The 118768-nt window shown below is 40.3% G+C and overlaps 23 protein-coding genes across 31 annotated transcripts; 13 read left to right on the forward strand and 10 right to left on the reverse strand.

The window, feature by feature from the left end:
• Nucleotides 1–18545: 18545 nt before the first annotated feature.
• LOC6738607 (transmembrane protease serine 9) lies at nucleotides 18546–20629 on the forward strand. The gene is made up of 4 exons (XM_016171707.3): nucleotides 18546–18723; nucleotides 19162–19500; nucleotides 19900–20195; nucleotides 20258–20629. The coding sequence occupies exons 1-4, from the start codon at nucleotides 18657–18659 to the stop codon at nucleotides 20411–20413; spliced, it is 858 nt and encodes a 285-aa protein (XP_016032451.1). The 5' UTR covers nucleotides 18546–18656; the 3' UTR covers nucleotides 20414–20629.
• A 178-nt stretch (nucleotides 20630–20807) lies between these two features.
• LOC6738609 (splicing regulatory glutamine/lysine-rich protein 1) lies at nucleotides 20808–22361 on the forward strand. The gene is made up of 2 exons (XM_016171708.3): nucleotides 20808–20949; nucleotides 21008–22361. The coding sequence occupies exons 1-2, from the start codon at nucleotides 20924–20926 to the stop codon at nucleotides 22026–22028; spliced, it is 1047 nt and encodes a 348-aa protein (XP_016032452.1). The 5' UTR covers nucleotides 20808–20923; the 3' UTR covers nucleotides 22029–22361.
• A 148-nt stretch (nucleotides 22362–22509) lies between these two features.
• On the forward strand, nucleotides 22510–23941 carry LOC6738610 (dysbindin protein homolog). Of its 2 annotated transcripts, XM_039294195.2 has the most exons (3): nucleotides 22511–22659; nucleotides 23062–23387; nucleotides 23445–23941. In XM_039294195.2, the coding sequence occupies exons 1-3, from the start codon at nucleotides 22622–22624 to the stop codon at nucleotides 23543–23545; spliced, it is 465 nt and encodes a 154-aa protein (XP_039150129.1). In that variant the 5' UTR covers nucleotides 22511–22621; the 3' UTR covers nucleotides 23546–23941. The 2 variants fall into 2 exon arrangements, with proteins under 2 accessions (XP_016032453.1, XP_039150129.1); XM_016171709.3 differs by having other exon boundaries at nucleotides 22510–23387.
• An 85-nt stretch (nucleotides 23942–24026) lies between these two features.
• LOC6738612 (glutaredoxin-C3) lies at nucleotides 24027–24785 on the forward strand. Its single transcript, XM_016171710.3, has 4 exons — nucleotides 24027–24043; nucleotides 24140–24359; nucleotides 24419–24523; nucleotides 24589–24785. The coding sequence occupies exons 1-4, from the start codon at nucleotides 24030–24032 to the stop codon at nucleotides 24682–24684; spliced, it is 435 nt and encodes a 144-aa protein (XP_016032454.2). The 5' UTR covers nucleotides 24027–24029; the 3' UTR covers nucleotides 24685–24785.
• A 151-nt stretch (nucleotides 24786–24936) lies between these two features.
• LOC6738613 (biogenesis of lysosome-related organelles complex 1 subunit 3) lies at nucleotides 24937–25628 on the forward strand. The gene is made up of 3 exons (XM_002085380.3): nucleotides 24937–25097; nucleotides 25157–25289; nucleotides 25343–25628. The coding sequence occupies exons 1-3, from the start codon at nucleotides 25032–25034 to the stop codon at nucleotides 25579–25581; spliced, it is 438 nt and encodes a 145-aa protein (XP_002085416.2). The 5' UTR covers nucleotides 24937–25031; the 3' UTR covers nucleotides 25582–25628.
• Nucleotides 25578–27335, reverse strand: LOC27207351 (cell cycle checkpoint control protein RAD9A). The gene is made up of 4 exons (XM_016183052.3): nucleotides 27200–27335; nucleotides 26917–27143; nucleotides 26711–26862; nucleotides 25578–26582 (listed from the first exon to the last, which is right to left on the reverse strand). Exons 1-4 carry the CDS (start codon nucleotides 27231–27233, stop codon nucleotides 25625–25627), a joined length of 1371 nt encoding a protein of 456 aa, XP_016032455.1. The 5' UTR covers nucleotides 27234–27335; the 3' UTR covers nucleotides 25578–25624.
• Nucleotides 27336–27491: 156 nt separating this feature from the next.
• Nucleotides 27492–32981, forward strand: LOC6738614 (UDP-glucose:glycoprotein glucosyltransferase). The gene is made up of 2 exons (XM_016171711.2): nucleotides 27492–27942; nucleotides 28093–32981. Exons 1-2 carry the CDS (start codon nucleotides 27714–27716, stop codon nucleotides 32508–32510), a joined length of 4647 nt encoding a protein of 1548 aa, XP_016032456.2. The 5' UTR covers nucleotides 27492–27713; the 3' UTR covers nucleotides 32511–32981.
• Nucleotides 32980–45341, reverse strand: LOC6738615 (long-chain-fatty-acid--CoA ligase 5). 4 transcript variants are annotated; one of them, XM_039294194.2, is made up of 8 exons: nucleotides 45115–45341; nucleotides 42180–42370; nucleotides 41687–41841; nucleotides 35839–36012; nucleotides 34567–35744; nucleotides 34277–34505; nucleotides 34020–34193; nucleotides 32980–33953 (listed from the first exon to the last, which is right to left on the reverse strand). In XM_039294194.2, exons 2-8 carry the CDS (start codon nucleotides 42244–42246, stop codon nucleotides 33816–33818), a joined length of 2115 nt encoding a protein of 704 aa, XP_039150128.1. In that variant the 5' UTR covers nucleotides 42247–42370; nucleotides 45115–45341; the 3' UTR covers nucleotides 32980–33815. The 4 variants fall into 4 exon arrangements, with proteins under 4 accessions (XP_039150128.1, XP_016032457.1, XP_016032458.1 ...); XM_016169277.3 differs by having other exon boundaries at nucleotides 45033–45341; XM_016169278.3 differs by lacking the exons at nucleotides 41687–41841; nucleotides 42180–42370; nucleotides 45115–45341 and adding exons at nucleotides 36870–36905; nucleotides 37053–37256; nucleotides 39384–39519.
• A 1530-nt stretch (nucleotides 45342–46871) lies between these two features.
• On the forward strand, nucleotides 46872–47804 carry LOC6738616 (ninjurin-B). The gene is made up of 3 exons (XM_016171712.3): nucleotides 46872–47382; nucleotides 47457–47611; nucleotides 47664–47804. The coding sequence occupies exons 1-3, from the start codon at nucleotides 47127–47129 to the stop codon at nucleotides 47784–47786; spliced, it is 534 nt and encodes a 177-aa protein (XP_016032460.1). The 5' UTR covers nucleotides 46872–47126; the 3' UTR covers nucleotides 47787–47804.
• Nucleotides 47805–47820: 16 nt separating this feature from the next.
• On the reverse strand, nucleotides 47821–53089 carry LOC6738617 (short/branched chain specific acyl-CoA dehydrogenase, mitochondrial). The gene is made up of 4 exons (XM_039293324.2): nucleotides 52918–53089; nucleotides 52730–52835; nucleotides 49086–49564; nucleotides 47821–48680 (listed from the first exon to the last, which is right to left on the reverse strand). The coding sequence occupies exons 1-4, from the start codon at nucleotides 52951–52953 to the stop codon at nucleotides 48057–48059; spliced, it is 1245 nt and encodes a 414-aa protein (XP_039149258.1). The 5' UTR covers nucleotides 52954–53089; the 3' UTR covers nucleotides 47821–48056.
• Nucleotides 53090–53983: 894 nt separating this feature from the next.
• On the forward strand, nucleotides 53984–54920 carry LOC6738619 (60S ribosomal protein L26). The gene is made up of 2 exons (XM_016171713.3): nucleotides 53984–54135; nucleotides 54302–54920. The coding sequence occupies exon 2, from the start codon at nucleotides 54316–54318 to the stop codon at nucleotides 54763–54765; it is 450 nt and encodes a 149-aa protein (XP_016032462.1). The 5' UTR covers nucleotides 53984–54135; nucleotides 54302–54315; the 3' UTR covers nucleotides 54766–54920.
• A 618-nt stretch (nucleotides 54921–55538) lies between these two features.
• Nucleotides 55539–56571, reverse strand: LOC6738620 (gametocyte-specific factor 1 homolog). The gene is made up of 2 exons (XM_002085386.4): nucleotides 56275–56571; nucleotides 55539–56207 (listed from the first exon to the last, which is right to left on the reverse strand). The coding sequence occupies exons 1-2, from the start codon at nucleotides 56452–56454 to the stop codon at nucleotides 55857–55859; spliced, it is 531 nt and encodes a 176-aa protein (XP_002085422.2). The 5' UTR covers nucleotides 56455–56571; the 3' UTR covers nucleotides 55539–55856.
• Nucleotides 56570–57937, forward strand: LOC6738621 (corepressor interacting with RBPJ 1). The gene is made up of 2 exons (XM_002085387.4): nucleotides 56570–56778; nucleotides 56857–57937. The coding sequence occupies exons 1-2, from the start codon at nucleotides 56707–56709 to the stop codon at nucleotides 57883–57885; spliced, it is 1101 nt and encodes a 366-aa protein (XP_002085423.1). The 5' UTR covers nucleotides 56570–56706; the 3' UTR covers nucleotides 57886–57937.
• A 93-nt stretch (nucleotides 57938–58030) lies between these two features.
• On the reverse strand, nucleotides 58031–59931 carry LOC6738623 (COP9 signalosome complex subunit 1b). Its single transcript, XM_016169275.3, has 2 exons — nucleotides 59738–59931; nucleotides 58031–59665 (listed from the first exon to the last, which is right to left on the reverse strand). The coding sequence occupies exons 1-2, from the start codon at nucleotides 59768–59770 to the stop codon at nucleotides 58121–58123; spliced, it is 1578 nt and encodes a 525-aa protein (XP_016032463.1). The 5' UTR covers nucleotides 59771–59931; the 3' UTR covers nucleotides 58031–58120.
• Nucleotides 59932–60153: 222 nt separating this feature from the next.
• Nucleotides 60154–63395, forward strand: LOC6738624 (pre-mRNA-processing factor 6). Its single transcript, XM_002085390.4, has 4 exons — nucleotides 60154–60385; nucleotides 60453–61971; nucleotides 62057–63010; nucleotides 63109–63395. The coding sequence occupies exons 1-4, from the start codon at nucleotides 60288–60290 to the stop codon at nucleotides 63331–63333; spliced, it is 2796 nt and encodes a 931-aa protein (XP_002085426.2). The 5' UTR covers nucleotides 60154–60287; the 3' UTR covers nucleotides 63334–63395.
• Nucleotides 63081–66058, reverse strand: LOC6738625. The gene is made up of 4 exons (XM_002085391.4): nucleotides 65771–66058; nucleotides 64774–65479; nucleotides 63845–64705; nucleotides 63081–63613 (listed from the first exon to the last, which is right to left on the reverse strand). The coding sequence occupies exons 1-4, from the start codon at nucleotides 65985–65987 to the stop codon at nucleotides 63367–63369; spliced, it is 2031 nt and encodes a 676-aa protein (XP_002085427.1). The 5' UTR covers nucleotides 65988–66058; the 3' UTR covers nucleotides 63081–63366.
• Nucleotides 65342–69000, reverse strand: LOC6738626. Of its 2 annotated transcripts, XM_016169274.3 has the most exons (5): nucleotides 68803–69000; nucleotides 68668–68748; nucleotides 68362–68604; nucleotides 67889–68310; nucleotides 65342–65479 (listed from the first exon to the last, which is right to left on the reverse strand). In XM_016169274.3, the coding sequence occupies exons 1-4, from the start codon at nucleotides 68915–68917 to the stop codon at nucleotides 67895–67897; spliced, it is 855 nt and encodes a 284-aa protein (XP_016032464.1). In that variant the 5' UTR covers nucleotides 68918–69000; the 3' UTR covers nucleotides 65342–65479; nucleotides 67889–67894. The 2 variants fall into 2 exon arrangements, with proteins under 2 accessions (XP_016032464.1, XP_002085428.2); XM_002085392.4 differs by lacking the exon at nucleotides 65342–65479 and having other exon boundaries at nucleotides 67750–68310.
• Nucleotides 69001–72432: 3432 nt separating this feature from the next.
• On the forward strand, nucleotides 72433–74114 carry LOC6738627. The gene is made up of 2 exons (XM_002085393.4): nucleotides 72433–72621; nucleotides 72949–74114. The coding sequence occupies exons 1-2, from the start codon at nucleotides 72456–72458 to the stop codon at nucleotides 74073–74075; spliced, it is 1293 nt and encodes a 430-aa protein (XP_002085429.1). The 5' UTR covers nucleotides 72433–72455; the 3' UTR covers nucleotides 74076–74114.
• Nucleotides 74072–75221, reverse strand: LOC6738628 (trypsin alpha-3). 3 transcript variants are annotated; one of them, XM_002085394.4, is made up of 3 exons: nucleotides 74857–75217; nucleotides 74521–74797; nucleotides 74072–74470 (listed from the first exon to the last, which is right to left on the reverse strand). In XM_002085394.4, exons 1-3 carry the CDS (start codon nucleotides 75147–75149, stop codon nucleotides 74072–74074), a joined length of 969 nt encoding a protein of 322 aa, XP_002085430.2. In that variant the 5' UTR covers nucleotides 75150–75217. The 3 variants fall into 3 exon arrangements, with proteins under 3 accessions (XP_002085430.2, XP_044779013.1, XP_016032465.1); XM_044923078.1 differs by having other exon boundaries at nucleotides 74853–74994; XM_016169273.3 differs by lacking the exon at nucleotides 74072–74470 and having other exon boundaries at nucleotides 74656–74797; nucleotides 74853–75221.
• A 211-nt stretch (nucleotides 75222–75432) lies between these two features.
• On the reverse strand, nucleotides 75433–77009 carry LOC6738629. The gene is made up of 2 exons (XM_016169272.3): nucleotides 76847–77009; nucleotides 75433–76610 (listed from the first exon to the last, which is right to left on the reverse strand). Exons 1-2 carry the CDS (start codon nucleotides 76980–76982, stop codon nucleotides 75475–75477), a joined length of 1272 nt encoding a protein of 423 aa, XP_016032466.1. The 5' UTR covers nucleotides 76983–77009; the 3' UTR covers nucleotides 75433–75474.
• A 292-nt stretch (nucleotides 77010–77301) lies between these two features.
• Nucleotides 77302–100763, reverse strand: LOC6738630. The gene is made up of 8 exons (XM_016169271.2): nucleotides 100461–100763; nucleotides 87163–87457; nucleotides 85281–85368; nucleotides 84750–84835; nucleotides 82801–82908; nucleotides 80882–80941; nucleotides 79444–79515; nucleotides 77302–79251 (listed from the first exon to the last, which is right to left on the reverse strand). The coding sequence occupies exons 2-8, from the start codon at nucleotides 87268–87270 to the stop codon at nucleotides 78667–78669; spliced, it is 1107 nt and encodes a 368-aa protein (XP_016032467.1). The 5' UTR covers nucleotides 87271–87457; nucleotides 100461–100763; the 3' UTR covers nucleotides 77302–78666.
• Nucleotides 79802–80926, forward strand: LOC27208573. Of its 2 annotated transcripts, none has more exons than XM_016184150.3 (3): nucleotides 79802–80111; nucleotides 80163–80312; nucleotides 80517–80926. In XM_016184150.3, the coding sequence occupies exons 1-3, from the start codon at nucleotides 79902–79904 to the stop codon at nucleotides 80844–80846; spliced, it is 690 nt and encodes a 229-aa protein (XP_016032469.1). In that variant the 5' UTR covers nucleotides 79802–79901; the 3' UTR covers nucleotides 80847–80926. The 2 variants fall into 2 exon arrangements, with proteins under 2 accessions (XP_016032469.1, XP_016032468.1); XM_016184149.3 differs by having other exon boundaries at nucleotides 79803–80114.
• Nucleotides 100764–105297: 4534 nt separating the features above from the next.
• Nucleotides 105298–110148, forward strand: LOC6738631 (organic solute transporter alpha-like protein). The gene is made up of 6 exons (XM_016171714.3): nucleotides 105298–105375; nucleotides 108310–108590; nucleotides 108975–109387; nucleotides 109450–109580; nucleotides 109646–109836; nucleotides 109943–110148. The coding sequence occupies exons 2-6, from the start codon at nucleotides 108467–108469 to the stop codon at nucleotides 110068–110070; spliced, it is 987 nt and encodes a 328-aa protein (XP_016032470.1). The 5' UTR covers nucleotides 105298–105375; nucleotides 108310–108466; the 3' UTR covers nucleotides 110071–110148.
• The last annotated feature ends 8620 nt before the right edge of the window (nucleotides 110149–118768 follow it).

Below are 118768 nucleotides of genomic sequence, written 5' to 3' on the forward strand. Positions count from 1 at the left end.
TCCACTTTTGCAAAGACGATGGACTGGGAAAATTTAATTTAAGCGAGTCTCTTAAAAATATATATGTCGAAGGTGACTTGTCATATATGCTCTGAGCAAACAATTTTTCGTCATCATTCCATCTTGTATTTGTGCCCTTTTTTTTCTTTAGAAGCATTTTCACCAACACTTTTTCATTTTCCGTTAAATTTAATTTATCAATTTCAGAATCTATGGTTTTTACGGACTTAGCTTGCAACCTAACTAATTTTCGTTTCAAATTTGAGTTTTCATTCTTCAGCATTTTAATTCGAATTTGTCTCTCATCAGACATTTTTTTAAAAGACAAATATTTGTTTTGCAGCAATTTTAATGATTTCGTGTTTTTATGGCACTTCCGACAAGCTTTAACAATTGACTGTGAGCGGTGTTTTTTTTCTGGAGGCGATCCTACAGCATTTAAATTAATATCGTCATTTTGGCAACTATCATATTTTGTAAGATTGCGATCTGGAATTGCCCCCTGCTTCAAATATTTAACCCCAAGATCCCATGGTGAGAAATGATCTTGGCATAAAAACAGCGATGAAGTGCTCGCCACAAAATCTTCTGTAAATTTGCATTTATTCGCCCATTTCATTAACATTGTTGGATTCCTTTCAGGAAATCTAAACAATTTAAGATCGGGGAAATCGCGCCTAGATTTCAGACAGTGGGGTAAGCTGCACTTGTTCCCACTTATGGATCTTCTTTTTTTCTCGGCTATTTCCAAAGGGTCATTCAAATGAGCCATTAAAATGTTTTTTTTTTCTAACAATTTATTAATTTCAATTCAAACCTTTGTTGTTGTATTAGCGCGTAAAATTACGAAAATACGCATGCACTATTCACTATTTATCGCAATTACTATTTACTATTCCGTACTTTAATATCTCTGCGTATAGTCAACTTTATGCAAACGGATTAAGAGAAAAGGGATTAAGGGAAAACAAAAAAGTTGGCGCACTTCTCTTCCCACCCAAAATAATTCAATTAGTTCTCCGCTCTCTCGCTCTTTAACAAAAATTCAAGAGAGCCTGGTGCCACTCTAGAGCCACGCCGAAAAAATCATGTGCCAAAAAAAAGTATGGCGTTACGCAACTTGTTGTTCTAGTGTCTTTGGTTGGATCTATATGGTATAGATACTTTTGGTATATCTGATGAATTGATGACGCCGTTTCTCTTTCAGCACAACCGTAAGCGATTTATTCATAAATTCCACTACCGCGTCGAAAAAAACACATATATATATATTTGTTGGCTAGACCACTTTTACGTTGCTTTGCGTTCGACGACTAATATGCGAATGCTACCTAAACTCAAAACCAAACACAAACGATTTTCTCTCGCGTTCTCCTCTCTCTTGCTCTCTCGCTGTTTCTCTTTTAAGCACTGGACATGGAAAATATCTGTCGTTGTCTGTGGCCAAAAACAAATACTTTTTTACGCTAATATTTCTATATTAATATTTATAAAAATGTTCTTTATTTAAGCCATGAAGCCATTTAACCGGCAGTCAGTAAACAGGAAAAAACCCTTTTCAAACAATTTTAGGTGTGCTCTGCATGTAATTGAAATGTATCTTACGTTTGTCAAATGTAAAACAACGCTATATATACATACTCTGGCCTTGAAATTAAATATTGCTTGAATATGCACTGTAGTTCCATTACTCTCTTTGACTCTCCGTGCAATTGCTAATGCATTCTTGAGACCGGTGTAACTAGGCTTTTCATTAATGTTCGATTATATTGTTTATATAGACTTATCTATATAATCTTAATCTTATCTTATGTTGATGGTCCTTTAGCGTCCACATCCAAATGTCGTTTTGCGGCTGCCCGAAATTACATTTTTGTTTATACCCAAGTTCATAAAATGTTTAAAAAGTCGATCTAACCTGTCACTTTCACTAATGAGAAGTGTGTTTCGGTGATCTGCCAGGACAACAGATCTGGCTATAATGTATATAGTATTGGTTATAGCTATTCCATTAGGAGGACCATAATGAAGTTTTGGGTTTCCATCATCCCCAGACACTGAATTCCAAATTCAAAACGACCCCAGCAGTCCTCCGTATTGAAGTTAATGAATGCAGTTTTAAGTAACGTGGAATAATGCAACGTCCACACTTTTAAAAATGTTTTGATTTATTTTATTTTATTTTGTTATTTTTTTTGCCACTATGTATCTATATTTTCAACGAATTTTAAATGTCTTTCCAGGGTATCGGAATGTCTGTCATACTTTTCCTTTTTTCACTTCTTTTTTTCAGGATTTGAATAAATAATAATTTCTTCTTAAAAATTTTCATATTTTCAATAATTTAAATGTTTTTGAAAATAAAGAATACAAACCAAAACAGTAACGGCTTTTGGTGTTACCGTTTTAAATACTGACTTTAAAAAAGATATAGGCTTGTATATTTTCAATAGTTGCCTTATTTTTCTCTTGCTCTTACTTTCTCACTTCTCTCTTGGATTTCGAATGGAAATTTGATGGCATAAAGCGTGTTTCTGCTGGATATTTTTATGCACGCCGTGGCAGAAATACATTCTGAGTGTCTAAACTTAAATCTTCCACATTGAACTTCCGCATTCCTGGGCTGATGTCAGTGCAACTTTAAAGTTCTGCCGTAGAGCTTCACGATAGGCGTTCAATTTTGGCGCTGCCTCTTAAACGATGTCTGCCAGTGATCGACGTAATAGAGCAAGGGGACATGCAGATGCGTATGCTGGTGCTTCCGTCGTTGGCAATGCATTGCCAAACACATGGTGTTGCCATTATGCTTAAAAGGTGGCAGGAGTCTGTTCAAAATGTCCATGATGTTTTCAGCCGCCAGTGCCTTCATACATATGTGGCGGTTATTTCTATTCTTCGGGATCTAAAAAAACACATATTCCAAATCGAAGAACCTATTTCAATGTAGATCGTTTTCGACGCACCTTTTTACTTCGGTGTAATTTGACATGAGCCCGAGCATCGTATCTTGGGTTGTGAACTTAGAAAGAGTGGCTTGAGTTCAGCCGCCTGCCGATAGATGGCGTTTTACATATTGCAGTTGCCAATCAAAATTAATTAAAACAACTTACCCATTACTCGGCTAGTGGGAATGCGAAGTTGAAATTTCAAAATTGTTTTGTGAATATCGTTTGAAATTGAAAAGAGAACTAATAAAATAAAAAAAAAGCAACACCTTTTTGAAAATTATGGGCGTAATCTACCCATAAGGTTTTTGGCAAAGCGATAGAAATGTACGAGCATACAATGTGTATAATCAAAATGTTTTTAAATAGTGCCAGTTTGCAGTTTTTGACGCCAAGTGGGCGTGGCAACGTTCTAAAACTTGAACACCGTCGACGTCGCGAAGATCAGCATACTAAATCTTAGCTTTCACCGAATTTATATTATTTGTTTGTTTATAAACACAATCAAAACGGCCAATGCAATCACCAATAGGAAATTGCTATTGTTGCACACCTTGTTTAATTTCCTATTCCCTGTTTGTAATGTCATCGATAAGTTTTCTAAGAAGGTGAGCAAGCTCTTTTGATTTTGAAAAGTAATGAACAATTACCATAAAAAATTTTACTTTTCTAAAATTAAATAGGAATCTTGTTAGCTCATTTAAAGACGTTTATTTCGGTTGTTTTTACTGAACCTAAAGTAAAATTGCTTGATTTTTATAGTCGTATAAGATAAATGATATAGATCTTATGATAAATAATAAACGTAAAAAGTTTAAGGTTTTGCTCCATTATGAGTTTAATTTTTTAAATGTAGCATACATTTCATTTAATAGGTTAACAAATCTTACCCATTGATTAATAACTTACCACTTTTATCCTATGGAATGTAGTCATAATATCTACGAAGCATGTTAATTAACGATACGGAAGTATCTTTAATTTTTCATTAGCTGGGATCACAGAAGTATTTGGCCAAAGAAACAACATCCTTGAATTGGTAATCAACGGCGACGCCCCAGCCAACCAATTACCACCAGAAGCAGGAGTACAAATTGTGAAAATATCATTAACAGGCCATATTAAATTTCATTGAAGGGAGGAAGAACAAAGCGGAAGTAAATTTCATTATTTTGATTTCAACGAGATCAGTCTTCTTGTGCCGCGTCATCGTCGTCATTATGATCATGATCATGATGAGCAAGCTGGCATCGCGGATCAGCGCAGCCGCAGCGACCGTTAACACCCATTGCAGTTTTCCGAGTGGTTAGAGGCAACTTCCCGTAAACCCCAAATCGCAACCCTATAATATTAATAACTATCCCATATTCCATATAGCATATACCATACCAAACTGACGCTGCAGTTGCGCGCCGAGCTGTCAGACGTTGATTGCGACGATGCTGCTTTGTGTGTTTGCGAGTTTTTTGTGCCCCCTTCGACGATTCCCGGAGGAGGACTCCGGATCAAAAACCCTCTCTCTTCCTCTACCCTTTTCACGGCATTGAATTTCCCCCTTTCGTTTTTTGGGCCGTCTCGCATTTGTTTTTGTTTTGTCCTCGGCGAGATTTTTTTTTAGCAGCGGGTTGAATGATTCCTTTTTTTTGCGCAGCTGCTCTGGGTTTCCTCGGTTTTGTAAAGCGCTGTTTGTTGATCGCCACTTGATGGGAAACCACTCGATTTTCGACTTCGATCGAAGCGTAGGTGTTAGAGATCAGTGAAGGGAAAACTTTACTGCGGGCTTATCCAGAACCACAAGGCTGTATTTCCTTACGCAGAGTTCAAGATAATATGGCACCCAAGAGATATTTAAGGTTTTTTTCCCACTCAAACCCCATTTTTTCATCAGCGAAAAGAAAAAAAAAACAAAAAGCAAGGGAAGTGTTCAAAAAACCGTAAGTAATTGCCGGGATATGCGTGCAAATATTTTCTATTTTTGCCCAAAAAAACCCTAACCATTTTTTTACAATTTTCGCTAACCCTCCCCTCGTTTGCAATTAAAAAAGCAAAAAAAAAGCAAAAATCTATAGAAAACCGAGACCTATTTGGGCTCGGGTTCACTGTGCAAAAAGGCTAGATGAGGAGCGTGATTGTGCAATGATCGGGAAAACGAAATCTGAACTTAATGCACTCTGCCCGGAGAAATAGAAAAATTGCTTGATTGAGTGACAGTCTATGTGGAGCAGATGATATATGGGTTTTCCCTGGCATCTTGAGGATTCCATGCAAATTAGGGGTTGTTCTCCCTGCTCCCAATTCATTTGTCCCTCCTTCGGAGTCTCAAATTAGTTGCGCATCTTGCGATCACATTTGTCAGGGTCGTTTGGCTTCTTTTTACCTTTTTTAAGGTTGACAAAAGAAGGGACCAAATCCTGTAAAAAATCTACGTTTTTTCCTTTTAGCAAGGCGCCTCTTCGAGGGGAGGAAGATCTGCTTGTTACCTGGCCCCTGACATTTTCCCATACTCCCTGCAGTTCATTCACCTCTCGGGGCAGGGATCACTGGGATGTGCATCGGTTGCTGCATCAACATCGAAGATTAGGTTCTGTCTGCGGATCAGCGAAGAAACGACTCGAATTAACAAAAAGGGTTAGTTCCTAAGCTGTTCGAATGCAACACAACTGCATTAATTTGACTTGGCATGATGAGTGCATTCACAGTCATCTGCGAGTCAAATGTATAACTAAGCACCTTAATCCATTATCCTTAAGGTAATCATTTTTATGGTCGGAATTCTTATTAATCTTAAGTTCAAAGCAAAAAAAAAAGGCGAACTTACTTTATACTTTTGTTATAAATAACACGATATGTAAGCGTTTATTTTACCATTAATCATTTAAACTTATACCTTTAAGTGTCCTTTTAACTTCATTTGTTTGTGTAAAATCTAAAACAAACCAGACTCATTGGACTTTTTTGTTTATATAATCGAATCATAAAAAAATAAAGCAAAGTACCCAATACCATTTTTCAAATTGATATAGTCAAAACTTTAAGACGCTAGTTTAGTCAATTGTATTGTGATACAAAAATTGATTCATTTATCACTTAGATGTGTTTAAACAATATAAATATATATTTCTCTTCCCTTGAAAATAAACTTAAGCTTATCCAAATAATTTATTTCTGTTAGATAATTATTCTCGTTTAGAGAATGATATTCTTTAAAATGATTTGTTTGTCGTTGCAATTAAGCTAGCTTTAACAGCTTATTGAATATTTATGCGTGGCACGTAATTAAAGGGGCGTTAATATATGCCATTTAAATGCTGATCGTTGCAGCCTCTCTTCCATATCTTTCATCGTGGAATTAATTTAAATTTATTCCAAGTGGCTCTCCCGTGAGCTGCCAAAGAATTTCATTCACGCGTTTTTAAATAACCAAATGCAAATGAGCGAAAACTAAAAAACCGAATTTTAATTTGACAGACAGGCGGCAGAGGACCAAACAAAACGAGAAGGCAGACCTTCAGTACAGCGAGCAAAGGTCCTTTGAAAAGGAAGCGCGAAGAGCAAGGGAACAGCCAGAAATCAAGGATACGAAAAAGCGCGCCAAACGCGAAATTCTTAAAAAAAAAACCTTCGAAAACAAAGAGAGGATCGAAAATCACAGTTTGCCGTCTGGGATTATTGCGCAAGGACAACCTCATGATGATGAAAACGCAGATCATGACGCTGGCTATAATGATGATGATACGAGACTCCGTTTGCACAATTTGCAGGCTCACACACACACACACAATCGCAATCGCTATCGCAATAGCAATCGCAATCAAACAATAGGGAGAGCCAAAGGCAACCCGTTTTTTAAGGGTTTCCCATTCAGCCCGCCAAGGGATGAACATCATCCTCCTGCCCCTCCTGCCACCTCACCCCCTCCCCTTGCCCGACCAAATTACGTTTCACCCCTTTGTAAAACTCTAAAAAATAAAGAGGCGAGAGCGATCGTTTCAAACTTTTTTGCAGCAGCCGCTGCGGATATTTTAAAAAATACTTTTCGACGCATTCGGACGGGGAATTAGTCGTGAAAAGTGCGTGGCCGGATGAGCAGCAGAGCTCCGAAAACTGCAAGCGAATCTTCTTCAAAATTCATTAAATTTCTTATAATTTGTCTTAACAAAATTTAAACATTACCTCAATCGTTTATATTTTCTTAAGTTCCGCGAAGTTTTTATATTTAAATAAGCCATCATTTCACCGGGAAGTACAACCATTAAAAAATCCAACATTTATTTGAAAAATATTTAAAAACCATGGCCCATATTTGGTCAAAATAGTTTAACACCATCACTCAAAGAAATAACTTTCCTAAATTCGTAATTTTCTAAACTCGTAAATCTTGGAAATGACATTACTATTTTTATAATTATTCCAAAAACGCTGATCTATTAAGAAAAAACCGTAAGTTTCTTAAAATTTTCTAGAAAGTTTATCGGAAACGAAGAAAATTTGAAAAGTGCGCGGCAAAATTGAATCGTACATATGTACATATCTATAAAATTTATAAAAAGCACGTGGTCCTGGCGGAATATTTTTTGGATTTTGCGCATTTGAAACTTTAAAGTGTAAAAAGAGAGAGCGAAAAGGAACCAAAAACCAAAGCAGACGCCGCGTGGAGAGCAAAAAGTGAAAAACGCCGACAAAATAATAGCAAAAGAAAACTTATGAAATCGAACTCGCAGCTCATTCTGGTCCCATTTCATTTGTTTAAATCAAACGTTCAAAAGTTACAAAACAAAAAAACCAACAAAATTTTAAAAACCAATCAAAACGAAAAAGACAAAAGTTTACCAAGAATAAAATGATTAAAATCAGCTAAATTTATGCTATGCAATATTGGTGAATATTTTTGGTAAGCTTTTTGGAAACACACACAAATTTGGCAAACCCCGAAACATTTGGACTAAAAGTACTTTGTGAACTTTGTGAAACGGCTGAAACAAACCAATGCATCGTATTTAAAATTTCCATGCTACTTTAATTCGAGACATTTTCACCATGTGTGCGTATAGAGACAGTAGACACTTTTCCAGTTTTCAAAGATGGCCGCCGGGAGTGAGAAGGACATCAGGCGGGGGGGTGGTTGCGTTCGTTGGTTGTTGGGGAGGGGAGGCGGCTGTTGCTCTTTTATAAACAATTGAAACAGGAATGACTGCCTGTAATACTCCCCTATATCATCTATATCAATTTCATTTCTCATAACAATTGAAATTAGCGTACTCAATATAAAGCAAAAGCTTCATTACTCCCGGTATCGAAAATTATGCCTTCAAAAGTAGGCAATATTCGCATTGAAAGATTCAAATACTACACTGAAATACCCATCTTTTAGTGAAAAAGTAAAACATTAATCAGATATCATTTTCAAATATAACACAAAAATATACGCAAGCTTTGTTAAAAAGTACAAACTGAATCGGTTTACATTTAGCCTTTCCATTTGAGCCTTAACCCAAAACATCAATAAAAACATACTACAGAAGTAGCTTTTTAAAATAATTCCTTTCTCTAACAGAAACAATTTCCAGCAACAAATACAATTTTTGTAAATTTAAAATATTAAATTTTGTACACCAATTATCAAAAAGCAATGAAATTAAAATCATGTAACCCAACATTTGCCATACATCGCGCACGCATATCTTAAAATTCATTAAATTTATTTATGCAATAGCTTGTTTATAAAAACCCAATTTAAATATTTCGATATGAACAACATTTTCATAACTGAGACAAGGATCCAAATAGTTAAATAGTAAATTTATAAAAATTAAATGTGTGTACCTATTCCAAAGCTAACTTAATTGCCACAATCCAATTAAATCGCCGAAAAAAAGGTTTTTTGACATATTTCCAGTTTTGCAGACGCCATTTTTGCCATCGCATATAACAATACCGAACCCAATAAAACTAGAACCACCCCTCGCTCCGTCAAGTAGATCATTTCAGGCCGGACAGCCCGGCTGACTCACAGACTGACCATGCTAACCAACAGAACAGAACAGAACGCTCTCTATAACGCAAACAACCCCCAGAAGTTGCAGATACCACCACCACCACCGAAACTCAGCTCTTGTGGAATGGTCAAGCGGCATGTAGCTACATATATTCAAAAAGAAACAATAACAATATAGTGGTAGGCGGGGAGGGTGATTACTCCATCCATCCATATATGTACATACATATGTATGCGAGTGCATTTGGAAAGACCTTGTGCTGGTCAGTAAAGGCTGTAGAACCGGCCAATGGCCACTGGCCAACGGGTATGGGAACAAAATGGCATAGTTGAAGGTAAAACGAGAGCTCTAAGAGCAAAACAATGCTCGGCAAAACTATTTAAATATGCAAATTCATCGGGAATAGAAACAACCTTATGGATAAAACATACAAATTTTTCGTAGCGATCCCTTACCCAATTCAACACTCTAAAATAATACTGTCATAATGAAGACAGAAAGAAATAATTTTTTTCACCGAAATAATAATTTATTTTATTGTTACACAAGATAAGAACCCTTCCTCCTTTTCAAATTAAAAAAAAAAAAACATCAAGTGTATTTATATACAATAAAGAAACAAATGGTTATACTTCCAGATTTTCAGAAATTTATATTGATCAGCATTACTTTACGGCTCAATCAAAAGAAGACTTTACATTTGTGTTTAAAAACAATTAATTAATTAAAAAATATTTAATTTTGATAAATAAGAAAATGATTAGAATATGTGACACATTTTTAATTTTCTCACTAATACCAAATCTTTATTATGAAATAACCCAAACAAAGAAACGAAGCAAGCCCACTTCACTAATAACTAATAACGGTCTTTTGTAAATTAGTCGAAATTAAATCGTAATATTAAAAATATTAACAAAAAGAAAAGAAAAAAGAGATATGCCTTGCCAAAATGCCTTGAAATTTTATTTAGTTTGGAGTCTGTTTTTATTACAGCAAATTTTCGTACTGCCACCTTCCATATTTTGATTAAAACAATTTTTGTAACGCGTTTAAAAGTATTATTCAAGGAACAGTAAATAGACTTTTAATCCAATAAAACATAAAACGAAACTTTGGAGTTAGGAACAGCTTAGAAATCATATTCCACTGTCATATTTATAGTCAAGCATCATACAATTTATAAATTGGTAGTACTCAAAAATATGTATATATTCGAATGGATAGAAATTCTAAAAAATGCGTAACAAATTAAAACAGACCGAAAACTAAACAATGATCGAAAAAAGATAACTTTTACTAACAAAGTATAACAAAACCCTGCGAAAAACACCTGGAACTAATCAAAACTAAAAAATTCATTATTAAATGAAATTAAGAGAATATATAGAATATAAACAGGAAGGAAGATAACTTTGGCATGCCGAAGCTTTCATACGTATCCTTGCAGTTAAAATCCAATATTAACCAATAGGTCAGCACGTTATGTAAAAAAAAAAACAAAATTAAATCGTGATCTTAAAAATATTAACAGAAAGAAAAAAAAAATATGCCTTGCAAAAATTACATGAAATTTTATATAGTTTTCTATTCTTTCTTTTTTAACCGGAACTTAAGCCAAAAATATTCATTATATATATATTGTGTATATTTCGTGTATACCGAATTAGAACGCTGTTTTGATTGAGTAACGACGAAGATAGGATTTCTTTTCTATTAATTAAATACAGACAACAGAAATAACATATTATTGGAAACCTGTTGCATACCGAAATATAACTCTTTATGATCAAAAACAATGAATCAATGACTATTTTCCATTAATTAGGTAGTATTTTTTCTACTGTTTCTCTGGAAGCTATATGATACTGTTGTCCGACCTTTATTATATTTTTTAAATCGAAATTACATATCGAAAATCCCGAATTAAAACATTTTATGATCAAAACCGAAATCAAAGACATTTTCTTGTATTTCCGATTATTCCTACATTATAGTTACCGATCAGGCATTTTTATTTTGATAGCTCTAAAACTGAAATACTAATTTGCGTAGAAACTTACGGACGGACGGATGGACATATGTATATATATCGACTTACCTGTTGATAGTGATCAGAAATGTATATAAATCAAAAGGACACAAGTCTTTCACTGCGTTGAACGGTTCCCAATGAAATCAATCTGCACGGGTATAACAAGAAGCATAGTTGTCATTTTAAACTTTAAACTTGGTATTGAAAGCCCATAGTACACAGTAAAAATGCTTGGCCAAAAGTTGAAATTAGTCTGGTTTAAAAGTTCTGCCAAACATTTTTAGAACAAAATTTGTCTCAAAATTTTTCTCCAAATTTCTTAAAGCCAAAGTTGCACATGGTAAAAATTTAACATATTTGTAGCTTTCTAATGACACTATTATCCAACCAGAATAAAACAATTTCTTTTCTTTCCTACCTATTGGATAAATGATAAAATTTGTAATATTAATTGATCCTAAGGCTGATTTAATCATATAAATATAAATAAACATAAATAATAATCATAAATGAAAATAACCAATAACTTACTTACAATCTTCAAAATTAAACTGATATTAAATTTCAAGATAATATCTGTTAGTCCGACAAAGCATTGCAAAATAATTTCACATATAAGAACAGCAGATATAAAAATTAAGACTCGCTAAACAAAAGGACACAACCAATACTCGAATTTTCTTCCATATTGCATTTTAAACTTCTGAAAAAAAAATAATTCGCAAGTCAAGCTTCAAATCAATTGCCAAGTGACATGCCCTGAAATAACAATTCGCACAAAACATGCTCCGATCCCTTTAAATTATGCACAAATTAAAGCAATTCCCCGCTGATTCGGACTATTCCTCTGGCATGGTATCAATCTATAAATGGAGTGAATATTTTCCGACACTTTCCGGCAATTAGCAGCTAAAGCCTGAACTTAATACACGTGCGTACACCTGAACTCTTGACACGAAGTGCTGTCCCCGCATTTCCACGACTCTTGCTTGCTCTCGCCACTGCCAGCGATCAAATGAAAAGCCGGAAAATGCACTTTCCATGTTAGCTGCTAGTCAAACTGCTTAATTGCGCATTAAATATGCAGAAAAGTAGGCAAAACGAGCGGAAAATATGCGAAAGGGGAAGGGATCGGCATCGGAAGCTGGGAAGTCCTGCGCTGACCAAATTGCTGTGGCAAGTGTGGAAATATTTCGTATCAACAGACATTATTGCGCTTGACAGTTTTTACTGTCAAGCCCCCCGGAAAAGCCGCCATCCCCTCCGCCCATCGATGTGACACCTGACTTGCCGAACACACTACTCAGCACATCTCCATATCCTTTTTACGTAACAATCCCGAAAACCGAAAAGGTTGAAAGTCGAAGTCAGCTAGCAAAAAGCCACAATGCCACAGGACGTTCCGCATTCGGAAGGATTTTTCCTCATTTTTTTTACGTTTGTTTTTTTTCTGATTTAATTGACGAGTACTCCGCAGGATGTGACAAGTGCGGTGGCGGCGGAGATCCAAGGAATAACCTTAATAGAATTTCCATTTGTGTCCATTAGGCCTTGGTACGGCATTCCTTGGCGGAAAAAATAAATTATGGCCATGCGCATTGATGGATTTTAAGATGAATTAAATTAAGGCTGACTTAATTAATATTAATATTAATCTGCATCGAAATGAGATGATACTTCCAAAAATACTTTAACCTCTTTTACAGTAGTTCAGAGCTTAACAAACTTGTAACTAGCTTAGAAAAACAAGGGAATTGAATGAATCCTAAAGCTGCCAAGTTAACAATAACACAATATAAAAATTCCTTTTTTGTTAGAGAATAAAAACTATATTTAATTAGCCTCTTATTTGACACTGATGTACATCAAAGCGATTCCTTTTATTTAAGGACGTAATGACCACAGTCTTGAATAAGAGGCTAATTAAAGTGTATATTCTGCACTAATGTAAATTTATTATTCATATTTTGACTTCATAACTTACCATTTGCAGTAAATACTAATACTAAACCGAAATCCCTAAAAACAAAATACATACGCAACGAACTTTTTTTTGCAAATTGGTTTAACAACTCTGGTTAATAAAATCCATAAAAAATCTAACTTTAAAAAGTAGTAAGTTTTACCATTCTGAATAACAGTTGAATTTGATGATATCAAACTAATTAAAATTTTTTGCAAATTATTTTAACAACTCTGGCTAATCAAATCCATAAAAAATCAAACTTTAAATAGTAGTTATTTTTAACATTCTGAATACCATTTAAATTTGATAATATCAAACTAATTAAATCATTTAAAAATATGTATTACCATCATGAAGCAAATATTCAATTTTGAGCATTTATCGTCACTTAAAAATGATTCACGTAACTTAACAAAATATAATATTTTAATTACAAACAATTGACCTTAGATTTTTTTGTAAAAATTCGTGTTTTGCAGTTTAGTTTGTACTATTCAATGTAATGTATGTAAGAAACATCTAACAATCTCATCAAACTGAATTTACCAAATTATTGAAGTGTCCTTAGTTTTCTAAACTTGTTTTTTAAAAAGCCTTTAACAAAATCTACAACAATAGTCCAGCTGTATCTCATGCCCCAACTTTGGTTTCCTTTTGTTTACCCGATCACAATCTAATTAGCCAACAAAGAATCTCGAACCGCAACTGTCGGAATTAAACTTGAACCGAAAGTTGGGCGAGCAGGAAGGTAAACAGAATTTTTCCGAGCAAATCAATTAGAGCATTTCCCCAAAAAAAGTAGCAGGTTAAATTGTTGCAATGCCAAAACTTGCCGGGATCCATCAAGGAATCCCTTCCAGCCTCTTGGCGCAACATTACAAATGGCTGAGACTTGGCTGGCTGTCAGTTTGGGTTCAGTTCGTGTTGTGTTCTGTTGCGCTGTGACTTTTTAACCTAATGAATAATAAATTGGCCCAATTGTCACGCAAAAACAATGCCGCGGAATAGATGGATAAGGGTTTGCGCTGCGACCTGACATCAGGAGGTCTGCGAAGTTTACTTCTCCAAATTTTAGACACATTTTCCATGCCATGCCACGCCCTTCCAATCTATTGCCTGCCTTTTCTTTGCTGTTTGCTGTTTATTTCCGCTGAAGTGTCGCCTTCGATAGATTTTGGCATTTGTTAAGGAACTTGCACTCACCTGGGAAATCGGTGGCAGGCATCTAGCAATGATTAGCACTTGCTCTACCTTTTCCTGTCGGCCTAAGTGGCGCCCACTTGCATTCGTTTTGGCCCTTTCGCTGCCTTCCCGGCCAAGTCGAAAAGTAATTAGCATATTGAAATGTTGCACAGGCCTCACCTCCGGAACAATCTCATAAATAATTTAGCCAGCATATTTGATGCACTTTGGTTGCAATGGCTGCATTTCCCCAGTTCTTTGCGAAATGCTGCAATGTTACATGTTGCCCGTGTGCTGGCTTCAATATTTAATTGCGAAAAATCTCCCAGCCGCGAAAGGGGTTCAATTTGGCTGGGCTATCCCTCGGCTACTTCATCCTCAGGCCTCTTAAAAGCGTGTCAACAGCTTGTCAATCACAATTTCGTAAATAAAATGTAAGTGTCAGCTCATGGAAATTTAGTTTGCGAATGTGTTGATTGTGTTTTAGTTGTGGCTGTTTAGAAATAATTGGGGAGCGGTGGGGCTAAAAACACACTGATGTGGGGTACTCTCTAAGGCATTGCGTTCTTGAAATACAATTGCCATAGAAAAGGTTCACGAAATCACAGTAGTTACATCATACCTACAGAAAAAGGAATAGACAAATGCTTTAAAATTCCAAAAATATCTTTTAGCTCAAGTGAAAGGAATAGCTTTAAAGAAATCTTGATATATTCAAAATATAGCCACCATAATAAAAAAAATCATGCAATTCACACCAATTACAATACTAAAATTTCATCAGTTTCAAATTTACCAATTTGATATGAATCGGCATATAATAAAGAAATTTGATATGAATCGGCATATAATAAAGAATAGCTATTTTATCCAACTGATATATAGGCAGAGAGTCACTTAAGTTATTACATCATAAACCAACCGAAAACATTTATAACAAATATAGTTAAGTTCCCAAGAAAGCAAACTTGAAATATAAAAAACATTTAATTTAAATATCATCCACTATAAGCAAAATTATGCCTACGGATGCCTTTCAATTTATAGCAATATTTTACCCATACCAATCATGTAAATTTATTCTATCCATTACCCACTGACTAACTAATTTTATGCGAAGAATATTTAAACCTTTTAAGAACAACCTCTCCAAGCGCAAACATACAATATCGGTCAAATGCCATTAACAGAACTAAATGAAAACCATTTAAACAATTGAAAACTGCTTAAATTAGCCAAGAATAAATTAAAACCATCTTTACATCCATAAGCAAAACGAAATAAACTAAAAAGTAAAATTCAAAATTTGACATAATTTACGCCTGCGCAACAAGGAATAGTGTAGGTCCTCGGCAACAAAAACCAAAGCCAGGACTCTCATTGGTCGCCTTCGAAAAGGCAAACGAGCGAAAGCCGAGCGGCGGTCGTTTGCATAACACGCATACGCCGCATAGGCCCAAAGGATAAAAGCCGCCGACAACGAGGGATGTTGCTTCCTTGTTGGCTTCCGCTCGGTTCGCGAAGGCACTGCGTTCGTGTTGCCTGGCAGCTAGTGCCAGGATCACAAGGATACAACGTCAGCAGTTGGACAAACGTATTGCAGTTCCGGTGCGGCTCTCACACCGAGCAGACGTGTTGGCCTGCCTAGAATAAGAATAACATTCAAATGGCCAGTGCATTGTGTTGCCCAAAATTGTGTTAAGCCTTTGGCTAAGTTTGGCTGTTTTTATATAAGAGTTCCTTCACGGACACTTATATAATTTTGATTGTTGCTCAGAAAGCCCTTATTGTTTACCAGTTGGCTTTCGAGCAATAATTGAAACCAGATAAGTGATCCTCTCATCGCTGAAGATTTTACTGCATTTCGTTTTGGTAAGTTAAGATACATTTTATTTATTATGTTACAAAAAATATATAGATTACATTCTGATAACTTTAAATAAAAAGCTTTGCAAATAATTCTTAAGATTTTATAGATAAATTGCAATACTTTTACATAATATTTATATTTAAGTTCCAATGATAAAATTTGTTTAAATCAAATAAAGATAAAAAAATATAAAATAAAATAAATAAATGTATGTATATATTTTTTTCTGAATCCATGAATCTTTGAATCTTTGTTACCAAGAATTCTTTTTAGTAATACTATATTATTGGTTAGTTAATATAAAAGAAAATTGCCAAATATTTAGAAGCATTTGATATCCGATAAATTTCAGATATTACCATTCAGATGTTAGATACCATTGTTAATTAATTACTAAAATTGTGATATATTTGATTTTAGGCAGTTCCATTTTAAAACTAAAGACTCCTTACTAAATGTTTTATTTAGAATCCATTACTCGCGATTCTTTCGAAAAATATAAGCTATAATTATGTACTATAAACTATAGTTATATATATAGTTAAATTGAGATTCATACGATTGCAGGCAGTTCTATTTTATAACTAAATGTTTTATTTAAAGCCCACTACTCAACACGAAAACTAAAAACTATAATTACATACTCAGTTAAATTGCGAATAATATGATAGTTAAATTTCATAAATAAAGCATCTATGCTAAATGTTTTTGTTTGGAACCCACTACCCATTCGAGATTCCTATAAATACCTGCAGTTAACTGGGTTCACTGCGCCCCAAAACATTTCCTATAGCGCCAAACACACCCGCATTAGCGACGTCCAAAGACTTCCCCCTTGCAATTAGTCACCAGGCAGCGGCGTCGTTGAACTTCGTCGAAATGAAAACAAAAGTGTAGCGAAATAGCTGAATAATATGACAATTGTCAAGCGTACCTCGAGTACCTCAAATCGAAACGACCTTCACATTGAATGCGCCCAAGTTTCGCCCAAAGGCGGGTGTCAATGCGCCAGAAACTTGTTTCAGTGGAGCCCCGCCGCACTCGTGTTTGTTAATATTGTTTATATTTGGTTATTTGGTATCAACGCCAGTCAACGGCAGACAATGGATAGTGTTTTTTATGGCCGATTTGTTTAGTGAATTAGCATTTAGCGTGAAACAGAGCTGCCGCGATCAATGAACTCGATTGGGATGCTATCTGGTTTTCGGTTAAGGAACCAAAGTCATGAAATCAATTAGTATTCTAGCGTATTTGCCTGATCCACTGAACTGATTTGCGTGCTCCGACTGAGAATCGAGATTGTGGATAATGAATTATTAATGCCTTGGTCTGCAGATTTGTCATACTCCGTCTTAACTTTCAGTTTCAATTCCAATTCCTGCTTTGCCCACTTCAATAGCCAATATTCTTGGCATGATATCGCTTATGCATATTATGTCATAGAAGTGCACTTCCCACCTGCATTTATTATCACTTTGATATGCGGTGGATGTGTATCAACCTTCCCATGTCGCCAATTGCATTGAGTGTGTGGGCCATGCGTTAATTTTAAGGGCAATGTTAATGTCAAGCGGCTAATATTACATTGATTGCGCCGACATTGAATTTCAATTAATTTTTGGTCCCATCGCAGTATTCATATGCAACGCAGACATCCTAATTTGCATAACAGGCCCGATTACCAACTACCAGGTCCAAACTGATGGAAATATGACGTCTAAGGTTAGCTGTAATGTGCGAACTAATTGTGTCAAATGCAGGCAATGACATAAATGTAACGATTACGCAAATCTAAGAAATTTCTTAACTTTCTAATAATATATTAGATAAATCATCTTGATAAATCATCATCGTAAATCATAAAAACTGAAGAAATAAAAGATACTACATGCAAGCTCATTAAGCGATACTTAAACTCAAAAGAGTTGGTTTTGAATCATTTATAACATTTTCGGTACTAGGTTAGCAATCGTTATGCAATAGCATTTAAGTTTATTAACAAGTCATAATAATATTTACACCCTTTTCGTTATTAACCATACAACAATTTCAATAACACCCTAAATACGTGCTAATCGCAATAATAATGTACTAAAATAAGGATATAGGTGCAATAAACTCGTTGTGGTGGCATCGAAAATTCAGCATAAATATTGTCACACCTTTTGTCGCGCACTTTTCAATGTCATGAACTTCGCTGGGTCATAAAACGCAAAACACACAAAACTTTATTTCGGCCATTGTTTACTTTTGGGTTTGTTTTCGACTTTTCGGCAGCTCCTTAATTCCCCCCAGCCACTTGGGGCAATTGAAATGCCACAACGTGTGTGCACATGGCACCCATGCCCACAATACCACAAAAAAACGGCGATGAGACAGGTAGTGCAGCGCGAAAAAAGCTCTCAGCTGAGGCAACAGGTGCTAAAGGCCCGGCTGCGACTTCCGTTTGTTATCAGGCCGAGAGAGCGAGCTTTCCGGCTAATCCGCATAGAACTCCGGACGACAGTTGGGTAAGTCAGTGGAACGGAGAGGCGCTGGACTCCCAGACACCTATATATAAATTAATTGGCGCACAGAATATTCGTGGCAGTTTCGTTTAAGCTTGAGCCGTGCTTAACGGGTTTTTTATTCGGGCTAAGAACACTGGTTGTGCACACAGAAAATGTTGAAAATCGTATTCGTAGTCGCGGTTCTGTCGCTAGTGAAGTGTGCACAGTCCCAAATCGCTTGTGAGTTGACTGAAAAAATGTGACAAAATCAGTAATAAGTCAAATATAACTGATGTGATATACATATTGTTCTTTCAACTTGTGATAAATATTTCATTAATTTTTGCAGTCCTTATTATCGTAGATTAGGTTTATATCAATTAAGGAAGCATCATCTTTTAGCATTAGAGATTTAGAGGCTAAAGTCACTTGATAAGTCCTTCGTCTAATGCTTCCCTATTTGATAAGAACCCCACCTACAAATATTTTATGATTTTTTTAAAACATTTATAATCATGAAACAATGAAACATGCATAAGAAAAACTTTACTAGATTATGAGCAATACAAATATAACTTAAACGTTCAATAAATGGCTTATAATACCATTAACTAATCATTTTCAACATTCTTTATCATAAACTCACTCGAACTAAAATTCCTCTGACTCCCATGACAGTTACCAACCAGCCATGCTCGGTTCGAAATCCAAAAATCGTTGGTGGCAGCGAGGCGGAGCGCAACGAAATGCCCTTCATGGTCAGTCTGATGCGTCGTGGTGGTCACTTTTGTGGCGGCACTATCATCTCGGAGCGATGGATCCTCACGGCGGGACATTGCATCTGCAATGGGCTGCAGCAGTTCATGAAACCAGCTCAAATCCAAGGAGTTGTGGGTATGCACAGCATCAGGGAGTACCTTAACGGGATTGGCAACGGTCCGGATGCACTGAGGGTGGACTTCAAGAACATTGTGCCCCATCCGCAATACGACTGCAACGATGTGAAACACGATATAGGTATGTGTGTTCTTTTATGTGGCAATAGCATGTTCAATTATTTTCCATATGTACAGAACTGAATCATAAATCCATTTACAGATGAACATTATTTTTCAGAAAAATAACTTAAAAGTTGAATCTAGTAAAAAAACAATAAAATATATATTATTTAGGTTAGGTTCTTAGGTTCTTAGGTTCTTAGGTTAGGCGCTTAGGTTCTTAAAAAACAAACTGAAATATATAGTTAGGAAATAAAGAGTTTCAACAAAGGTGTGAGATAAAGGTTAATCTTATTTTATGTTTTACGAGTTGGATATTAACCATAATGAACCAGAGACGAATCTGAGCTTAAAATCTAATAATACACATTCTTCTTTAGCTTGAGCTATTGCAAATTGTTATATCTTTCTTTTACAGCCCTCCTGGAGCTGGTACAGCCAATCCGATTCTCTTCACACATCCAGCCCAGCTGCGTGGGATCCGAGGAGGGGCATCGAAGTCTGGAGCAGGAGTACGGAACTGTTTCCGGTTGGGGCTGGACGCACGAGAACCAGGCGGAAAACGATCGGTCCGATGTACTGCGCAAGGCCACCGTTAAAATCTGGAACAACGAGGCGTGCGAGAGGTCCTACAGATCCTTGGGCAAGAGCAATACCATTGGAGAGACGCAGTTGTGTGCCGGTTATGAGAACGGTCAAATCGACTCGTGTTGGGTGAGTATTCACTTGGCTGATACGGCACACATGTTATGCTCCGGGTTTACTTACCTTCACAGGCGGATTCTGGCGGTCCGCTGATGTCCAAGGAGCATCACCTGGTGGGCGTGGTGTCCACTGGGATCGGCTGTGCTCGTCCAGGTTTGCCCGGAATCTATACGCGCGTCAGTAAATACGTGTCCTGGATGCAGAAGGTGATAGACAGCAGGAAATAGTTGGCCAGGAATCTGGAACATAAAGATTGTGATTCACCTGTGATATTAGTCGTACTCTATTATGTGATCTTCTTCAATAAACGTTACTTTAACCAATTAGAAATACCAATTTTTTGTGGCCGGTCGTCATTTTTTAAACTTATATCGATGATTGCGCCAACCGATATCGTTGGCTAAATTTTTGGTATTTTGCAGATAAGATTACTCTGACAATATTAATCGACAAGAATATCTCTAGTGTACCTAGCGGCGATGGAGGAATGCTGGAATCGTTCTGGATCTTTCTTTTTTTAACATGTTTGCATTATTATTTTTTAAATTCATCTTCAAACAAAAAAAAAAAAAAATAAAAAACGTCTACGTGTTCCAAATTCCAACGTTTCCCATCGCCGCAATATTCGCTTTATACGTAGTATTTTAAAAATACTTATTAGTAGCACTTACCATCCGCGGTATTTTTTGTTTCGCAGCAATTGGTAGTCAATTAAATGCCATAAACAAACACCAAAAATGGAAATGGACACAGATTTAACAAAGTAAATATTTATATTAAAAACCGATACATTTTTAATTAAATTGATACTCTCCCTTTAGTCAGGCGATTGCCGAGCTAATGCGCGAGATCGAAGGTCATAATGCCAGTGCCAGCAACTCGAAGCAAAGCGAACGCAAAGTGAATCCTCTGGGTAAACTAAACAAACGCTTCTTGGGCCGCACCATAAACACTGCGATTCGGCATAATGATAGGGAAAAGGAACGTGTGCAGGCGAATTGTCGGCAGAAGCTGCAGGATCTGGATGATGTGCACGAAAGGAGGAAATCCAACTACAGCCGCGATGCACCCAGAAATCAAAGTGTTGATAGAAGCAGAAGTTCCAGCAGAAGGCGCAGCAGAAGCCGCCACAAAAAGGCCAAGAAGCATCGCAGCCGAAGGAGGACCAGAAGCAGCAGAAGTTCGAGTCGTAGTCGAAGTCGCAGCAGTTCACATCGCCGAAAAAAGCGCAAAAAGAAGGTTAAAAAACACAAAAAATCATACAGAAGACGCAGGAGCAGCCAGAGCAGCAGCGGCGGCGATTGGGAAACCGCGCCCAGCGAATCGCTACATATACCCGCGCCTTCAGATGTGTTCCTTAACCACTCCAAGCAAATGGCTCTTGCTGTGGCCATGGCCTATGGTCAATTACTCAACCCGAGCAGCCAAAAGCGAGCCAGCGAGTCAAAGGAACGCTCCTCCTCTCCTATTAGCGATATATTCCGGGAACTGATGTCCGACGGAGAGGTGGACAAGTCCGAGAAGCCCGAGGCCCTGTCCATTTCATCCAGCGACGAAGAGCAAAATGTTCTCACCATTAAAGTAAGCTCGAGCTCCGAGGCCAGCGGCAATTCATCAAGCTCGGACTCAGACTCAGATGCTAAGAACAGCGTACGCAGCTGTATAACCCTAGAATCTGGTGATAATAGTGATATTGAAATAATAGCGTACCATGAAGAGCCCAAAAAGGCATGTGAAACTGAACCTGTGTCTAAACCTGAATATCCGTCTCAATCGGATGGCACAAATCAACAAGTGGACGATTGCACAGCTGTCACTACAGTGGACCTGACCGAGGATTAATTAGGCAAAACTATAGTTAGAGAATTGTAATGGTTGTTAAGCAAGATCGGAATGAAATTTTAAAGGCAACAAACTGAAGTTGCAGCAAATAAAGAATATGGTTTTTATATTATTATTACAAAAATAAGCTCTGCCACTGATAGATTCACATTTGGATTGATTTTTTTTAAATTAAGCTAAATAGTGATATATTAAATATACCACCGAATGGCTAGTCCTAGCCCTGTTGTGTTTTTTTATGATATCAACTGTTCGTACATTTATTTTATTTGTATTGGAATCTGTTACATTTTACAATAATAAATCCGAAATTAGTTTATTATTTTCGACTAATACAAGATTTTAAATGTTAATTATTTGTTGTGGTTTTACTAAATTATCCAAGCCACGTGCCAGAGTTCTTGCCATAGTTGATATGCCTCTCGTGTACGTCAACTAACTGTTGCTCTCTCTTCCTCTCTCTGGCCGATTTTCTCTCAGCACCTGCCCGAACAGCTGATTCTTTATTTACCACTCAATTGTCGATGGAAAACGCCAGCGCGAAGACAATTAGAAATCGCTAAGTTAAATAAATAGAGATCCGTGGTCGCAAGATGTTCGGGAGCCTGAAAAAGAAGCTGAGCAGTGCGATCCAGGAAGGCCTGGTGATCTCGGAGAATCTGCAACAGCAATATCGCCAGCGTGTCAGTTCCGGAAACTCGGGGAGCAGCCAAGCCAGTGGGATTACGACCCCCACTTCGCCACTGGGCCTCAACGAGAGTCTGTCGTCCAGCAGGAGCAGTAGTCTCTCCCTTAGTGCTCCCTTCCAGCTAACCGATGGAGTGCCCAGCCACCTAAATGTGGCAGCGGGTTGCAGTTTGCTGGCCAAATACGAGGATGATTGGCAGCAGATTCATGGCGCCAACGAAGAGAACGCGGAGAAGGCTGCGCAGATTGCTAACCAAATCTCCGGCATCCAAAACCAGGCCAGCCATCAGCGCAGGATCATGAGTGAGCTGAACAGTAGTCTGGCGGGAATTCCTACTTTGATAACCCAACTGCAAGCCAGCTCTAAGGTTCTTAATTCCCTGGAGGAAATGGGTCAGCAGTTGGAGATTGAGCTGGAGAAGCTGGAGGATCTGTGCGAGGAGTGCGAGCTCCAAGAGTTCATCCTCGAGCAGCAGTTTCAGCTCTCCCGGCACAAGCAAAAGAAACTCAACGAACTGGAGCAGTATCGCCAGCAAATAGCCCAGAAACACCAAACCAAAATCAAAGATCAGGAGCAGACCCTCCTGAAGCTGCAGAGGGAACGACAGGCTGTCTTCGACGACGCCTTCCGGGAGGATATGGAGGAGTACAAACAGCACGGCCAGCTGACAAGTTAGTCTGATAACATAAACGAACATGAGGCAGTAAATTAACGCCCCTTTTTCATAGAAATTCAAACCACCAGCAACAAGTTGGCTCTGGAGGAAGTCGTCCTTGAAGCCAACGAAGTGGAGACAAAGGATGCTCTGGAGCAATTTCTAAATGGCTAACTCAGATTGTTTGCTCATCTTGCAAAAGACTACAATTTGTGCCTTTAAGTGCAATAAGCAGAGTAATTGTTAACATATTTTAACGGGGACTTCTGAAAAATAACTTAATTTTTTACATTTTCTTACTATCAAACTATTGCATTAAAGGGAATTGGACATACAAAGATTAATTATCAATGCCAAAGTATTTTAACATTCATAATGTGTTAAAGTAATTTCCAAATTTCTTTACCATCTCGGACAGAATGTAGGCAAATTTTAAATAAGTTTTTAAATAATGAAGTCAAAGTAAAAGTGAAATTTCAGGAATCCCCCTACTTTATATGAAATTCGTTGATGTGGCAGCGTCACTGCATGTTTTGACAGCGTTGAATAAACATTGTTTTTATAGCAGTCGATTTTCTCCTTTCTTTTTGCACACACAATAATAGATATCTTGAACTTAGCATGATTATATGGAAATAATTGAATATTCAACATGTTTATGATTACGAGATGGTAATTTAACAGCGTGGCAACTCCGGCGAGAGCCACAACAGCTGATTGCTAATCAGTGATTAAAAAACTGAGTAAATTAGAGATAATTCTCCGCAGCTTACACTTGTCGCAGCTTTCATTGCTCCCCGCATTGCCCCCCAAGTTTCCGTACCCTCTCCTGGATTTCGAGCTTATGGGCGCAGTTGGATCCGCATTGAGATCCCCAATAGTCGACATGTCTACCAAGCAGGCGAAATTCGTTGAAAACACCATTGCCAGCAACAAAGTGGTGATATTCAGCAAGACCTACTGTCCCTACTGCACGATGGCCAAAGAGGTAAGAAAGTTGCGAGACCTTGAAAAGTCCCAAACAGTGATGACATCTTTGCGTTCCAGCCCTTCAAAAAGCTCAATGTGGACGCCACCATAATAGAACTCGATGGAAATCCCGATGGCAACGAAATTCAGGCAGTTCTGGGCGAGATTACCGGTGCCAGAACGGTGGGTGCACTAAATATTTTACATTGTAAAGATTAGTTATCATATGTAACTCGTATACTTTGCAGGTTCCCCGCGTCTTTATCGATGGCAAATTCATTGGCGGTGGCACTGACATCAAAAGAATGTTCGAAACGGGAGCTCTGCAGAAATATTTCCAATAAATAATGTTCTTGCTGTGTTCAGAACTCCTTTTTATGTAAAAAGTTCGTGCACGCGTTCCTAGTTAATCTTCAAAGTCCTTAATAAATGCTTTTAAAATGTATTGTTTGCACTACTTGAAATATAATCATTAATGTGTGGGTGGGTACAGATATATAATCGTTTGTTTTTTTATCGGTTAATAATTTTTATGAGTCTATTTCTACGGATCTGTTAACATAGATATCATACGTATGAATATCCCCTTCAACTGCGCCCATGTGAGCAACAGTTTGCAGTTTTAACTGATCTGGCAGCGCCGTAACTGCAGTAAATAAAAAATTGTTTACAATAGTATTTAATTACCTGAATGATGGCTGATTTGGTGAGCGGGGAAGCCTCTGAATCCGACGAGGAATTGCAGGACAAGAATAAGGTTGTCGAGAATAAGGTTGTTATAAATAACATTCCCTTAATAAAACCAGTTTGTGACAGATTTTTGCTGCTGAAGTTTCGGGCGAAGCCTCCGAAGAAGATGATGAAGACATTTACGAGCAACGCCGAAGCAGCAACCAGGTCAACAGCACGGCTTCCATTTACCGGAATAATCTGCTCCAGCGGAAACTAAGTAAGTCATCAATTTTGTGCCTTCAAACATATCAACTTAATGCCCTTTTCCAGTCGAAAACAACATTGCCATTTGGAGATCCCTTACCGCTTTCACTCGCAGCTTTGTGTTGAATGCCTCAAAGCAGCTCGTAACCACTGACCAAATGCTCATCAAGTCGCAGCTTAGTCTTCAGTCGGCTCACACATCACTGCAGCAGGCCCAGAAGAACGCCCAGGATCTGCAAACCAGGGTGGCTGCCGTCATTACCAGCAACTTCCTCCCGCACATAAACATCCAGAAAGCAACCTGACTTAGACGTATAGTGTATTTGCTGATAAACGATCAAATCTAGGCTAATCCTCTGTATCGGAATTGGGCACATAGACCTGAGTGTTGGGTGAAGGCTCCCGCGGAACGTAGGTCCTCTGAAAGCAACGTGAGAAGATGGTTCTCACCTTGTTAGGGCGCTCAGGTGACTGGGGTATAGTTTCGTCCTCGTCGGAGGAGCTTTTCGCAGGTTTAGGTTGCTGAGAGTCGTCTGTGTTGATAAAGCAAACCTCCGTGCTGTTTGGTGGCTCAGGAGCAGGTGCAATGCTGGCCTCCAAAGCGGCATCCGCGGCTGCCAGCATGAGAGCCTCTTGTTCCGCCTCGTCTTCAATCAGAACCACGGTGTCCACCTCGGCTAGGATGCGCGGGTGCTGGACAGATGGCGCCTCCGAGTCCCGAAACTGAAACAGTGGATTATCTAGGCTCGATTCTAATTGGGTCTCCTCCACTCGCCGTTTTGGCTGCACTGCAGCCGCTTCCGAAGAGCTGCCTTTGCGTTTGTTGGTCACATTCGGCTTCGAAACGCTGCTCTTTCGCTTTCCGACCGCCGCTCGTACATCCTCATCCTGCACTGTCAGATCCTTTTGACAATAATCTTCCGAGAAGCTTATATCATCGGGGGATAGCGTGGACATGATCAGCAAGCATTCAATCTCGCCGTGCTTCTTAATTTTGAGCAGAAAAGGCATGCCCGCTTCGTCGAACTCCAGGGTCAGCGAAGCATTTAAGCACTCGGCGAAGAGGAGAAATGCTCGAAATTCCTTAATGCAGAATGTAATGACCGTCTCCTTCGTGACCTGGTACTGCTCAAATTCACTGGGCTTAAGTTTCAGCTGCGTGCGCATGAACTTATCATTTACTCGGGCTCCTTCTATGTAGTTTTTGGCCACCACACTGCCCGAGTTTGCCTCCAAAGTAAGTTCCTCCTCCGAGGAGTTAAAGTTGTTGGATATATCCGTCAACAGCTTGTGATCGCCACGGATTCTGAAAAGAAAGATGAGGTAATTACAAGAATTCTAAGAATGCATGCTTTGAGTAGTGAATTCGTATTCACATGGACATAAGGTCAATGTATATTAAGGAGATAAACTTAGTAGTTAACAAAAACTTACATGTTCGGCATCTGATCGGTGTTTATGTTTGTGTTAATGTTTTGGTCGTCTATGATGGAAATGGTGGCCTCCTTTGTGGTCTCTAGCTTACAGCGAAGATTCACCTGCAGGTTGGTCTGGTTGTCCAGCAAGTTAAGTTCACAGTACTCCACCTGGAACATATTATTATTGATAACTAATCCCAGTGTGCATACTTTTGAACTTACTTCATTCATGTTGCGAAACACGGCCAAACATCCCTTCATGGAGATCTTGCAGTAGAAATCGGAGTGCGGCGGCATGTCATACACTTCGAACATGGATCTTTTGAACGATATGCTGCCCACAGCGGATTGTGTGGCATTTATGGCCCGCATCTGTAAGGATTGCTGGTCGATCTCGATGAACATCTCCTTGCCCACCTTGGACAGCGATTGTACGGCTTTGGCGATGACTTAAAAAATGAATTCTCTAAGTTATAAATATATTTCGCTGTTTATTATGTGGTACCTCTTGCATTGCTGCCCTCTAAAGTGTATTTCATTGGCAATATTTGCACTATGTTTTTGGTCGCGAAATTCGCGCTGAAATTTGTAAACAAACAAATTAGAGTGATAGTAGTTGCACAACAGGTATGAAAAAATACCAACAAAGGAATTTTGTTACGCCTTTATGCATTTTGAAGTAAGTTTGTACTATGTTAATGCTAAAATTGTATATTTCAATAATTTCGATTATATTTTAAAGCAAAAGATTTCCATATGGACAATTGTCCGTGAAATACTTAAATTTTAATAAGTTCTTCAACTCGATAGCTTTTCCAATGTAGTCTGGTCACACTGCGGCATGCCGGTTCATCAACGAACGCCACATCAGTTCTAAATCAAATTAAGAAAAACTGGGCTAAAACCAGCTGAAAACTGGTGAAAAGCGAAATATTCGGAGAAGGAAAGCCCTAAGTTCCTCTCTACGCTTCGTAACCGTAATGTGCGTGGCGAAAACCCCGTGAAAACGAGTGGAAACCATGTTACGTACCGTGGCTTTGTGTGTGTCTGTGGTGCTCATAGCACTATACACGCCAACTTCTGGGGAATCCAGTCAGAGCTATCCCATCACCACGCTGATCAACGCGAAATGGACGCAGACGCCTCTATATCTGGAAATCGCCGAGTATCTGGCCGATGAGCAGGCGGGCCTCTTCTGGGATTACGTTTCGGGGGTGACCAAGTTGGACACGGTTCTCAATGAATATGGTTTGTGTATATAAGTCATGGAGAACCCGCATTAAAGAGCTGAAGTAATGGTTCGGAATGGCCATTTATATATTCCAATTCCCAAAGCCCTATAATGTGTTCTTTCCCCAAAGGGAAATTTATTTTTTTAATTACATTTTCGCTTTTCAGATACCGAGTCGCAACAGTACAATGCCGCCTTGGAGCTGGTCAAGAGCCATGTGAGTTCTCCCCAATTGCCTCTGCTCAGGCTGGTGGTATCCATGCACAGCTTGACGCCCCGAATCCAGACCCACTTCCAGTTGGCCGAGGAACTGAGGAGCAGTGGCTCTTGTCAGAGCTTCACTTTTGCACAGGTGGGTTCCGAACTGGCTTGCAGCTTCAACGAGCTGCAGAAGAAGCTGGAAGTGCCGCTCGCCAAGGAAAGCTTGGATGCTCCTGTTGTCACCTACAGCTTTGATCACATTTTCCCTGGCAGTGAGAACAATACCCGCACTGTGGTACTGTACGGCGATTTGGGAAGCTCTCAATTCCGCATCTATCACAAGCTATTGGAAAAGGAAGCCAATGCTGGTCGGATTCGTTACATCTTGCGTCATCAATTGGCCAAGAAGGACAAGCGACCGGTGCGACTTTCGGGTTATGGAGTTGAACTCCATCTGAAATCCACGGAATACAAGAGCCAGGATGATGCTCCCAAGCCCGAAGCTGGTTCCACTTCTGATGAGGATTTAGCTAATGAATCGGACGTCCAGGGTTTCGATTTTAAGGTGCTGAAGCAGAAGCATCCTACACTTAAGAGAGCGCTGGATCAACTGCGTCAGAGGCTTCTTCAGGGAAACGACGAGATCGCCCAATTGAAAGCATGGGAGTTCCAGGATTTGGGTCTCCAGGCGGCCGCTGCTATTGCAGAAATACAGGGAGATGAAACCCTGCAAATTCTTCAATATACTGCGCAGAATTTCCCCATGCTGGCCAGAACCCTGCTGGCCCACAAGGTTACGGATGGCTTAAGAGCAGAGGTAAAGCATAATACGGAAGCATTTGGTAGAAGCTTAAATGTAGCCCCTCCAGATGGTGCGCTTTTCATCAACGGACTGTTCTTCGATGCTGACACCATGGATCTCTATTCCCTGATTGAGACGCTGCGCTCGGAGATGCGTGTTCTCGAGAGCCTGCACAGTAATAATGTGAGGGGAAGCCTTGCCAGCTCCTTTCTCGCCTTGGATCTTACGGCCTCCAGCAAAAAAGAATTCGCCATCGACATCCGTGACACTGCAGTGCAGTGGGTAAACGATATTGAAAACGATGCGCAGTACAGAAGGTGGCCCTCGTCGGTGATGGATCTTTTGCGCCCAACCTTTCCTGGCATGTTGAGGAATATTCGAAAGAATGTGTTCAACTTGGTTCTGGTGGTAGATGCACTGCAGCCCAAAGCCAGAAGTGTAATTAAGCTGTCAGAATCGTTTGTCATCCATCAAGCTCCCATTCGCTTGGGTCTGGTTTTCGATGCGAGGGACGCCAACGAGGATAATCTTTCAGATTACGTAGCCATCACGTGCGCCTATAACTATGTTAGTCAGAAAAAGGATGCCCGAGCTGCTTTAAGTTTCCTTACCGACATTTACGCAGCAGTTGGTGAGACCAAAGTGGTCACGAAAAAAGACATAGTCAAGCAACTTACGAAGGAATTCACATCATTGAGCTTTGCCAAAGCGGAGGAGTTCCTGGACGAAGATTCCACGTACGACTATGGCAGGGAGCTCGCAGCAGAGTTCATCCAGCGGCTGGGATTCGGAGACAAGGGACAACCTCAGGCCTTGTTGAATGGTGTTCCAATGCCCAGCAACGTTGTGACCGCCGATAGCGACTTCGAGGAGGCTATTTTCACCGATATAATGACCCACACCAGCAATCTCCAAAAGGCTGTGTACAAAGGTGAACTGACAGACAGCGATGTAGCGATTGATTATCTGATGAATCAACCTCACGTGATGCCCAGATTGAATCAGCGAATTCTAAGCCAGGAGGACGTGAAATATCTTGATATTAACGGCGTGGCCTACAAAAATCTTGGCAATGTTGGAGTTTTAAATCGTCTTTCTAATCGGGATATGACCGCTACGCTAATGGATAATCTTAAATACTTTGGTGGCAAAAAGTCTACGGAGCTCATTGGCCGAGCATCCCTACAGTTCCTAACGATTTGGGTGTTTGCTGATTTGGAAACTGACCAGGGTCGAGATCTGCTCACCCACGCCCTGGACTATGTCCAAAGTGGAGAGAGTGTGCGAGTCGCTTTCATTCCGAACACTGAAAGCTCTTCCGCCTCAAGCCAGAGGAATCTTAATCGCTTGGTTTGGGCTGCCATGCAGAGCCTTTCACCAACTCAAGCCACGGAGCAGGTTCTCAAGTGGCTAAAGAAACCAAAGGAGAAAATTGAGATACCCACTCAGCTCGAGGATATCCTGGGATCTACAGAGCTGCACCTGAAGATGTTGAGAGTTTATTCCCAGCGAGTGTTGGGTCTAAATAAATCCCAGCGTTTGGTCATCGGTAATGGGCGGCTTTATGGACCCCTTTCCACGGATGAAAGCTTCGATAGCGCTGATTTCGCTTTGCTAGCCAGGTTCAGTTCTCTACAGTATAGCGATAAGGTGCGTCAGGTCCTAAAGGAATCTGCTCAAGATGTCAGTGAGGAATTTAACAGCGATACATTGCTCAAGTTGTATGCCAGCTTGCTTCCCAGGCAAACCAAAACGCGCTTTAAGCTACCAACGGACTTGAAAACCGATCACTCGGTTGTAAAACTACCGCCCAAACAGGAGAAACTTCCCCATTTTGATGTTGCCGCCGTTTTGGATCCCGCCTCCCGAGCAGCTCAAAAACTAACGCCAATACTTATCTTGCTACGTCAAGTACTGAACTGCCAATTGAACTTATACCTGATTCCCGTCCCCCAACACAGCGATATGCCAGTGAAGAACTTCTACAGATACGTTGTGGAACCAGAGGTCCAATTCGAAACGAATGGAGGCCGATCTGATGGTCCTTTGGCCAAATTCAGTGGATTGCCAGCCAATCCTTTGCTGACTCAGCAGCTGCAAGTTCCCGAGAACTGGTTGGTCGAGGCTGTGAGAGCAGTTTACGATCTGGACAACATTAAGTTGACCGATATTGGTGGACCTGTACACAGCGAATTCGATCTGGAGTATCTGCTGTTGGAGGGTCACTGCTTTGATGCTGCTAGCGGCGCTCCGCCCAGAGGACTTCAGTTGGTGCTGGGTACCCAGAGTCAACCTACCTTGGTAGATACTATTGTGATGGCGAACTTGGGTTATTTCCAACTAAAAGCCAATCCAGGAGCTTGGTCCCTACGCTTGCGTGAAGGCAAATCGGCGGATATTTATGCAATCAGCCACATTGAGGGAACAAATACGCATCATTCTGCTGGATCTTCTGAAGTTCAGGTTCTTATAACCTCCTTGCGATCCCATGTTGTCAAATTAAGGGTGTCTAAGAAGCCGGGCATGCAGAATGCGGAACTCCTGTCAGATGACAACGAACAGGCAGCGCAATCAGGCATGTGGAACAGCATCGCCAGCAGTTTTGGCGGCGGCAGTGCCAACCAACCAGCCCCTGATGAGGATACGGAAACAATCAACATTTTCTCTGTGGCATCGGGACACCTCTACGAACGTCTTCTAAGGATCATGATGGTTTCGCTGCTAAAGCACACAAAATCACCTGTGAAGTTCTGGTTCTTGAAGAACTATCTTTCGCCGCAATTTACGGATTTCCTTCCTCACATGGCCAGCGAGTACAACTTCCAGTACGAATTGGTCCAATACAAATGGCCCCGCTGGCTGCATCAGCAAACGGAAAAACAGAGGACAATTTGGGGCTATAAGATCCTTTTCCTGGACGTGCTCTTCCCGCTGAATGTGAGGAAAATCATTTTCGTGGATGCCGATGCCATCGTAAGAACGGATATAAAGGAGTTGTATGACATGGACCTCGGAGGAGCGCCCTATGCCTACACGCCATTCTGCGATTCCCGCAAAGAGATGGAGGGCTTCCGATTCTGGAAGCAGGGATACTGGCGAAGCCATCTGATGGGCAGGCGTTACCACATTTCCGCCTTGTACGTGGTGGACTTGAAGAGATTCCGCAAGATTGCTGCAGGAGACAGGCTAAGAGGTCAATACCAGGCACTTAGCCAGGATCCGAACAGCTTATCCAATTTGGATCAGGACTTGCCCAACAACATGATCCACCAGGTTGCCATCAAATCCCTGCCCGACGACTGGCTATGGTGCCAAACGTGGTGCAGCGACAGCAACTTCAAGACTGCTAAAGTGATTGATTTGTGCAACAACCCGCAGACCAAGGAGGCCAAACTCACGGCCGCCCAGAGGATTGTGCCCGAATGGAAGGACTACGATGCCGAGCTGAAGACCCTGATGTCTCGCATCGAGGATCATGAGAATTCGCATAGCAGGGACTCGGCAGTTGATGATTCGGTTGACGATTCGGTGGAGGTCACCACTGTGACGCCTTCTCATGAGCCCAAGCACGGCGAGCTGTGATGAACGCGTAGTTAAATCAACATGTTTAGTGAATTTAAATATCGATGGATAAACACTTGATTACTTAGCTAAGAGCCATCCCCGAAATAACGACTAAACACATTTGTACATTTTAATTAGAGCATAATGCGATTGATAACGTAAACCCAACTCAAAAAGAAAACAGCTCACTAAAGTCTGAATTGTGTTTTGTAACTCGATTTCAAACGATTTTCTTGTCTTGCATTCCAAGAGCTATGGCCACTAATTAAGTTAAGCTGAAATTAAATGTCATTAAACTAAATACGCGCCTTTAAGTTGAAAGTTTGTCAAATGTATTAAAAGTTGGAGTAAATAGTAATTAATTCAGTGTATTTTATTAATCAATTATTTGGATGGTCAGGCCACTTTACCCTCAAAAAGCTTTGGCGACTGCGTGTTTGCGTTAGGTGGCAACGCCAAATTCAAATAAAGTTTTCAAAAATCTCAGTATTTTATGTATTTTAATTTTTTATTTCATATTATTTTGAGTTATCTTGCTTTCGTATCTACATAAAGAATCTATTTAATAATTTTAATACAATGCTGCTTTACTTTATTGTTTAGCTCTTAATATGAAATAGTTCATTATTTTAGCAATTTATTAATAAATTTTCATTTGGTATTTTATAAGGCAGACAGTGCAGTCCAAAGACGTTGATCTTTTCCATATTTATTAGTAGGTTTGATCTGCTTCTCGGTTGGCGTTCATTTGTAAGTTAAAAGTAATTCCTCAGCATTTGCGATAATCGTTTCATTTCCATTAATTTAGTTTTAGCGTATCTAATATATAGTTAAAAATTTGATTCTTCACTTTAGTTTCCTTCTAGCGCTGAGTGTAGTATACAATAGTTAATTAAAGCTTTCTTTTTATTCAATTTGCTCAATATGTTATTATATATGTTTTGGTTCAGACTACGCAATTGTTTTCTATCCACTTTTGAACTAGCTCATAAGTGTTTAAGGGAAATATATAGTTAATATATTAATTAAGGTTCGCTTCTCGGTTAAATTATATAAAAAAATGCGGCTGCCAAAAGGATTCTCCTTGTCAGTTTGAAGTTGTGTATATTTTATGTGTATTGTATCTGTATCTGGTGTATCTTGCGCTCCTCTTACGTGCTAAGAATTGACGATACTACAAAATTAGACAGTTCGCTTTCGTATCTGTATCTGTAGTCTTTGTTATCATCAGTTTAAAATGGTATAGGCATATTTGAATGAATGCTTCCCAGTTTCTTGAGTTCGATTCGTTGTTGATGTCTATGTATGCATATAGGTATTGCTTTAATCCAGGTGTTTATACATATCCTCCAGCTGGGGCTTAAAATAGCTCTTAAGCTGCGGTCTCTTGGCCTTGAATGTGGGCGTCAGCAGGCCGTTTTGCACCGAGAAGGGATCCGGATGCAGATAGATATCTTTAACCTACAATGGAATATTAATTTCCGATATTATCCCGAAACCTATATGGTTGCTGGTCCAAAAGCTCACCTGTTCGAATGACTTGAGTCCGCTCTGCTTGCCCCAGTTGAGCATGTCGTTCATGATCAGTTCCTTGACATTCTTATTATTGCACAGGACGGAGAGTGTGCCGCGTACATTGTTCTCCGTGGCCCATTGCTTCAGTACATCGGTATCAGGTACAACAACAGCGATAATGCAGCTCTGAAAGAATTTGGTAAATGCATAATCATATAATCGATCTTCTTTTATCAATATAGAAGTATTCTCCCCAATTTCGATCTTACCTTTAAGCTCTCTCCATAGACATAAACTTGATTAACGTATTGACTGAGTGTGTAGATATTCTCGATCTTCTCGGGCACTATGTACTCGCCCTGGCTAAGCTTGAAGATGTGCTTGCGGCGATCGATGATACGTAGTGTTCCATTTGGCAGCCACATGCCCACGTCGCCCGTGTGATGCCAGCCCTCCGAATCGATGGCCTCCGCCGTCTTTTCGGGATCCTTATAGTAGCTATTCACACAAAAATACAATTAATTAAACAACAGTGGAATATTGATATTAGTTTACCTACCCATGGAACACATTCGATCCGCGCACACACACCTCGCCAGTATTTTGATTCGCAAAGTACTCCATCTCCGGCACATCCACCAGTTTCACAGCATTGCAGGACACGGGTGGTCCCACATGGTTGGGCACATGGTCTCCCTGAACGGTGAGGGTGATGGCCCCCGTGCACTCCGTTTGGCCATATCCCTCGAGAACCAGGCAGCCCAGAGCACAGCGCATGAAGGTCAGGACATTTCCGGCCAATGGGGCGGATCCCACGACCATCAATCGAAGATTTCCACCAAAGGCCTGATGCACCTTCTTGAAGACCAACTTGTCCCAGCAGCCGTTCCTCCGCAGGACACCTCTGGCGATCTCCTTCTCCTTCGCTCGCATGGCCATGTTGAAGAGACCCCTCTTCAGTCCAGACGCTGAGATATCATTCTGAATCTTGTCGTAGACGCGGTTCAAAAGGCGAGGCACTGCCGGCATTACGGTTGGTTTCAGCATCTTGAGGTCATTGGTTAGTTCCTTGATGTCTCCGGAATAGAAGCCCACACAGCCGCCCACATAGTACATTCCATTCTCACAGCACCGCTCGAACATGTGGGCCAGGGGCAGGAATGACACCATCACATCGCCCGCCCGGATGCGATGGTCGCCCATCTGCAGGATCACAGAACAGACGCCGGCCACCACGTTGCCGTGGGTGAGCATCACGCCCTTCGGATTGCCCGTCGTCCCGGACGTGTAGCACACCGTGCACAGATCCTCCGCCGTTGGCGGCACCTCCGGATGGTTGCCTTTGGCACCCAGTTTCTCCACATCGATGAATGAGAATATCTGTATGCCTCGGCTGCGTGCCCGCTCCAGGGTCGTCTGCCGGATGGGCTTGATAGCCACTATGATCTTCAGACTGCGCGGCGCCTTCTCCAACAGCATGGCCGCCTTGCCATCGTCCTCCACAATCACCACCTGCATATCCGTCTGGCGTATGATGAAGGCACAGGCATCGGGACCCAGGGTGTCGTACAGCGGCACCACCACCAAGGAGAAGGAGTAGCAGCCCTGCTCGTAGAGGATCCATTCCGGGCGGTTCTGCGAGTAGATCCCAATCAACTGCTTTGGCCTGGCTCCCAGTGCCAGCATGCCGGCTCCAAAGTTCTTGGCACGCAGCAGGGCCTCGTCGTAGTTGATCCACTATTTGGACAGGGATTAGAGTAAATTAAATATTAAAATATATATTAAAGAAGTTTCGTTATTTGAAGGTGGTATAGTTGGGACTATATCTTACCTGGTAGGGGGAGGTCAGGGTCTCGCGCCAGCCCAGACATGGTCCATTGTTGGAGGCGTAGGCGCCCTCGCGGAACGTCTGGTACAGGGTGCGGACATTCTCTGTGATGTAGGACACGAACTTGCCGTTCTTCGACTCCTTGTAGAACTTGGAGACGTGTATTTGTTCTGGACCCTGCAATACAAGTGAAGTGACCCCAAAAGAAACAGAGAAGTCGAGGACATGCAATGAGTGAGAGACGTTCAGATATTGAGGTAGAAAAGAATATATACAATCAAGAGTTCAGTGGGATACAGATAGTATTTTTGTTGGGTTAGGCAGATACAAATACATATGTTCAATGTAAGCGAATTGTTTGTCTTGAGCTAAAAAAAAATAAATAAATATTTCTTCGTCATTTGATTTGCATTAACGGAAATGGGAAGCCATATAAAAAATTTAGGTACAATGGGATATTGTCGTAAATTCAAGTTTTAATTGATCTCATACAATCGGAAATCTGTTTCTAGATCTAGAGCTTTTATAGTCCGTCAATCCATTAAGTGTGTTTATTTTCTGTTACTTTAGCCAATTGTTAGAATCAATAACCATTCGAGTTTATGTACGGCAGCCAAAAGGCTATGATTTATCATTTATTTTGTGGCCAAAGACATAAACCCATCACTCGGCGGGATTTCATTAGTCCGCCCGATAGTAAATCCCATCGAGCACTTCCTTTATGGTAAACAGCTGCGAAAGAAACAACAACAAGCGCAATGGTCGAAGGTGTTGATGTACGAGACCGAATATCAAAATACTCTGCGATGGGGGAATATTTTTGTGGGGGGTACTGGTCCGGGGATCCAAAGAGTTAGTTTGTTTATTTTTGCTGCCCGATTTTAATGAGCAAAATGCGAATGTATTTTCACAACTAATTGTTTTCCATAGATTAAAGTGCTTTGCAAATTGATTTTGTTTATGCATTTTATTAATGACGCAAGTCTAGTGGAATATTGTTAGTTTCTAGAGGATCTTAGTTTCATGGGGCATACCCTATGGTGGATATCTTGACGATGATCGTATATGATCTAGCCCAAGAAATGTGAGAGACGTTAAACAAAAATAAAAGAAGCAAAATAAAGTATATATTAGTGATTGCTTAGTTAATCCTGGTCAGGCAGTTTTGTCTTTTCATTCTATGGTTTCTTTTTTTAGGTCCTTATAAAGGGGTTTACCTTGAGCACATCGCTCTGATTGCTTAGCTCGATGGGCACTCGTATGCTGGTGATTTGGCCGCAACAGGACATGGTTTCTTTTGTTTTATCACTTTTATGGTTTACTCAATGTTTGCAGCTTTTTGGACACTTTCTTCACTTGTGGCTCTCTTTATTGATCGTTCAGATTGCATCTGACATTTTACACGCACATTTTCCAAGCGACTGTAAAACACAAACGCGAATTTAAGCACATTTTCCAATTCATTGACCAATTTGCATTCAATATCTGGCGTTTAATTGCCAAGTACGTAGCGTGTTTAAACGGTCCAATGTACATTTCAATTATAGATTTTCCCATAAGGCACATTTCATAACCGCATCGAGATCGTTTAAATGCTAATTATCGCGCGTAAAAATAGATTTGTAAGTGAAGGGGGGTGTGCGGAAAATGTTGTTCAAATATTAAGCAGATATTATTGTTTATTTTAAATCGATTGGTTGCTCCATTCTATGTAGTTTTTTAGTAACTAATAATAATTGTCTTTAAGCTAGTTTGTATTGTCCACTTAGCATCTGCTTAAATTCCTTTTAAACCCGCACATATTGTTTAAATTACACCAATTAGACTAAAAATTAAAAGCAGAACCAAAAGTCAAAAGCCATAGCATAATTATGACGCCTGGCTGTTCGTTTACATATTTTTGGCAAGTGCGGCCCAGTCATTTTGTTTATAATTTTTCAATATTGGCAGCTGCAGGGCGGCCCCAAAAAGGGGCTAGCAAAAAATCAAAAAAAAAAAAAAGAAGGCAAGAGAGCGGTGTAAAATGGCCAAGACAAAAAGAGCGAGTGGCCAACACATTATCGACAAGGCGTCGTCTGCGGATTTTGCTTGGCCTGCCCCAAATTAATTTATAAATAGTTCGTTTGTGGGTAAAAACGTTCCACTCTGTTGTTATCTATGGTAGCCGCAGTGTGTGTGGCGGCATAAAATAAAAGAAAAACCCAACTATGCTTTCACACACACACACAGTACAATGAACACTTTTTGCAATATTTAAATTTTCTAAAGACGATCGAGAACTGAGTCATGGGGAACGCGTTTCGGGCCTCATTGGGATGTTTTGAGCCAATTGGCAGAGAGCAAACATTTTCCTCAATGAGCAATTCATCTTTGAGTTATGGTAATTGTGGTGGTCATAAAATCGGACATAAACTATTGGCCCAACAAAGATCGAGAGCCAAAGAAAAGAAATGAAAATAAATGAATGAAACAGCCGGGACCAAGATGAATTTCAATTGAATCTGCAAGGTATCAATAGTTTGGCAGCATATTTTTTTAAAAAAATAAACGAAACCCAGGAAAAATATGCAGGAATTTCAAGGTCGTTTGTGAAAAGCTTTTTTTTTCCGTTTCCAGGTGGCTGGCATATTTTTATGTATTTTCTAGTACCAACTTCGAGTGTTCACAAAATCCGTTGTTCTAACTTATTCCTCATTAACCATTATATTTTAGAAAGTATCTTAAATAAGGAACCACAGGGAATCTTTCGATTGCATTGGTTGCAATGCAAAATAATATATTTAAAGATATATGTATAGGTGCGGTGGTTTTACTTCCTGACATTTTGATTGATTAAGATAGATTGCAGACGTGTTATATAGAGCCAAAGTTAAAATGTAAGGGAAAAAAAAATTAAAATTGTAAAATTTTAATTTATTTTTCAATTAGTAGCAATTTTTGTAAATCTCTTTGAATTTGTTGATACTAAAATCGACATAATTGTACAAATGCATTTACGTTCAAATGTGCACATGGCTCAAAAATTCTTGAAAAATTTAAAATATATCTCTTAAGTATAAACAGCTATAAAATGATATGGGCAATCTGTGTATTGTTAAGATCAACCGTTTACAACTTAAAAGCCCCACCAATTAGGCCAAAAACATCAATCAATCTAAATATGAATCAAAATCGTGTTAAAATTAGCTATATAACCAATCTGGGGGCTGAGTTTTTCTTAGATGTTTCAAGTATAGAAACTGCGTGAACTTGAACTTGAGTGGCTGAGTTCACGTGGCAGCACGACGGCACTTTGACACTTTGGCAAATCGATTTCCTTTGGAAAATCGTTTCATTTTTCTTCGTTAATTTCCGTCCACTTTTTTGAACATTTTTTTTGGGGGTTCTTGCGCTTTACGTAATGAGATTAAACGCTTGTATTTTTGTCAATTTGTTGCAAATTGTCGTGCGTTTTTTCGCTCTTTATTTCGTTTTGTTTAGTATACACGAGCTATTATTTATAAAAAATACGTTTGTTTCATAGATATACATATATCTGCGACATGTACATTGTGTTGTTGTTGCTTGTTATTTCGTTTTTTTTTTTTGTCGATTTTTTTGGGATTTTTCTAATTTGAAATATATTCTTGCGACTTGAGCCCGCCACGATCTGCGCGACACGATGTTAAATTTCGAACTGAGTGGCAGAAGTAAAATATTGGCCGTGGCTAAAAATGATTTTGGCCGGCCCGAGGAATCTGCTTTTCATTTGGGAGAGGAGAGATTGAGCAAAATCGAGCGAAAGATTTTGGGGTTTTGGGGGGCTAATTCCGGGGGGATCAAGTAGAATGCAGCGTTCGGCCAGAAATTTTATTCGTTATATGTTCTTGTTTTGATATTAAATGGTTTTTCTTTTTACTCTTTGCTAAATAGATTTGTTCCAATTTTTTGTTGGCTCGATCAAGTTGTCCACCTGTCTCAATTTGCCCTTTACCAAACGAACAGTGCGGTATTTATGTGAATATGTAGTAAGTAAGCCATAGGGGTGTTTTCTTAGGGTAGTGACAGCAATTTTCAACTCTTTAATAACCAAAATGATTTATGGTCTATACGAGAGGACCACGCCCACTTTTGCGACCGGTAAAAATAGAAAGCATTTGTTTACTTTTGGGCCCATCAAGGATTATACTATGCAAAGTTTTATAGGTAATTAAATTAAAAAGAAATATTCTATTTTATTTTAAACATTTTTGAACTAAACGAACGGGTAAAGAAATAATATTTCAAATATGTTTGCCACACCAATTAGACTTGTTGCAAATTGTTTTAAATTTATAACAAACTGCTTACATGCTGTCAATTAGTCAATATTCAATGAATGTTTAATTTATGCACCTTTCAGTCTAAATCCACTCAACATTAGCTCATAGCCACATATTTATCATTTCATTTGCACCTCAATTTGCGCACATTAGCAATTTTAGTGCTCATACACACTTATATTGGAAAACACTCTGTGAAAAGAGAAAGAGTGTGCCAAATGTTGGTGCATTCTAGTCTAGTCATAACAGACTAAACAAACACACTAAGTGAGTGAAATTCAGAAATGCATAATTATACAAAATACTTGTTTTACAACCGCACACGCAAATGTATCTGCTCACATGTAGACAGGTTGGCCCTGTCTTGTCAAAAGTCTGACATTTCCTTATTATTCTGTTGTCTTTCATTGTTTGTTTGTAGTTGGACGGGGACTTTCGATGGAATTTAACATGGAATAAAAAAAATTCAATATTTCTTTAATTTTTTCTATAATTTTGAAACTATTTCAAAGCATATTGCTGTAATACGCCTAACATGCTGTTTGAAAATTCATATCTTTCAGCTGCTTTTAAACATATTTATTCGCAGTATATTAGTTTGCAACAGTATGAGAAAAATGTTCACTTTACACTTAATATTTAAATGAAAATGCTCTATGATTTTGAAATATGTCACCCCTAATAAAAAAAAGTTAGAAATACCTTCGTTTTAATAATGAAAGAAGACGAAATTCCTACAATTTCATTCAACTCTTACGTATTTAAAACGCTAGCAACAAAAATTGGTTCAGTTAGCATTCGATAAATCGATTGTTTAATCAACGATTATCGCGTTTCACTGTACCTTCAGCCTTCAACCCACGAAAAATGGGACTGCGATTTTGGCAATGTCAAATATTGCGCGAAATATGCTATTGTGTCAATAATTGTTTATTTACATGACATCAACACAAAAGGAAAGGTCTGTTACAACAATTCGCGCGGGGGAAAATGTCGGCGAGTTCAGTTGAAGGAAATTCCTCTGACAATCGTGTGTGGGGAGCAATCGGCGCGGAAAATATCTGCATAGATCGAAATTGAGAGAACCAGGCGACTAATTAGGGGAAAATGCCAATTGAGCCATGACAAGATTTATTATTGTCGTGCCGCTGTCATTCGATAATTTATCAGCGAGAATGTTGCAGTCTTGGCAAGAGAAATTCATACATTAGAGCAGCTATTTTTAATGATTTTCGCACCACTGTGGCACAGACGTCACGGCTAAAAGTCGAAGAACAAAGGCGAAATGAAAATCGAAATGGTGAAAATGTGTGAAAATCATGTGACGACAACAACGAAGCAGAGTCCGTTTTTGGGAAACCGACTCGTGATCGTGGACATGTGCACATCAAAGCAGCCAAGCTCTTTTTGGCCCACATGCCTCGGGGGATTCTCCTGTTCTACCTCAAAAACAATCGAACTATAGAAAACTCAAGACAAACAATTCGCAATTGAACATTGAATGATGTAATTGATGAGATCAAAGTCGATCAATTGCGGAATCAGCATACCTCCAGCAATGGCGATTGGTTCTCCAGAGGCACTAACGGTCGTTCCGGAACGGGCCTCGTTGCAAAGTAGTATGCAACACTAGCTGCCAGGCTTCCTAGGGTTAATGTTCCCAAAGTGCCTCCCAGGTAGTACAGATACCCATCGATCTCGTCCCCTGTTGAGGTGATCAAAATAAAGTGGATTAATAGATTGTTCTTAATATAACCATATCTTGGGAATTCAATTTTTTTGAAATTTTCTTTGATTGAAATCTTTATAATTGGTAATAGAATTAATACTAAGAAAATAAATTTATTAGGAGTTTGCAAAATATTTTAATTAATATTTCACATATTGTTATAAATTCGCATATTGTCCATTTAGTTATATTTAAAAAATACTTACTAATACTAATTAATATTTAATTATTATAAGTTAAATATTTAAACGCTTTAAATTGTTTGATAGTAGTAAAATTAAAGTTCAAATATATTTAAAGCTCCAAATACTTACAGAAATATGAAAAATTGCTGACAATCAAATGATTGACGTAGGCCATAACCGATTTCTCTGGCGTCATTGTTTCTAATTTTCCTTACTATATTATTGTTTTTTTTTTTTGTAGTAGTAGTTAATAGTTGTTTTTGTTTTCAACCTGAGTGAATGTTACGTGTTTAGCTTAATGATTGCCTACAGAAGATAGCCTGCGAAAAAATCAATAGAAGAGCACACATCAGTGAAATATTTTTAAAAATTGATTTTATAATAATGGGTTGTTTGGGAAACACTGCACTGAAAACGAGGCCTAATGAGGCATTGAGTATTCTCAATCCCCATGCCCTGCAAATGCAATCAAGCTGAACCAGAGGCCAAAACCGCAGCATATAAATGCCATTCATTTTCCGCCTAATTAGAGGGTTATCCATATGCACACATCTACCTATGTATCATTTTATAGATCGGTAATTGCCTCTGGGCCCCTGACAAGTCAAGTGACAGCAATTAAAATGCGTTCAATTTGGGATGATTATTTTAATTGGACTTACAGCGGTTTTATACATTAGGGGTAGATTTTGCTTACCAGATATGAGAACCAAAAAAACATTTTTGAAAGTCCTCTGATCAATGTCTAATTCTTAAACTTTTGCTCCTAACAAATTATGAAGTATACATATAACCCGCAATTTTTTATAGACAAAGCTGCACTTGCCCATCAGTTGTGCGATTATGGCTTTATCTGCTGTGTTCGGCATTTGTATTATCAGTTCTAAAAAAAATATGAGTAAAAAATGCAACTGAAATACAAGCAACAAACTTTAAGAGACCAGATTCGGCAATTAAGGCTCTGCAATGCTCTGCAGATTTTTGAACTTTTTTCTAAATGCTTTTTTCTGTTATAAAGCTTTGGGTCTATTTCATTTAAATTTATTTATTTATACCCTCTACAATTGAATCAATCAATTGAAATAGTTGAATTACATTCCATTAGTTGGAAAGAAAGTAGGGTTTAAAAAGTTTTGTAAACAAGAAATAATCACAGGCGTGCACTTTCTATTATTTATCTGATAAATACATTTATTTCTAATTTTACTTGACCTTAAGCATAAGCACCTGCCATAAACTGCATTCTACAATAACTGGTTTCTCAGGATTGAATTATTTATTTCAGTATTTCCCATCTATAAAGGCTAAAATATTGATACACATTACAAGTTAGAATGGAATTCCCAACAATATTAGCTGTAGTGCCTTAAACAGGTTTTTGAATGGCTTGTGCCAATAAAAAAAAGTGTTTTGTCGAGGAGAAAATTCCCAGTCTACTTGTAATGTGTAGTGAATAAAATTATCATAATAAATGGTAATTCAATGACAAACTGACACGATAAACTTTAGTTTCCTAAACATTTTCCCGGAAGAAACACATACACTTTCTTATGCTTTTCTTACGACTTATTAAATAGATTAGTCAAACATGCTAGCATGTTTTAATGTATTTCTGATTGGAATATAGGAACCAAATATAACTTCATATAGTTATACTCATATATTCTTAATTTGTTTTTCGATTTATAAGTAAAATAAATATTGTTATATTATATTGTATAAGAAAATTGCGTTTAATTAAACAAATAACTCTTTATTTTTACCTTTAGAGTCAAAAATTCAACTTATTTCAAAGTGTGTAAACAGTTTCTTGACATACTGTATATAGCATCCTCATATATCCTGTAAAAATTGGGTTTCTACACATATAATGTATTTTATGAATATGACAAACAATAATAGAAATCAGATCTGAAGAATTTCAAAATGCTTATATCTGAATTCTCTAAAGAAAGTTAAGCGCATACATAGCTCGAATTTCCACTTCGAGGCTTAAAAAAAAAGGAGGAACCCTTGTGTTTAATATTTAATCCTCTTTAGTTGGTCACTTCTGGGATTTGAAGACTGCACTTGTGGCACGGAGGCAAACGCCACATGGCCACCGAGTAGGCCGACCCACTTCACCCACATAAACAGGCGGCTGGTGGAGCGCATCCCAAGCTCTTCGTCTGCTGATAAGAATGCTTGGGGCAGCAGAAACGGCAAGAACAGGGAGAACCTTTATCAGTCCGCTGCTGAAACTTTGCACCCAGACATCTGGTCGAGGCCCCCTTACTAAGCAGATTATTCGTCTGTGGACAATGCAGACGGACGATCCAAAAACAAGTACGAAATATATATGTATTTATTTGGAGTAGCTATACACTATATCAAAGTATAATTAAGCATTATTTTTTAGAGGCCTAAAAAACGTTTCTGTATGGCTTTATACTTGCTCCCTAGAAAAAAAACATTGCTTTATGACTTAATGATGGAATTGATTTCTTACCATCGATTGATTATTTTATTTAATTGTTTCTTTAAAGGTACATAGATTGTAGATTGCATACCTCTCATATTGTTAACATATCGATGCACATCAATTATTTTGCATTTTTTGTACTTTGTTACCGGTCTTATATGTTGATGCTAAGTCCCTAATAAGTCTGCTTTAATGCAAGTAATTTAATTTCTTTACATAAGATATCTTTTAATTAGATACTGTATATTTTCTTCTGATACTACGAAATCTCCAGACATTAATTTGCCCATAAAAGAACGGAATATTATGCAATATAAAAACTGTGTTTAGGCTATTGATTTTATAGACTGGTTTCTTGATAGCCGGGTCAAATCAGGTTTGGCCAAACGTGAGGAGGAACAAAAAGAGGGCATGAAAGGAAAATGCGAAGAGCGAGAAACAAAATGGAGCCTACTGAGGTCAAGGCGGGCACATGCGACTTTCGTCCATTGATTTTCGCCCATTTGTCCAAAATTTCTTACCTAGGATTCTGGACTACTTGAAGATGAAACACATTTGTCGGGCTTATTTATAAATTTGGGCACGGGCCGACTATTTATATACCTAAATTAGCCTGGGAAAATCAATGAAAATTTTACGTTTCGGCACTCGCTGATTCCGCCTATCGTATTTTTTACCGGGTCGCTTTGGGGGGGGCGTTTATGTAGGCGCGGGGCGAAAACAGAGAGGAAAAGCCCTAGAACCGAGCATGGAATACCGAAAAAGCGAAGGCCGGAAAAATTACTGCTAAACGGTCCGACGTTCGCAACAGAACTGAGTACTGCCAACCGAGAATCTCGGAAATAAAGTCAGTTTGCGTTTGAGTCCGTGTTCTGAGCATGCGTGCAACTGCTCCAACAACAGCGAGCACAACAACAACACTCGCAATCGCATGAATGAAGCCACACGGAGAATCGAACACCGCTAACTACAGAGAGCCAGTGCATACACTGAGCAAATTAGGTGCAAGTATTTTCGTAAAATAATAATTTAAATGTAATGCTTTAATTGAAGCCAAAGCTTAAGCTTGTTTATTATTATGATTTAATATTGATATTGCCTTTTAAATCATTTTATTGGATTTAAATACGTATTTCGTCCAAATGCAAAAAATTTAACAATGTTAATTAATGTCATCTTATTATAAACCAAACCTAAGCTCCAACTATTTCTGTAAGTGTGCCAGGGCTCCAAGGAGAGAGCGGCATTTGCGAGAGAGCGCTAACTCAGCTCCAGTCATAACAAACAACGAAACAAAGTGGCAAAGGCAAACAAACTGCACGTGCTACACCAAACCGCTGGAGGGATGGGGAGCGGAGTGGAAGTGACAGAAAGCGGAGAGCAGAATGCAGAGAGAAAGCCGGTTGCAGAGAGAAAGCCATTGTGTCTGCCCGCTTTAGTGGCGTTCAGTTTTAAGGAGTGGGGGAGAGGTCGGGCAAAGGATAACAGCCGCAGACAAACGGCTGTCATTTTATGGCCAGGTGAAGCGGGGGTTGTCGTGACGCACTTGCTCCTTTCGGTCCTGCAATGCGACACGGTTGCGAGGGGTGATTATGCACTTTAGGTTCTTTAGCAAAAAAAACAACAAAATAAATGTATGTGTTTCAGTGTAAATATTCGTGCGTTATTTTTATTTGTATTCTTCATCACCCCGTTTGTAAGTTGATAAGTTGATATAAACAGTAAATAAGTTAGTAAAAATATTTATAATTTTTCGCACTTCGGTATTATTATTTAGGTACTTTTAATCAAAATATCGCGTATACGCAAGAAATACAACTTTCTTCTGTTAACAAATACATATTTCGAAAGAACACATGTCGTTTGTTACAATAGGCTTTTTCAACACTTCTTAAAATCGTTTATCTAGGTTTTTGTATCCTGTAGAGCTTAAATACACCTTCTTGCACTTGAGCACCTTAACATCATAAGTGCTATAGCTGCCCTCCCACTTTGCGATGTGATACTGCCATACTTGTGACAGCTGTCTGTTAAGTTTAAAAGTATATTGACCAAGAATCTATAATTACTTGTAAAAGGTCGAACAGAATTGTTTAAGAGTCTCTGAAATATGAAAAAAGTACACACAAAAGTGTGGGTAAACTTTAAGGAATCAAATCAAAGGGAATTTGAGGTTTTGCAACACCAAGATACTTGTTTGTGGGTCTTGCTTATTCAGGTCTTGTGGCGTTTTTATGACTTCTCGTGCGGGGCATAAAACAAAAGGGTTCTTATGTGGGGATAATCCAACTAAACTGAGTCAACATACCTCAGTACATGAGTACATACATATATTTTACAAAATGTATCTTGCACAACCACTTTACATTCATTTTAAATAAGTTTATGTTGCATACTTTAGGGCAAACACGTTTAGTGCGTATCTCAACCCGTCAGATACTTTTCAGGTCGGCTGATGCCCCAGTTTCTTTTTTGGGGTAGTTCGGTCAGTGCCATTCCCTTTTATCAGTTAATAAACCGCAGTTGCGGTTTCCATGCTCAAAAACAAGAAAAGCTTTTCGCATTTTTTAAAAGAAGAGCATTCAAATGCTTATTAATCGTTTGGCACTCGAACAATGGGCAGCGGCGAGGTGAAAATATCTTTGGAGGATTCCCCCAGCTCCGGGGAGAGTTTTGCCAGTACAACCAGTGGTCCATGTTGCGGTTCTGGCAGGGATTTGGATATTAAGGTGGATGAAAGGGACAACGAGGACGATCAGTTCCAATCGAGAGCCACCAGTGAATTGCAAAAATCCAAGAAAACTAACAAGAAATGTTCCAGCGATCTTTCGACGGAGAATAGCTATGCTGCCAACAAAAATGTAGCTGAAGGTAAGAACATAGTGCAAATCAATATTCGAAAGTTATAATACTTTAAGTTTAAATATTTAATCTACTTTTTGTAGGTCTAATGGATATAGCTTTGCTTTCGGCGAATGCGAATCAGTTGCGATTCCTGATCACCTATAACGACAAGGCTTCCACGTACATATACAGCATGATTATGGTGATACTTTCCCTGGTGCTGCAGCTTTTAGTTGGTATAATGCTGATCTTTAAAGTATGTGAGTAGAGCTTCAATTAGTATATTCACTAAAAGAAAATTCTCGCAGCGACGTCTCAAGCGATTTAGGAACCGAAGTTACGAAAGAACCAACGATCTGCTGGTAATGGGAGTTTTCATGATCACAGTGATCAACATTATGCTGGCCGCATTTACCACAACGGATCATTAGTGAATTAACCATACTATACCATACTATACTATACTATATGTTTTATATATATTTTATATGTGTATATATTTTAATTGTATTTTATACAATATGCATAACAGAATCAACTATGTGGTAAATGCTACGTTAACATGGTGAGAACCGATAACGGATGGCCGTCAAAATTGTTCCAGCGGTTCCCACGCATAAATGCACTTGACGTATCTGACGTACGATATCTCAGCTTGTGTGGGGGATATGATGGGGGAAGGAGGAGTATCGGGAGAGTCTTTAGGCCGCATAATCCTTCTTGATGCACTTGGCAATGGTGCTCAGCTGCATGTTGGTGGTGCCCTCGTAGATGGCTCCGATCTTGACGTCACGGTAGTACTTCTCCTGCGGGAAATCGCGGGTGAAGCCAACGCCTCCCATCCAGTCGACGCACTTGATCGCCGCCCTCTGGGCCACCTCGGAGGCGTAGTACTTGGCCATGGCCGCCTCCTTCTGGAAGGGCACTCCCTGCTCCTGCAGACGTGCGGCATTGTAGGTCATCAGGCGGGCGGCCTCGATCTCCGTGGCCACGGTGGCGATCTGGTGCTGCATCGACTGGAAGTTGTAGATGGCATCTCCGAACTGCTTGCGCTCCAGCAGGTACGGAATGGTGGCGTCGAAGGTTCCCTGGGCCAGGCCCACCATCTGGGCAGCAATACCGATGCGACCCTCGTTCAGGAAGCCGGCGGCATACTTGTAGCCATGGCCGAAGGTTCCCAGGATGTTCTCCTCGGGCACACGCACGTTGTCGAAGGTGAGCTGGCAGGTTCCAGAGGCGCGGATGCCCAATTTGTCCTCCGGCTTGTTCACGATCAGACCGGGGGTCTCACGGTCCACAATGAAGGTGGTAATGCCACGGTAGCCCTGCAAAAAGCAAGATAACGATAAGGTTTTAGATTGAAAGAATTACGTAATCAGATTTCTTGTTCAGTAAAATATAATTAAAGAAAATTAATATTAGGCAGTTCAATAATTAGGTTATGCATTTGATTTCTTCCAACGTTATATTTAAAAAAAGAAACTCATTTGCATATTTAAATATTTAACGATCTGCAATCAAGTGAACTTTGATCTAAGAGCGATTAGATGGCAATCAGTTGGAATAACATAAAGATTAGCAACGGAAAATATTTTGAAATCGTTTAGCGGCATGCGAAAAAGTGAAAACGAAGCTAAGGGGTATAATCGGAAAAATCTAATAAAAATATGATTTATTTTTAAATTTAAATGGTCTTAAAACACTTTAATTTGTTATGAATCTTTACTTACATCCTCTGGCTTGGCATTGGCGAAGATCAGGAAGACTCCGGCCACATCAGAGTTGGAGATCCACATCTTGGAGCCGTTGATTACGTAGTGGGAGCCGTCCTTCTTGGCGACGGTCTTCAGGGAGAAGGCATCGGATCCTGCACCGGGTTCGGTCAGGGCGAAGCTACCGGCGTACTCCTGGGCAAGCTTAGGCAGATACTTGGCCTTCTGCTCGGCGTTGCCGAACTTGATCATCAGCGAGTTGACCAGTGTGTTGTGAATGTCCACAAAGGCGGCGACGGCAGGATCGATTTTGGACAGCTCCTCCACCACGATGATGTTGGTCATGAAGTTGCAGCCACTGCCTCCCAGCTCGGTGTCGATCTCAATGCCCATCAGGCCGTTCTCGAAAACCGCCTTCACTACGGAGGGATCGAATTTGTGCTCAAAGTCCATTTTCTTCACCAAGGGCTGGATCTGCTCCTGAGCCAGTTTGGCAACTGAAAGTTTAAAGGAAAGAACCCATGGTTTATGAAACATGTGAAATAACTCATATGCGAATTTGTCAAATATGCTGGCATACATTATTTTCAAACTTGAGAGTGAGATTGAATCTTTAGATACATTTTAAATAGGTTTTTTATTTTTTAAATATTTTATAACAAATAAGCATTCCTAGAGACTTCATTTCTAGACCTTAAGTTAAAGTCATATCTGTATATCCATATGTGTAGATTTAGAATCTAACGATCGGTGGAAGAGCTTAATGTTAAAGTTTTTGTAAAGCTTCTAGAAGCTTTTAACTGCACGTTTTCGAAAAAAGGTAAAAACGAAAGCTTTTTGCTTTTTATTCTTTTTGACTTCTTTTTCTTCTAAGGGGCGCGATGTTTGCTGTTGATCTCTTGTTTGTGTTGGTATTTTTATACACGCGTTTGTCTCTCAGATAAAAAAACATTCTTCGTGTGTGCGTTTTTTATCACCAGATTCTACGATCGCGTGGGGCTCTCGCAGCTGTCTTCTTTCGGCAGTTCTATTATTCTCTCAGCGTATTTATTATTGATCTTTTTTAAGCATTTTTTCTTTTTTCTTTTCTTTTGCCTTTGTGTTTCTGTTTTTCTGCTTGGAAATCCAATTGGTACACACCCACAGAAGCTCCCACACCTCCGCCGCCCCTTCTTCAATCCAATCACTTTCCTGGCGTTTTGCACACATTCGGAAATACTTTCTTTCGCTCACTTTTCATGGGAATTGCTTAAATAATTAACTAACTTTATATATTCATTTAGTTTTCCAACATATGGACAGGGGTCACTCGGAAAATTTCTAACAGATGTGACGTGTCCCAATGGGCTCGATGGTAAATTTTACATGTCCTTTTTGGAGTTTGGCTTATAGTGCAAATAGAAAATTCAATTAAATCAGGTCAATATAGTCTTATATTGATATTTGACTCTGTAGCTCTTTAAGTTTTTTTGGGCAACTGTACTTGGTTTTTGAAGCTAATAAACGTTTAAGAAATGTTTGTTTGCTATTCTTTTGTGTACTTTAAGTTTACTTATACATATTAAAACAGATAATTTAATGTAATAATTTAATTTAACATGTGTTAACTGTACCAAAGCCTATGATATATCTAGGTAGTTTGAAAAATATAAAAACCAGTTTGAGTTCATGCACTTAGCCACTTTGCATTCAGCTCAGATTACGCAACAGTCAGGCCATATAGACACATACTTTCCCACTTAGAATTATTTGTATATAACACACATACATACTATATGGGAAGCCATATAGATTGAGACCAATTGAGCAATTGATAAGCGGAACGAGGATTATTAATTAATATGGCGAAAAAACAAGGTGTTAGGTGATAAAAAGGAAATGTAACCTTCCCAACTAGGAATTAGATGGCTTGCAGGGGGAGAACAACAACAAGTCGTTCTTCTCCCCCCACTCAGGTAATTCAACTCTCTAGGGAAGGGCGCCCGGCCAAGTGCCACGCCCCGGATTGCCCGGCGTGGTCACTAGAACAGTGACCACAGGTGGACAGGGAGCATGGCACAGCCGCATTTATTGCTCTATCACTGGTGTAACGCTATTCGGTTGACGTGTAAAACCAGAACCGTACAGCTGACTGACCTGTGAAAACACGTGGTTAAAGGATATCCTTAAAGGACACTATATAGTTAATGAGGAAAATTCCGCCCACGCAATAACAGTAGTACTCTGGGGGGGAAATGAGAGGATCTCGATGAGAAAGGCTTGATTTGAGGCTCGAACTCGCGCTTTGGTAAATTCTTCTTTCTTTATGTGTCGGCAGCTCAACGAGGAACACCACGGCCAACCGTCAAATATCAACGACGAAACTCGATGTTCAGCGGTGGCGGCTATTTTTAGAACACGCGTGTGTGTGTGTGTGAGCGGGGTGGGCGTGTGCGTGTGTGCCGGGCCCACCCCTTTTTCCTTTAGCCCACCTGGCTAAGTGTTCTCACTGGTAAACTATTGTTATTATCAATTAAATATTTTTTATTTAAAGAATTAAGCCGCTGAGAGGAAAAATTTTCCATCGGGAAAAAGCTTGTGATAAGGTTAGACCTTGAACTTGCCAAGTTGGCAGCTTTAGCTTTTCGGCCATTAATTATGCACTTTATAAGAATAAATATATTCGTTTAGTTAAAGTGAACACTTTTAAACACATTTGACACAACACGATTGTTGAATTATTTTATTATTTGTAGGTTTCTAAATTTAATAATATTTATTTAAAATGCATGTAAGCGTATACACAAAAATATATGTTTTTGTATGTACATACATATATTTAGCCAAGGGAAAGTTTCCAGCTTTAAGAAATCGCATGATTTTGAAGAGCTAACCTAAGAAAATTGTCACCCAAGGACCTCATTGGGCTGAATCATTAATTTTGTGTAACTTTTATTACACTATTATTAAATACCGAAATAGTTTTATTCAAAATGATTATAGATATGTAGAAAAAATATTTTTCACAAAAGGAAATAAATTATAAAGTGATAAAACACATTCAAGGACCTCAATAACTTTTAACATATTAGTTTTACACTACAAAAAATTGTTACGAATCATCATTACAAATTATATAATAATTACCAGAAAATAAAAGTTAATACGGTATTAGTATAAGATATGGCATGTTTCTAACTATTTGAAGGAAGACTTGATCAAATCGCAAAATGTACATCTTGTAATATTCAAACATACATTCAAATATATACGTCATAAAGAAAATGAACAAACCTACCCACTGATACTTAGTGACATTTTACTTCTACTATCAAAATAAAAATGTGCTTATCTGGCAAGCGGTCTCCTCCGCGTTTCCCTCAACTAAATAAACTTTATCAGCAAAAAAAAAAAAAGAACATAACTCGAAAAATACGAATACACACATAGTAGTGCAGCAAGACTTCAGTTGGTTAGCACAATGGAAAAATTAATAAATAACAAGAGCATCATTAAAATGCGATGCTTGGTGTTACGTAACAACAAGCAAGTCCCACTAAACACCATAAAAATATCTATAAATTCGACATGGAGAAAAAAACACGCCTATCAATTGGGGGCTACAACTGGATGTACAGTACCATTAACACTATGATCTATTTGGATCCAAAGGGGATACTCACCAGTCTCCTTCATCATTTTCTCATCGTCGGTGAGGAAGGTGAGGGGTGGGGGGAGACCTGTTGCCGAGGACATGGCAGCATTTTGCTGACGTGCAGCGTTAGCCAGCTAAAAAGTTAGTTAATAAGGAAAAAAGAATTAGTTGCAGGCATTTATGTGGGTGTCGGTTGAGGGGGCGTGGCCAACTCACCATGCGCACGGGCAGTTTCTTCAGGCTGTTCATCATCTTGAATGAAGTGGAAGAATTGATTTAATCAAGAGGCCAAACTGGACTTTTTTGAATTTCGGTTCTGATCCCCAGAGACACCACAACGTTAAAAGTTGGCTGCTCACACGCGACTGAATTTCCATTCTCCACATATGCGGGGATCGTGGACCATAGGAAACCTGTTGCTGTTGGCGAAGCGGCATGTTAGTTAACAGCAGGCTGTATTTCGTCGAGCTTTTCGGTAACATTCTGTTAGTGCGGATGATCAACAGATGTTACTGAGCTTTCTTTAACGCTGCTAAAATATGGTTCTTAGTTAATAAATTCAATCAATTGATTCTACTATAATTATTTGTCTATATTTTTAATATTCTACTTTATTAATGGCCTTTCTTTAGGTCTTTGCATTTGTTTACATTCTTGAGTTTTTTATTTTTTACAATAGTATTAAGAACAATTGATAAAAATAATAACTTAGCATTTTTTAAAATCTGATTTTTCAGGCGATTGCAACAAGCTTTTTACCATCAAATGGGAATTGGTAGCTTATTTCTGTTATTAGTCTGTTAACATCTGGAAAATATATTTTACGTGTATATTATATTAAACGAATTTAGAAATGTGATCTCACTTAATAAATAAATGCTGATCATACTGTTTGACAATAATGCATATTGTTTTAATTCCGTAACAAACTGAAATTTGACATCAAAATAAATTTATAAAATTAAGCAATTTAACATATTTTTATTTTTCACGACTTCAATGATTTGGGAATAAATTTAAACTGTTTTTAATAAGAAAATATTCAAATGCAACAGTGAAAACACGCCAACGATTTTAGCAAAGACACACTCCCCTGAAGTGTTGCAAAGCACATGCTTTGAATTTGACAGTTCACGACGTAGAGATGACAGTGTTATCGATACTAGCTAAATTAAATTAAGCAGTTACAGCGAGACATAAACAAAACAGTAACTATATAAGTAATTTCATAGGAAAATAAATACGTGTAGAAGCAAATAACTGAGCTATCAAACCCATTTTTAAACGTACAAATCAATGCTGAACACACAACACAAGGCCAACCGATAACATCGTGAACTATCGTTACTAATTACCACCTCCAGCTCCGCCTCTTTGCCATCCCTAACCGCGACCCATCTGTCAAATTTCTTTCTTTTCGTTGATTTTTCGACGGTGAGTGCGTTTTCGTGATTAATTTCGTTTTTGGCCCGGCATCCCCACATATTATGCCCCAGAAACAATGAAATCGCTCAGAGAAAACAACGCACGACTCGATCGTGCAATTATTGTGAAATTCGCAGAGTCCGCCAATAAAGCAGTGCCCATTTCTTGTTTACAGCCCGCACAAGCAAGATGAAACAGAACCCGTTCGTGTCGTCGTCGCGCAGGAAGAACCGCAAGCGCCACTTCCAGGCTCCCTCCCACATCCGCAGGCGCCTCATGTCCGCTCCCCTGTCCAAGGAGCTGCGCCAGAAGTACAATGTGCGTTCCATGCCCATCCGCCGCGACGATGAGGTCCAGGTGATCCGCGGCCACTTCAAGGGCAACCAGGTGGGCAAGGTGGTCCAGGCCTACCGCAAGAAGTTCGTCGTCTACGTCGAGAAGATCCAGCGCGAGAACGCCAACGGCACCAACGTCTACGTGGGCATCCACCCCAGCAAGGTGCTGATCGTCAAGCTGAAGCTCGACAAGGACCGCAAGGCCATCCTGGAGCGTCGCGGCAAGGGTCGTCTGGCTGCTCTCGGCAAGGATAAGGGCAAGTACACCGAGGAGACCGCCGCCCAGCCCATGGAGACCGCGTAAATCGCCGGCTAAAACTCTGCTTTGGACAACTGGGACGTCGCTGTTTACTGTTTTTACCGTAACGCTTAGTGTAAAAAACAAAACATCTGAAAAAAATCGCGTGTGAAAACGGCGCCATTCTTTACAATAAAGGAAAGTTGATTTTCACAAATCGATCTGTTGGCTTTTTCCTGAATGGAGTTGTAGATAAGTGTGCCGGAAAACCGAAGTAGCTGAAAAGTTTTGTAATCTGCAGTTTGTTTTGCAAAGATTATTAATTACTGCCCGATTAGATTCTGTTTCAGATACAACTTATACTGCCATCTTCTCTATATTTTTGTTTCTGTAAAAGTTAAAACCTTCAATTGTCTTGTTGTATTAGCTTGAATTTCAGTTTTCATTGAATTTGGACTTATAAAATGCGTGTATTTGGCATGCATTCAAATTAATGGTCAAATGCTTGATTAAAATTAAACTAGTAAAATACAAAATACACTATTGTGTCCAATAATCTCAGCTTTAATCACACGTAATGGCTACGTAAGGTATAATCGTGTACTCCTATATACTCTTGATAAGCATCTACATCAGTTTCTTTCTTTTAAACTTTTCCAAAGAGCTTCCTTTTGTAGGTAGAATAAACATATGATTTGGAAAACAGTCATATTAAGAGGATAACTAAAGAAGCCAATATACATATGTAGGGATATGTTTATCCCTATTTATTGATAACTAAGAATTAAATTGATATTATTGCGGATTAGGTTGAGAAACAGTAAGAAAAACAAGTATATTTCTTTGAATAGAAACAAAAATGAAATGCTTTATTTTATGTTCCGTTAATGGAATAAGGCACTTATTTTACATATATATTTTGATATCTTCTTGAATTTCGGATATGTATGTTATTTTCATTATCTCAGAATAATATCAGATTGATTTTGTCATTTGCTCAACTGAACAGCGAGAAATACTTGTTTCACAGCACATGTTCATTTTAACACTATGGCCATGGATTTTTTTTGGTTATAATAACGAGGTCGGTATAAGCCTCGATAGGATGTTTTGGTTTTTGTTCTTTGGCTGTGGGAGTAATTCTTGGTGAACACGAACTACTGGCGCCTTGAGTATGGCCTCCTGGGCTCGTAGGGAGTGGGACGAGGATCCGCGCGAGCCTTGGCCTTCGGCGGCTTCTTCTCCTCCTCGTAATCCTCGCCAAAGTGACGACGCTTCTCCTGCTCGATGAAAGCCTTTCGCTGGGCGGGAAACAACCCATTGGGCTCTCTCACTATGTTGGCCCTGGAGCAGTAGACCTGAGGATCGTAATCGGGCACACTCTCGTCGTCATCCCAGTTCTCCTCGGACTCGATCTTCGGGTGTCTGGTGTCTTCGCTGAGGACAGCAGGAGCGCTGGTCTGATAGTGCACTATAATGTTTCGATCCTCACACGATTGGGTGTGTTGCTGCGTATGCAGAAGGTAGGGCTTTAGTGGGACATACAAAGTATCTACAAAGTATATGTGTACTCACATAGAACTGGGGCTCTGGTATCAAGTGCGAATTATTGAAGGGACAAACCATAAGATCCACCGTGTCTTTGTGGATAACACGGCATTTCAGGATGTGCTGCTGGAGCTTATTGCGCAGCATTTTGTGCTCCTTGTTGTACGGGCAATAAACCATATCGGATTCGTCGTAGTTATCCATCATGAAGAGGAATTAGTTCTTTAAACAATAAAAACTGAGGTTTCGGGTTGCTTTTAAAATGTATTCGTAAAACACAAACAGTCCGGCAACGCTTTATCTACTTGTTTTACTATACCGATAATGAAATGCGATACTTTTTACAGCCTATCGATAAGCGCAGAAAAAGTGCCCTGATATCGCAGCTGGAAAATATTTATAAAATTTGTAAATTGGTTATTTGTTTGCAATTTGGTAGCGAAATCACACAGCAGCAAGATGGGCAAGGGATTCAATAACTACATGTGCAAGAAATTCTTCCACCCCGCCTCCAGGGACAACCTGAAAAGGGTAAGTGGCTCCAGGCTCCTGATGAAATATGTTCTTCCCCAGAAAAATGCCTAAAACTATGGGGATTACCTTCTGCAGGTCTGGATGGCGGAGCAGCAGGCGGAGGCGTACAAAAAGAAGCAGGAGGAGCTACGCAACCAGTATGAAAAGGAGCAGAATCTGCACGAGAACAAAGCAATGCTCAGCAAGGACAGCAAGGATAAGCTGAGCGTTAATTTCATGTACGAGCCACCGCCAGGAGTGCGAAAGGAGCGCGAAAAGGATGACAACGAGCCGGAGTACAAGTTCGAGTGGCAGCGGAAGTACAACGCTCCTAGAGAGTCTTACTGCAAGGGCGACACCGAGATCAGGGACCAGCCCTTTGGCATCCAGGTGCGAAACGTGCGTTGTCTCAAGTGCCACAAGTGGGGCCACATCAACACGGACAAGGAGTGCAACATGTACAGCATTTCCATGAGCGAGGCACGGAAACTGCACGCAGAAACTGAGGCCAGCGACATCATGGCCAAAAACGTGCTGGAGGAACAAATGAAGGAGGATGGCCTCATGATGAAGAGATCGGCACAGGAGCTGCAGAACATAAGGACCATTCAACAGCAGCATCAACTGGTGCCCAGCGATGGCGAGAAGGACGCCCATGCCGATAATCAAAATCCCGAACTAGTCTTTCTCAAATCCCTGTCCAAGAAACAAAAGCTAAAGCTGTTAAAGAAACTGGAGAAGATTGAACGAATGAAGCGCAAAGGCGAGGGCATCAAGAAACCCTCAAAAAAGAAATCAAAAAAGGAAAAGCACGAAAAAGATAGCAAGAAAAAGAAATCCAAGAAGGACAAATCGAGCAGAAAAGACAAAAAGGGCTCAGTTAGCAATAGCTCTGACTCCTCTTCATCGTCGGACAGCAGCGACTCCGAGGACAATCACAAAAGCAATCACAGGGACGACAAAAGAAATGGACATCAAAGGTCTAGGGACTCGGATCATAGCCACCAACGGCGAAGCAATGAAAGTAGGCATCGGAGAGATCGATCCCGCTCCAGAGATCGCTCGCGCTCGCTTAGCAGAGACCGAAGAAGGGAGAGGGAGCGCAGAGATCGGTCCAGGCGGTAGAATTAGTTTTGTAAAACCCACCAATAAATTTTTATCAATTTGTATCATCATATTTAAAATTCTAATTTAATTTATATTTCATTTACACCATAGAGTATGGAGCTTTAACCTTGTTAAGGAACCAACTAGGTTTTAAAATCATTCATTAGCTTTGCTATAATTATTTATTTTGCCAGCGTGTGATATACATATCTTAAAAAATTTATTGGGTATTAAGTGGTGCTTCTAAATTGCTCTAGATCCGGGCGAGTTGAGCAGTTGTCGAGGATCCGGCGGAGACGCAGAGTTCGGCGCCGTGGTTGCTTCCACCCTCCCGGGAAATGCTCTTCACGTGGATGTGGCTCTTGAGCATCGCAGCACGAAGGACAAGCATGCGGGTATGGCGCTGGTACTGTTTCCCCATGATCAAAGCCCGCTCAAAGGTGCTGTTCCTTTGATCCGCCTCCTTGGCGAACAGTATCTTATTGTGCGAGTCAATGCGCGCCTGGATCTGTCCGTCTAATATCAACTGCATCACCTCGTTCTCCAGATCGCCCACCGACGAGTTAAATGCCATGGCCATTTTGTGCATATCAGCTGACATATAGGGGCTAAAGTATTGGATTAGCGCGCGATTGCGTATCTTGGTGTACAGAGTGGTTACATGTGGCGCAATGTACATGTCAACCAGCAGGTTATCCCTAATTTCATCCAGAAGCGTTAGACAGGAGGCGTATTTACTTTCGTAGAACTTGAAAATAATATCCCTGAGTTGGGGCTCCAGTTCTAAGAACAATTTAAAGGATGTAGAGGCGATGACCAGACGCTTAAGCTCCTGTCGATCAAAGGTGGCCAGGGCGCAGAGGCCACCATAGACCGCCACATTGCTGGTGGAGATCATTTCGGGAAAGTCGCAGTGATCGAAGTTGGCATTGAGGAAATGCTTGGCGGCCACCTTATATTTCTTTTGCTGCAGTTCCGCCAGACCAGCAGCGCATTCAAGGCGAGTATGAACCTGGGCATTAGCCTCCTTGGAGCCCTCGGCGAAGTCTGGGGTGCTTTCCGCCTTGGATATGTAGCTCATCACATGGGCCCAATTCTGGAGATAAATTGACACCTTGATTACGTTAAGGCACATGTTGACCACATGCTTTCCACTAGTGCAGTAGTCTCTGGCCCGAGAGTAGCACTTCAGGGCATTGGTGAGGTCGCCACAACTGAGGTAGTGGTCAGCCAGGTCATCGTGGCCCCTCCGGATGCTCTCCTTGATCGAATTGGACTTGTAGTTCTTGAGGTCCGAGTCCAGCTTCTCCAGCTTAAGAGCCGCCTTCTTCATCTTGGTGTCTACCCAAGCGGCATCGTAGGCGAAAGCGTCCTTTTCGCCAGCGGGCTGAGCCTGTCCTTGAGCCTGAGCCGCAGGTTGGGCCGCGATATCCGGAAGGGGAGCGGCTGCCAGGGGACCGGGAGCCGCTGCTCCTGCCTGATCTCCGGCAGCATTTGCTGGTGGTGCCGGCGCGTTGCCAGCGTTTAGATCGCTCAAACGCTTGTGCAGCACTTGGTAAAGATTTACGTTGTAGGTGGTCTGAACGTAAGTAATGGCCATTTTCAGAGCCTCCACGGCTAAAACCGGGCAGACGTCCGCCACATAAATTAGGCGATGGAGCCGCACGATCCCGGCATATTGGTTGGCGTACACTTCGAGATCGATGCTGGGGTTCTCCACCACAATCTGCTGCTCCTCGTTGTTTTCGTTGTCCTCGTTCGGCGGCGCGATGTCCACTTGCATCGGCTCCACGGCGTTCTTTTGTTGGAGTAATAAGCGATTTATGCTGATTATATGGCTTCAGATAACGCAATTTTGGTGAATGTTTACCTGCATGAGTGGTGGCATCGGCAGCACGGGCATCCTGCTTCTATTTGCTACGACAGTCCAGGGAAAATGAACAAATTTAGGCTACGTTTTTGTTTATTCGTCAATTAATTTTTCCGATTCGCAAATTATTTTGCACCGATAATCTAGAGATGACAATGTGAACAACGCTTTTCTCGATAGATGACAACTGTAGGGAAGACCAGAAGAAGAAGAAAAATATCGTATCATATTTAAAAAAAATTATAATGATAAGGTATATATCATCCAAAAATTAATATATATAGTGTATTGATATATTATAAATATAATAATTTTGTTAACCTTCCTCTAACTGCCCTCATTTTATTCCCTTTTCTATGAATATTTAAAATATCATGTGAAAAACCATCGCGATATAAATATTTACTTTTATTATAATATATCGATAAATTGATATATTTTCCACATCCCTAATTTCAGAAGAAGAAGCGCACCACGCATTAGTAAACTTTCAATTGTTTGTGAAATTTATTAAATAAAGTTGCTAATATTAATATAGAAGTAAGCCAAGATGTCCAACATAACGGCGGCGGTTATAGCCAACCGCAACAAAAAACATTTCCTGGGCGTTCCAGCTCCATTGGGCTATGTGGCCGGCGTCGGTCGAGGGTAAGTACTACCAAACGCGCTTCTTGCGAAAATAAACTTAATGCTAATGGTATATTTTCTATTTTAGAGCCACAGGATTCACCACTCGGTCCGATATTGGTCCTGCCCGTGATGCAAACGATGTATCCGACGACCGCCATGCTCCGCCGGCCACCAAACGTAAGAAAAAAGACGAAGAGGAGGAGGAGGACGAAGACTTGAACGACTCAAACTATGACGAGTTTAGTGGTTACAGCGGCTCCCTGTTCTCCAAGGATCCGTACGACAAGGATGACGAGGAGGCGGACGCTATATACGATTCGATAGACAAGCGAATGGACGAAAAGCGGAAAGAGTATCGTGATCGCCGGCTGCGTGAGGACTTGGAACGGTACCGCCAGGAGCGACCGAAGATCCAGCAGCAGTTCAGTGACCTGAAACGCTCACTGGCCAGCGTCACATCGGAAGAGTGGTCCACGATTCCTGAAGTGGGCGATAGTCGAAACAGAAAGCAACGAAATCCCAGGGCCGAAAAGTTTACCCCTCTGCCGGACAGCTTGATATCCAGAAACCTTGGCGGCGAGTCGTCCTCTACGTTGGATCCGTCCTCGGGCTTGGCTTCTATGGTGCCTGGTGTAGCTACTCCTGGCATGCTGACACCTACGGGTGATCTTGATTTGCGAAAGATTGGCCAGGCTCGTAACACTCTTATGAACGTCAAGTTGTCGCAGGTTTCCGATTCCGTGACAGGCCAAACGGTGGTGGATCCCAAGGGCTATCTTACCGACCTGCAGAGTATGATTCCCACTTATGGTGGTGACATAAACGACATCAAAAAGGCTCGTTTGTTGCTCAAGAGTGTGAGGGAAACGAATCCTAACCATCCACCAGCTTGGATTGCCTCCGCCCGTTTGGAAGAAGTGACTGGCAAGGTTCAGATGGCTAGGAATCTGATTATGAGGGGCTGCGAAATGAACATCCAGTCTGAGGATCTCTGGCTGGAAGCAGCTCGCCTTCAGCCGCCAGATACAGCCAAAGCGGTGATCGCGCAAGCGGCTCGTCATATTCCTACCTCGGTCAGGATCTGGATTAAAGCCGCTGACCTGGAATCGGAGACCAAAGCTAAGCGTAGAGTTTTCAGAAAAGCTCTAGAGCATATTCCAAATTCAGTTCGTCTTTGGAAAGCGGCTGTCGAACTTGAAAACCCCGATGATGCACGTATTTTACTCTCTCGCGCCGTGGAGTGTTGCAACACCAGCGTTGAACTTTGGTTGGCTCTCGCCCGCTTGGAAACCTACGAGAACGCCCGAAAGGTCCTAAACAAGGCTCGCGAGAATATTCCGACTGATCGTCAGATTTGGACCACAGCTGCGAAGTTGGAGGAGGCTAATGGTAATATTCACATGGTGGAAAAGATCATTGATCGATCATTGACCTCGCTGACCGTCAACGGAGTGGAGATCAACCGTGATCAGTGGTTCCAGGAGGCCATCGAGGCGGAAAAATCAGGAGCAGTCAACTGTTGCCAATCCATTGTTAAGGCTGTCATTGGAATAGGAGTGGAGGAGGAGGATCGCAAACAGACTTGGATTGATGATGCTGAGTTCGTAAGTATTTATAAACACTTGCTTTTTTTTTACATTTGTAACATTTTTGAAACCAAATAACCGAAATATATTTTCCGTCTTTCAGTGCGCAAAGGAAAATGCATTTGAGTGTGCCCGAGCTGTTTACGCTCATGCCCTGCAAATATTTCCCTCAAAGAAAAGCATCTGGTTGCGAGCCGCCTACTTTGAAAAGAACCATGGCACCCGCGAATCTTTGGAGGCCCTGTTGCAGCGAGCAGTGGCTCATTGTCCTAAATCGGAGATTCTCTGGCTGATGGGGGCCAAATCCAAATGGATGGCTGGAGACGTTCCAGCCGCGAGAGGTATTTTATCCTTGGCTTTCCAGGCCAATCCCAATTCCGAGGACATTTGGTTGGCTGCCGTTAAGTTGGAATCAGAGAACTCGGAATATGAACGGGCGAGACGCTTGTTAGCCAAGGCTAGAGGATCGGCACCGACACCAAGGGTGATGATGAAATCAGCTCGCCTGGAATGGGCTTTGGAAAAGTTCGATGAAGCTCTACGGTTGCTGGAGGAGGCTGTGGAAGTTTTCCCAGATTTCCCCAAACTGTGGATGATGAAGGGTCAGATTGAGGAGCAGCAGAGACGGACAGATGATGCAGCTGCCACCTATACTCTGGGCTTGAAAAAGTGTCCTACGTCCATCCCACTTTGGATTCTTTCCGCCAACCTAGAAGAGCGCAAAGGAGTGCTGACGAAGGCTCGGTCCATTTTGGAACGAGGTCGTTTGCGTAACCCCAAGGTGGCTGTACTCTGGCTGGAGGCCATCAGGGTGGAGCTGCGTGCGGGTCTCAAGGAGATTGCCAGCACAATGATGGCAAGAGCACTGCAGGAATGTCCCAACGCTGGTGAGCTATGGGCGGAGGCTATTTTCATGGAAACCAAGCCGCAGCGAAAGACCAAGTCAGTGGATGCTCTCAAGAAATGCGAGCATGATCCACATGTGCTGCTAGCTGTATCAAAACTGTTCTGGTCTGAGCACAAGTTCTCCAAGTGCCGGGACTGGTTTAATCGAACGGTAAGTAATTTATAATTTTTTATATTTTAATGAATGTAATTTAATAATGAATGTAATAGAAACAAATATGTTCGGAGCTAATCATTTGTTTATTTCAGGTCAAGATCGATCCAGATCTAGGTGATGCTTGGGCGTATTTCTACAAGTTCGAATTGCTCCACGGTACGGAGGCGCAGCAGCAGGAGGTCCTCGATCGGTGCATTTCGGCGGAGCCCACGCACGGCGAGTCCTGGTGTCGGGTCAGCAAGAACATCCAGAACTGGCAGTTCAAGACACCTGAGGTGCTGCGTGCCGTTGTCAGGGAGCTATCCATACCCATCTAAGTTTTAATTCTGTTTGGATTAAACGCATGCAGCCTAGCGCTGCACTTCTCTATAACCTTTAATTATGCGATATACTTGTTTGAAATGTCTGAAGATAAACTCGAAAAGGAACAGGACAAAACTGACAGCAGCTCCACACCCAAAGATTCCCAAAGCATACCGGCACTCTGTAATGCCAATGGAGACAAAGCCACCAACTCCGCCCTCGCATTTGGGCTTCTGAGGAATCCACTTCCGCTCCTCGCGATTCACCAAGCTTACTTCTCGCTGCCAGCGTAGCCTGTGGGTAAAAACAAAGTGTTTCACGTTTTTCCATTTTCAAACAAGTTATTGAAGTGTAAATTATAAAAGGGTTTTGATCCCTGTAAAATTTTTAATTAGGCGTCTTTTGATTAGTTAAACGTTTAAATTACTATTGGACTTTTAGTATAAAATTTAATAAATTACCTATTTTTTAAATGTAAAACGCAATTGGAAAGAGAAACTATGTTGACATATAAAATATTCTTACTGTCTTCGAATGAGCTCCTTGTAAGGAAAGTTTTTCCTCGTTGGAATAGCCAGCATGGGCAGCTGAAAAGGCTCCAGTTCCATTAATCCGCACTTTTCCGGCTCGCTGAAGGTGTCGCTGACGATTTGGTAACCTGCCTGGAGTTCAACCTGGTATGCAAATAAGCCGGTTCGCATTTTCTCCATTCCTAGCAAGGGGCGCATATAGATATTTTCACCTTTGGAGGCGATCTTCTTGTGGTAAAGATTCTTCGTTACGGGATCTGTGGACTCGGTGAAGTATATTTTATTATATTGCGTGTCCTGAACTCCGATTTCTAGAGGCGATTGTCCCAGATCAGACAATGACTGGATAGCATCCGAAGGACTTTGCAGCAGAGCCACTATATTAGCCGAAAACGAGGTGAACAAAAAGAGAGCTGCAACAAATGTGGTAAAGACAATGATCCTCGCCGATCGGTTCCGCACCTCCACGTAGAAACCCTGCTGGCACATGGCACCCCAAACAAAATTTAGTGTATCCATGTAGGACATGTCGTGGTTGTGGGGCGAAAAGAACAGTTCCAGAACCAAGACCACGGTCGTGATGATCAGTAGCATCAAAATGGACACCCACACATCGTTCTCAAAGGGCATGGCGAATATATTGGCCACTGCCGAGAGAGGTGGCTGCCGGAACATGATCCCAGCTCTCACTCGATAAGTCTCAGCCACAAAATCGACCAATGCAATACGATCCAATCTCATGAAGATCGCCAGCTGGGCCAAGTCCAGTTCATAGCGTTGAAAACGTCCCATGAGACCATCGAATGAGCCATTCGGTTGTCGCCATCCGTAGTTCACTGTTTGATAGGTATTGTAGCTGAAATGGGAAGTTTTTGAACAGTAATCATTTTTATCTAAAAGACAACAAGAGGAAATCCCACTTACCTCATATTCAATCTATTGGCCAGCTCCAGCATCAAGCGATGATTAACCTTCGATATAGTGTCAATATGCCTCAGTGACAAATCTTCAATGTTAGTGAATAGATCCGGAAAGGCAATTACAATGGCCGAATTGAACACTATGCCCTCCAGATCCTGTCTATAAGTTATTGCCGAACCAAAGTGCTGCAGGGCATGAATGACGTGCCGCGAATTTCGAATGTTATGCCCCACCAAGGTCCTTTTCAAAGGCTTCCAGGCAGCTACCTTGTACAGATCGATCAAACTGCAAGAGAAGTTGCCAACGTTTTCATATTGAAGGACCCGCAACTCACTGTCCGGGGGAATGAATATTTCCGGATCCTCGAGTAAATCGATATCGCCTGGATCTTCGGTCAGGAGCAACCAGAACCGGTTGGTGGTGAGGTAATTATGTTCCGAGGCCGCAGACCAGCGGAGTAGATTCAAGGCGCACTCGCTGCTGAACTCCAGCAGCAGGATGCCCATTTTGTAGGGCAGCGCGGGGAGCAGGAAGGACGTCTCCCAGTGGGTGGAGTTGTTGGCGTGGAAACTCTTTGGCGGTGGAGCGTCCTTATGTTCATCCAGGGCATCGACATGCTGCAGGTCCCTCAGCGAGCTCTCCGTACTGACCTGCACATAGAAATTGTTAAGGTTGAAGTGCTGCCAAAGCTTCCAAAGGCGAAAATCCGCTGGAGGGGAAAAAACGAGTACAGAGAAAACAAATTTAGTATTCGAAAGTTGGAATAGTTAGTTCGATTTTTAGAGGTGTCTAGAAGTATGGAACGGTATATCAGACTAATATCAAATAATAAGGATTAAGTTAAATCAGGTTTTTGGCAAATTCAAACGTGAGAAATCGCGTTAAGAAATCGCCAAAGATTTTAGAATTTTCTAAGCCAATTTTCACCCATTTTGGCCAGTGTACTGTGGGGTCATAAATTTGTCCCCAGCAGCACGTTGCATGCAGAGGGTTAATTCACCAATGTCCGTGTGACAAACGACCAGCATCAGGCTGTGAACGCCGTGGTGGCGATAGTAAGCGACTAGCATATCCGGCAACTGATTGCCCCACCGTGTTTTCGGGTCCGGATCCTGCCGGGAATATTCGCTCCGCCAGCTGCCGGCGACACGTGGTGGTGTCCCACTGACGAGCAGGAAAAATATCAGAGGGAGCCAGTGCGCGACTTGAACTTTCATCACTGCGACTGCGAGTATTAACGAGTTGCTGTCCGTCCTGTCGCTTTTGCATTTCCCCGACGCGCTTTTTTTCACGGATTGGAGTCCCCGGCTTTTATAGCCAAAAGGGCAGTCGCCAGTAATTGCATTCAAGAATTGCATTAAAATTATGCATTGATTACACTCCGCTGCGCTTCCTTTCGGTCCACGTCCACATCCACGTGCACCCATCTGCTGTCATTACGAAGGGCAATCTTCGCGAGCAATTTTGCGACAACTGCAATTGGTCATCGATGGCGTTTAATTGGTCCGAGCAAGTGGCGCACAAATTGTCCGCGTGGAAGTGCGGACAAAGTCAATTACGTGTCAACGACGACCGGAACGGAGAAAGTTGCTCCGACATACTGGACTCGGACTTGGCTTTCGGATAAGCACATAAGTTTGGGCCAAAAGGAATTGGAAAGTTTCGCAGAGGGTTTAATTTCGCCAATTTACTTGGTTCTATCGGTGAATTGGTTATTATTTTATGAGAACAGTAATTCTTTTCGAATGTAGATGATTTTCATACATAACTAGTTATATTAAAAAAATCTTGATTATTTAATTTGATTATTAGTAACTAAATTATTTAAAATTTGATTTCGAATTCTCACAAGAAAAAATTAATCTTTCGCAGCCTTAAAAAGTTAGCTTTTAGAAAAGTTAATCATGCAAATTCTTCCATATAAATCCGACTTTAAATAAACTAAAATCAGTTTAAGAGCCAGTTTTTGGCCCGAAGGCATGAGCATGAGCATTAGGAAGCAATTAAGAAAGCTGTTGCAAAAAGTAAGATGGCAAAATATAAGCAAATTTGATCAAGCGTGGGCGCAATATAGAAATAAATACACACACATGCGTAAAAATAGAGAAACTGGTATTAGCTCGATGTCACAGGACGACGACAAAACATGAGGATAAGGACATGGCCACGCAAACAGCGCCACTCCTGACGACATTAACACAATTACAATCTGAACATGTGTTAGTCCTCTAAGACATGCGTTGACTATAAAGAAAAATCCAATTAAAAGTGATAAAAGTTATTGAAGCGTAGCGCAGCAAAAAGGAAAACCATTAGGAGAAAAGCAGCAGGAAAAACAAATGGCCGAAATGCGGACGGAAGGCGAAAAGGCCGGAAACGGAGAAGGCAACACAAAGTGGCTGCCATTTGTGGCATGGTACGTAGTAGATATGGCGCTGATTGCAACACCAGATTATCACACAGATTTGGCGAGCTGGGCGACACGCCAAGGATAAATCAGGATTCGCCACCCAGACCACCTGCCTCACATTTGGCAAGGATAATCATTCATGGGCCAAACGAACAGGAAACGCTTTTGCTGCTGGATAACACTTTCTGATTCAATTAAGTTTAAAAGAATAGGGTCACCAATTGAGACGAGGGTACTGAATTCCAGATAGCCCCCTTAATTGGGTGCGAAGGATAACAGCGAAAATGAATAAAATATATTCAAATGTTATACCTAAAAAGTTGCCAACATTTGTTCGTTGCCAACTTTAATATCTAATCATGCATGAGGTTGCAAAACACCAAAATAATTATGAATAAATATTGCAAAATATTGGAAAAGGAAATAAGAATAATAGTGCCACTTAAAAAAATATTAGAATCAATTTGAAAATTACCAAAATGATAAAATTATCAAAAATATCAATCATACGACCTGTTGCCCTTGATCTAATATTTTTAACCTTTGTGCATAAATTACCCTTTAGACAATTTTTATTGGAGATATTAGACATCGATCCCAGACTCGGAATTTTTATTAGGGTAGACAATTTGATTTTTTCCAATAACAATGATCATGGTTATTAAATGGTGGGTAATTTGGGTAATTTTTTGTATAGTTTGATATTACCATTGCTTATTGTGCCTCTTGTTTCCTAGCCTCTTTTTCAGCAGCGGCTGCCTCCTTTTTGAGCTGCGCATCCCTTTTCGACGAGTGTTTGCGCCAATTCTTGACGACCTTGTCGAATTCTTTCATCCGAGCCTTCTTGTCCTTAACCGTCTCCGGCTCCTGTCCAATCCCACTCTCGTCCACTTCGTCCTCATATCCGGCTGGAGGCAAAGCATTGAAGTGACTATTGTGAAAAGCGGTGCGGTTTCCATCCTTAAACCAGTATCGCTTCGTCCGCCGGTACATATGTTCATAGTTCTTAAACTCAAGACGCTCCTCTTCCGACCGAGTGCTAAAAACCAATAGGGTGAGAATGGCTATCATCGGCAGGACTCCGAAGAGCGATATTTTCTGCCAGACCTTGGCGTGTTGTGCAACAATTGCTACGGAAATAAAGGATCAGTTTGGAACATGATTTATATGACTATACCCACGTGGTTTCTTTCCAGTCCGGCCAGGACAGCCAAGGTCCCCTCCTTGGATCGCCGTTAGAGGTTTCTTTTGCTTTCGAGTACTTTTACCTGATAGCAATTCATCGCACGATTGCTTTTTCTTTTTATTTTTATTAGTTTCTGCAACACATGAGACTTTTGGCGGGCATTTTGAGCCTCCGGATATGGCTGTTTCGTCCTTTGGCGGCGTAACTTTAGTTTCCTTAGCTGCTTTAGGTGGTGTCGCTGTAAGAATGTAACATGAATTTAAAATTTAATATTTTAATTTCACAAGCTACGCTTTTTAACCTTTTTTTGCCGCATCGGAAGCCTTGGCCTTTGGATCAGAAGATTTCTTCGCTGCATCTTTAGTATCTTTACACTTCGCGTCTGTAATAGAGTAATCAGTGCTATAGAAATATATTTTATTTACATCCCATATACCTTTTGATCCTGTACCAGAAGATTTTCCATCAGACTTTGACATTAAGCGTTGGGTAATAACGGTGTTGATTGCAAACCGTGGATTTACATATTTCATTAATTGCAAGTGCCGCATTTTTTTACTAAAAGATAAATTTTAAAGACAGATTTCCGAAACAGAATTTTAAATTACAATTTCCCCAACATGCCAACTGATAGCCTACCTAGAAAAAACAGAATTCGAAGAATCTTAAAGCCATTGCTTTTCTTAAGATGTGTAACATATCATTTGGAATTGCAGTCCTTCATACTGAGGGCAAAGATTATAAGGAAAGGAAAAGTTTAAGACGGAATAAATCAATTTAAGCTTAATCTGAACAAACTATAAACTTGTCATATAGTTTTCCTATTTTCCTGTATTTTTTATGAATTTTCTTTCGTAGTTTTCAACTTTAACTCTAAGACGCTCTTACACAATGGACTTTAGTATTCTTCGCTGTGAGTAATTGCCGCCGCTAGATGGCGGCAGTCCATTAATCATTTCGCTCATGCTTTTGGACGTCCGCCTGTCGTGTTCAACTAGTTTTATAATTTCCACGCTGTGGGTTCGGTTGGTCAGTACATTTTTTATTACACGCCCTGCTTCACTGTACTTTTTGCTCCCATCCCTTTTTTGCACTTATGTAATCCATATGGGATGAACAAGTTTATGATTGCTCCTCTTCAAACGAATGGAGTTTGCCTTTCATCCGCTGCTTGCCGGGCTTATTGAGCTTAAATTAATGCAAATCTGGTTGTTGGGTTGGTGACCCATTTGCCATGTAGATTGCGTTCCATGTGGAAAGGGTTTAGCCTTTGAAGGCATTGCAATTATCGGAGATCTTTCACTCGACTGCCCCAGATTGTGGCGGGTTGTGTCTGATTTGCATAGGGCACAAAAGACCTGAGGCCTTTGACAATTAGTGTGTGGTATTTATAGAGCCGATGTAACCTTTGCTACCTTTGCGGTGTTTTGTAGCCTTTAGGCCCTATTATTTCGAAGGTTGTATTTGTGTAACCCCAGGCTAAGCTAAATTGAAGTATGCTTGATGTTTATTATGCATCCACAATGTGCTACTTTGTGCTACCTTTTGGCTTTCACGCCTTTGAAATACATTTAATCCATCATTGCACAGGCATACATGTTGAATCTGCATAAGGGTGAACCAACCACTCAACTAATTTAAAATTTATAAATAATTTAATAATTTAATATTTTATAATTTAATTAAATACTTTCAATTAAAAACTAGTATTTTTATTAACAATTGTTTTTCTTTATTTAACCCCAGGCATTTTTATTCTTATTGAAAATCGTATAATACGTTTGCACATTTTCTTACAAAACTTACTACCAACTTGCTAAAAGACATCTTGAATTGGCAAGAACTTAGTTCACCCTAATGCAAATGTATCCATTCAAAGGATCCTGGTCTAGCCCTTGGCCATGTCTGACTGTCTACAGCTTTATTGACTCCCCGTTTTCAATTTGCCTGAACATAAGAGGGCCGGGAAACCTGTTGAAAAGGTGCAAAATCGCTCGTTCATTCGTTAGCCCCCCCACCCCCACCCCTTTGGCCCTTAGGCAAACACGCTTAGGCAGCCTTATCAATCAAAGGTATCTCAGTATATACAGTATATGGATTCGAACACACCTTCGGAGATACAGAACACGCCCACACGTATGTTATTAATAAGGGCCATTTATCAAGGGCCGGGACCTTTAAATGGTGCGAAGCTCCTCAATGCAATGTGCCACATCGAGTAAAATTCGGATTAAATTGTGTGTTTTTTTACTCGATTTCCGTTTTTCATTTAAGCATTTTATGCCTGTTTGTCGTGCGATGGGATGGAATCTTGTGTGTGTGTGGTGAAAGCGATTCAAGTTAAATGGTTTCGCCCTGTGTCAGGTGGCAAATGAAATGGCCTCTAAAGAATACCTCGGGCAATTAATATTGATTGGAAACTCATAAATTTGGCACGATAATTTATGACGTGAGGAAAGAAAGATAAATCTATAAGAAGGCCTCGTTGAAATGTGTTTGATTGATACTGATTTTCTTTAGCTCGATGAACAGAAAGAAATCCATTTAATTTGGAGAATAAGATGAAGGGTTTAATAATTTGATAAAGTACATAATATAAGTAGAATATTTACTAATTATGCACTTACGAATGTGACTGCCTATGTGACTTTTTCAGGCTTATAATTTTAAAAGCTACAATTTCATAAATTGCGGACCGAGCTCAATCAAGCAAATACTTATCCAACAGTAAACGCTCCATTAGGCAAACCTCCGAAATCCCCATCGGAGACATCGGAAGAGGGATATAAAATAGAGCTCAATATGTCAAAGTTCGTCGGCCATTGACATTAATTAATGGAATGTAAAATGAACAGCGTCGCACGGCACGAAAAGCAGCGAAAGCAGATAGTCGGGCAATTAGGCCCCAATCCCAAGGAGAAAGGACCTTCAGCCGGATACGGTAACTTGGACGGATACGGAGTAACAGCCAGAAAACCCGGACGACGCAGATGGGTATCGCGTATAATTTGTGAAAATTGATGATTTGTTTAGATTTACGAATGAGCGAACAAAACGAGCCAAATTGGCACGTAGCAAGGACGAAAGGAAATCCGAACAAAGGGAGCAACGTGGTTGCCATGCCTTTTCCCCATTTTCAGCAACGAAGGCTTCAAGGTGTTCGCTAATTGATTCGATATAGATAAATGACCTCAGAGGGCGGGCAGCAGCCGCTAGATGGCGCCAGATAATGATTAACGAGCACTTTCCTTGGCTCTTTTGGGGCTTTCTCCCCATTCCAGCTATTCATACGTTCAAATTTCTCGATATCCTTGAAAGGCCTAGGAAATTCCGACCGCTACCAGAAATTCGAATCCTGCTGCGGCCATAAGCATTAATTACTTGTTGATTATAAATTATTGCTAAGTGAAAGGAGAACCTGAGGGAAAGCAATCGCCTTGACTGCTGATTAAATAACTTAATTAGGCGTCCGACGGTCTGCGTAGCTCATCAACTGCTAGTTTAGATGGCCAATCATAAATGACTGTTGATTTGTGGAAATGTTATAGATTGGATATGAACTGTATTAAATATAATGTGCATCATATTTGAAATAAATATAATAATATATATCGGATATCTTTATATCTACATTCTTGAAAGCAAATATGTTTCAGAAGTAATTAAGCGATTGTACCTTGTGAAAGTTCTAAAAATACGTACTACAAATCTTTGGATAAGATATGAAATGTAATACCAGAAGTACGCCAAAGATATACCTTTAGTTCCAAACGCCTTAAAAACACGTTCTATTTTTGTAGCTACGAATTATCTGCATTGTTCGGGTAATTCCCTTAACTTTCCCACTTGTCCACAAAATAACCGAAGCACTAAGTGCCTCAAACCAATTAAGATCGAATGAATGGGTCTACGTAGGGCCGTAAAAATCCGCACACTTCGACACTTCACGTGAATAGATAAGACCAATATTTCGAAGATAATGGTCAGAATGGCGAGATTCCTTTCATTAACTATTTTTCATTAATTTTCGCGATATGGTCTGGGACTATTTAAAGATGCCTCAAAGGCCGTTTGGTTGTTAAATCTAAAATGAAGTGCATCCGATTCTCATTGCTGGTAGTTGGCCTGCTGGCGGCTCCGGCTGCCTGGGCTCGAGTTCCCTATCCGGAGGTGGAGCTTCCTCCGGTGGTCGAGGATGACGGGATCTTCGAACGGATTGCTGTGGCGCCACCTCAACCCGTGGGTCGTGCAGGAGGTAGGTCGATCTAATTTAGTTGCATCATATAAAACCACTGAAGTGTATTCTCTAAAACACCATTATTTGCAAGTACCTACAATTTTTGAATTTGGGTATATATTGTAGGGATTACCATGACTTTATTATATATATTATTGATCAGTATCAATAGTCACGTGCACCTCTCTATAACTATAAAACTAGAAAGTATAGAGATTAAGCTTGCATATACTAAAGACTTAGAACTTGTGTAAGTTTCTCTCAAAACGTCCACGTCTTTTTTAACACCCACAAAGAGTCTTTTCTTCCAACCAAGTACATTTGGCAACTAATATGTTTTTTCAGCCTGCAGTGTTACCATTCGCGGAGGATTGCCCAGTCCCCAGCCAGTGTACCTGAAAACCGATTCCGAGGACTTCTATCCCTTCTCCGACGTCGGTGTGATGGAATTCGAGTCGGGCGGCTCATTGCAGCTGTGGTGTCCCTCAGGATTCAACACTCATTCGGAGAATCTGCTTACCGCCAGCTGTGTGAGTGGAACCACCTTCAGCGTGGGCGGTTCTCACTTCGAGTTCAAGGACCTGTACTGCAAATCCTGGCCGGGATTCAAGGCTGTTAAGTCGGGAGCCACCTGCAACGGTGGCATTGTTATCCGCGTGGGTTTCGAGATCACCTCATCAAGGTTTGCCGAGCAGATGCAGATTTGCTTCAACGAAGAGGAGGAGGTGACCCGATACACTCGCCACAAGTTGGAGCCCGGAAGCAACTACTACGAGACCGGAGTGGCCAGGATTACTTTCCAAACCGCTGGTTACTTCAATGGAAAGAACGTGGACAAACTGTACACCCAGGCCACCCAGCTGGAGACCATCAACAATGAACTGGGCGGTGATGCGGAGAAGTACTTCGATAGTGGCAGCAATGTTTACCTGGCCCGTGGTCACCTGGGTGCCAAGGCTGATTTCGACTACGCTCCCGAGCAGAGGGCCACCTTCCTGTTCATCAACGCCGCTCCTCAGTGGCAGACCTTCAATGCCGGAAACTGGGCTCGTGTGGAGGATGGTCTGAGGGCCTGGGTTTCCAAGAACAAGTTGAACGTGAACTGCTATACCGGTGTCTATGGCGTGACCACTCTGCCCAACAAGCAGGGTGTGGAGACCCCGCTCTATCTGGCCAAGGATGGCAACAACAATGGCCTGATCCCCGTGCCCAAGCTCTACTTCCGCGTCGTCATCGATCCCTCCTCCCACAAGGGCATTGTCTTCGTGGGAGTCAACAATCCCCATCTCACCGAGGAGCAGATCAAGCGCGACTATATCATCTGCGACGATGTCAGCGATCAGGTGACCTACATCAACTGGAAGACTACAGACATCAAGGCCGGTTGGTCCTATGCCTGCGAGGTGGCCGACTTCCTGAAGACCGTGAAGCACCTGCCCGCTTTGACCGCCAAGGGAGGTCTCCTTGTTTAAGTGGTGATCAAATAAAATCCCCAACTTTTCAGAATTTTATTTCCAATGAATATACCAATTATGGTGAATAGATAGTTGGGAGAGTAATATAATCGGTTCGCTTCATTATTGTTCATAATGCCATTGATCCAGTCCATGTGCATGTAGACGTTGGTATAAATTGAGGGCAAAGTTCTAGATCCGCATCCTACTCGGTAGCTAACCACACCAAAGACTGTTTCGTTGAAAATCAGTGGGCTTCCGGTATCACCGGCACAGGGATTCTCGTCCATGGTGTTGTTCAGGTTTCCGGCGCACATCATCTCCTCCTTTAAGATGTGGACTTTCTTCTCACAGATATCCCGGGGCAATAGCTCCACGTCAATGTGCAGGATGTCGGAGGCCAGGGGACCGCCCTATAGTTAATAATGAACCAGATTATAGATCGTGAACTACCACTACTTACCTTGAAGATCCTTCCCCAGCCCAGCACCGTGTAGTTCAAACCCGGTTCTGGGTCAGCCGTAGGCAGATTGATCACACCCACAAGCGGATTGTCCAAGGGTAGTTTTTTGGCCAGCATCATCAGCGCAATGTTGTTCGTATTGAACACTGTGAACTTGTCCGGCACAAAGATCTTCTTCACCTCCATGTTCAAGGAGAGTCCTTTTCGGGATTTTAGACGATTTGTGGTTCCAGCCACAACCACCAACACCCGACTGCGATGTACGATCTTGCGCTTACTTTTGCATTGATTAAAGGACATAACAGTCATATATATAAAGAACTTTTCTATACCTACTCCATGGCGCAGTGGGCGGAGGTTAGGATGTAGGTTCTCGATATGATCACGCCACCGCAGAAGTGATTGTCGCCAAATAACTTGTGGGGTCTTCGGGATCGAATCGAGACCACATATTTGGCCAGAACCAACGTTTTCTCCTTGTCGAAATAGGGACTGGAAAGGCGTTTAGCCCGCCGGCGGACGAAGTGGCTGCCAATCGGATCACCGGCGTCAAGGATCGGCAGAAGCAATAAGAGGAACAGTAGGATACTAAAGATTTTCCTGGATACTCCATAATTCAGTAGCAACATTGGAGAATTTTAAATAATTTTTTGACAGGTAACAAATGCATTATTTGTTTTCGCCAATCTACTAACAATGGAAAATGGTTCTAATGAATTTACCTGATAAGATCATAAAAATATAAACGAATTCATTCATATTTTTCCATTCTTTTCTCAACATATTTTTTCCATTATTTTCTTTAAAGTTCCCTTAGTGCGGATGTTTTAACGCAAATCAAAGTGTTTCGTTATTAAGAGGTATTTATTTTTTCAAGCATAACCAGTTTAGACCAACAGTCAAATCAAAGTGTTTCGTTATTAGGAGGTATTTATTTTTTCAAGCATAACCAGTTTAGACCAACAGTCCGCTGACGGAGAACTCGGGCAGGTGCGACACCTTCTTGCGGAACTCAGGAACCTCGCAGGCGTAGGAGTAACCGGCGGTGATGTCCGTCTTCTTCCAGCTGATCCAGTTGATCCTGTCGCTGACGTCCGTGCACAGGATGTAGTCCCGCTTGATCTCCTCCAGACTCAAGTGGGGATTGTTGACGCCGATCAGAACGATGCCCTTCTTGGTGGATGGTTCGATGACCACTCGGAAGTACAGCTTGGGAACTGGAATCAGACCGTTGCCGTTGTTATCGTGGGACAGATAGAGCTGCCTCTGTTCCCCATTCTTGTTGGGCAGCGTGGTGACACCCCAGACTCCCGTCCAGCACTCCACGTGCTTCTTCTCCTTGGCCACCCAGGCGCGAACTCCGTCCTCCACGCGAGCCCAGTTACCAGCATTGAAGGTCTGCCACTGAGGAGCAGCGTTGATGAACAGGAAGGTGGCCCTCTGCTCCGGGGCAAACACGAAGTCAGCCTTGGCACCCATGTGACCACGGGCCAGGAAGATGTTCTTGGCCGAGTCAAAGAAACGGGATGAATCCATGTCCAGCTCCTTGTCGATGGTCTCCTTCTGAACAGCCTGCGTGTATAGCTTGTCCACGTTCTTACCCGCGAAATAGCCGCCGGCTCCAAAGGTAATGCGATCCACTCCGGTAGCATAGTAGTTGTTTCCCGGTTCCAGGCGATGGTAGACGTACCTGGTCACCTCCTCGTCCTCGTTGAAGCACACCTCGTACTGCGTGGCGAATCGTGAGCCGGAGAGCTCAAAGCCCACCTTGATCAGCGTGGTGCCACCATTGCAGCTGGATCCGGACTTCTTGCCCACAAAAGCAGGCCACGATGTGCACTTGATGGCGGACAGATCGTGCTCCTTATCGTCGATCTTGAAGGTGGTGCCACCTACACACTTGGCGGTCACGGATTTTCCAGATAGAGGGGAAGCCAGGCTGCTGGTGCAGTGGAACTCGATGGTCTTGTCCTTGTCCACGTCCACATAGCCGGTGTCCGAGAATCCAACGATTTCAGAGGTGCCCGATTTGATCAGCAGGGGCTGGGGATCCTTCAGCTCAGAGCTGCGGATCTTAATTGAACAACCAGCTACGGTGAAGAAGATTTTCAATTATATTAATAAATGTAGAAGGAATTTTAAATTATACATATTGTAATTAAATCAGTATTTTAATTAAGAGAATATTTCCCATTCTTTTAATATTTGTTATTGTTAAACTAGACTTAATTGTAAGTTTTAATTAAACAAGTTAATCGGTCATTAAATTTTAAATGTCCAAAAATGTAAGAATATATTAAATTACGTTTCCTTCCTGCTCACTCACCTGCTCTGGGTTCAATCTCGTTGACCGCCACCGGAACTTCGGGCAGCTCCCAGAGGAGATCCTCCGCGGGAAGGATTCTGGCTTGGGCACTGGCCAAGAAGAGGCCACTGAAGGCAATCAACACTAGGCACTTCATGTTTCGCAACTGATTTGGCCCTCGGGAAGGCCGGGTGCTTTTAAACCAACTGGATGTCCGATGATTGATTAGATTCCCCTGATTGCGACCATGTTTGCGGGTTGATAACGGCACTTGCTGATGCTTTGATTGCTTCACGTGTCCCCAGATTCGGCTGCTAACTTCCCACCGCCGGCATTATCATTTAATTAGTTTTGGCCCCCATGATTAGGCGGATTCCCGAGTGTGGCCCAAATTAAATAGCTGCGATCCGTGTGGAGCTTCTTTCTCTTTCACGTGCCCAGCACGTTTGATTATCGCTCAATAATGAAGGCTGAACTTTTTCACAAATATCAAGGGTTTATTATGGTTTTATCGTAAGGTATACATATCAACTCACATTTATTGGTTAGTTTTAAACTGGCTGTCTAGTGTTCTTTTTTTGGCGCAACTGTACTTAAGATTACTTACTATATATACAACATTTATAGATATGGTTTATTTTGCTTTTTCAATTTTTGTACGTCACTGACATCAACTTGAGATAGCTGGAAGTATTTACAAAGTAATTTCCTTAGCACTTTGCAATCATTTAAATCTTTCATTGTTTATTTTCTTTAATATGTACTCTTATTGTTTCTGTTACTTTTGTTAGGGCCTTTTTATTGGTTTTGGGTAGACATGCGATTTATTTTGCGTAATGATTTTAAAGCTTTTATTTGGGCTGCGCAATAAAGTGTCCTTTATTTGTTAACTTATTACTGGCGACTTTGGGTTATTAACATAAAAATTTTATCTCTTGGAGAGCTAATGTGTTTTTTTTTTATTCTGGATATGCACTAAGCCTTTTAAATTATACACATTTAGATTTATTTCTATTATTGTTCTTATTATACGGACCATTTTGCTATGAAGTATTTACATTAGATTTGTTACATTTTGTAAGAGGCTTTAGGTATTTAAGCTGATTCGAATTTTTGGAATTCTTGAAATATGACTTAGCAGAAATCTTAAAAAAGAAAATGTTTGTTTTTAATGGATCTTTAATGGTTACTTCAAGTCATATAGAACCTTAAACTTAACACATATCCTTATATGTCCATGGCATAGATAATAGCATTTGAGTTTTTGCAATATTGTGAAAGCTGTAGCTTGAGTGAGAAAAGATCTGTGTTTTAGTTACTTGAAGATATTGTATCTATATTATTTACATTTAAAGCTGCTGGCATTGAGAAAGTGTGTTTCAATTTTTCTTTATTGCAATGTACCTTGTGGACCAAAAAGGCCCTTGGAATTATATTATATGATTTTGGCCATGGGAAGACCCATTTTTATTCAGAGAAAGAAGTGATTTGATCTACAGGAATATGGCAATCTGGGCGTAGATCTCCACGGCCACCAGGAGGCCCATGATGGACAGATTCACAGCGCAGTAGACGCGTCGCAGTGGACGTCGGCGTTGACGCTGACCACAACATTGACCACGGCAGCGGTGGCCCTTTGGCCACTCAGGTTCCAGATGCTGGCCCTCGTCAGGATCGCCGTCGTCGTCGGTCTCACTTCCGCTTCCGGTGTTGTTGCCATTGCAGTTGCAGGCGCTGTTATGACACTTTCCACCGCTATTTGTTCCACTGGCTCTATCACTTCCCGTTGTCCCAACGGCTGCATTTCCATTTCCGGTTCCCGATTTGCATGGCGGCCAATGTCAAACTGACGCCAGCGACGAACTGCTGTCATAGGCCACCAAAAGTGAGTCATTCTCATCGCTGCCGCTCCCCGCGCTCTTCTCCGACTCGTTGATGACCTCCAGCTGCGTTTGGGGCCGCGCGATTTTGTACTTGTTGTGCCTTTTGTTGATCAGCACGCTGCGGATGTTGTTGTTGGTGCGGCGACTTCCGCTCCGCTGACCCCTGACCTTGACCACAGCGGATCTTGGCTTGGAGCGCGATCTGGTTGCCCGGCCAGCGCCCAACATGCTACAGTCGCCATCGTCCTGTTGCAGCCCCAAGTGCTGCTGCTCCGTCAGCTCGTCGTCGTCGTAGTAATCGTAGTAGTCATCGTAGTCGTAGCCCACTTCGTCCTCCGTATCCAGACCATCGCCATAGGCCGCCTCATCGTCGTCGTCGTCGTTATCATCGTCGTACTCGAAATCGAAGTCGAAGATGGCGCAGCATCCGCCGGAAGTCGAATCGATGCTATGGCGGCGCCTTGACCGCTTGCTGTAGGTGTATGAGTGCGGCTTGTTCGTACTAACACTTTTGTACATCGGCGCAAAGATGGCTGTCTTGGCCTGCAGAAATGGATAAATGGAAAGGGGATATCAAATGATTAGGCTAATGAATTAACACTCGCTATTGGTGGGATTTGTACTTATCCTAGGAAAGAAATAAACTTCATTAACAAACGGACAAAGAATTAAATTTTAAATTTTATTGTAACTTCTTATGTTGTCCCTAAGATATTTATTTGTTAATTGACCTACCTCTGGTCCGCGCCATGTGATTCCAGAACGAACCAAGTTGTAGAAGCGGAGCACTCCCCACATGGCCAACACCTGTTCGAAAGGGAATGCAACAAATTGGGTACCATAAATATCCATTAGATAAAATCCCACTCCGCAGATACATTCGCACACACTCGCACTTTTTCCCTAGGAATACATGAGCTAACATTTTTATGCCGCCTAAATGGACTAATGGACTTAGCTGGTAATTAAATTATTTATTACACATATTGATTAAGCCATGGGAGGGATGTGCGCAAAGGGAATTAGGCCCTATTGTTATTGACTGATGCGTAAGCTAAATGGGAAAACATCTTCCAACCTTGCTTTGTATTAATTTTCAATACGTGTCAACGCTCAAACTATTTCAGAAATTTCGTGTGAGATCATATAGTACTTTTTTACGAATACTGATTTTCTATCGCGTAGTTTGAAGTATGATTAAACTAACGCCAGTTAAAACCCGCCTATGTGCTCTGGGAAATTCCTACGATGTGATTGCAGATGCCTGCCGGGATAGATCAGGTTTCTTCAGTTTTCTGGAGTCCAGGAAATTGAGGATTGTGAGGCGCTGCTTTGCGAAATACCTAGACAAGCCCAATTATCCCATATGTTATTGGTTCGTGCTCATATTGAGTCTATATGGAGTGGTAGGTTACGAAAATTTAGAAACTTAATTTAAAATGATTTTCCCATAGATACATAGCCTTATCCAGTTTACGATGTCAATCCGCACCAAAAAGGGTGTCGGGAGATCCGGAAATCAAAAGGTTAGGAGAAGAATCAGAATGGCTGGTGCATTTATACAAGTCAATATCTGGACGCATCTGTTGTATGCAGCTTTGTTGGTAAGTGGTTGTGTGAACAACATGGATTTAGCCAAGATCAGATATGCATTTAACACACCTTCTTGCTACTGAAACTTAGATACTTAGTTTAGATGCCTAAACGTATGCTACAAATTTATACAAAAACCAGGTCTTACGATCGACGTATATTTTGTATCTTCCTATAGATGCAACTTTAAAATGTTTTTTAATTTTTCACGCTAGGTTTCACCTCATCACATGACTCCCTGGTTGTGTGTCCATTTGGGGATACTTGTTTGCAAGTTGACTGCTGCGACCATTAAAGGACACTTCAGATGCCAGGGTGATGTTCGAGCCCGGACCACAATAAATGCAATTGTATATGTGCTGGTTATAGGTCTAGTTTACCTGGCTATGAGGTCATTTACCGCTGCCTTAGCAAGGGATGTTCCAGAAAACCTAAGGCTCTGTTTGAAATTCATAAATCCTCTACTCAAATATGTAAAAGGCCATTGGAATCTTATATATCCAAAATTAATTTCGTTTGTTCACAGATATCATTCACTCTTCTAGTCTTTAATATATTAACTTAACTTATTGTTACTTACATTTATCAGCGCACGAGCAATAAAGAATGCCACCTCGGCCTTGCACATTGCGTCGAATTGCTGAAAAAATGAAAAGATTATAACATTTATATCATTTATGCAATTATGAATATATCTTCATTTTTCACGAGCAGTTGGCCCGCAAAGTCGAACAAACAACTGAAAATAAAGTTGCGAAAATTGTTGGCTGCCTTCTGTTTTGGAAAGCAATTTGCGAGGGCGAAGGGAAAGTTTCTAGCGTGAAAATGGAAAGTTTGACTTTGAACAGAAGCGAATTAAATTAATTCAAGCGGTTTAGCCAGCGCCATAAATTAAATCTCAAATTTCAGTGGAAGCCTTCAGTGGTAAACCACTTTGAGGCACTTTTAATTGTTTGAAAATAAACGAGTTTTAAGCGTAAGCTTAGAATAATTTGTGCAGTACGTCTTCATAAAGTTAGAGGTCCTGCGCATATGAATTGTAAAATTGCAGAAAAAAGCGTTGACAACAAATTAGTGAAAATCCAAAAACTTAGTGATTCCTGTAACAAAGAAAAATGAATTTGTACCTTCTGGATTGCAATAAATTATGCATGAGGTGACAATTTTCCGGGAGAAAAAACTTTTCGTGTCCCCCGGCCAGCCGGAAAAACAAACGAAACGAAAAGCGTAGAAAAGCTGAACACGTTCGTAATAGAAAAAGCCGAACAACAAAAACAAATGCCGCACGACACAGACAAATGTAAAATACTAAAGGAAAATGGTGCAGAAAAATGCCCAACTCATTGCATATGTGCAGATAGAATGGATCCACATATCCACACAGATACATTTGTATCTGTGCCCGGGTGCCGGGTGGTCTTTGAGTTTTCCGACTCCCTTCCCCCGATTTTCCGCCACGCCCACCCTTTTTCCATCACCCTCTGCGTCGCTTTGACTTTGTCGCTTGTTTTAAGTGCGAGTGTGTAGTGGGCTCTTGTTTGTCTGTTTGACTCTGCATTTTTATGTGCGGGGCTTGTTTATGCCCCCTTTTCTGTTTTTTAGCCGAGTTTTGTGCGCTTCATTCGTTTGGGAAGGCACTTTGGTTGTGGCATAAGCAGATCGAGTTAGGATTTCGATTAAAGTACTCAAGCACCAAAGGAAAACCTAAAAGTACTAGAAGTACTATGCATTTCCCAAACTAATACGTAGTTGTGTTGCCATTTATTATTAAGAACTAAATGAATTATTTGAATTAAATTTTATAAAGTATTTATTAAGTAATTAGAGACATTTACTCGGAATAAAAGTTAGAAACCTTTCAACATGTTTTTGACAAGACGACATATGATAAGTTAAATATTTCTCCGAAGCTGAGAAGCCTTCGACTTTTAATCAACCCTTTTGTTTCCCATTTGCCCCAAATCGAACATCTGTGGCCTGTTGTCTATTCATCTCCGTCTCCGTGTCGGTTTCCGGTTTCCTTTGTTACCCCCTTTTCAATTCCGAGCCCAGAGCCTGTTGCACATGGATTTCTGTTTACATTTACTTGGAAAGTTCATTCATTCCTCTTGCCGGCAATGCATTCAACTGTCGCCAACTTCCGACCATAACCCACAGCAGTGGGTCTTCGCCTTTGTTTGACTTTAGCATAGAGGAAGCCGCCAACTTTTTACATATGTAACGGATTCGGTTTGATTTGTTGTCCTCGACGGCTTTTTGTAATTTATTTGCTTGCCTTAGCCGAGTTGAAGCCCATTGATTTATGCCGTGCGCCGAGCGGCGGCGCAATTGATAGTCTGCTTATGCAACAAGGATCTCCCGATGGGCCCGAATCCTTTGTGTGAGATGTTTTCCATTAAACAAATGATCACCCCAGCACTGCGCTATGAAAACATCTTCGATATGCATTAAAAACATTTCACCCTGGCCACCCCGGGGATTCGATGGAGGAGCACTCACCTTATTTACATGGTCGCGCAGGACATTGGAGTAGACCATGGCGACAGCTTCCAGGGCCATAAATGTTATATAGCCAATTATCCAGGGTACAATTAGTCCTGGGTTCTCCTGTGGAAGGACGAAAAAAAGCCGAAAGCACCTTGAATATATTGCCATTAGAAAATAAAGCTAAAAGGGCCACCGAAACCAGTACCTGTATGGAATTGGAGGTATTGATTTCATGGCCGTACTCTAAATTTTGCCAGGATGTCGGTGTTAAAAAAGCGTGAGTGCGGTGCCATTTATCTCGCCATGATTGGATTTTTTGGGGTTTTTTCAATGTGCTAAAATTTTTGCTGAGCACGTTGGGAATTTCTGATGTGCAGCTGACAGTTTTTGGCCGCAGCGGTTTGCATGGCAATTTTGTGGGGTCATGAAAATGTATTTTACCAGCGGATTACATTTTAATATGGGCTATAATGCTTGCCTAATTTTTGAAAATGCACGTAATCCCATAACGAACATTCTATTTAAGTAACTGTAGTAAAGGGAATTTGTGAAATGAGTATAACTATGGTTACAAGCTAGTTTTATTTAATTATTAGTTTAGTTGATTGAGCTGCACATTTAGTATTTTCAATTTGTGTAATTTAATATTTGTTTGAAAATATATGTTTATTTTGAGAGATTTAGTTTAATAATCATTAAATTATAAATGTTGATGTTTTAATACTCATTACATAATGGATTGCGTTGCATTTGCATTTAATGTTTAAATAACCGAGGAATTGATTCCGTTTTTCAACTTAAAATTAAACAAAATCCAGAGTTTTAAACAAAAGTTTCTAGGCAGAAACCCATTAAGGTTTCTTTATTTAACGATTCACCTAATCAACCAATTTATTTGCAGAGTTCGGAATGCTGAAATTAATGTCAAGCCGCAAGAGTCCTTAGAGTCCAATAATGAATTGTTTGGCTATTATATTGGCTATCAACCGCAATGTTGTCCAAAACTTTTGCTCTTTCCCCTCCCACATTTGTTGTCCAAACGCTCGTTTAGCCTAATTAAGAACCAATGCTCTATGCATTATTTAATGGCCATCTGCTGCGGGCTCTTGGCCTAAGTGTCTAAGAATAGGGCGCCAATTAGCGAGCTGCAATTAATTTGACCATTTAGCGGACTTGGTTACATTTCCATTCGCACTGGGCAGCGCCAACGATGGCATTCATTTTCGTCGAATTCGCGTTCCAAATTTGTCTGTCAGCGTCAAAATGAAAAAATTCCACAAAATGTACCCGAACTGAACTCGGTCTATGCAATCCTTGTCAAGGGTCCTGGCAGCTCGGTTCCCGACGAGTCAGTCAGACTTAATCCCATTCCTGTGCCAATTGTGTGACAAATTGTCCACATTTTCATGCCGCTGTCGATGGAATGCTGGGTTTTTCGCATTTAGAGGGGTTCCCTTTCATACAACAAATTTTACATAGAACGTTTAATATTCAACTTGTGCCATATATTAGTAAGTTCAAGGCCTCACATTCCAGAAAAAATTTAATGTGTTACATTACTTTATTTGAACTAGATTACATTTTATGTCTATCTCGATTACATTATTGATTACATGATTAATGTTTCTTTTTAATTCTAGTTTTAGTTAACCTCATTTTTTTGAGTGTACTTTTGGCACCCCATGTGCAGCATTTCGCGCCCAACAAAATCATATTAGAATTCTGGAAGCAACGCGGTATGACCGCTTTCAGTAATTTACATTTGAATGTGCTTTGTTTGCTGGGTAAACACTTCCTGACTCAAAGGCTCTGACGGCACAATGCGCCAAATTTGCGGATATTTGATTTTGAGTATTTCGATGTAGGGGGGAATATATACATATGTATGTAGTGGTGCGTTGGGGTGTACCATTATTGCCTCTAATAGTATAAAGTACGATGCATCAAACAAGGAAACTCACCCGACATATTCCAAATATCAACACAATGCTCAGCAGTATCATGGACATTTGTGTGCCTATTATGGCAAAATATGCTATTTGTACACCTGCAATGTATAAACAAAAGCGAATATTAAAACTTATTTCAATAAAGAGTAAAATTCATAATTCCTATTTGTTCCTAAAGTTACAACCATATTACAATGCCGACGAACTGTTCATAAAGTCAAAATTCATAAATTTGTGTAATTTAACTGGCCAACGGTATGAGTAACATTTCACAACTTGAATTTAGATCTATCTATCAAAAATAAAATGCTTAGCTATCATATGATTCAAATTTCATATAAATATAGCGCTTGTGATGCATTCATGCCAACCAACTTTATTAATATGTGAGCGACTTGCCACCGTTCTCATCTCAGTTTAATTTATTTATTTAAATGGCCCTATTTATTATGGTTTTCGGGTTTATTGCCGCTTTGGGGCTTGGCTCGTACAAGTTTCTGTGTGCTTAATTAGCACCCAAAATGGCCAGAACTCTGAACTTACCGTAGTAGACATCCTGCAGATCGGCCGACTTGTGCATATTGACATTTATGCGCCACGAGTATATCAGTACGATTAGGAGTGATATATTCTGAAAGAAATGTGGCGTAAATTAATAAATGAGTTACCAGAGATATGGAAAATGTATTTGGCGCACATAACAAGCATACGCAGTGTGCACCCGCATACAAAATGGTTCATGGGTCATCAAAATCTACCCTCATGTGTTGACTACACCTCTTTCTCTCCTTTTTAATTTAAATCTTTCTCGTTTTTATTTTGCAAACACGTTTTTACTTTTAAACGGGTCTGAACCCAACATGATTTTAGGGTCTGAGGCGTTGAATCGGGTTTTTTGCTAATTAATCCGTGAAAATGTTTACGACTCGGATGTCTCTTCACTGAACGAGCTAAGGGTAACAAGTTCTGGAAATTTGTATATCATTTAAGGACGCAGTAGAAGAAACATCTAATAATCATTTTCAGTCTGATTAAGTTTATAAAAAAATCTTAAATAATACATATTTTTTGCTACTAAGTATTTGCGAAATTGCTGAAGTAATGAGATACCAATTCCTAGAACCGATAATTCCTGTGGGCGAGTCGCGTGGCTCAGTAAATGAGCAAGGACTGTGATAATCAAATGCAAAATGGCGTGCTCTTAGGATACATCCATTATGTGTCGTGACTGCACTCCCAGTAATAGCCCCCTGACCCCAGGAAAGTCTCTGCGATCCCTTAACTCAGGTTTATGCTAAACACGTAGGGCTTCCTTGCAAAGGATGAAATGGGGTAATGGGGGAAGTCTCTCTTGTTACGTCCGAGGTTGTTCCCGTAACTGCCATAAAATACAGCACTAATTGCAGAAGCCAGACACTTAAGTTCTCTGCTTAAACAAAAACTAATTTACTCGCCACGAGTTGGTAACTGGCATTGCAACGGGCGTAGTGTGTCTATTGTTCGCCGCCAAGTTGCATTGCATTATACTTCTTGTAATTGTCTGTAGCTACCCATTGTCCTCAGAAGAAGTGTACCAAATAATATGGAAAAACCCAAGCACGATTTTGCCATTAACATAAATTAAAAGCCATAACGAGCATCATGTAATTGTAATTTATACATGCCACCAGTCTGGAGATGAAAGAAGCGATTGCAACTTGCTCTCGTTTTGTCTATCAGCTACCCCTCACTTGTAAAGTACAAGGGTATAAAAGACACAAACGCTTATAGTCGTTTACGTCCTTTAAGATGTTAATAATCGTAAGTGATACTATGTTTTGCTTATCATTACAAAAGGTTTATGTAATTTTGTAATCGCATGGTAGTTCTAGGAAAGAACTCCTTTAAGCTGGGTAACGGGTATCTGCTAGTCGAGGTACTCGACAATTCCCTATTGTTGTTTTCAGAAGAAGGGCTTGATGATGCTATAAGTCGTGGGGAATCAACATTTTAGGTTTTGAAGATTGGGGCTTCAACTGATTGTGCTCAAAATAAGTACATTAAGTGACTTAAAACATATTTATTATTTAGCACTACCCACCCAAACTAACAAAACTACTCTCGCTCGAAGGGCATTTTTACGGCTTGTGTTTCATCCTTCATGCCCTCCATAACAATAATGTGGTTGCAGTACGCCACGGCACATTCAGAACGGTTGCAGAAAAACCCTGGCCAACGACACTTGTCTATTAATTGTGCCACAATTAACAGGCAACTATTATACCAGCTACTACCACTACTACTACTGGCTTCGTGCTCCTGTTTTAATTCGTGTTTTTTTTTGTGCTTTCATACCTGACATTTTTCCACTAACGAGAACCAAATTATATACTTGTCCGCGTTGCGTATACGACCTGTGTTGCGGCCCATTTCCCCAAACACTTACAATTGTGTAAATTGCACTTGTTATGGCCAAATTTTTGGCATGCAACATGCGACAGCAACGTGTGCCGCCGGTTAGCGGTCCATATGGATATAGAATGACAGACTTCATTTTCCGTTGCCTATTTTTTATTATTGGCCTTTTCCTGGCCAGTTTTTCCGCTCAGCGACGGCACGACAATTTTGCGAGCAGCGTTTTCATTACGTGGACATCGCAGCGATCATGTGGCCGATGGGATTGGTTCCCTCGGGCTGGTTATTATCCTCGTTCCGGTGGCTTCCATTAAAAAGTGGTTCGTCTGAAAAAATGCCAGATAAATTGAAAGCTTTTAAAGTCATTTGCGTATAGTGAGTGAGGACATTTTTGGCATGGCGTGCAGCAATTTATTCCCTTTTTTTCCAAAATCAATCAATATTTACACATTTTCCATACGCCATACGACATTGAGCATATATTTTATTTTATTTGTGCATTTCATTTGGGACAATTTCTTCAACTTGAATGATTGTCGTAGTGTAAATATCTCATGACTGAATGCAAAGGACTTTGTGTTAAATTGTCGGCAAAAAAAATAAAAAATGTAGCGTGCAAAAAGCGTAGATTTTTGAAAACGATTATGAATTGTTGGTTTTTAAGCTTAATGTTTTTAATTTTATTATTTTTATGACAATCTCCATCGGTTTGCCAAAGTTATGTTGAAATTTCCGGTTAATACTCCCAGTAGCTAATTAACAAGTATCTGTTAGTCGAGGAAGTCGCCTATAGCATTTTCTCTTGTTTTTGCTCAATAAGAGGTGCTTTTGTTTGATATAAATTCTCAAGAAAAAAATTGGTCTGTGCCTTCTTCTCTAGAATCTGTTTGTTTAATCCTCACTTACTACTTACTTAGTTTCCCCAAAGATGATTTGATGATGATGATGAACCAGCGAATTGAGATTGGTTATTAAATCCCAGATTAACCTTAAACAACTTGAATCTTAGGGTAAGCATACTATAGATACAAAACTAGTTGAGCATTTCGTTGCAACTATTTTCTTGGAGGCCAGCAAATATGACGGCTTTAAATAAATCTTCTCAATCATCTGACTATCGATTTTTATCAATTTTCCACTCTGTGTATCAGTAACAATAGCACTTAAGTTGCCTTAAGTTGCTGCTCTATCTGGCAAAGTTATTCAGCATTTGCTCGCCAGACTCGCGAGTTTTTCACCCTCACTTTGTGCAATCAACTGACAGGCCAAACATGAGAAACTCAAGCCATTCGAGGAGCGTTTTGGTTAATTAATGATGGAAAAAGAAAATACACGCAGCAAATGCCACGAAATTGTCTGTTTTTTGACAAATATCACTTGATGGGCTGTCCGAAAACTTACTTAATCAACGCCAAACAAATCTCTAAGATGTTTTCAATTAGTTACTACTTAACTAATTACAGTGGAGGCTGCGAGCAGCGAGAATCATGATTGATAGTGTATAAACTGGTTCCCTTTTGTGCCAACCCATTACAATTGACCTCAAAAAATAAATAAAAAAATAAAATATAGTCTCACTTTTGCCCGCATTTCACTGCGTGTAAACACACTTATATTCACGCATTCAGAGGGGCGTCAAGGGGCAAGGACTCGCAAGGACACCGCGCCATAGAAACATGTAATGCTCTGCTGAGCATATTGAATGGATGGCACACACACACACACACACTTGCTTAGTCAGAAGTGTACCAACTAGAACTCCCGTCCCGTGGAAACTGAATTCACATTGTAAAATGTTTGCAGTGTCATAAAATATCAGCAACAAATGTGAAACCAACGGCACACAAACACAGGACTATGTGAACGTAAAAAAGCTAAGAAAATAGGCCAACACAAAAATTGTTGGCCAAATAACAATGCCAGAACAATGCACGGCAAAATCAAGTCCTTTGCATAACCTGCAGTTTATTGTGAATATGAACCCCTTTGTTTCTCAAATTTAGAATTTGAAATAATACGTCTCAGTAATGAGGAACTGTTGGTGGTGTAGGAATAATCCATAATCTTTTGAAAAGTCTACAATACTTTTTATATTGTCTGTTTATAACACTGCATTTGGAGACCCCGTTCTTTTGGGCTTATCAGCTCTTCCAATTTCTAAATTTAAAGAATTTTCGCTATAAAACCAAGTGCAGAGTATACACTTAAAAGCATTTTGCACTTTGCATTTTGCATTTCGAAGGCATTGGCTCGGAGTCAAGTGGGCCCGCGTATTGCCGACATCAAGTACATTTCATATCGGTGCCCCAAGCTGAGCCCCCCCTCGCCAAACCTTTCCGCAGGGGGCAGATACAATGAAAATCAATAAAAAATATCGCATTACTTTGGGCTTTGTTTCGACGTTTTTTTTTTTTTGTTTCGCATTGTTTGCCGCATTGTTTGTGTCGATATCGGCATATGATTGATTCCGTTACACACGCAACGTCGTTCTAGGCACCAAAAATGTTGCATAACTACACAAAAAAACACACACATGAGGAGAAATAGTAAAATTTCCAATTGCAGTGTGTGACAGCAGCTGTGACAGATTTGAAGGTTTTGTGGTGGGGAAAGGCGCTCAAAAAAAAAGGACGCCAGTCAACAAATTCCATTCAATAGGCGCCTCACATCATATTTACCTTTTTTCCCCCATTGCAAAAGACAGGGTTCCCCATATATATTTGCCATATTTTGAATTGTGGGGAAGGGTGGTTGGGGACATAAGCCTCTGAGGGGAGCCTATATGCATGGAAATGACTTCGGCGGTTGTGGGATCCACTCTAAGCGCATTACCATCTCCATCTGTGTGGGCGATTCGATGGGTATCGATGGGTTTTGGGGCCGGCAAAGATATATTGCAGTCGGTCCATATGCTGTTCATAAAATCCCAATAAATTAGGAATAATTGAGAGATTGTGTGTTTGCTTTCTGGCATTTTATTGTTTGCTGCTAACAATGTTAAATATGTTTTCGTTTCATTGGTCATCGCTATTTGATTGACTGGTATTTAACAGGAAGTCTGTTTTTACAGGCCTATCTTATCTAAAGGGTAACTTTTGTATATTATTAAATAAAAATAAATTAGCATTTTTGTAAGCGAATAAATGTGTGTTTGCTTAGCATTTTTATTTATGTACTATTATTTATCTGTAAATTTTTGTTGCAGGATTCCAGTAAGCAAATAAATTGTAAGCTAAGTAAACAAACAGTTTTTCAGTTGAAATGGTTGAATGCTTATAAAAAGCTATGGTTTTAAAGTAAGCACAAAACATCAATGGAAATTATTTCTGTGACCAATCTGTTCTGAAAACCTTAATATTAATTTATCACCTACCACATAGGCAATCTCCGCCAAAAAGGATACCAACAAAGTGAAGGCACAAGCTTCATTTGAGCTGTGCCGTAAATCGCGACCATATATTTCAGTGTGTCATATTTGGCAAAAGGAGGCTATACGCCCACTGACGTCGGATGGTACATTTAATTGCACATTGTGCCTGGGTTATGTTCAGATAATCGTCACATAAAGACCTTTCATTGTTGTTTGGGGTTTGGCAAAAGCAGCAAATACGTGTGTAACATAACCGGAGGGGCAACTTCTAATGGGAGCCCCACTGCCACCCCCCAAAAAACCAACCCCCAGGCAGGGGATAATATTTGCTTAACAAACATTAAAGTTGTTTTCGCCCTTTGTTTCATTTCTGTTTATTCGGCTAATTTATGCTACGCCTTATTGCTTACTTGGCCGTCACGCCATAATGTTACGACTTGGCCACAGCTTAGCTTTCTTGGCCCGACTTTTGTTTGGTTGTGTTCCTTGGCCGGCACAAGGGGGCGTATAAATGTTGATTTCCAAGGGCTCCTTTGTCTTGTCGGGTGTTTGGCCAGCGTGGAGCACTCATTATGATTCATTGTTGCTAGCAGGAGTCAAAAGGTAGAACGACTCAAAAGATTTATTAGCACCAGGGCACATAATGAAGTTCTTTAGTTGAGTTAATGTTTCAGCATTTGGACATGCTGGCCATGTCAAAGGATTTCGTTGGCCTGGGATAAGGAGGAGCAGAGTGGGAGCATGGAAACAGATTGGAAATCCTCGGGGTTAGCAATCCTGCCTTGCAAAGAAATTCCTGGGCAAAGGATTTGTGTAGTCAATGGAATTGCTTTTAAGCCTTGTTGCGAAAGAACTTTAAGAGCAATATTTATTCAACTAACGACCAATTATCCCAGTACATGCAGAGAAAAACCGTGGGAATTAAATAAGGTTACTAACACAGTTCAGTTGAATTGTATTAAGTTGCGAGACCCTTTCTTAATAAATTTTTGTTTTATTCGTGAGTAATATGAATCTGAATTTTAATCCCTATTCTATTTCTGTCCGTGTACTAAGATATTTCCTTTGTCGGCTCGAAATGAAAGTTTCCATTTATTGAGATGCCTTCATTTTCCCCTTCTAGACGGCTTTCAATTTTCCCCCCCATTTTCGTGGCCCGTAATTGAAGTTTTCTGTTTGTTTTTCTTGCGCAACAGCTCTGCACAAGGAACTGTCATAGGAAACCTTTTCGCTGCCCTCCACAAAAGTTGATTATTACTTATAGACTTACGGACCCTGGACTGTAATCACTGGACACACTGAAAAACTGGCTAAGACCCCATTTCCCCCCTCCACGCCTTAGTACTAGATAAAATTACTATTAGAATGCCAGAGGCGAAAGGCAAACAAGAGGAAAGGAACGCAGTGATGGGAAAAGCAAATGTGAGAAAAATCTCATTTACAGTTCGGCCTTAAAATGGCAAACAACAATTTCAAATACAAAACACAAGACCCGAATGGTCAACATTGTCCAGACCCCAAAGCCAAATCCGAAATAACCGCAGATAGTTGGACAAACATTGGCCAAATGCCAGACAAAGTTGCTGATGGCCTTGATTATTTCCTTTAGATGTTATTAGCTTATTTTTGATACGAGTATATGAAGAAATTGGCCAAAATTTATGTGCAAATTAAATAGGACAAAGACGTAGATGAAATATCTAGCTTATCAGCTTAGATAGATGTGCAAAGCGGAGATAAAGTGCTTAGTAATTACAGAATTTATTTTATTAACCATCTCAACGGATCATTTCTGACTTAATGGCTTAGATTATTGTGTTATTAAGATGAAATTTATACATATCTTGGGCCCATAGTATTTTAGTACTATAGTACTAACCACAAATTAAATGTTAACTTTCTCCTACACCCAATTTTATATTCAGATAGCAGCGCAATTAATTTGCGTAATATATGCACTTAATTGCTTAAAAAAAAAGTAAAGAATTCAAAAGTCAGGCCGCAGTAAAGGCAAGAACCCATTATACAGATGAGCCAAAAATACTTTTCATCAGCTTTAATGCTGATTTATGTCAACCGCAGACGCACGGCCAAAATCCCGAAAAAGGGCCAAAAGTTTATCCAACGGAAAACCTCGGATCATCAACAGTCATGGAAGTTTCGCCGCCAGTTTGCCTGGTGTCATCTTAGATAAACAGCCGTAAATCCTGGGATGCGTGCTCCATAAAGGACCTTTGATTAAATGAAACCATTTATTAGGCGAGGTAAAGACAATGTCACGACACCTCTCTAGGATCGCTCGTGCACTAGGTTAATGCTGACGTCCATGGGGCGGCGGTAAAAACAATTTCTTTAAAAGTCCCCCCCCACAACTCCCGAGACTCCTGAGTTATGATGGCGAACCCACAAACTCCACCGCCTCCATTTTTCCGGCAAGGGCAAGCCAACGCAAACAAATTTTTAAATTTGTAAACACAGCGAACGAGTGAAAGTTAACAAAATGAAGCCAACAACGCGTAACGAAACCACTTGGCAATGTCGACAGACGCCATCGCTGACACGGCTCTCCATTGCCGGTTGCCATTCCCCATTCGCCATTCACCATTTGCCAGTTTGCCATTTTGCCATTTTGCGATTTGCCGTCGCACGCACACTCGATTAGGAGGTGTGGCAAAATGGGCGGAAGTCTTCCCCACGGGCTCCACTTGCTCCCCTCGGAGGTCGAAGGTCGCACAGTGTGAGTAACAGGAAATCCGGCAATTTTTGAATTTTCGCAAGCAGCCAAACAAAATAAACAACGCAGTACATGTATCCTTAACTCAAAAGAATTGGGAAAACCTATGCCATAATTTGTGGAAAAACAATTTAGCTGTATAAATAAACGAATAAAATACGCTTAATTCAATGAAGGGCTTAGCCAAAAGGCATAGAAAATTATTATTAAATTGATTTGAACATATGATTCTAATTTGTTGGCATTTATTTGAAATACGATGCTTAATTCGTTAGCACATTCATGCTAATTTAAATTTAATTTTGAAATTAATTGCTTGATTTGCAAAGCTATCATTCATTAAAATTAATATTACCCAGTTTGATTTATCTAATTATCTAGCTAAACTATTTAATGGTTAGTTCGTGAGTCATATTAATTATAATAAAACATGACGCTCAAACATGACTTTCAAATCTCTCCACATCTATTTATAAGCACATGAGTACACAAATCATAAATCTGAATGTAAGATACAATTTTGCAAAAAGAAATTTAATTAAAACTCAAGTTGATTGCTGTTATTAAATTTGCCTCTTTTAGACAAAAAATAAAACCAAACGCGTGTGGCCAAACGTATTTCCCTTCGACTTTTTTAGGTCTCTTGTGATTAGGCCCGCCTTTTCAGCCCCCTTTCTCACCCCGCCCACTTGGGTGTTTAATGGAACACTCGGCGTATGCGTAATATGGCTTCCTCATATGCCACGACGCTCAAGCAGCAGCATTTGCATAATTTGCCGGCGAGCCGAGCACATTGCTATCATTTAGACCAGCCAGCCTATCTGAGTTAGTAAATTGCGCATACGGCACATAAGCCGCAGTTGCGTTGGATTTCTTTTTGCATATTGTGTGCTTGAATGGCCCAAAATAAAAAAAGGTAAGACGGCAGGAGGCATTGCTGACAAATTGGGCAGGCTGTGGAGTAAAATTGGTAATAGCAACAGGTAGGGGATAATAATTTGATGGTCTAGCTGTGATCCCAGGAAGTGGGCTGCTCTTACTTTGATTTGTCCCTCGGTTCGCCAGAAGATCTTTGCGGGATTAAGCGCATTACACTTTGTTTTAATAATTCGTTGTAAGAGGAACTCCAAAGCCGCTCTGCAATGATACTTTTCTAATCCTTTCTACAATTCTATTCAATTTCGTTATCCTTCTTCGAATTGGATTAAAGCAAATAGAAATCGCCTGGCTCTTGAAATCAAATTTAGTCCCAACTTAAGCCGCAAATTTATGTTCCCGGGCCAGCCAGAAAAACGTGAAAGAAAAACTTAAAAAACTTTAAGACAACACAAAAAGTTTATCACAGACTTCTGGGCCCGAGCCTAAGAAGAGCCCAAAAAATTTGCCACAAAACTAGAGGATGACAAGGCCACCAGCGTCATGGAACTGTCAACTGATGTCCCATCCCTCTGCCCTCCTGCCCACCAGTGTTAACCCCCTGCTCCACTCAACTTGTTGGGGCCAAATGCAAAGTTGGGCTTAGTCAGTTCAGCTGAGTTGTGGGAACTTTTCGGTAACCGCAAAATGACTTGGAGCACTTTTTCCCTGAGTCCGCACACAACTGACATATTAAAGTCCACTTAGACTAATTGCAAAAGCATAAGACCAAAAAATGAGACCAGCTCCTTCACCATTTCCAACGGCGAGGCTGCATAAATTCGGATTATGCTTTAATTTATGCGTTGTGAGTTGTGAACAAGTGCGAGCTAAAGCCAATTAAAGTTGCCTGTCGCCAGCTGCTCCGTTTTCCTCGCAAAATTTGACTGATTAAGTGCGAGGCAGTCGAGTCAAGTGGGTGAGTATTTGATTTGGCATTATATATATATAACTATATATATAAGACCGACATTGCAGCTGCAGGCAATTGTCGTCTACCCGAAACTTTGCTCAGTTCGCTCCTGCAAAGTTTCGTTGGTTTTATGTAGGCCACGTGTTGTTCACTTGACTGTTTTAGCCTCTTTGCTGTTTTGCTTTTATTGCTACTTTTCTTGATGTTTTGATACCCCAATACTCTTGCTGTTTTCCAGCACAGAACTAAAGTAACAGTGTTCTGAAGTTGTGTAAACTTTGATACCAACTCAAAGCCTACAATTATTCTAGAAAAATGTTTTAATTAGCTGAGAACAATGACTCATTGAAATCGAGAAACATTAGACTTAAAATTAGCATCTTATTATCATTTGGTTTTCTCTGTTAGTATCAAAACGTCTATAAATTCCATCATTTCATATTTGGCGAATCTAAGTAATAGGTGGTATTTATGATTTTAATACATTTGAAAGGTAGGCTCTAAGGTCCAAGGGCATTACAACCTTCGGCCAAACAAGTTGGCCTTCATTCCTCGCTGTTTTATTTGCTTTTGGCCAGGCTTTTTGATTCTGCTTCGGCTGCTGAAGACATTTCGGTTTATTTGACGTCTTCTTTTGATGTTGCCGTGAAACAATTGTGGCGTATTTTTTGCCTGTTTGCTTCGGGACCGCCGTCTGATTTGATGACCTTGTCAGAGAAATGGGTTTGTTTTATGAGCGGGCACCCAACAAAAAAAACAGGCAGGATGAGATGTCTGGCTAGATTTTTACAGCTTTGAAATGGAAATACTTCGCATCTGTTCCTGGAATTTCGGCAACAAAATTGAATTATTTCCGCATCCCAGGGAGTTTCAGCGAAACCTATGTCATCGATCCATCACAAACTTAATGAGACATGGCAAAATAAGTTTGACTAGACTTTAGCTTAATATGTGTGGAATTCGCGCATATCCTAGGCCGTTTATCATTTGATTAGGTTTCGATATATGTGTATTTTCACAATAAAGTTAATAAATGGTAATGTTCAGTTAAAACAAATTTTATAAAAAATAAAAACTAATTTTGGTTTGTACATTTACTGTGGTCTATCATCTTACAACTCATTGAAGACTCTTTGATTGGTTGTATAGAGCTAAAGATTTCTTCTGTTTTACTTGATATTTAGCTTTCTTTGCTTCCTAAGTGGACCATATCATGACCTTTTCGTTGAATCAGCAAAGGTTCTTAATTAATCCCAAAACTCTTCAACTGGCACCGCCTTTCACATTTGAATCCTGTCCAGACGAAGGGACACTCAATCGTTGACACAGTGGTTCGTCTCGCCTTCCGGATTGAGTGCGGAGCACAAAAAAAGGGGAATTTGCATATTTTATTAAATTCCCGCACAAATATCCAATCAATAATGTAGTATTCATTCGCCGTATCCGGCTATCCCCGCTTCACCCACCATGCCCTTTGAGCAAGGACGAGAAGCAAAGCCGTGGCAAATTAAGTATGCATACGTATTCAAATGGCTCACAAGCCGAAATATACACAGAGATATTGAAAGTCGGTCTTGGGATGGCGGGGTAGCTTCGGCTGGATGCCCAAGAGGGAGATTTTTGGTTCTTTCCAGATCCGCACCTCCAGACTCCCTCAATCCCATGCCCTCGCTTCCATCTTCTTTGTGGGCAAAGGCAAATCATTAAAGGCGCCAATTCCTCCTCTCATCTCCACTGGATTCGTTAATGCACTGAGAGAAAAGCAAGCCACCCATCTCTGTTCTACCAAAAGTATTTCCTGTCTCTAAAAATACTTGTTTAAATACTTACTTACTTATCACCTTTTTTTTGGACCCATCAATATCGTCATTAGTTTGTACTTATCTCGATTTATATTTATCTACAGCTTATTGATAAGCAACATATCATATCATTTGATCAGTTGGTTAGTACGTCATTCCAATTGGTAGCACATGTTGTGCAAAAGATGTTAGCAACATGGCGTAATAAACAATTTAAGTTATAAGTTTTTTAATTGCTCAGGAAGGCTAATAGCTTTTTTTGAAGTGTGCGATTTTCTTTTGGCCTTTTCTTTTAACTTGGCCTTTGTTTCTCTGGTTTGTCGCCACGCAAGAAATTTGGCACACTATCGATGGAGTGGTGTATGATACGTACACATTTCCTTTGGGGGGTCGGAGTTGTGTAGAAGATGCAAATGAATACAAACAAAATACCGCAAGCAGAAAAGATTATGCCTGGCATAAAAATAAATTAATGGCCGTGGTGTGTGTGTGTTTGTGTGGTGTGTGTGATGGGAGTGTGTGTTGGTGATTGTGTGGTGGGCAAGGACAAAATATTTGCCTTAGGGCTGTGGTAATAAGGCAGGACCCCCACTTTCCACTTCCTCTTGGAGCAGAAATTCTTTTTTCTCTTTATAATTTACTATGCGTAATTTCCCCGACTGCTTTCATACGTAAATATTTAATTTCCTTAATTTTCGAGGACTCTATTCGGGGTATGCCAGACTGCCCTCTTTGCCTTGTTGGCTAGACTTTTATTCCATTATTTATTGTTTTTTGTGTTTCATCGCCAGGGCTTTTATGTTTATTGCTGCTTGTGCCAAGCTATGTCAGTTTTGAGCTGGGCACACGCGGCGTATGCGCAACATTCTCAGCACTGCGTGAGTTTCGAAAACTTAAGTGCACAAAGAGCTGTCAAGAATTAAGATCCTGAAACTCATGGTCGTTATTTTGTTGCTGCTTTCTTTATGGTTTTTTAAGTTCAGAAGTGTTTAAAACGCAAAAGGAACAGTGAAACTACTTTATTAAATCCCCTTAAGTGAGAAAACGTTATGCTTCTTTACTCTGAGATCATAATGCTTTATATTCGATTTATTTCGTATATTTTTAAATTGAATGTGAGGTGCATTTACTTTGGCTTTCGATTTTCTGCCGAGGACACTTTGATCCCTTTTCATTGTTTAAGGACTCGCTGAGCCCTCCGAAAAAGATTTGCACTTTAGTGCAAGAAAGTGCTGAAGACAAAACTTTTGCACGCTATTTTTATTAGTGCCCCAGAGAGAAAAAGTATAGTTGCAAGTCCGCAAAGCATTTTTCTTGATTTCCATTCTGATTCAGTTTTCGCGCACTTTTTTTAGCCCCAACAGAACTGAACTAAACTTAAACGCATTGGCATCCGTTTCTGGTCGAAAGCGGTTTATTGTCGAGGAAAAAACTTAAATAAAGTGGAATTACTTGTTTCGGGGGCTGCTGCCAAAGGGTGAGGGGGTGGGGGGCAAGGATTTCCAGGCGCTGAAAGTCGAGTCTATTCCAAAGAAGTATTTTGCATATTCATTCTGCGCTACTTTGTCGCTACTTGAAAATTGCGATTGACGGGCCAACTCTTGAGTTGATGGAAAAGTTTTCGGCCCAAGGACCCCGTGCTTAAACCTTCTTCTTTAACAAATTTAAGCTTTAGACTTGCCTTCAATTAAATGTTTCTTAATGCGAATTCATTGCGGAACTTGTAATATCTGGAGCATTGGACTTTGCTCTGAATAATTCAATAAATATTTTCATTTCCAATTATGGCAAATGGCGTAAGTTCACTGGGGATTTTCCCGGTCATTAAAGTTTCCCCCACCCGAATTAATTGCCCCTAAAACTTACTGGCAACGCAAATATTATTTAATGTATTTTTTTCGGAAGCCAGCGTTGATATTAAGAAAAGTTTGCCCAAGAGGCGTGGCGCATTTGCGTTGGTGTGGCCTGCTCCACTAATGAGCCTATTGTTCGGCAGATAAAACGTGGCTAACTTGGGGCCCAGAGGAACAGGAAATGGCTGTTGTTGTTGCCGAAGTTGTTGGCATTAGCGGAAGGGTTGAGCTTCGGGCGGGAAAACTTTGGTTGGCCAATACGGGTGGGCAGACTTGTAAGTTTTCGAAATTTAAATATGTAATTAGCCACTATTTATTTCGATACAAGAAAATTTCAATGAGCTCTTATTGTATGGTTTTAAAAGTTTTAGCTTCATATATTAAATACCTTTAGCTTTTAAATTTAGCATTACATTTAGGCAATGCATTTTTTTTAAGTAAAATGTTGAAAGTTGATTATCAAAGTTTGGGTTTTATTTATTTATTTATATATTTATATATTTATTAAGACGATAGCTAAATTATCAAAGTTTCTTTTCAATCCCAAGTGTTTTGAGCTTGAGTCATTTCCCTCTCATAAACGCAGTTAATTGTTTTCAGTTTGCATTACTATTAGTTTTTTATGAACTTTGCCAGCAGCTGGCAAAACAATTCGCCCGCTGCCTTGTCTATCTAGCATCCATTCAGCCCCATTCCGCACCGCCCATCCTCTCTTTTTTCCTGGCTCTTTTTCAGTGCGAAGGGTCCTTGGTGATCTCCTTTAAAACGAAAAGGAAACTGAAATTGTAATTAAATTTTTGCCAATTCGTTTAATTGAGTTTTAAGCCGCAACTTCTGAATGCCCGAAATTGGAAGTACCCTCCTGCAGACCCACAGCCACTTCTTAAACCACTCTCTCTCTCTGGTGAACTGCTTAAATATATTTGCCTGATGTTGCCTGATGTTGGCTCGGTTGTGGTTCCAATAATATTTTTTATACATTTTACCACCGCTCGCTGCGACTGTTTGGGTCGTAATTAAGTGCGTCTAATTTGTGTTAAGCGCCGTGCCACTTGAGCATCGCTTTTACTTTTCTTGCTCCAAATTTATTTTTTATCCCGACCTTGGTCCTGCGTGCTTAACTTAAGCCCATACGTTCCACCAGGCCAACAGTAGCTGCAAAACTCAAAAGACCCATTTCGGAGTGGGCTAAAGGCAGTCGAAGCGGGGCTTTAAAGGTTGTCTGGGTACAAACTGCCGTTAAATTGCCACTTCCCCCTGGGATTTTATACCGTTTCTTTTTTTTGTGAAATGGAGGCAGACGAAATAAAACATTTTTTGAGTGATTTCTGTATGTGATTTCGGTACGCTTCGCAGAATTTTGAACGAGTGTTAAGGGCAGGAGTGCATGAATATCAGCTTTTAAATGAAAAGGTATTTTGCACTTGTATATTTTGAAGAGTAAATGAAAGTGATTTTGAAGTGAATAACAGTTGCTGAAGTCCTCAAATTAAAACTGTAAAAAACTAAAGATTATTTAGCTATGTGAAGGCTTTACTGTTTTACTTGGGTTGTGAATATGTTGTGGGTTAATCCATAAACATCCTAACACTTTTACTTTTAAGCTGCTTAATTTTATCTTATTGCCCATTAAAACTTTTTCTTCTTTCAGCATTTGTTACCTTCCTAATTAGCAATTTCCCTCTGGCGTTTTTTAAGTTGATTCAGCTTCAATAGCTCTTTTTACGCTTCTTTTGACTTACCTCATTTGTGGAGCTTCGGTTTATTAATTCACCAATTTTAAAGTTTATTTGAGTTTCACACTTTGCACTACGAAAACACTTTCTGTTTGCTCCGCTCAGTTTTTTTCTCCGCGCAAAATTAATTGTATATCCAATTGGCTTATTCGCACTTTTTACCGGCAAGTTGCAGTGAGAATTTCGTCTCTTTTATGGACTGTTACTTTCATATATTCGGTATTGTTGTTTTTGGTTGTTTTGATTTTAACGACGAACGCAGCACTCGGATTTTGCTGCTATCGTTACGCGACCGAAACGGTAACTGCTCGAGTTTTTATCAGTGCGCTACGTTTATAAGGAAAATCCGAGTGGAGCTTTCCCGACGAGCTTTCCTTTTGGCGAGAGCATCGAAAAACGAACGGAAGAGAAATATTTTGACCAGTTTTCATGTTTAGACCAAATCACAGGATACCTTCCCCCTGTTTGCCGTCAATTGTTTTAAGTGCAACATATCGAAGCCAAAGTCAAACACAAACATTTCACATTCTTGGCAGTTTGTGTTCCACGCTTCCTGCTAAAAAAAAAAAAAGGAAAATCGGAAAACGGAGGCAAACAAAGTGCAGGGAAACTGCATGCAAATGATTTCTAGCTTATAAATTATGCAGGTGAGAAGAGCAAATAGTGTCTGCCAAAAACAGGAGAAGAAAAGTTGGAAAAAGTGCAGTAGCCGCAAGCAGTCGAGCAAATAAACTTCAATTTATCTCGACGTGAGTTTTGGTTTCTGACGGTTCCATATGGTTGCCTTTCGTGGTCTTTTCTTTGTTTTATAGCAAGGGTTTTGTTAAATTATCTGATAAGAGTAATATAAACCACGAGAAAAACTTAAAGTACGAGCTGGCTATCTGTTTTCTCTACTTCACTATTTATCTACATAATAAAAGTTTTCAAAAATGGAATTATATTGATGTTACTACTTCCAATAACATTGGATTTTTCGGAAAAAAAAGTTATTTCCATTCAGAGTGTGCCGGAAAACGTACAGTTCACTTACAAAAAACAAATTATTAAAGTTGTACTTTCCCTCTGGCTCCGCAATTGAACGTTTCGGTGTGCATTTTGAGCGGAAGCGGAAATACCGGCCATCGCAAAAAGTAAACCAGCGTGATGGAAGAGGCCAGCGTGTTTTGCCACTGGCGATTTCGCTTCGGCCTCGTTCCAATGTTCTTACAGGCTTTCGCCTCCTTGTTTTTGTGGGTCCACAGCTCCTGTGTCATATGCAAATTCCAATTCGTGGAAAACAGACGAGCGAGGAATATGAAAGGTCTGCAGGAGCGGTCGCAGCGAGCTGGGAATATAAATATCGATTAGTTAATATCAAACTAGATGGCAGGCTGACAAGGACCTTAAGGCGGCATTGAACTTGTCTCGCCGCGAGGGAGAAGAGGCGAGTGTTTCCGGGGTCTCCATCTTTCTCTCTCTTTCCACACAAACACACTCCAGCAATTGCCTTGCATGATTTAATTATTTGTAGCATACTTTTGTGCGCCGACCAAAAACTTCACACCTGAATGCACAGCGAAGTGGGGGGCTCAAGTGGTTCATCGGCCGAGTGGTGCAAAACTTTTGCCACTTTTGCATTCAGGGCGGTGCAGAGCACAGAAGTTGTTGTTGAAGGACCTCCGAACCTCTGCGGTTTTCGGCCCGAGGATCCGGGTTTTTCTATGCGAGCCCGAATGTCTCAATTCATTTTACGCCACACTGCGCCCCAAGTGGAGCGCACCATGCAAAAAAGGGCTGCCGATGCGGGTTTCGGGCAACGGGCTTGGGATACCCCTCAATCTGTACACTTTATGGGTGTTTCATTTATGTGGAAAGTAGGCATCCGTTGGATTGTTCCTTAGTATATTATTAATCTTCATTAATTATTTACCAGAGATAGCAATAAAGAGAAACAAGTTTCAAGCAAGTTTGTATCTATTGTATCTACTAAATACCAGTGTGATCAAATGATTTCCAATCACTGGGTATCCCCAATTCGACATATTCAACTTGTAATTTCTTGATCTGAATGGGTTTCGGGTCTGCCATTTGAGACGAAGAATAAAACAAAACAGAATTTGTGGAAGGGCGGCGGCAAAAGTGCAAGCAACGCAGAAAAGGACTTTGGCATCATTACAATTTGTTGATTTGCTTCGTTAAACAGCAAACAACACTGGCGAAAAGCGGGGGAGCGAAGGTGCGGACTGAAATTGAAACAACAGCGACAGTTGAATGAATCAGGGAGCATAAAGACCCGAGAAATGAACGCCAAGTCAGCCCCGAGCATCGCTCCTCATCTCGCCATCAAAGTCTTTTTGTGTTATTCAAATGGCGGCTGCATTGTTGCTTATTTGCGAAAAAGCAGCGCGAAAAAATGAGCAAAATAAGAAAACATAAGAAAATCCCAAAGGCGGCAAATAAACAGTGGCGAGAAAATGAAACCGACAAGAAAAAGCTGCCGAGGCGCTGAATTGGCGACGTCTTCTTCAAAGGCATCGCCTCGGGCCCCCGAATTTTATCTTTTCTTTAAAGCGCGAGCACAGTTTGCCTTTCCGCTGGCCCCACTTCCTCAAAAGGACATTCGGACGTGAAGGAGGCTGGGAGCCAAAAGGAGCTCCCTTGCTGGAGGTTGCAGGTAAGAAATGGTAGCAAGAAATCATCGCTGACAGCAAATAGGGAGTTCGGTGCGGGTTACCATGGGGTGTTCTTGGAAATTCATGAGACAGCGGTGAGATCTGTTTTACATATGCATCGTTTTCTTGGAAAGATAGACCATAAAAATGCATGGAAGTTTTATATTCTGAATTTCGATTTCTCGCATGTACTAAAACTCCAACTTAACTATAGATAACTTCATCTTTTTTTGTTTAAGTAAAAATTTCCTTTCCCCTTTTATCGTTCTATATTTTAATGCATTTTAAAAGCTTATGAACTAATGTAAATTTTATATGCTAAATGAAACTGAAAAAACATTTGCGATATTATAAAAATTAATAAATTTATTTGGTAAGTAAATATATTTTGATATTTATTTTTTATGTTCTAATATAAACTTGAAAGTACACTTTGTTAAATACTGTGGTCCTTAATTTTTCATTAAAAATTTATATCTAGTCTTTTTACCTTCTGCCTTTTTTTGCACATACATTACAGGCCGACGTGAACACAAAATTAATTTTTCTTTGTTTACGGACACAACTTTCAAGCGTTTACATTAAATCAGTTTGTAAACTTTGCCTCTGCCAAATGCCCCCTGTTTACCCGTCTTTTTTCAAACTGACCACTCCTCCACTTTTTTTCCTTTCGATCTCCTGCCCTAATTGGCCTTATCACTTCTGACCCTCTTTACAAAATTAGATTTATTTGCAAATTATAAGTTGAATTGCAGCGGTCTGCCATCATAATATCTTTTTATGAGCCACCGCCGCAGCGTCTGCTATAAAAACGAACCAACTTGGCATTTTGCAGTTGAGGCATAATTAATTGCATAATTTTTGGGTTGAATAATTAGCATTTAATTTCAGATTGGTTACGTTAAGTGTGCGAGAGCGCAGAGAGACAGCAAAAAAGGTTCATTGGGCCGCTCATTAAATTAGTAAGCGGATGTGCCTTAGATTTACGTTTTTTGATACGAGCCTAACCCCGCCGCGGGCTGAGTTTTGGACTCGAAGTCCACTCGACTCGATGGCATTTCTAATGAGTTTAATTTGAATATCAAATTGTTTGGGGAAATTATGTTTCCCCGCCGGCATCGATTAATATAATCGCACCCTGCGTTTTTCGCTCGGGGGCGTGCAAATTAATAGCTGATTGAAGCGCCGCCATTAAATACATTGTATATGGCTATATTTATATTCCGCGACTTCAATTCCCGGAGGTCGATGTCGAACACTGGCATAAGTAATTATCACCTGGTTGGACATGTTAATTGGCTTTTGGCGTGAAATCCATAAGTTCTGGACTTCTCAATAAGCTGATGGCACTTTCCTATACAAATTAGCTTTCAACTTGAGTGTCCAGCGATGGCGATAAAAATTGGGTTGGTCGCACCGGAAGACAGGAGTGCAATTTTCTCAATTGCACAGTGGTCTGCAGGGCATAAAAAATGTTAATTAAATAAAAAGAAAAATATATTCAGAGCTGATAACATATTTTCATCGCTGAAGCTTTAGGGATTTGAATATTATATGTATAATTTATAGAATATAAATATTAAAGGTGTAAATTGTATTTATAAACAACTGAAAAAAGGGAAATATATGATTTAGGAATTATAACATTACCAATTTATAAGAACTTATATAATTTAGCCAAGTTTAACAAAGTTATAGTGTTGTATAATATAAATGTTCCACCCATTTTATAACTGGTACTTTAACCTTAATGTATGTCTTTAGTTTACCCAATTGCGTGATCAAATTTTCACTCTCGATCATCAATATGTCTTTTCATTTCGCAATGGCTTACCAACGTGTTAGCAGGACAAGCCTCTTTTCGAGCCACTTCGGCTGTCCAAAGTAAACGCTTTTTGATCGGCAAATAGCCAACTTCCGCAGCGAGCGAGTGCTAAGAAAACTTTTCCCAGCGCAGCGGCGTTTGCAATCGACAAATGTCGATTAGCACATCGCGTCAGCAGGTGTGTGCAGGTATTGTGGCTATTGCTACCGCTATTCTCTGTTTTGGCTAAAACGCACACACACACACACGCGAAGACAGACGCTTATAGCCACTTTGCCAGCATTATAGCCAGTGGTCTGTGATGGGCGCATTCGCGTTCGTGATCGGCATGGGCACTACAATATTTTCAGTTTCATTTCAGTTGGTAAACAGCGCGCGAGCGAATAAGACACACGCGGTTAAAAAATTGCTCGAAAAGCTGAGAAAACAGGGAGTGCGAAGTGTAAGCAGCTAACGAAAATAGAGAAAAGTGCAAAATTAAACAAAATTCATTCAACCAATTGCATTGCACAGTATTTTTGTCGTTTATTGATTCGCAGCTATAACTCGTGATCCACCGCTAATATTCATTAGATGTATCGTGAGCATCGGACAAGCCGTGTGAACATGTAATGAATAATTACTATTCACTCGTTGACGGCGAGCAATCAAAATGAATTAAAGACAACTCGGAATGCATCCGAGTGTAATTGAAATTCTTTAAACAATTCAATAAAGTGCAATGCCAAGGGCAAACGTAAAGTGCTGTGATGGTCAAGGTTGAAGCCAAGCAAACCTGATATCCGTTGCATCTCCTGCAAACCAATTCAAAAGAATAACAAATATTTGTCTTCTACGACGAGATAATAACTTAAACTGGAAGCATGTACTTCCACAAACGATTCTGCGAATTTACAAAATGTTTTTGCTTTTACTCCATTCATGTCGAAAATATGTGACAATTGGGAGCTGAAGCATCTTATCAGACAAGTCAATTAATTACGTTTTTATCTAGATAGCTGTCATTCCTGAATGTCTTCACTTGACACATTCCCTAATGAACTGATATTTTGAGTATGCGTAGACGGGTGAATTCCTTGCATCTTGAACTCACTTAGTGCGAATTCCTCTTGCGAATTTCATGAGGAAATCATTTGCTATGTCGACCAGAAAGCAAATTACATTTTGAGGTCTGCGTTCTGATTTCGATTTTTCCCACAGAAATGCACTCGCATTTGCATTCGATTTTCGGTTACGGCTTCTGTTTTATTTTGGTTTTTCAAGCATTTTCCGCTTTGCTCAATTTGTTTGCATTGCGTAAGGTCGTGTAGTTTCCCATACACTCTGCAGCACTTTGTCTCGCCAAGAAATTCGAATTTTGTTAGCCGCAAAAGCTCGGAAACATCTTGGCCAAGAGTCAGGGCCGGCCAATAGATGACAGTCGGCAAAAAAAGCTGTGGGCATAAATATGAATGAAGCAATACAAAATCCCTCATTTAACAATGGTCCCACAAAAAAAAAGTGTTGCAACATCAAAATGCAAAGCTTGGTTTGTTTTTGGCCAATGTTTACAATTCATTTCGAACATTTTGTGTAACACTGTTTTTATGACCAAAATTTAAACTTAAATAAATATTTTTTTAATGAAATTTATTTATTCTTAAATGTAACGAAAAAATTTCTATTTGTACAACTGGCACTGACAATTTTTCTCTTTAACCAAATTTGTAGCCAATTTCACAAGAGTAACATAATATTTTATGACGTTTGTGTCTCTAGCACGTTTTCAAAATAAAGCTGAAATATTTTTTGTATTTGCAAAATTTAATTTGTTGTTAATGGCGTGCCAAACCTATTTGCGATCTGTTAAAAAATCCACCCAAAAGTGCATATATACACCTACTATGTGCTTATACACGAATACATATTATATCTATGACGCTTATTTTCGCGATTTGTTTTACGCACCTTAGAATGTGCTAAATTCAAAAAGATTCGGCGAATGCTAATTAATTGTTAAAAAAATGATTTATGGCGGGCTTGTAAATTGATTATGGATTTGCTCTCTTTTCGCCAGCTGATGAAATTGGATCGTTTGATTCCGGATTGTGATCGCTGGCACTTCGGTGATAAGCCATGATTCTACTCCACTTCCCCTTCCCGGAATTACGTTGAATCGGAGACAAATTGGGGTCAGATCGCGGGGACTTTGACACGTTTTTGGAGCAGATCTGAAGGCCGTTGCTGGTGCTGCTACGAGATGTTGAATCATGTTTCAGTGTGTTTACGGGTACTTTCAACACGTAGTATGTGGCTATTACTGTGCAAAAATATGAAACCAGTTTGGAAATGGACAATAACAAAGAGATTACACAATGGGCTGTGCAATGAGGCAAGCTACTCGAAAAATTTGCTTTAGTATGGCCGGTCTGTTACCTGCCTACTGTCTGTCTGCTTTCGAAAACCAGTTCCTCACTTGGATTTCGATTTGGTTGAGGGGAATCGGTCTTCTTTGGGCCTCAAAAAACTGACTGGACTCTATGGAATCGCCTAAGGCTTCGGTCACGTGCTCGTCTCCTCATTTCTGTTGTTAAAATGCTCTTTTATGTGCCGACTGAATTGCCAGTTGTTTTGAAATTTTAAATTATTTTGTTTATAGTTGCATTGAAACACTTGAAGCTAATAAGTGCAAAAAAGTTGGGGGGAGTTGTATTATATGGGGTATTGTAGGCATTTTATTACTAAAGTGACCTAATAAACTGAATATATATTTACTTAGGTCTATAATTATTTGCAGAAAAGTGTTGATGCTAAAATAAATTAATTTTTTCTGTTATTCTTAATGAGATAAGCCTAAGATATTAAGACGGAAAAATACTTTTGGATGATGATAGCAAACTTAATTTAATATGGTTAAAATTAAGAATTCTTTTTTCATTTTTAATTGTAGCTTTTATCTTCATTTCTACAAATTATTAAAACAGAGTATTACTTTTTGTCACGTGACACATAAAAATCCAGTGGAACTCGATTTTTATTTATGCTTTTGAACCTTACAAGGTTACGATAATAACGATTCATGGAATTATCGAAAAGTGAAAAGGCTTCGAAAGAGATGTGTCATCGTCCATATTTTTTCCATTAATTAGTTGATGGAGCCAGCTCCTGGCGATCGTGTTTGAGGGTATTAATACTTCGTCTAGACTTTTGGTTAGCAATAATTCAATATGAAATAATATTCACAAATTATTCATTACTTCAAACAAGCCGCATCAAATTCAAACTAGTAAGGTTCAATGCCTTCATTTGGGATCAAATCAGTTACTAACCAAAAAATACTGTTCTCACTTTCACCTGAGTAGAAGAATAACCAATATCTCTATGTTCCTCCATGTAGATACATGTATGAGTGCTAATGAGTCTGCTAACTGGCAAATTGTGAACTATGATAAAGATGTGAAGTGAAGTGTTGCAGCGTACGCGAAGGAAACCAGGAAGTATTGCACCAACTTGCCCCAGTTTGAATTTATCACTTTAAGTATAAAAGCCGCACAATGAATGCCAGTGAGAACTATTTCACGATGTACCCGACGGAGAATATATCACAGGTTCTAGACCAGAACAGAAACAACACAAATAGCCTGCGAACACACCCCACCGTGGAAGAGTATTATGAAAGTGAGTATTTTCATAAATCAAGTTTAAATATTAAGAAAGCATATAGATATAACTTAAAAACTCCAGTTAAGACGTTATCTACTTCTTTTGAATACATGACATATACATAATAATATGACCCATATTATCTTGATCACTTTCTTACCTTACGTAATATTATCTACGACAATGTGCATCCATTCAAATATTTAAATTACATGTTTACACCTAAATAGATATGCAACCCTGGGTTCTTACAGTCAAGATAAAATTAAGGTTTATTTTGGTAACTACTATTTTGCTAAAGCTTCTCATTGAAGCGTATATTTAATGGCTTTACTAACATGTTACATAAGCCCCACACCCTTCTGCCAACTAATTGGATTTCTGGGAACTCACTTACAGACATGACCGCCTTCCTCAGCCTGGCCATCTTCATAGCCAGCCTGCTGACCATCCTCAACATCAGCATCTTCGCAACGACAGTCTCCCGGCTGCGTCGTCACCTGGACAAGCCGCTGCTGGGGCCCTCGATTATGATGGTGGGCCTGTATCCGATTATCTCGGTGGCTGCCCTGGTTACCATTCTGGTGCCCTACTCCTGGTTCGTCTGCCACACGGTGATGCACGTTATGTTCATGGTCGGTGGACCTGTCTTCCGCACCCTGCTCTTCCGTTACGTGGGCTCGGAGCAGAATTACGTGAAGGAGACGGCCGGCGAGGCGGTGCAACTAAATACTCCTCCGTGCTGCTGCTGCTGCCTCTGCCTGCCGATGGTGGTTCCCACCAAGGCGAAGCTCTGCATCTCCAGATACATGGTATGTCCCAGAAATCGGATTTGCAAGGAAATGTTATTCTATAAAATGACTTACCATCGCAGGTATGGCAAATGCCCTTCTGGCAGGGCTCCATCATGCTGGTGATGAACATCCTGTACTACCGGGACATTCAGCTCTACCGGCAGGTCATGTTCTTCTTCATCCCCTTCATCGTCTGCTCCATTGTGTTGGGGTAAATATTTTATTCGTTTTTATTATTAGTATAAACATACGAACTAAGTGTTTGTTCACCCATAGCGTTTGGTCCCTCCAAATCACTGTGCGGATGATCACGAAGGTGCGCGGCGACTATCAGCTGAGAAAGAAGATGTTCTGCCTCCAACTGGTGGTCATGCTATGCAAGCTGCAGTACCTGGTCCTCTACGATCAGCTGGACGGCATCAAAATGGGCGGGGAGTATCCCATTAATCACACCGTCTACAAGCAAAGTGAGCATCTTCAAAATCTTCTAATACTTCAAAATACCTTAGATCTATCCTAATTTACTTTCTTAATAATAACATTGTTTTAACTTGTTTTACCATTTTTTTACAGCTATCATCAACATCCTTATCCTGGTCGAAATGGTTCTGGTATCCATGATGGTTCAAAGTGCATATCGTACTCCCGTGCAAGTGCAAATCGATGAGGTTAACAAGGAAAAGGAAGTTACTCGCATTTGAGTGTGCCTATGAATGTCCAAGCTTGTAGGAAATAGTAAAATTGTGATAAATTTAATAAAACCATGTTAGCTAAATTTATATTATATTTTGAACTTTCAACTGCAGTGTTTTTCAAGTAATATCAGAAAATCCAAAACGAAGTGTTGCCTGTAAATCAAACTTAAAGGCAAAACCATTGCGACTAAATCTCACTTGACTGGCTGGTTGGCTTAACAAAACCGCCACAAATCATGTGTTTCCAACTCGACTTGGTCAGTTCTTCGACTGGGAGCACCACAGCCACCCACTTTGGCACCACCCACGCCGTTTGAAATGCGTGTCGCGTTTAGCTCATAATTCTCCCTGCGGCCCTGCAAAAGGTCCAGATCCGTTTTACATTTTTCAGCAGGACAAACAAAACGCTGGGCGACTTGGGCCAAATGCCCAAGTGCCATAAAAACACAATAAATATAATATGAAATATCTGAACGCATATACATCTTCCTTTCTGTTTAGATAGCCTTTTCGGATAACTCAATTGCCGTCGCAACGCGACCATAGGCCATCCAAGCTTGAAAACGGTCACTGCGAGAAAGTGGGAAAATCCGTTCTTCGATGGGCAAAAATTATTGGTGGGCGTGGCGAAATCTGGAGTGGGAGCCACATCAACAACAATTGTGTACTGCACGGCAGTGCGTTGAAATTTATGATTTATTTGAAAAGAAAGTACATGGTGCTCTGCCCAAATAAATCACACTAAAGATCCTGCCAGCCGAAAAACCAAGGAAAGTGGGAGGGAAAAGCAGCGTGGGGCACTTTCTAGGTGGGAGGTGGACCAAGGCCGTCGGGCAATGGAAATCAAATATAAAGCTGGGGGAGAAATTTATCCAAGCTGGGGATACCGTATAAAATTAATTTGGGATTCGTTACGTTTCAAAAACGTAACGCAATTTAAAAATCTACTTTTAAAGCACCTACAATAATTAATTGTCAATGGAAGAAAAGCTTATGGATTTATTAAAAAACAAAACAGAAAATGTTAATATTGTTTTAAATAAATAATAAAATTAATATTTGTTATTGGTATTGAAAATGGTTAACGAATTAATAGTGGTATGCCTTCTTCAATTTTAAACTTTCAAATAAACTTCTGCATCTTAAATCCTGTAAGCCAGTGCCGCCAGTCTAGGATATAAGGGGTATCAAGAGCCTGTAGCAGGATGGCGAGGAAAGGTTGGACTGCTGGGGCTTTGAGGAGGCAAGTGCCACGGTCGGTTGTCGCTGGGCATGGTTATCTTATCGCTGTTTTATGATGTACACAACGCCGCAGAACGCCAGCTATGAGCAGCCCATGGCAGCCAAAGTCCTGGGACACTTCTCCCCCGGCACTCCAGTCATCCCAGCCCATCCTCATCCTGTCCAATCCACAGAAATCCACTCTTGGCCTGGTCGAGATGTCGCTCTTTTTATGAAGACGCTTGTTTGCTCGGCTTGCCAGCGCCTCGGCTGCCATCCTGGTGGTGGCTCTGACTTGACTGAGGCAAGTAAATCAGATTAAGTATCCGCTGCTCATTTTGATGAGTTGTGGAGACGACCAGCCAACGAACCTTAGCGCCATTCATTGCGGACTCTTGATTTTATATTATTCCCTTTTCCAGCATGTGCGAAGTGAAAAGTGGTAATAAACAAGAAGGAAAGAACTAAAGATGCGGCAAAAGCTATAGCCACTAAATAAGGTAGAGGTTTAATATTTTTAAGAAGTCACACTTCAACTTTAAATCATTGAAAAAAATTGTATAATAATTATGCGTTTTCTTGTAGAGCTTCAGCCATAAAGTAGGCAACCAAAATCTGATGAAACCAAAGACTGCCATCTTGATTTTGGCCCAAACAACTCAAATTTGGTGTAGCAAAATTTTCGGGTGCCCATAAAGTTCATAAAGCTCCAGCGGAGGGGAAAGTGGATGGTCTGCAAAATTAAAGAAAGCATTTTTGCTGTTTTTGCCACCCACTTGAAGTCGCTTTGTGTCTGCCATTGTCTACGCTTCTTGGCCATGTCCAAACACGTTAGAGGGATTGGGCTGAAAGCCGTCTGGGCCACGATGTCATCCTGTGTCTTATGTCACTGTCCATTAGACGCGGCAATCGGGGCCTTGAAGATCCAGCTACTTTTGCAGCATCTTCTTAAATCCGAAAATGGACCGTGTTTCACGACTACTTATGGCGAAAACACTTAGACAAATTAAATAATGCGCATACGCAATGTATAGCCGCTGCTTAATTTTCCTAATAGAAATTATAACACAATATTTGTCATTCACAGGCAATTTAACAAATTCAAGCAGCAGCTCATCGCCCAGAATGTCATTTCTCATTCGCTTCCTTTTCACCAATTTCGAATTTTCCCCCGATTTTTCCTCCCCGGGAATTTTATGATTATTGACAGCCGCATTTTCGTTGACTTGACTTTGCTTTCGCTTGTTTCTGCGCTTTCTTTTTCCTTTGTCCTTTGTTTAAGGAGAATCTGACTTTGGCTTCTGTAAGGACCATTTCGCTGGTGCTAAGTAAATAAGTTTTATGACATTTCTTTCTTACGGCTTGTCGATGTTTCTGATGCCGTTCGCCTCGTAAAATCACAAACGTCTGCGCCTTATACTTGATTGATTTCAATGGGTGGAAGTTGACGCCCGATTTGGGCCACTTACTGATTGACGGACATAAGGATCAATAGGACGAATAATTCATATGCTGGTTGGCGCAAATCCCCAACTCTTAGCATATGTAATAGCAACGAAGTTCGAGTGGAATAAAAATAATCATATCAAGACTGCCTCTGAAAGTAAGTACTTATCACTGAAATCGGTTACTTGTTTTTTCCATGAAATATCCCTCCTATTCTTCAACTTTCATTTTGAGTAATAACACTTACTTTCAGAATATGTACCTAATCCTATAAAAATATTAGAATATTTAAGGCATATATACTCTGTATATTTTAATTAAAAATTGGCCAGCCAACGTTGACTTTTTCGGTCCCAAGTCATCATCAGGCCAAATATCCACACACACTTAGCCTTCCGTAAGCCGAGAATTAATTAATGTAAAGCAGCGAAGAGTAAAGCGGCCATAAGAAAATATTTGAGCATGTTCTGGCATAATTAAAAGGGTTTGCCAATTGTTACCACTGTTTTTTTTTGTCGGCCAGAAACCCCAAAAGAAAAGTTAAGAAAAATATGCCTAAGCACTTTTGGGCGAGTTTGGATTTTTTGTTATAAATTAAAAATGACATAATGTGATGGACGTGCAAATTACCAGTAAAATTAAAATTTTTTGCCTTTAATAGTGGAAATATTAAGTATATATATATTAAGTATATAGCATAAAACCATTAATATCGATAACAATAAGACATCTTATAAATATATTAACCTATTTTTAGAACTGCAAGTTTGTTGACAACTGAACTTTAAACACATTTGAAGATTAATAATTTGTATGAAAATTCTCATACTTACTTTTGATGTCTTTACAAGGTAATCTTTTTACTAAACTCCTTAAAAGACGATATTCCATCACCTGCCTGTGAGCACACACATCCCCAAGGACCTCGAAACCATCGAAAATCCAGCAAGGACCACCTCAGCTTTAACGAGTATCCTGCTGGTCCAGTCTGGTCGTCTGGGAGTCGCCGCCTTATGCTGAGCACTCAGTTTAACAATGGCAAACAAGTAAAACGCCACGAAATCCGCTTAAAGAGCATTTGTATGTAATGGCAAGAAAACGAGCAGAAAAAAAGAGGGAGAAGCAACAGCATCCCGGCTGCATTGCCATGCTCGAGTTCTCCGCCTTTTTTTGTCCTTTTCCTTACACCTCCGCATGCCTCCATTAGGGGATTTTGCATAAGTGACAAGGCTGGCAGAGGCCCCGACTTTCCCGACTTTCTACCAACCCCACCACCACCCCCCACCCATCATCAGCATATGTGCCTCAGTGTGAGTGGCCATGGCTCCAGCTCGGATAAAGCCTGGCTAATGCAGCACACAGAAACCGGCATAAGGCGCTGGTAAAGCGACACGCTTGTCAAATTCCCCACTGCCGAGGTCGATGGACATGACCAGGAATAGGGGTACACTGCAAGTAATTAGAGCAACATGTCTTGAAAACTGTCATAGGAAATAATGGGTGAAATTTCATGTCGGTTTGTATATTTGGGTAAGGAATAGGAAATCATCCACATGCGACAGATTTAATACTAATATAATCCCTTAATATATATGTACATGTACAAATACTTTTTGCACGATTGTAGATATTAATATTTTTAGTAGATATTAATATTCAGCAATTAATCAAGGGCAAATAACTTTTGATTGTGTAGAAATGAACGAACTCAGCTCAATTGCATTAAGGCGTTGGGGAAAGTCGCACCATCAGCAGAAACAACTATAATTGAATGGGGACGCCACTGGGATCTTTCGCTTCCACAGCAACAATTGTTGGGACAGTGGACTGTGATTGGATAAATGATTAAGTAGTTTGCAATTAAACGACAGCGAACTTAATTTCTCTGGAGTTAATAAGTTTTTGAGTTTGATTGGACGAAAAAAGTGGAAGATTTCATGAGCAGGTGAGTTTGAAAGAGGGTCGGAAAAAAACTTAATTAAGTGAGAAAAAACTTTTTGGCTTGAGTTGATAACTATTTGAATTTAATTGAGTGGAAATTTTCAGTAGAAGGGTGCATAAATGGTCTAAGATATTGAAATATAATTATTTATAATTGATAATTACCTTATTAAGTATATAAATAATTATTATCTTTTGTATAGGCCAAGAAGTGTTAAAAGTAAATCAATGATCTCTTGAAATATGTCCTAAGGACAATCATCAAAAGCGCTTAGATGAGTATTATGAGCACGGAATAAATTGTATTCAGACAATTATGTACTAAACATGCTCCCAATCACTTTCCTTAATTAAAGGACCTGGGAGACTCTTACTCTGCCGACTGGTTCCGCTTATGTGATTACTTTTACTATTAGTGAAATGAGCCGTTTCGGCCAAGTCCCGCTCTCCTTACCTTGGCCAACACATCGAAATGTATGTGGTATATCAAGCTGTGTATATGGGGAGTAATAAACCATCAGTCAACGGCCTGGAACGTCGAAGGAATAAACACGGGCATGAATAAATATATTGGACTCGCTGGCTCCTGACCAACTAGAGGCCAGTGGCACTTTCGAGGTGTTTTCCGAGACTCCTCAGTCTGATGGCCTGGAGCGCAGCTGATCAGGGCTAATCAATTAAGTTCCACAAAAGCAATTTATTACAATACCTTGGTGAGCGAAAAGGACGCTGTGTAATCGATGGAAAAGGTTGTTGCCCAAGCAAACATATGGCATGAATAAAATCGCATTCGCACATATTTAATCAGGGAACTGTGATCTAAGTGATCGAATACCCTTAGCAATATTTAATAAAAATAATGATTGAAAATATAGTGGAATAACTGCTATTACTTATAGTAAGTACCTAGCTTTAGTAGCACCTGTTTTGTTTATCTATGTAAATCCCACAAAATATCTACAGATTTGCAAGCGTAATTTTACACTACAGATTTAACTGGCCAATATGGTTAACCCTTTGCAACGAAAGCCATTCCAGTTAGCCGCAGTCTGATGAAGACCATTGAGCTTCATGTGACCACTAAACTTTCGCATTGGCGCGACTGCGAGGACACAATTGCGAGTTGAAGTGCGCGCAGCAAGGCCATAAAAATTTAAAACTGCAGAAAGACGACGGAGCGGAGTGGAGTGGAGTGGAGGATGCCATTAAGGACTCGAGGATGCTGCGCGTGTGCTCCGAGATCAGCATCATTAACACTATTTTCCCTAGGCGGTGCTTCAAAATGACGACGCCGAGGGGTCTTTTAGCCTGGGGGATGGGTTGGGTTAAGTTGGGATGGCGTTGCCCGGAGTTAACCCAACGATGACACTGACAACTGGCTTCCAGTCAAGTCGAGTTTAGTTTAGTTTGGCTTGCCACAATCATTACGAGCCCCCATGAACCCGACTCCCCGCCCCCTCCGGACGTTCCTGACGCAGTTCTGTTTTTGACAGGGGCGTGGGGATTTCGGGGCACTTTTCTGGGACGGGGGAGCACTCCAAAAAATGGGGGATAGCCACAGTGGAACACACACACACACTGTATGTCAACGCACTCTCATATACACTTGCCAGTGGATGGTGAAAGTGCCCGGGAAGTGGTTGAGTGTTTGCCCAGAGAGGCACGCATCAAGTAGTTGCCTCGTCCTGACAGTGAATCCAAATAGAAATCCATTTAATTTTCAAATAGTAAAATGTTTACCCACGCACTCGCATGGTGGGGAATGTCCTGAATGTCCTGAATACCCCGGCCGCCTTCACAGTCCCAGCAAAATTCCCTTCCATAATGGCAAATTCAACACTCGCTCTTTTATTCATGCAAAGGTGGGTCCCATTGTTCGCATTGTTTGCCGGACATAACTTGCATTCCCCATGGTGTTCTTCGTTCCGAACCCAAACTCAAATGCAGCTCCATGAAAAACTGTGCGAGGGTGGTGAAAATCACGAGCCAGTCTTATCCACAAATGAATAAATGAAATCCAAAAGAGGTGGTCCGTTCCGCCTTGGAGAAGAGGTGTTGAGCGTGGTATTGTGCTCGGGTATTATTTTAATTTAAGAGGAATTTCAATATGAATTTTCAGGGTTTATTAATAAAGGTAGAAGCAAGAACCCTTTTGTCAACTCCATGCAGGAATATTGCTCTGAGAAAAACCTAATAATACGAGAAATAATTATTTTAAATATTAAATATAAAGAGTTCCTCACTTTTCCCCATCTTAAAGTGCTGCTCATTGCCCATTTAAAGCTAAATTCGAGAAGATTAGTAGCCTTGCAGTGGCTAATCGATTTTCATATCTGGCCAGAGCAGCCTCGTTAATTATGGGCGATAATTCAAAGATCAACTTGAATTCCCTGCTCCCCGAGGGCCGGCAGAGTTGGCTTTCCAATTGCATCGCGGACAGAGCAATTTCGCGGACTCCGAAGAGGGGATTATGGGTAAATGTGACGGGGGACCAAATGAGCTCGGTGGTTCAGGTGGGAATTGCGTCTGTATGTATGTATTGATGTGCTTATTTTGCATAATTGACTGTAAATGGAGGCCACAGAGGTGTGGGTGTGCGCGGCTGCTTGCGGTTGTGTAATTGGCATATCAGACCGGCCACGGTGCGTATGCGTAATGCTTTTGAGGTTTTAAACATCGCTAATTGCACAGCGAAATGGAGAAAGTAATAAACAATGGGGGCGGCATGGAAAACAAGGCTCTTTTAGAGGCCACTGTCATATCCATAAAATTCCGAGCACATTAGCAAACAACTTGGGTTAAAGTACCCACAACAATAACAACAACGCACAAGAATCATATTAATGGCCGTAGAAAAAAGGCGCCAACTGAATTGTCTGAGGCACTAAGCAACAGGAAAATTCATTAATTTCAAATGAGGTTGCCTTTAATATTGTAATATATTTTAATTAGGAAAAGGTTTTTAAGGGATGATTTTCATGTTTCATTATTCAAAGAATATCTATTTAGGCATAATAGTCCTTGTATCAGTATAAGTGAATTTAAAATATTGCATTCTTTTAAACAAATTTAAAATAACTTCTTTTAAATATAACTTTGATATGTAAAATCTGTGCCATCGCAAGCAATGAGCTGTCAAAATTCGCAAACCTTGTGCGCCAGTGTAATGTGTGTTAGCCAAAATAAACACAAACACATGACAAATGGAATGGTCCGCTTGTATGCCTAACAATTCGCTCTCGCACACACATTTGCGCAGTTCACACCGACACACGCCCCTTCCACGCCCACCATCTTGCTCCTAAAGGTCAGTGCGTGTTGTTGTTTTTGCTCTTGGCGTTTTTGGGTTTTCGGTTTTAGTGGCACTCGCTGTTGGCCGATTCCTTGCGGGTGTCAATGTCGAACAGGACACGCTGGGCGGGTTGGGTGGTTTTCGATGGGCGGGGAGGACCCACCCACACCAATACACGCACACACGTAGCACATACGTGTCGGTCTGATTGCACATAAATTTTGGGGAGTGTGCGAAATTCTCGTATTTCCTCCTTTCGATTTTTTGGGGGGCAGTGGGCGCTGCGCCCGTTAATACAACGCATTTTGTTTACAACTTTTCACTTTCTGATTTCAGCTTTCTGTTTTTATTTGCCTTTCAGCTTGCAGCTCAACATTTTTCGTGGGCCAAGAAATTTTCCTATTTTACGTGTTTTCTTTAGCCCTCCGTTTGTTTATTTATTTGTTTCTTTATTTGCAGTTCTTGGAATTTATTTGTAAAGCTGTTTGGTTATTCATTTGACATTTGGCGTCAATGGATATTCGCATTGAGCCAAGTGGCAGCTGAGCCCAGGAAAGTACACAGAAAAAAAATATAGCTGGTAAGGCGAAGAACTCATTTTTGGTTCAAAGAACCATTTATAAACAAACCATATATAAACTTAAACGGAAAGTCTTTTATTTCAAAATGGCATTAGTAGAAATGCCTTCTGATTTTCCCTTTAGTTATTCTGTAGCTAAAGTTTGAAAAATCCTTTTCCCTTTTTATGTGTAAGACCCACAAATGGGAATGCGAATTAGTTATTTTTGTGACCTAGCTGAAAGC

The sequence above is a fragment of the Drosophila simulans genome, chromosome 3L, assembly GCF_016746395.2.
Source record: "Drosophila simulans strain w501 chromosome 3L, Prin_Dsim_3.1, whole genome shotgun sequence".
In the NCBI taxonomy this organism is placed as follows: domain Eukaryota; kingdom Metazoa; phylum Arthropoda; class Insecta; order Diptera; family Drosophilidae; genus Drosophila; species Drosophila simulans.

Bases quoted from the DNA above. Each gene is read 5' to 3' on its own strand.
- LOC6738607 (XM_016171707.3), top strand. From the start codon at position 18,657: ATGTTGAAAATCGTATTCGTAGTCGCGGTTCTGTCGCTAGTGAAGTGT. The intron at 19,501-19,899 runs GTATGTGTGTTC...TTTCTTTTACAG, and splicing joins CGATGTGAAACACGATATAG to CCCTCCTGGAGCTGGTACAG. The intron at 20,196-20,257 runs GTGAGTATTCAC...TTACCTTCACAG, and splicing joins GTCAAATCGACTCGTGTTGG to GCGGATTCTGGCGGTCCGCT.
- LOC6738609 (XM_016171708.3), top strand. From the start codon at position 20,924: ATGGAAATGGACACAGATTTAACAAA. The intron at 20,950-21,007 runs GTAAATATTTAT...CTCTCCCTTTAG, and splicing joins ATGGACACAGATTTAACAAA to TCAGGCGATTGCCGAGCTAA.
- LOC6738610 (XM_016171709.3), top strand. From the start codon at position 22,622: ATGTTCGGGAGCCTGAAAAAGAAGCTGAGCAGTGCGATCCAGGAAGGC. The intron at 23,388-23,444 runs GTTAGTCTGATA...CCTTTTTCATAG, and splicing joins ACAGCACGGCCAGCTGACAA to AAATTCAAACCACCAGCAAC.
- LOC6738612 (XM_016171710.3), top strand. The intron at 24,360-24,418 runs GTAAGAAAGTTG...TTTGCGTTCCAG, and splicing joins ACTGCACGATGGCCAAAGAG to CCCTTCAAAAAGCTCAATGT. The intron at 24,524-24,588 runs GTGGGTGCACTA...TATACTTTGCAG, and splicing joins AGATTACCGGTGCCAGAACG to GTTCCCCGCGTCTTTATCGA.
- LOC6738613 (XM_002085380.3), top strand. From the start codon at position 25,032: ATGATGGCTGATTTGGTGAGCGGGGAAGCCTCTGAATCCGACGAGGAA. The intron at 25,098-25,156 runs GTTGTCGAGAAT...AGTTTGTGACAG, and splicing joins AATTGCAGGACAAGAATAAG to ATTTTTGCTGCTGAAGTTTC. The intron at 25,290-25,342 runs GTAAGTCATCAA...GCCCTTTTCCAG, and splicing joins TCTGCTCCAGCGGAAACTAA to TCGAAAACAACATTGCCATT.
- LOC27207351 (XM_016183052.3), bottom strand. From the start codon at position 27,233: ATGAAATACACTTTAGAGGGCAGCAATGCAAGAG. The intron at 26,863-26,916 runs GTAAGTTCAAAA...AATATGTTCCAG, and splicing joins TGTTTCGCAACATGAATGAA to GTGGAGTACTGTGAACTTAA. The intron at 26,583-26,710 runs GTAAGTTTTTGT...CTTTCTTTTCAG, and splicing joins ACCGATCAGATGCCGAACAT to AATCCGTGGCGATCACAAGC.
- LOC6738614 (XM_016171711.2), top strand. From the start codon at position 27,714: ATGTTACGTACCGTGGCTTTGTGTGTGTCTGTGGTGCTCATAGCACTA. The intron at 27,943-28,092 runs GTTTGTGTATAT...TTCGCTTTTCAG, and splicing joins CACGGTTCTCAATGAATATG to ATACCGAGTCGCAACAGTAC.
- LOC6738615 (XM_039294194.2), bottom strand. From the start codon at position 42,246: ATGACGCCAGAGAAATCGGTTATGGCCTACGTCAATCATTTGATTGTC. The intron at 34,194-34,276 runs GTAAGATCGAAA...AAATTCTTTCAG, and splicing joins TCTATGGAGAGAGCTTAAAG to AGCTGCATTATCGCTGTTGT. The intron at 33,954-34,019 runs GTGAGCTTTTGG...ATTCCATTGTAG, and splicing joins GACTCAAGTCATTCGAACAG to GTTAAAGATATCTATCTGCA.
- LOC6738616 (XM_016171712.3), top strand. From the start codon at position 47,127: ATGGGCAGCGGCGAGGTGAAAATATCTTTGGAGGATTCCCCCAGCTCC. The intron at 47,383-47,456 runs GTAAGAACATAG...TACTTTTTGTAG, and splicing joins CAACAAAAATGTAGCTGAAG to GTCTAATGGATATAGCTTTG. The intron at 47,612-47,663 runs GTATGTGAGTAG...AAATTCTCGCAG, and splicing joins GTATAATGCTGATCTTTAAA to CGACGTCTCAAGCGATTTAG.
- LOC6738617 (XM_039293324.2), bottom strand. From the start codon at position 52,953: ATGATGAACAGCCTGAAGAAACTGCCCGTGCGCATG. The intron at 49,565-52,729 runs GTGAGTATCCCC...TTAAACTTTCAG, and splicing joins GAAAATGATGAAGGAGACTG to TTGCCAAACTGGCTCAGGAG. The intron at 48,681-49,085 runs GTAAGTAAAGAT...TGCTTTTTGCAG, and splicing joins CCAATGCCAAGCCAGAGGAT to GGCTACCGTGGCATTACCAC.
- LOC6738619 (XM_016171713.3), top strand. From the start codon at position 54,316: ATGAAACAGAACCCGTTCGTGTCGTCGTCGCGCAGGAAGAACCGCAAG.
- LOC6738620 (XM_002085386.4), bottom strand. From the start codon at position 56,454: ATGATGGATAACTACGACGAATCCGATATGGTTTATTGCCCGTACAAC. The intron at 56,208-56,274 runs GTGAGTACACAT...CTGCATACGCAG, and splicing joins TACCAGAGCCCCAGTTCTAT to CAACACACCCAATCGTGTGA.
- LOC6738621 (XM_002085387.4), top strand. From the start codon at position 56,707: ATGGGCAAGGGATTCAATAACTACATGTGCAAGAAATTCTTCCACCCC. The intron at 56,779-56,856 runs GTAAGTGGCTCC...TACCTTCTGCAG, and splicing joins CCAGGGACAACCTGAAAAGG to GTCTGGATGGCGGAGCAGCA.
- LOC6738623 (XM_016169275.3), bottom strand. From the start codon at position 59,770: ATGCCCGTGCTGCCGATGCCACCACTCATGCAG. The intron at 59,666-59,737 runs GTAAACATTCAC...CTCCAACAAAAG, and splicing joins CGATGCCACCACTCATGCAG to AACGCCGTGGAGCCGATGCA.
- LOC6738624 (XM_002085390.4), top strand. From the start codon at position 60,288: ATGTCCAACATAACGGCGGCGGTTATAGCCAACCGCAACAAAAAACAT. The intron at 61,972-62,056 runs GTAAGTATTTAT...TCCGTCTTTCAG, and splicing joins GGATTGATGATGCTGAGTTC to TGCGCAAAGGAAAATGCATT. The intron at 63,011-63,108 runs GTAAGTAATTTA...TGTTTATTTCAG, and splicing joins GGGACTGGTTTAATCGAACG to GTCAAGATCGATCCAGATCT.
- LOC6738625 (XM_002085391.4), bottom strand. From the start codon at position 65,987: ATGAAAGTTCAAGTCGCGCACTGGCTCCCTCTGATATTTTTCCTGCTC. The intron at 65,480-65,770 runs GTGAATTAACCC...TTTCCCCTCCAG, and splicing joins CGTTTGTCACACGGACATTG to CGGATTTTCGCCTTTGGAAG. The intron at 64,706-64,773 runs GTAAGTGGGATT...TTCCCATTTCAG, and splicing joins GCCAATAGATTGAATATGAG to CTACAATACCTATCAAACAG.
- LOC6738626 (XM_016169274.3), bottom strand. From the start codon at position 68,917: ATGCGGCACTTGCAATTAATGAAATATGTAAATCCACGGTTTGCAATC. The intron at 68,749-68,802 runs GTATATGGGATG...ACTCTATTACAG, and splicing joins TTCTGGTACAGGATCAAAAG to ACGCGAAGTGTAAAGATACT. The intron at 68,311-68,361 runs GTGGGTATAGTC...TTATTTCCGTAG, and splicing joins CCGGACTGGAAAGAAACCAC to CAATTGTTGCACAACACGCC.
- LOC6738627 (XM_002085393.4), top strand. From the start codon at position 72,456: ATGAAGTGCATCCGATTCTCATTGCTGGTAGTTGGCCTGCTGGCGGCT. The intron at 72,622-72,948 runs GTAGGTCGATCT...ATGTTTTTTCAG, and splicing joins ACCCGTGGGTCGTGCAGGAG to CCTGCAGTGTTACCATTCGC.
- LOC6738628 (XM_002085394.4), bottom strand. From the start codon at position 75,149: ATGTTGCTACTGAATTATGGAGTATCCAGGAAAATCTTTAGTATCCTA. The intron at 74,798-74,856 runs GTAGGTATAGAA...TCAATGCAAAAG, and splicing joins TCCGCCCACTGCGCCATGGA to TAAGCGCAAGATCGTACATC. The intron at 74,471-74,520 runs GTAAGTAGTGGT...TATTAACTATAG, and splicing joins GCTGGGGAAGGATCTTCAAG to GGCGGTCCCCTGGCCTCCGA.
- LOC6738629 (XM_016169272.3), bottom strand. From the start codon at position 76,982: ATGAAGTGCCTAGTGTTGATTGCCTTCAGTGGCCTCTTCTTGGCCAGT. The intron at 76,611-76,846 runs GTGAGTGAGCAG...TCTTCACCGTAG, and splicing joins CGAGATTGAACCCAGAGCAG to CTGGTTGTTCAATTAAGATC.
- LOC27208573 (XM_016184149.3), top strand. From the start codon at position 79,902: ATGATTAAACTAACGCCAGTTAAAACCCGCCTATGTGCTCTGGGAAAT. The intron at 80,115-80,162 runs GTAGGTTACGAA...ATTTTCCCATAG, and splicing joins TATTGAGTCTATATGGAGTG to ATACATAGCCTTATCCAGTT. The intron at 80,313-80,516 runs GTAAGTGGTTGT...TTTTCACGCTAG, and splicing joins TGTTGTATGCAGCTTTGTTG to GTTTCACCTCATCACATGAC.
- LOC6738630 (XM_016169271.2), bottom strand. From the start codon at position 87,270: ATGAAGTCTGTCATTCTATATCCATATGGACCGCTAACCGGCGGCACA. The intron at 84,836-85,280 runs GTAAGTTCAGAG...TATACATTGCAG, and splicing joins TCTGCAGGATGTCTACTACG to GTGTACAAATAGCATATTTT. The intron at 79,516-80,881 runs GTAAGTAACAAT...CCTTTCGAACAG, and splicing joins TTGCTCGTGCGCTGATAAAT to GTGTTGGCCATGTGGGGAGT.
- LOC6738631 (XM_016171714.3), top strand. From the start codon at position 108,467: ATGAATGCCAGTGAGAACTATTTCACGATGTACCCGACGGAGAATATA. The intron at 108,591-108,974 runs GTGAGTATTTTC...ACTCACTTACAG, and splicing joins CGTGGAAGAGTATTATGAAA to ACATGACCGCCTTCCTCAGC. The intron at 109,837-109,942 runs GTGAGCATCTTC...ATTTTTTTACAG, and splicing joins TCACACCGTCTACAAGCAAA to CTATCATCAACATCCTTATC.